Source organism: Lygodium microphyllum, chromosome 24 (genome assembly GCF_053477565.2).
Source record: "Lygodium microphyllum isolate KBCC chromosome 24, Lygodium_microphyllum_v1.1.10, whole genome shotgun sequence".
Lineage (NCBI taxonomy): Eukaryota > Viridiplantae > Streptophyta > Polypodiopsida > Schizaeales > Lygodiaceae > Lygodium > Lygodium microphyllum.
In genome coordinates this window covers 124,877,758-125,021,936 of record NC_141158.1, presented here as the reverse complement: position 1 = coordinate 125,021,936, position 144,179 = coordinate 124,877,758, and the positions used below count along the sequence as shown (strand labels likewise).

At 41.6% G+C, this 144,179-nt stretch overlaps 1 protein-coding gene across 1 annotated transcript; it reads left to right on the top strand.

Annotated features, from left to right (window-relative positions):
* The first annotated feature begins 32,781 nt into the window (after positions 1-32,781).
* Positions 32,782-138,725, top strand: EMB2444 (RNA-binding (RRM/RBD/RNP motifs) family protein). The gene is made up of 9 exons (XM_087665625.1): positions 32,782-32,996; positions 115,314-115,362; positions 115,457-115,545; positions 115,636-115,692; positions 115,923-115,985; positions 116,209-116,274; positions 136,535-136,621; positions 137,091-137,184; positions 137,403-138,725. Exons 1-9 carry the CDS (start codon positions 32,892-32,894, stop codon positions 138,152-138,154), a joined length of 1,362 nt encoding a protein of 453 aa, XP_087521751.1. The 5' UTR covers positions 32,782-32,891; the 3' UTR covers positions 138,155-138,725.
* The last annotated feature ends 5,454 nt before the right edge of the window (positions 138,726-144,179 follow it).

Genomic DNA, 144,179 nt, shown 5'->3' with positions numbered 1-144,179 from the left:
TTCTTCTTGGATGTCATGAATCCAATCCTTATGTATGACTGAAATTGAAGATAAAGAACATGCCCACATACGTGATAATACATCTACCACAACATTATCTTTTCCAGCCATATAGGATATTTCAAAATCATAGCTTTGAAGAGTAGCTAACCACCTCCTTTGTTTAGGGGATAAATTTGGTTGGAAAAGGAAGTATTTTAGCACACGATGATCTCTCTTCACCTTGAAATGACTGCCATATATATAGTCATGCCACTTTTCAATAGCTTGCAAAATTGCCAATATCTCTTGTTCATAGACATGCAGTTGACGTTCCTTGTTATCAAGCTTGCGACTTTCATAGGCTATAACTCCATGGTCTTGATACAAAATAGCCCCAACTCCTTGTCCACTAGCATTTGCACATATAATGAATTCCTTAGATAAATCCATGCATACAAGAATAAGCGCTGAAACTAATAGAGATTTTAGCTCATTGAAACTCTTGTCGGCTACTATGGAGTCCCAAAAGAAAAATTATTTCTTCAGGCTATAGGTCAAAGGAGCCACCACATGAGCATAATTTTTTATTTAAACCTCCTATAAAATGAAGATAATCCAAGGAAACCTCTCAAAGAAGTAGAATTCGTAGGAGTAGGCCAGTTCTCTGACACATTTCACCTTGTTAGGATCCATATGAATGCCTTTCTCTCCTACAATGTGACCCAAGTATTCCACTTCATCTTCCATGAAAGAACACTTTGACATTTTGGCAAAGAGTGTATGTCTTCTTAATATGTCAAAGACCTCTTGAACATGCATCAAATGCTCAACCTTGGATATACTATAAATGAGGATATCATCAAAGAATACAAGGACTGTTTTGAACAAGAAAGGATGCAATATCTTATTTATAAGTACTTGAAAAGTAGCGGGCGCATTCGAAAGCCCAAATGGCATAACCAAGAATTGATATAACCCTCTTTCCGTCCTAAAGGTAGTTTTATATTCATCTCTTTCCTTCATTCGAATTTGATGATAACCCGAACGAAGATCAATCTTATTGAAGACCTTTGCATCTTTGAGCTCATCCAAGAGGTCATCAATGCAAGGAATCGGGTATCTATTCTTCGCCGTGGACTTATTAAGCTCCCTATAATCAATGCATATTCGAAAAGATCCATCTTTCTTCTTTACCAAGAGCACAGAAGAGGCAAACGGAGATTGACTTGGTTGAATTAAACCCATTTGTAGCAACTCTTTAACTTGTCTTTCCACCTCTTCCCTTTCAAACTTTGACAAGCGATAGGGAGGTTTGTTGATGGGTTTTGTGTTGGCTAGCAAGTGAATAGGGTGGTCTACCTCTCTCTTTGGAGGCAAAGATGATGGTTGCTGAAATAAATCTTTGTATTCTTTCAATAGCTCTTCCAGTCTTGAATCCTTTTGCTTTGAAGAAGATGATGGCTTATTTGGTGACTACTCTTCATCCACTTTTGCAAGCAAAAGAGTGAATATGCATGACCGTGCATTGATTTCTTTACGTATCTTCTTCCTAGAGATGAGTTTCATTAGCTTTTGACCAATGCCCTTCAATATCATAGGCTGTCCATTCCATTGGAATTTTATCGCATGCTTTGCAAATCCAAAGAAAAATTTTCAATGATTTTCAACCAATCTTAGCCAATGACAATATCTATTGGACCCATTTCCAAAGTTATCAAGTCCACTTCCATAACACATGAAGGAGATAGGGTAATAGGAGTGTGTAGGCATACTTCATTACTTGATTCATAAGCTCAATTAGCAACTTGAATCTTTAACGACACTTGCATTTGTTGAGGAAGCAATCTCAACCCATGCAAAGATTTGGTATTAATGAAGTTATGGGTGCTGCCCGTATCAATCAAAAGATGAACTTTTCTACCATTGATCAACCCTTCAAGTCTAAGGGTATTTTCTCCTTTACAACTGGTCCAACCATCATGAGAAATTACACATAACGAACCACCCGGATCAAAAGGAAAATTGTCCACAATATCATAAAATTTATCATTATTTCCTTCATCTTCATCATGCATTTCTTCAACCATAGGGTTTGCTTCTACCTGAAGTACATTCCCCTCTTCAATTTCATCCTCATCTGGCTCATCGATGATGACAAAGTCAAGCTTGCTATTTTTGGATTTGCATTTCAGCCTATGCTCTTGTGTCCACTTTTCTCCACACTTAAAGCATGTCTCTAATTTGTTCATTTGAAAGAACTTTGCTTTAATTGCTGTTTTGAAATCCCTTTTGTGCATTTTCAGCCCTTGCAAAGCTCTGTTTTGCTTTAGCCATTGGTCTATAACCATTTCCTCCACTTGGTTTTGATCCATAGATCATTGGATATGTAGGCATCTTACTGTAATTACTACTGTAGTTACTAGTTCCCTTACTTTCTTGCCTATAAACATCCCTTTGCTGGCTGAAATGTGCTCCAATCTTTGAAGGCTGATTAGGTAATGAATACCTGCACTTTTTAGCTAAACTCCCATTGAATCTCTTCTATATTTTTTCCCATATCTTTCAGCATATAAAATGGCTTCATGAATTGTCTTGGACTGCATTGCACCTACTTCTGAAGAGAGGGCTGAATCTAGACCAAAGATATATTTGTTTAATTTGGCCAAATCATCAATCCCTTCAATGTACACAGAAAGATTAAGGAAAAATGACTTATCTTTGTTGGTGATATCATGAAATGACCTTCTTTCATCAAATCTTTCACTTTTATTATGAAAGCCCCATTCTTTTTGCTTGATGGTAGTTTGAGAGGGAAAAGATTTGTAGAAGGGGTCACATCCATGAAACTCCTCATTCTCCTCTTCTCTTATATCCTCCTCTTCTTTATAAGTAGCATCACGTCTTGGATTGAATTGAGGACAAGCATGGTGCTTTGATGATATTGGTGGCTGGTAATGAGTACTCCTCAATGTAGATGGCTCCCCTTTCCCAAAGGTTGACATAATAGGCTGATCAATCCCCTTTCCTTTCATATTGGAGGGCTGGACTGAAATATATGAATAGTGGGTTCATTTTGTGTAGAAGATGTGGGTTGAGTCTTCAAATCCTTGATAGCTGCTACTACATCCTCAAGTCCACTCTTCATGAACTTGACCAGCTTCTGAAGTCCTTCATCCAATTTGTTGGGTATTCTCAATCTTTCCCAAGGATTTGGAAATTTTCTCATATTGATTATGCATCCCAATGTTCAATCTCTCTTGAAAACATGTGCTCTTCAAAAAGTTCATGAGACAAGGGATTTCCATCATTACTTAACCGTGCACTATGGGCATTACCAATGCTTACATCATCATCTTGTTGGTCATGATTGAGGGCTTCATTATTTTTATTTTGATCATTGATATCTTCTTTGATATCTTCTTGAATGGTCTCCATGACTTGATATTTTCTCTTGTGTTTGGCCATTAAGGATGGGTGCTATCCAAATGATTGTGGAGAAGAAAATTGTCAATAACCTACTTGGTATTGCACCAATTCCAATGGTTTATTGATCCAAACAAAGCTTATATGTCAGGGATATTCAAGATTTAGTAATATCTCAGTTTGCAATAGGTATATGGGTAGAATGAACTCAAACAGTGCACCTATATTAGCTTGTCTAGGTGCAGTCCACTAGACCCCTTATCAGTAAATTGGCCATAACTTTTGCTCCCAATGTTCAATTACTAACATTTTTTATGCAAGTGAAAGCTTAATATCTCCTCTTTAAATAAAGCTATTGAGATCCCAAATCGGATCATGAAAGAATTTTTTGTAATAGGAATTGTGTACCTATCTAGAGAATTCCTGCAACTTGTTAACATCCTAAAGGAACCCTGTTTGACCCTGAAATGAATCTTGTATTGCTTGTAGACCTTCAGAATAATTAATAGACCTGTGATGGGTTGTAAAGCACCTATAAGTATCCAATAAACCCCTGCAACTGATACGTAAATGTGTGGAAAGACCTGCAAATCTGCCAAAGGATGTCACAAACTATCCTGTTCGGTACCTTTAGTCTTCAAATCTTCATCCACTCTTTCCCAAGTGGTCTTCCGTGGTCCACTACCTGTGGTGAGGGATGAAACGACATGACAGGCACTTAAATGGGCTCTGAAACTCTGGAAGGTGTGCAAAGTTCCTTCCGGGCCAGGTTGTGCACCCTTACGGAGTCTTAAATAGCAAGGGAGGGTCACCTCTCTTTTGTCTTGCTATCTTGTTCGGCTTTGACCTTTTTCCTCGATCGGAATATACGTGGCAGATCTAGTATTCTATAAATCAAAGTATGATATACATGGTTGAATCAAGATTTTGCCATTTCATGATATGCAAGAACAAAATGGAATAAGGCTGAATTGAAATGGATATGGGTAAGGAATACCTATAGCAATGACTCATTGCTTTACAATTCCATTCCACTTACCTATTGATTCTTATTTTCAACCATATTGCATTCCATCACAACAAGCAATTCAAGGTTAGGATTAGCATAATTTTTCCAACAAATGGAAGGAATTAACAACAATTGGCTATTGATTTTTTATTGGGTAAAATGAAAAGAATTCAACATTACATCATTGAGCCCTAAGTTGGGTCTACGTATAATCAAATGGAAATTCTTAGATGAGATTACTCTTAATTATCCCTTTTCAACAAATGGATGGCTTAAGCAATTGGATTTTAAAGGGATTAAGAGCAAAATTAAGAAATATTTCTTGCATTGTTGAAGTAGATGATTATGGAGACTCCAAAACCCATACAAGACTTGAAATTCTTGATCTCTCGCTTGATGTAGCCAAGAATACATTCAAATTCCAATTCCCATGATGAAATTGTAGCTCATAAACTCCAATTTCTTGTAGCCCAAATGTGGCTCAAATTTTGGAAGGGAATTAATGATGAGCATCCACAAAGGTAGAAGATTTCAATCCCTGATAAAGAACTGTTCCATTGAAGCATTAAAGCTTGCATATGCTGTCCATACACTTGCAATGACAAAAAGAAGCCCTATTCTTGCAATATTGATGCAAGACCATGAGTTCTTGATATAATACCATGCATAGAAGCTTTAAGATGCATCAAGAACCAAAAGCCCCATGATATCATCCTTCAAAGTCCAAGAATTTTGAAAATTCAAGTTGCTGCCATGTTTTGACTCATTTCAAGAGAAGAAGTGCTCTAATCCTACAAGAAGTCTTCAATGTCAGTTGAATGAATGCTAAAGAAGCTCAAGGATGCTTGTTAGAACAAAAGCCCTTTGACATTTTGAAGAAATTTTGAAAAAGACTCACTACTGTCCTGAATCTGCCATAGCCAGGGTTTTGAAAGCTCAAGAATGATCAAGGATGATCAAGGAAGTGCAAAGAAACCATGTATGCTTGCTGGAGACGTGAAGAATCCTTGTCAAAGCTTGCTTAAGCCATAGCCAAGCTCATTGGCTGATATTTTTTGTGTAGGAGGGGAGGATCTGATCAGCACAAATTGTGCCAACAGCTCCTTACATACCGTGTGATGAGAAATGCTCCAACCAAGCCATTTGGCTACTCTCCAGAAAGTTTAGAGCATGGAGAATCAAACTTTGATGTCTCATTGTCAAGTAGAGATCATTGAGAGAAAATAGAATCATTAGAACCTGTGGATCTTGGAAAAAACTTGAGAAAAGCTTGAGAGGAAGAAGAGAGAGAAATTGGTCCCAAAAAGTAATCACAGTTTAACATCTGTAATCCCAGTTAAACTCAAGTTAGGGCTAAGAACCCTTCAAAACAAACCTCCATTTGACCACATCCTGCTATTTCGGCCAAGAACCTCCATCTTTCTCAAGATCTTCTTCAAGAAACCTTCAAAATTAGTCCCAACTTTTTGCAGAGAACTTTGACTAGTCATGGTTTAAATTGTACCAAACCTTGAGACCAAATCTTGGTACTTCCATTAACTGGTTCCTGTCCATGTGACTAAATTCTCCAAGAAAATTACTCTTCCCATGGATCAAAGTCCATGCTTTGATACCAATGTAATAGACCACTTCTCACAACAAATCAAATAATTAGAAATTCATGAAATACACCATTCTTGTAAAAAAATACAAGAAATATACCATGTTTGCAAGGTAGCTAAGCTTGAAATAATATTGCCATGAACGACCGAGAATAAAAAATGTAAGCTGCAACATGAATACTCACCTCATGTCAAGGTGGGACATGGTATGCACCCCATATCTTGGTGGCTAAGAGCATGCACCCTCTTAGTTGGTGGGAGGAAGGAACCTCAAAACATGTATTGTTTGAAGATGGTAAAAAAGATCCCTCACAAGTTACATCTCCCCCTTTTATACTTAACCCTAGCCTACTCTAAACTAAGGTGACTTATGCTTTATTATACAAAGATGATGGTTGCTGAAATAAATCTTTATATTCCTCCAATAACTATTCCATTCTTGGATCCTTTCACTTTGAAGAAGATGATGGCTGATTTGTTGGATGCTCTTGATCCACTTTCATAAGCAAAAGAGTGAATATGCATGACCGTGCATTGATTTCTTTACACATCTTCTTCATAGAGATGAGTTCCATTTGCTTTTGACCAATGCCATTCAATATAATGTGCTATCCATTCCATTTGAACTCCATCAGCATGTTTTCCAAGTCCAAAGAAAAATTTCCAATGGTTTTCAACCAATGGCAGCCAGTGACAATATCTATGGATCACATTTTGGAGGTGATCAAGTTCACTTCCAAATTACATGAATGAGATAGAGTAATAGGAGTATGTAGGCAGACCTCATTACTTGACTCATAAGCTCCATTAGCCACTTGGATCTTCAATAGCACTTGCATTTGTTGAGAAAGCAATCTCAGCCCATGCAAAGATTTTTTTTTAATTGAGCTATGGGTGCTGCCCATATCCATCAAAAGGTGAACCATTCTTCCATTGATCAGCCCCTCAAGTCTATGGGGGTTTTCTACCTTACAACCAGTCTATGCATCATGAGAAATTGCACATAAAGAACCACCCAAATCAAAAAGGAAATCTATCCACAATATCATAAAATTCTTCATTATTTTCTTAATCCTCATCATGCACTTCTTCAACCATAGGGTTTGCTTCCACATGAAATACATTCCCCTCTTCGGTTTCATCTTCATCTGGCTCATCGATGATGACAAAGTTAAGCTTTCTATTTTTGGATTTGAATTTCAACCTATGGTCATGTGTCCACTTTTCTTTGCACTTGAAACATAACCCTTTGGCTCTCATGTCTCTTATTTGATCATTTGAAAGGACCTTGCTATGAGTGCTGTTTTGAGATCTCTTTTGTGCATTTTCAGCCCTTGCAAAGCTCTGTTTTGCTTCAACCATTGGCCTATAACCATTTCCTCCACTTGGTTTTGATCCATAGACCTTTGGATATGTAGGAAACTTGTTGTAATTACTATTGTAGGTACTAGTTCCCTTGCCTTCTTGCCTAAAAACATCCTTTTGCTGGCTGAAATGTGTTCCAACCCTTGAAGGCTAATTAGGTGATGAATACTCTACACTTTTTAGTTGAACCCCCATTGAGTTTCACTTTTTTTTGTCTCCCCACTTTTCTTACACAAAAAGCATACCTTAAGTAAAGTGCTCCTACTTTTGTCTAACTAAAGACATTGTATATTTTGTTTGGTGCATGATAGTTTGAGGCACTAAAAGAGTCTATGTTTTCTTAGCATGATAGATACTTTGCAAAGACTCTTTGACAAGTTATTTAATTGGATTAACACTTCATGCAAATGAGTAGCTAGTGTTATGTGCACATAGGTAAAACACTAGTGTAAATGGACCTTTCCATTACTTTCCTCTATTGGACCTATAGTCACATGACATCCATCCCCTCTAAACTTACACATCCTCTAGCATGTGCCACATCTCTTGATCTTAAGTAGGTTAAATATTATATTTTTCATTGATACTTTTTCCAACTATAGGAATCTTCAACTCTATCCTCTCAAGCTTGCATTGAGAATAGGTAGCATTATCGTATGCATGACCCCCAATGTAAGGATCAAACCATCTCTTCAAAACCTTCTTGATGGTTCTACGATGACTATTCAAGCTACTATCATATATGAACACCCAATCTCCTTCCATGGCTCTCAGACACAAAGTCTATCATTTTTATCAAATCTATCTTTATTTCTTTATCCTAGCTTCTTCAACCTCATCATTGCAAGCTCTATATCCTTAAGTCTTCTCTCCAACTGTCAAATTTGTAAAACAAGAAGTTCTTCTCTACTCGTTCCTTCTTCCCAAGGTAGTGCATTCCATATAGTTGCAATTGACACATCAACTTTGAAGGCATATAGCCTATAGTAGCACTATAAGTAGTATGATTAGCCTCAAAAGTGTAGCGAAGTAGCCTTGGCCACTCACATATCTTCCCTCTACATGTTTTTGCTAAACCCTTCTTCCCATTTGCTAATGTGAATGCAAGCTTAATTCCCATCCTAGAGAAGAAATCTGTAGTATCATTTACATCCAACTCTCCTATATCAACTCCAATCTTTCACACATATCTATATCAACATATCATATCTTCCAACAAGAAATTTCATGCTTCACTATTAGCCTTTATCCTTGAGGGCTTGGCATTCAACTTGGTTTGTGAGATCTTCCTATGCAAGTATAATGTACCTCATATGCCATAAACCTATTGGCATGGTCACTAAGTCGAGTGGCTAAGTTGGATGTAAACCATCATCATGTCTGACAAAAGACAAGTAGTGCAAGTCTCCACAAACTACAAAACATCCCTTTACATGCCTTTTCACAAATATCTCTCTTTTGTCTTCTCAAACGTAGTCCAAACTCCTTGCAACTAGCCCATAAGCTCTAATGAAACTCCTTCATAATTTGTGGCTAGCTGAGTATCTTTGCCACATACTATTTATAGTAGGATACCTCTTTTATGTTTTGGGTGCTTCCATACAAATCCATTCTTTAAGAAGTGTCCACATGTCTTCCTTCGAATCCTCTTGGACTCTAAAGTTGTCCACTCTTCCTTTCTTGTTTTGATTTGGCATATACATTCTTATTTTACAAACTATCCAATCACTTGATATATATTAAGAGAGCATACTTTGACCATTTTATTCCTAATATTTAGTTCCAAATTCAACATAGCTAAAAGCTCATCCATGGTATTAGCATTGGACAGGTCATCATACATCCCTAAAATACATTTCTTAGCTTCAAGCAATCCATGTGTCTTCATATCCTCATGTATCTTGTGAATATACTAACTTTGAAGCTCTATGTTTGCTTTCAAACTTTTGGAAACATACTGTACTATTTGTTGAAAATGCAATAAAGTTTGTAGAAAAAGCGCTTGAACCTACTATATGAGGCAAGAGCCTTTTCCATCTTGCACCATCATAGTCTTGCTCTACAATGGTGCTTGCTAAAAAAACATTGTATCATGAGAATCACTAAATTCTTTGACATTAGGAGGAAAAGGATAGTCTCTTAAAATTTCTCAATTTCTTGAATGATTAACACAAACAGTAAATAAATTGCACATCCCAGTTTAGATCATGGTTCTAATTCTAGCACACATTGAACCATCATCCAAAATTTCAGTTTCCATGCAAATTAATGTAATGTACAAATGCCCAAGGATGACATGATATGAAGAAGGATCCTATACAAAGAAGAGTTGTTCATCCTAGACATCCCCAATAGTAACTTTCACATCAGGACATGTTGTATACAAGTCCCTATGTGCATTATTAGTATCCCACATGCATACATGCTTCATATCCATTGGCCATCTGTCATTTTCATAAAGAATCCTGACTATAACTTTAATTTCAAATCCATGATCTATCAAAACAATACAATGTACCTCAAGATCTCCCACTTTTATTAGTATCTCAATGGTTGCTCTTGCATTTCTAGCATCCTCATCATCTCCCTATATTGCTTATGTACCTTGCAAACTTGGCTCTTCTTATTTGTGAATAATAGCACACATTGGATACCCAACAAATTGGCATTTTCTCTTCATAATATTAATAATCTCCTCATGAAATTCTTGCTTGGCAATGCTAAGAATTTCACCCAACGTGAATTCCACTTTACTATTTAAATTCCACTCTTCCAGAACCTTCTTTAAATTAGTAGGTATCTCTACATAGAGTACAATTTGTAATCTAGTTGCTTGCCTTTCACATTACCATGATCTCGCTTCTTTCCTTTTGATACATCTTCTAGCAAAGCCTTTACAAGAGGTGAAGGCTAAGTAGACTTAGACGTACCACTACCCTTTACAACCTTTTTTTATGTCCCTAGATTCTCATAATCTCGCTTCCTCTTTCCTCGATAATAGCCTCAATATTTTAGGCTTTGGCAAGATCTGTATAGACAAGGAAGAAATCAACTTTTCCCTTTCTCAGAAGCTGCCTCACATCTCCACTTATAGAGTCCTATGATTACATAGGAAATATAAAAATATCTAAAAAGTAGAAATCCTAAGTCCAAATTGAATGATAAGATTCGATTAGTCAAGGAAAAGAGAAATAAGGAACTCTTATTTCTAGATTTGTTATTGGTGTCTCATAAGGTATACTTGAGGCAACCAAAGAGAACATCTAATATTATTGAGAGAATTTTATTTACCTAAATTGAAAATATAGGCCCATGGTTTATCAAATGTCATTTCACTGCAAAGTCTACTTATTATTTGGAATGGTCAACATATTCACTTGCAATATATTATTTTAGAAGTATGAACCAAGGAGCCATGGATTCCTCACATCCATCAATTCGTTTCCTCCCAAAACTCAAGGGCTTGCCTACCAACCACCCATAAAAAAAGTTTTGGAGTGAAAATTTTGAATAGAAAGATGTTGCTTATTTAGATCTAGTTTTCTTTTTCATGTTCCAATAAAGGGGCTATGATTTTGCATTTGAAGGGAGTAGGTGCAACTAAGTATCTAAATCGACACAAAGTTATCAATGATCATTTAGGACAAAGAACATTGATAATGAAGTGTGAGATCAGGGATTGATGGCCATACCTGTCACCATTGGTAATTTACTAAACCAACATTCAAATCAAACTTTTCTTAGGCCTTTGTTATTAGTATCTATGTTTGCAAATTGACCAACCGTCACTAGACAATTTTGAGATATTGAATGTACACCTTTGAAGGTCATTCCTAATATAGCATGAACCCTAATTTAGACATCACCTCATTATCCTTTCTCCCTTCTTATATGCTAACATTATCTAGTATCCCTAATTATTGCACAAAAAATGTATAGATATTTGAGAAGATAAATACTACACATCGAATCTATTTTAGAAAACCTAAGACAAAATTAATATCATGATCAATGAGTGGTAGAAAGGAAGAAATTGAGAATATCAATAAGTAAATACTCATCTATTAGTAGTCCTTTCATTGATTTTTCCTCCTCTATTCTTCCATTGTTTCCATTTTTCCTTCCATATTAGGATTAAAAAATCCTTGAGGGAAAAAAATATATACATTGTCTTTCTTAAATGAAATACTAATATTTTCTTTTAAAATATAATTTATTCAAAAAACTAGGAAATATTTAATTTGTAAGAGCTTTGGCGTGCATATGGGTTGTAAATGCAACCAACATGTTCATACAAACAAATTGGAAACAATTGGTAAGAAAATAGCTTCATATTAGACATCTTGATTGTCATGTAAATGAGGGTACATAACAGTCATTTCATCTACCAATTTTTGCATACCACCCTTTCCAAAGTTTGGATTGAGTGGCAATCCAATTTCACACGAATGAATTTTACCACCTTTGAAGAAAATCAAATATTTATCCAAAGCATCCTTATACACTTCATAGTCTTGCAATGTAGTCTTTGCATTCATCCTTATACATTTCATAGTTTTTGCGTTCATACTCTATAGTATTGCACCAAATATATTTGTGCACAAAGCCTTCACAAGTTTGAAACTTTGATCTTGTAAACTACCCTTTCTCTTCCAATTTTGCAAATTTTATTTGTAAGTCTTGCATGCAAGTCTGATTGTTTGCCTATTTGCAGAGTTACCTTGTTTGTAGGCGAAGGAATACCGCCTATATGCATCTTTGCCATCATCCTTTGTCCCCATCATCATAGACATATCATATTTTACATCTTTCCAATCTCACTTCAATCCACTTCATCCTCCAAAACTAGGTCAAGACTCAATTGCAGTATAGAGTTCATCGACTAAATAAGCAAGTCAATCTTTTTGAATACAAGAGGCTACTACATTGTGTCATTATATCATACATATTTTTACTCAAATTCAGAAAGCAATTATGTTATGAAGAACCCTTTATTGGCTTTGCAACCCACTCCAAGAAGGTTCTCTTAGGCACTCCTATATCTTCTATAAAATATTATTCTTTTAGTGCTTTCTTAAAATCATCCTATGTGGTTCCCTGAACTGCATAAAAAAATTTATGTGTAGTTCAAGTTCATGAGCTAAAACTTACCCAAAATATCGACCCATCTAGTTTGCAAGAATCCTTAAAAAGATTAATTTATTTGCATAGTCCCTTGAATACTTTGATACAATCCTACCATCAAGTAGTTTCACTTCAATTTCCACAGCCTACGATGCTTTTATCACAATCGATTCAAGCTTAAGAGCAACGAACTATTGTTGTTGTAACTATAACTATTGTTGTTGCTATTGTTATTGTTACAACTACATGTTGAATGTTTGAAGTAATTGCCGTATATCATAATATGATTGTACCATATTATATATCATCTTACAAAGCTCTTCCTTTTCCTTATCACATTGGGTTCACTAAAGATGTTTGGGAATTTTTCATGTATAGCCAAAAGTCACAAGGACTCAGGTCAGAAGAGCTTAAGACAAGGAGAAACAAATTCCAAATCTTATAAGAGAGAAAAGAAGAAATGATAGTTATGAGATAAGGGTTGAAGATGTAGGGCTTAAAACTGACCTATATTTCATGGAAGCTTCTAACATTTATAAATCTAAATTATAACTAGTGTACACATCAATTAGGGGTTCTATATTTCATCATGGACATGACCAATATTAGGCCATAATCCATATACATCATTATGGTTATGAGTAGACATCATACAATGCTTTTATGCTTTAAGAATAGCACATAGAATAGTCATGTTCTATACTAGCCCACATACATACAAAAATACTCTTATGACCCATGCATAAGAGTAAGAATAGCCCACCAAGTCTTCCCAAATCCTTGCTTTTATGTTTAAGACATCGTACATACAAGAAGACTTCAAAGTAGTCCACTTATTATTATTCTCTGAACAAGGCTTTCATGAACATGAAATTTCAAGAGAACATGTGTAATAGTAGTGCTTCCATGTGGCAGAACAATCCATATGCACTCAAAATTTCCCTATTTAGAAGCAACCACATCCCATAAAAACTCCTCAAATCCCTGCTTTGATTGTTCTATTAGCATATGTACATGTTGATATCAAAACAATCCAGAGATCTCATGTAATACATCTGAAAGACTCTTTGTCTTACCATCATGCAAGGACAAGGGAACTTTTCCAATGTGTGAAATTGGGCGGCTGCTCCAATATCACCATATGAAGACAGGCTCCTATCACATTGTTTTTTGATCTAAATGCAAATATTGATTGAGTGGTGATGGTTCAACTTCAGCTTATAGTTACACTATTACCCACATTCTATGTGTAGTGGTTGGAAGACATGGTGGATAGTAGGATTGCTATCTATGCACATTGTTTTTTTATCTAAATGCAAATATTGATTGAGTGGTGATGGTTCAACTTCAGCTTATAGTTACACTATTACCCACATTCTATGTGTAGTAGTTGGAAGACATGGTGGATAGTAGGATTGCTATCTATGCACACCCTTTCTACTTAAAGGCCTCATGATAGTTGCATGAATATTCTCAATAAAGGATACCTTTAGCACAAATACTCATACTTCTCGAGTAATGTGCCACCTTTTATGTACTCTCATATTTTAGTTATAAAAAAAGTAAAGAAAAGAAAGAGAAAAGCATTTCACACTCCTAATGCACCTAGGAGCCCTTAAATTAGAAGCATTCGGCATCTTTGGTTATCTAGCTTTATGTCTAACTCCCAAGCCCACATTCTCACATCACAATCTCATGACACATCAAGGGTAGGACATCCTATGATTGCTCAAATAACCTATCACCTTGAGCTAAGCCCAACATGATGAATTTATATCAATTGGGTTCTCAATTATGGAACAACATTCCAAGTTTACTTGAAATTCAACCTAGCTTCTAGTTGCAAAGCTACACGCACCACCCACTACACAAGTAAGGTAGACACACCCCTTAGGAGGAGCATGAGTGACATACCAAGTACCTTGGACTCCTTCTAGACCCATCAACATTGGTGAATCACATCAACCATTATCTAACATCTACCATGCAGCCACCACTTCACCTCTCTTTGATGCAACTTGTTAGAGCATGAGCAACCTTCGACCTTGCTAGTCCAAGTCTCTTTTCCTCACTCTTCAACATCAATCACCATCCCTCCTCTACCAAGATTCCTCATTAACCATCCCAACATTCCTCACGTGTGAAAGTAAGCTACTTGTGGCATGAGTACCATGGGACTGCCAGGAGGGGGACATAATGTTAGCTACAAAAAGAAAGGGGCATAATTTTTTGAGGAAAAAGATGGTTACATAAATCATATATTTTATTGAGAGTGGGGCCCCCTCTCATGCAAATTATATCAAACTAAGCAACATCATGTGATTATGATAAAAATTAATCAATTTTTGGATTAAGGCTAAGGTCTAGGTGTATGCAATATGAGGAAAGACTGGACATGTAATCACAAAAAGGGGCTGGATGCCTAAGGGGAATGGGAAAACCCTAATTCTAGAACTCATGTATAAAAGAGATAAAAATTAATAGAATAAGATTTTTACGTGTGTGCCAACTTTGCTTTTTGGATTTCTTGCTACTTTATTATCTTTAAGTGTAAGAATGTGTGTGTGGAGTGAGGAACATGGTGATGAGAAACTCATTGCATTCTTTTCCCTTCTTCTCCCTTCCATCTTCTTGGTGATTTGTGAATGCAAGAAAGAGTGTGTGAAGTTGAGCATGTGAGAGAGTGAGGGATATGGTACACAAAGATCTCTTCATCTCCTCAAGCTCATCATTGGCAACTCCCCTCATATGTGGGTACCAATGAAAGCAAGGTCAAGAGCAAAGAGTGAGCATGTAGATTGTGTGTCGAAATTCTTGAAATGATAAGGATATGTCCAGTGGTCCTGATGTTGAGCTCATAGAGCACAATGCACTCTTTCTCTCTCACTATGACTCTCTCCCTCTTATCTTCTCTTATCACTCTCTAAGTGTCCTCTCTCTCTCTCTCTCTCTCTCTCTCTCTCTCTCTCTCTCTCTCTCTCTCTCTCTCTCTCTCTCTCTCTCTCTCTCTCTCTCTCTCTCTCTCTCTCTCTCTCTCTCTCTCTCTCTCTCTCCACACACACACACACACACACACACACACACACACAATTGTCTTCTATCTTTTTTCTCTTTATTTATATAATAAAAATAATAAAATTTTAAATCACTTTATTTTTTGAAAACAACAAAATTTTTCATATAAAATTACTTCAAATGCCTTACTCTCTCTCTCTCTCTCTCTCTCTCTCTCTCCATGTTTACCTATTTTCTCTTTTATAATAAAGTAATATTTCTAAAAAATTAAATTATTTGTTTTAATATAAAAAATAATTGTATTCTCTCTCTCTCTCTCTCTCTCTCTCTCTCTCTCTCTCTCTCTCTCTCTCTCTCTCTCTCTCTCCATCTCTCTCATAGACACTTGAATTTTGCCAGCTGTAGGTAGGTGCAACAAACTAAATATAATAAGTGATAAGTTAGTGGTGGCCATGTGAGGATTGTAACAACCATCGACATGCTAAATGTATACATGGGGACCCATTTAGCTAGGTAGTCCATCATCAATGTCTGCACGTGTTGAGATTGCCATCTCAACACTCCCCCTCAAGTTCAACTGTATCTATACAACTACAAGTAAGCTTCAAAACTTTCAAAGCTTCTCTACACCCAATGCCTTTCTGAAAATGTAAGTTATTTGGTCCTATGTGCTCATATATACCAAGTCAATCTCCCCTGCAAGTCCCTTCTCTCTCACAAAGTGGTAGTGCACCTCAATGTATTTTGTCCTAGCATGGAACACTAAGTTCCTAGCTAGATGTATGTTGTTCATGTTATCATAGTGAATGACAACTAGACCATCTCCCTACACATCCACATCACATAGTAAATTTTGCATCCATACCATCTGCCACAGCAGCACCTCTACATATCATACTAAAAAATCATAAAATTCTCTCTCTTTCTCACTTACTCTCCATCTTCATCTCCATCTCCATCTCCATCTCCATCACCCTCACCCCCCCTCTCTCTCTCTCTCTCTCTCTCTCTCTCTCTCTCTCTCTCTCTCTCTCTCTCTCTCTCTCTCTCTCTCTCTCTCTCTCTCTCAATAATTTTATAATATTCTCTCTCTACATCACCATCTCCCTTTCTCTCTTTCTCTTTCCCTATTGTCTTCTCCCTTCACTAAGTTCCTAGCATGGAACACTAAGTTCCTAGCTAGACGTATGTTGCTCATGTTATCATAGTGAATGACAACTAGACCATCTCCCTACACATCCAAATCACATAGTAAATTTTGCAGCCATACCATTTGCCATAGCAGCACCTCTACATATCATACTAAAAAATCATAAAATTCTCTCTCTTTCTCACTTACTCTGCATCTCCATCTCCATCTCCATCTCCATCACCCTCACCTCTCTCTCTCTCTCTCTCTCTCTCTCTCTCTCTCTCTCTCTCTCTCTCTCTCTCTCTCTCTCTCTCTCTCTCAATAATTTTATGATATTCTCTCTCTACATCACCATCTCCATTTCTCTCTTTCTCTTTCCCTATTGTCTTCTCCCTTCCTCCCTCTTTTTCCCTCACATCACACAGAAAATGTAGAAAGGAAGAAGGGGTGAAGGAGAAAGGGACTTGCCTTAAGTCTCGTTGTTGCATGTGCTCGTGCTATGGATTTGTGTGTCTTCCTTCCTTTGTACTCTTCTCCTTTTTCTTCTTTACTCTCTCTCTCTCTATGTGTGTGTGTGTGTGTGTGTGTGTGTGTATAGAAATCATGTTATCAAGTTGTTAGTGAATGACTAACAATTTGATTTGTGCACAAGTAAGCATCTTGATTGATTGACCCATCCACTCTATATAAGTGGCATGTGAAGGATATCAAAAAATAATTATCAATAAACACACACACACACACACTCTCTCTCTCTCTCTCTCTCTCTCTCTCTCTCTCTCTCTCTCTCTCTCTCTCTCTCTCTCTCTCTCTCTCTCTCTCTCTCTCTCTCTCTCTCTATGTGTAGAAATCATGTTATCATAGTTGTTAATGACTAACAATTTGATTTATGCACAAGTTAGCATCTTGATGGATTGACCCATCCACTCTATATAAGTGGCACGTGAAGGATATCAAAAAATAATTATCAATAAACACACACACACACACACACACACACATATATATGTATGTTAGGCTATTAGGTCCCTCCCCTCCCCTCGCCCCTCACCCTCTCTCACTCAGCCGATCTCTCTCTTTATTGCACTTTCCACATGTAAGTGAAATGACATCTTCATACTTTAACATATAGATAGATAGGTGTTAAAGTGTATATCAAAGTAAAAAAGAAAAATGGGTACATTTTTCTTTTTGAAAATTTAGAAGCATAATTGGTGGCACTATATCCCCATGTCCTCATTACAAAACATCTTAGGGAGGCCAAAAAGAGTTCACATTGCTAGTAAAGCTTCTTTTGAGAGGATTACTAGCAATTTCTTATTCCTTCTTCTTTTGCTCTTTGTATGAAATGATAGCTCTCCTTGAGACAATATGTTATAAGATCCGAGATACACGCTCAACTTTCTTATATACTTAAAATATATATGGCGAATATTATGTTGGCACAGAGGGAGAATAGATGAGAGAAAAGAAAGATGTAGAGAGAGAGAGAGAGAGAGAGAGAGAGAGAGAGAGAGAGAGAGAGAGAGAGAGAGAGAGAGAGAGAGAGAGAGAGAGATTGGTAACACACTAGGGACTAGAAGATGAGCCAGCCCCCCCCCCAATTGTGGAGTTATATTATTGACAAGGAGCAAGCTCCTCCGTTACACATAAGCCAGTTCTTATTTGTAGATCTTGGAAACAAGATCACGGTTCCTTGCACAGTATACAACCGACTAACACTTGCACAACTTGGAAGTTGGCACCTTTTGATCCTTCTTGAGTCTCCTTCTCTCCTACACATATGTAGGGCTCTCCTCTTGGTGCTTGATTTCAACAGAGCTTCCGCAGCACTTGCACCTTCTCTTCTCCTCTTGGAACTTGATTTTAGCAGAGCTTCCGCAGCACTCTAACCTTCTCTTCTCCTCTTGGATTCATGCAAAGTGATGCTTCCTTTACCTCCCTCACACCCAAGGAGAGCCTCCTCTTTTATAGGCTTTTAAGAGTTTCTCTTCTTGGTGAGATACTTGAGTCGATCTTCATGCAAGATGTGGTTGTTCTAAGACCTACTCTTCTGAAGCACTAATTTTAAGATATCTCTCTGTCCGTTGTTCGGATGAAAAAAACGTCCAACACGAAAGTTGTAGATCTCACTATTTTCGATAACCCAGCTGGCCCGTTTTTAGAGATTGACTTTTTATCATGAGATATTTTTAAAATGGATTCACCATGTCTTTTTTAAAAAGAACAGCTTCTCAAATTGTACTCTTAACTTGTGGTCCATGCAACCACCTTAAGGAGAGTTCATTAAATTGCATTGGGCCTCAACCTTAAGATTGACTTCCACACAAAAGCTTGTGTCTTTTTAGACCTTAGAAATAGAAAATCACTTCTCTCCTCACTTCTAGAGGATCACGTCTTTTGTCTTTCTTAGTGAGAGAATTACAACCTTGACTTGTAAGGGAGAGGATAACCCCAAATGAATGCAATGCTGATTACACACAAGTAAACGTTCCTAGGCATCCTTGGATGCACACATAAATACATATACACAATGCTAATGCACTTCCTATTCTTAGAACTTAATCCATCTTCATTTATGTGTAACTCCTTGGCTCTTGTGTACACTCTTACACTTGGCAGACACTTCTTTCCCCCTTGATAACTTGTACTGCATGTACCAGATATCCCCGTCACAGTGCTCTGATCACCCCATTAAATGATGCACTAGGAATATTGGTCTCTAAATGGTCTCATGGCCATGCTAGATCATCATCAACACTTAAAGAAAAGTGAGTCATTAATTTATTGACATGAATTTATTAAATAGAGAATGCGTAATAAGCAATCAATTTAGTGACATCCCTCTGGCTTCTAAACAGTTGACCTCAACTGTAGAGGGGATACATAGTCCTTAAGAAGATCTGGAAAGTCTTGTAGTTCTCTCTCAATCATAAACTGAGCGTCTAATGGGGGATAATTCTTAAACTTAACCAGATACTTTCGTAATACCTTAACTGACCTTAGAGTATTGTCCTGATGGTGTAAAATTCTTTCAAGCACAAGGAACTCTTCTTTTTCTTCTATGTCAGGTAAATCTTCCTTGATTGGTTCCATTGGAGGTTCTCCAATATAGGGACATAGCAAACTAATATGGATAGCATTATGAATGTTCCAATGACTTGGTAGATCCAAACAAAAAGTCACGTCATTTATCTTATTTGTGATCTTGAAAGGGCCATAATAGCGATTAGAAAGCTTAACCACTTTACCCTTTTGACCTTTATGCTTCTTTAAGCGAGCCTTCTCAAACTTAAATAGAACATGTTGTCCCAAATTGAGATCTAACTAAAGACGATGCTTATCAGCTTCGCGTTTCTGCTTCTCTTGTGTTCTTTGGATAGCAGCTTTTACTTGAGTGAAAGCTATATCAATGTCTCTAACAAGCTCATCTGCTGCAAAGATCTTATCCTTCGTAAGAAGAATGGGTGGTAAATGAGGCTTACCATATATGATCTCAAAGGGTGCCTTACCAGTACTAGAGTGCACCGTATTATTGTGTGCAACTTCTACTAAAGGCAAATACTTTTTCCATTCTCTTTGATTATCAAAGACATAGGATTTCAAAAGGTCCAGAATAGTAGAATTAGCACTTTCACTCTGCCCATCCATTTGAGGATGATAAGAGGATGAAAACTTTAACTTTGCCCCGAGGTTCTCGAAGAGAGCTTGCCAAAAGAGGCTGGTCATGCAGGGATCTCGATCACTTATAATGGACTTAGGCATGCCATGATGTTTGAAAATATGAGCAATAAATAGCTTAGCCATATGATCATCAGCTTTGATTGTCTTTCGCACAGGTATAAAGTGAGCTTGCTTATTACTAAATCTATCAATGATAGTCTAGATTGCATCGTTGCATGCTTATGTGCGGGGATGCTCCATGATAAAGTCCATGGCTATACTTTCCCAAGGCTCATTGGGAATAGGTAATGGCTTTAGTAGACCAGGTGGTTTATGCCTATCATACTTTACTTTTTGGCATATCTTGCGCTTGCGGACATATCTTTCAATGTCAACTCTAAGAGTGGGCCAAAAGAAATATCTTTCAAATGCTTGAGTAGTGGGTAGAATACCCCTATGCCCAACATATGGAGATGCATGTGCTTCATCCATTACCTTGTGTCGCAATGGTAATGCTATACAAATTTCTTGATGATGATACAAATAACCATCTCGAATTGAGTAAGGTGTAATTGACTAACTTAAGTTGATCCCATATGGTTGAGAAGTCGGAATCAGTTGCATACATTTTGGATAAATCCATGAACTCGTTATGGTAAACAGTTGTGATTGCATTCACTCGAGGTCACCGTGATAGAGCATCTGCTACCACATTCTTAGTTCCAAATGTATGAAGGATTTGAAAATGAAACATAGATAAGAAATTTGCCCAATGCATCTCTTTCTCTGAGAGATTCTTCTGAGTGAGGAAGTATCTTAGACTTTGATGATCTGTTTTAATAACAAAATCTGCACCAAGTAAGTAGTGTTTCCATACTTGAAGAGCATGAACCACTGCCATAAGCTCTTTCTCATATACTAGAGCATGTAGCTCATGATCCTTGAGGCGTCAACTCTCAATGCTACTGCATGATGCTCTTGGTTAAGCACAGCTCCGATGCAATCCCCAGAAGCATCACAATGAACTTCAAAAGGTTTTTGAAGATCCGAAACTATGAGAACTGGTTCTGGAGTCACAAGAAACTTAATTCTTTCAAAGGCTTGTAGTTGCCTTGATCCCCAACGAAAAGGCATTCGCTTCTTAGTAAGGTCATGTAGGGGAGACGCAACATACGCAAAATCTCGTATGAACCTCCTGTAGTATGAACATAGGCCCAAGAAACTTCTAACTTCATGTATAGAAGTAGGTGTAGGCCATTCAATAATGGCTCGAATCTTCTCAGGATCCATTCTCACCAAATCGTAAGAAACAATATGGCCCAAGTAATGAATTTCCGAAAGGAAGAATTCACTCTTCTTAGCATTGACTTGTAGTCTATGCTTGCGAAGCTCTTGAAAAACAGTAGATAGATATTTTCTATGCTCTTCTTCACACCATGAAAATATTAGAATGTCATCAAAGAAGACACATGAACTTTGAGTGAGGTCTAAAAATTCTCTCCATCATTCAATTGAATGTGGCGGGTGCATTAGTCAAACCAAATGGCATGACTAGAAACTCATATAGTCCAAATGTTGTACAAAAATCTGTCTTATGAACATCTTTAGGTGCTATCTGTATCTGGTGATAGACACTCTTGAGATCAATGCGACTAAAGATACTAGCCCCTTGCAACTTATCCAAGATATCATCTATCCTTGGGATAGAAAAACAATTCTTGATTGTGATATTGTTCAAAGATATGTAATCTATGCACATACGGAAAGAACCATATTTCTTTTGAACAAGTAAGATTGGAGAGCAGTATGGAGAAGAGCTAAGTTGAACTAACCCTTTTTCCAACAATTTATTTACTTGTTTTAGGATCTCCTCTTGCCGGCTTGCACTTACTTGGTAAGGCAGTTGGTTAGGTGGTGAACTGCATAGGATAAGATCAATTGTGTGATCTTCCAGGCGCTTAGGAGGTAACTCTCATGGGAGTGAATCACTAAAATAATCTTCATATTATTTAACAAAATCATATGTGGCTTGATCAATTAAAGAGAGGGGTTCTTTTAAAGTTTCAAACTTAGAAGCATTAGTTGGTATTGTGTGTTCACTAGAGGCATCAAGTGCCCTTGAATCATTAGCTTCTTTTGACTCTCTCCCAAAAATCATGTATGCAAAAATAGCTTTCTTCATTTCTTTAGAAATGCTAACATGACTAACCATTGGCACAGGCCAATCTCTAGCATCAACAATGCATACTATGTTCCGACCCTTGAATTGAAATTGAAGGGTCTTCTTAACAAAATCGAGAAGAGGTCTAATCTTGTGATGCCAAGGCATGCTTGAGATAACATCACAGTTACCAATGGGTGCAAGTAGGAAAGATTCTTGGTCACTGTAATCCCCAATTCTAATATTCAACTTCCCTTGGATAGGAGTAGAATTGGTTGTAAGTCCTTCAAATGCCGAACCTGATCCAATTGGTGTTCCCAATTGATCTAGTGGAATTTGTAGCCTTTCAACAGTATCCGTTGACACAAAATTATCTGTGAACCTAGATCAAAGAGTACCAAAACTCGTTGATTGTTGAGGGTAACCCAACCCTTTAAGAGTTGTCTTTTCTTCTCATTTGAATGAGTGTTAGCTTGCACATCCAGAATAGAATTTGAGGATGGAGGAGGATCTCTAACCACATTCGCTTCCTTCCTTTTGCAAGGGCAATCAGGCTTCATATGCTCTAACTCACCACAAAGAAAGCACCTTCCTTCCTCTTTGTACTTTTGTATCTCAGAGGGTGAGAGATACTTGCACTTCTTCTTGTTACCCTCTGGCTTTGAATCTTGGTCATGGGTAAAGGTAGGTCTTCTTTGATTAGTCCTATCTCTTGGTTGATCATAAAGCTATTCTTGTCTAGCTCTATAAGAACTCATCTCCAACTTTCGAGATGTACCAGGTGTGTGCAAACTTTCAGCTATGATGGCAGACTCCATCATGCGAGATAAGGTTTCATGTGGATATGCCTTCATGGTTCTGTGTAAATGAGGGAGTAGGCCAGCTCCAAACTTCCTTTTCTTCTCTTCATCACTGATCTCCATGAAAGGAGTAACCTTGAGAAGAGTAGACCAAAACTTGTCCACATAACTAGTGACCTTCTAATGCTCTTTCTAGCCTAGTCAATCCCACTCATTCTTGACATCATTCTCAAAATACGGAGGCAAGAACTGAGCATAAAACTTCTTCTTAAACTTTTTCCAAGTCGTGGGTTTCCTTCCCTCCAAAATGAGAGTCAACCACCAATTGCTAGCGGTGTCTTTCAAGTGCATGCCTACATGCCTTAGCTTGGACTTTTCTGAGAAATTACCATAAGAAAAAGCAACTTGAAATTGCCTGACAAACGTTAAGGCCTTAGCAGGATATCTCTTATCTGAGTAAGAGTCAAACTTTATGTTCTTATCCCGAGACTTGAAAGTCTTAGTCTTCTTAAGCTTGCTCCTCTTATGGTCCCTCTTTGTCTATTTGTGGATTGTACGAGACTTAGAACCAAGGGAGTAGGAACTAGAAGTTGATGAGGAGGAGGAGGAACTTGAGTAATCAGGGGAGTGGTTGGTTGCTAAGGGAGATGACTCCATCCTTATCTGTCTCACTCGAGGTGAGGTTTTTTTACTCTTCTTGACCCGAGAGTCCTTCTTCCTTCTAGGAAGCTAATCAACAATTGGATGCTTTGCACCTTCACCGTCAATTGGTGCAATGGTGTTTCTTCTAGTATCACCATCTTTTGGAGGGTTTGGTCCTTCATAAGTAGTTTCTTCCCTTGCCCCCCTTAAGCTGTCAATCAATTGACATACTTCGAGAATTTCCCACGTGTTGGGATATAAATATAAAGGCCCAGTAACCTCTGTGTATATAGTATACGCACATTGTACATGTGAACGCACCCTTTACATGCCCTAAGTATAAATACATTTTATTCTTTGTGTGCCAACACATTGTTGGTACACTCTTATCGTCTCGTACTTTCACTCTGCTCATACTCTCTCAAGCCATCATACTCACTCGTTCACTCCTGCTTGAGCTGCATCCCTAGTGCTTCCAACAACTGGTATCAGAGCCAAAATTTCCCTCACACTTCCCAAGATTGGTAAGTCTAGTTTGACCTAATGGGATCAGTTGATAAGAGTTGGGCGTAGCTGTTAGGTCGACGTGAAGGACTAAGCGGGACCAGGATCAGTCATGGTGCTGAGCGTGTAGCTGACGACAGGGAACAACAGCGTGACAGCTAGGCGAACTACAGACGAGCGTCGAACTACAAACAGCGGCGGTGACTGCGCGACAGTCAAGCGAGTTGTCCGGGCAGTGTGCGACTGGGAACCAGGCAACCTCTGTGGGCGGTTCGCGACTGGACATGCAGGTGACGTGACGCGATGGGACATCCCCCCCCCCCCCCCCGGCGGGCCTCATGGTCAATTCCTTTGTTTTTTCTAAAAATCAAAATTTTCTCTAATCCCCTCATTATCACTTGCCACTGACAAGAGTTCATACACTAGAAGCACATATCACAAATCTATGAGGATTCTAGCCAGAAATTTGGGGCTTTTCCAAGATTTGACATAATTTGTGCCTGTTAGTGACTTTTGAGTCGGAAATTGCAGACATTGCGAGCGATGACCTCAATTAATTTGGGGATTTTGCCAAATTAGTCAAAATTTTGCCCCTTTGAGCAAAATTTCCTGACATTGGATCTCAGAAATTTGGGGCTTTTCACGTATTGGCAAAGCTTTACTCAACCGGGTTAGATTGACTGACATTCATGCAATTTTGGAACTGAAATTTTGGGGATTTGCGTAGAATTTTGGTAAATTTCTGCATCTTTTGCTCGTGTAGTGGCTGGTTAATGTACAAACATCTGAGATTTATTTCTGGTTGAGAAAAAACAACAGGGTATTTTGCTGGTTCAGCTTGTGCTTCCGTAAATTATTGCATTTACTCTTGTGTTCATGATAAAATGGCTGCAACTTCTTCCAGTTCAGACATCAAGAGTTTGATGGAGATTAAATGGTTTGATGGTCATGGATTCGACCTTTGGAAAGACCGTATGCATCGCATTTTGTTCCTGAAGGATTGTGAGGATGCTTTGCAGAAAGATAAACCCGCACTAATGCCTGATGCAGATTGGGCCAGAGTGAATAAAAAGGTTGTGGCTTACATAAAGATGGGTGTCACTGATGACATTCTGACAGACATTAAGGGTTTAGACACAAGTTATGCAATATGGGAGAAGCTAAAAACTACTTATGAGATCACCACACCAGTTAATCAGGTGCATTTAATGCGCAAGTTGATGAATATGCGGCTGGATGATTCAAAGCCTACCCTGAGCACTTGAGTGCATTTATAGGGATTCTAAATCAGCTCAAAGATGCAAACTTGGACTTTGATAATAAGTTGAGGGCGATCTTTTTTATCATGACACTGTCGGACTCGTGGGAAACCTTGCTGGTTTCACTTAGCAATAACCCCAATCTCTCATATGATGGGGTGAGGGGTTCTATCTTGAATGAAGAAATTAGACATATGTCTAGTGGAGAAGGCAGCAACTCAGCTTATAATGTAAGAGGTAGGGCTGAAAAGAAAAATACAAATGCAAGGCAGAGAAATAGGAGCAAGAGCAAAGCAAAGGATAAGAGTGACATTACTTGCTATCACTATGGTCGGAAGGGCCACAAGAAACCTGATTGCAGGTATTATAAGAAGGAACAAGAGAGAAAGAAGAATGCAGAAGATAAAAAGAAGAAGGAAGAAAAGATAGATGCATCGGAGACAACCAAAGGCAAAGAGAAGGCCAATGTGGCCTCTAGCGTGGTCATAGAAGAGCTTTCAGATACAGAGGCTGATGTATTATGTGCAATTGATTATGATGCCCTTGTATGTCACATGCATGATATGCAGATTACCAAGGCTGATGTAATTGATGCACTCTTGTCAGTTAATGATGGTGTTACTCAGACTTGGATTATAGACTCTGGTGCCTCTTTCCATGTAACTCCTTGCTTGGAGTGTTTTGCTATGTTCAATGCAGGTAGTTATGGAAAAGTGTATCTTGGAATTAACCATGCTTGTAGCATTGATGGGATTGGCACAATACACTTGTCTTTAGACAATGGTTAAGAGCTTGTGTTGAAAGATGTCAGATATGAGCCTAACATTAAAAAGAGTTTACCATTTGTTGGTCAGCTTGACTTGCATGGCTACACCACACTTTGGTGGTGGTTTGTGGAAAGTGAAAAAGGGTTCCATGCTGATTGCAAAAGGAACCAAGAAGGGCACATTGTATTGTTTACACTGTAAAGCCTTGAACGGCAAGTTTCTTGCAATTGCTGAAATTTGCAGCCACTTGGAGTTATGGCATTAGAGATTAGGCCATATGAGCCAAAAAGGACTTGATGTCCTTACCTCTCTAAAGAGGGCTGATGGAAAAGGCTCTAACTTGATTTTTGTAATGAGGGTTAGTTTGGAAAGTAAATAAAAATTTTATTTTACTCTAGTGTCTCTCGTAAGTCCAATGTCTCGGACTTAGTGCATTTTGATGTACGTAGTATGCCCGTGAAATCCTTGGGTGGTGCTGCATATTTTATCTCATTTATTGATGATTGTTCCAAGAAGATTTGGGTGTATTTGCTAAAAAAGAAAAGTGAAGTGTTTACTGTTTTTAAAACTTTTCATGCATTTGTGACTGCTCAGACAGGTAGAAAGCTGAAATGCTTGAGAACTGATAATGGGGGTGAGTTCACATCGACTAAATTCAAGTCATTTTGTGACTTACATGGTATTAAGAGGGAGCTTACAGCCCCTTCTTCAAATGGGGTGGCTGAAAGATATAATAGGACTTTATGTGAAAGAGTGCGGTGCATGCTGTCCACTGCTAATCTCCCTCATGCATTTTGGGGAGAGGCACTCAAAACCGCGGTTCACATTTGCAACCGCTCTCCAAACAGGTCCTTAAATAATGGCATCCCTAAGGAGGTTTGGTCTGGAAAATCGGCCTCATATGACCATTTATGCATATTTGGCTGTGACGCTTTTGTGCATGTTAGGGATGAGCTGAGGAATAAACTTGACCCAAAATCCACCAAAGGCATTTTCATGGGCTATGATGATGAAGGTGAATTTGGCTACAGAGTGTGGTTACCTCAATCCAAGAAAATTATTCGCAGCCGTAATGTTGTGTTCAATGAGGCAGAATTGCTAAAAGCCACTTTAGCCTCTAATGAAGATCTGAAAAAGGTGAAATTTTAGAGTTTGCAACCACCCATTACTTCAGAAAATGAGCCTCAAGGTGCTGTACCACAGGCTGAAACTGATGATTAGCTGGTTATTTTTAAGCCATATGATGATGGACAACAAATAGAAGCACAAGGAGGTCATGGACAGCAAGATAGGCTTGCTGATTATGAAAATGCAGGTACTGGAAATGAAAATGAAGGTGCTGTACAGCATGAACAACATGTTGAAAATGGTTTACAGTAGCAAATGAATGCTGAAAATAATATACCTCCAGATGTAGACCCAATTCCTGAAAATGTTGATCATTGGGTATGCAGGTCTACACGCCTAAGAAGGCAACCACATAGGTTTGACCCCTCCTTGCATTACGTGATGCTTACACATGAGGGTGAGCCTCTTACATACAAAGAGGCCAAGTCATGTGAGTTCAGCAGTAAGTGGGAGCTAGCTATGCAGGAAGAGATTAAATCTCTATATGCAAATGATACTTGGGATCTTGTGTCATTGCGAAAGGGAAGGAAGCCACTTCCAAATAAATGGGTGTACAAAGTCAAGACAATTGATGGGAAACCCAAGTACAAGGCAAGGCTAGTTGCCAAAGGTTATGCAAAAAAGGAAGGGATTGACTTCCAAGAGGTCTTCTCACTTGTTGTGAAGATGACCACTTTACGTGTGCTTTTTGCTCTCACTGCTGTTTTGGATTTAGAGCTGTATCAAAAGGATGTAAAAATAGCTTTCTTGCATGGTGACATTGATGAGGAAATCTACATGAAACAGCTCAAGGGTTTTGTAGTTCCTGGAAAAGAGCAGATGATGTGTAAGCTAAAACACAGCCTATATGGGCGGAAGCAAGTACCACGACAGTGGTACAAAAAGTTTGATATTTTTATGCTATCTCATGAGTTTACACGCAGCCATGCAGATCATTGCTTGTACATGAAAAATGATATAGATGGCAGCCCCATCATACTTGTTTTGTATGTGGATGATATGTTACTAGCTAGGAAAAGAAAGACTAGCTTGGAAAAGAAAGACTATCTTGGATGCTCTAAAAAATCAGTTGAAATCAACTTTCTCCATGAAAGATTTTGGGAATGCAGAGGATATTTTGGGCGTGAGGATTCGTAGAGATAGAATGCAGAAATTGTTGTTTTTATCTCAAGAAAAGTACATTGGAAAGGTATTGGACATATTTAACATGGCTGAAGCTAAGCCTTTTGGGGTACCCTTACCTCCTTATCTCAAGCTTAGCAAAGCCAACAGCCCGAAAGATGACGTGGAAGAAAATGCTATGAAGGGAGTTCCTTATGCATCAGCTTGTGGCTCTCTTATGTATGCTATGGTTCCTACTCGTCCAGACATTGCTCATGTAGTGGGAGTTGTTAGCAGGTTTATGTCAAATCCTGGCAAAGCACATTGGGAGGCTGTCAAGTGTATTCTTCGATACCTTAAGGGTACACAAAGAAAAAGTATTTGCTATGGGCAGGGTGCACTTAGTTTGCAGGGTTATTGTGATGCTGACATTGCAGGTGACTTGGACACTCGTAGGTCCATGAGTGAGTATGTCTTTACAATTGCTGGTGGGACTATTTCTTGATGTTCCAGGTTGCAAAACATTGTTGCAATGAGTACCACTAAAGCTAAATACATATCAGCTACTAAAGCTAAGCTTCTAAGAAAGCTATATGGTTGAGCAGACTTGCAGATGATCTCAGCATGTCTATGGGTACTGCAGCTTTGGGATGTGATAGCCAAAGTGCTGTGTATTTGGCTAAGGATGCCGTGTATCATTCACGCACAAAGCATATAGATGTGCGATATTACTTCATCAGACAGATTCTGGAAGATGGTCAAATCACATTGATCAAGATTAAAACACAAGATAATCCTGCAGATGTTCTCACTAAAAGTCTAAGCAGAGCTCGGCACAAGCATTGCATTCGACTAGTGGGAGTTGGTTAGCTAGAGGTTCATATCAGACCTTTAAGTGGGAGGTTGTTGGGATATAAATATAAAGGCCTAGTAACCTCCGTGTATATAGTACATGCAAATTGTACATGTGAATGCACCCTTTACGTGCCCTAAGTATAAATACATTTTATTCTTTGTGTACCAACACATTGTTGGTACACTCTTATCATCTCATACTTTCACTCTGCTCATACTCTCTCAAGCCGTCACACTCACTCATTCACTCCTGCTCGAGCTGCGTCCCTATCGCTTCCAATAACAAGCTACGATACTCTGTCAATTGAGCTTGTAATTGCTCACTTGTAGACACTTCATCAGTTGCCATCTTTACCTTCTTCTTGCAAGGATCGCCTTTACTTTGAGAAAAGCAAAGAGACCTGCTTTGATACCACTGTTATAAGATCCAAGATGCACGCTCGACTTTCTTATATACTTAAAATATATATGGTGAATATTATGTTGACACAGAGGGAGAATAGATGAGAGAGAGAGAGAGAGAGAGAGAGAGAGAGAGAGAGAGAGAGAGAGAGAGAGAGAGAGAGAGAGAGAGAGAAATTGGCAACATGCTAGGGACTAGAAGATGGGCCAAAACCCTCCCCCTCCCCCTCCCCCCCCCCCCCCCCCCCCGTGGAGTTATATTATTGACAAGGAGCAAGCTCCTCCATTACACATAAGCTAGTTCTTACTTGTAGATCTTAGAAACAAGATCACGGTTCCTTGTACGGTATACAACCAACGAACACTTGCACAACTTTGAAGTTGGCACCTTTTGATCCTTCTTGAGTCTCCTTCTCTCCTACACAATATATGTAGGGCTCTTCTCTTGGCGCTTAATTTCAATAGAGCTTCCTCAGCACTTGAACCTTCTCTTCTCCTCTTGGATGCATGCAAAGTGATGCTTCATTTACCTCCCTCACACCCAAGGAGAGCCTCCTCTTTTATAAGCTTTCAAGAGCTTCTCTTCTTGGTGAGATACTTGAGTTGATCTTCATGCAAGATGTGGTTGTTCCAGGACCTACTCTGGAGCACTAATTTCAAGATATCTCTCTGTGCGTTGTTCGGATGAAAAAACGTCCAACACGAAAGTTGTAGATCTCGCTGTTTTCGATAACCCGAGTGGCCCATTTTTAGAGATTGACTTTTTATCATGAGATATTTAAAAAATGGATTCACCATGTCTTTTTTAAAAAGAACAACTTCTCAAATTGTACTCTTAGCTTGTGGTCCATATAACCACCTTAAGGAGAGTTCATTAAATTGCCTTGGGCCTCAACCTTAAGATTGACTTCCACACAAAAGCTTGTGTCTTTTTAGACCTTAGAAATAGAAAATCACTTCTCTCCTCACTTCTAGAGGATCACGTCTCTTGTCTTTCTTAGTGAGAGAATTACCTCTCTTGTCTTTCTTAATGAAAGAAAAGACCTAAACCTTGACTTGTAAGGGAGAGGATGACCCCAAATGAATGCAATGCTCATTACACACAAGTAAACGTTCCCAGGCATCCTCAGATGCACACATAAATACATATACACAATGCTAATGCACTTCCTATTCTTAGAACTTAATCCATCTTCGTTTATGTGTAACTCCTTGGCTCTTGTACTTGGCAAACACTTCTTTCCCCCTTGATAACTTGTACTGCCTGTACCAGATATCTCCGTCACAGTGCTCTGATCACCCCATTAAGTGATGCACTAGGAATATTGGTCTCTAAATGGTCTCACGGCCATGCTAGATCATCATCAACACTTAAAGAAAAGTGAGTCATTAATTTATTGACATGCATTTATTAAATAGAGAATGTGTAATAAGCGATCAATTTAGTGACACAATCCTACCTTGTATTCTTTTGATTGTTTGAAACCCCCTTGATGAGTTGTTTTTGTAGAGATCGACATGATTGAAATAGAATAGGGTAAAGGGGTAGATTGGAACATGCCACCAATGGTACAAAAATAAGTCGAGCCTATTTTATGATGTTCAAGCTCCATTTTTGTAATGGGTACACCCATTAGAAAGACGCAAATTGCTTTTATGATTGGTTAATTCTAATGATTTTTTATGGTATCCTTTCATCATAGTTCTCCCCCTTATCCTTGTTATAAAATCGTAGGCAAAATATTCACCAAAGGATATCCTTCATGACCATCATGCAGCATCACATTGTGACAACATCATTACTCTTTTTTTTTTTTGAGGTATCGCCCAATCTCAATGATTGCAACACTATAACTTTGCTGTTGAGTTTTGGTCGAAGACAATAAAGGCCCCTTGCCCTACCTAGCATTACACAAATCTCTTGAAAGTAGAAGATAGATTGAACAACTCAAGCAAAGGGAAAGGTATAAAGTTGAGGCTCAAATCCTATTTCTCATGCAAATAGCCAAAGGGAATACATCTCTCTACAATCAAAAAATTAGGGTCACTCTTGAGAGCATTATTAGAAATTTCACATCCCTTTTTCTTTTGCTCTTTTTGTGGCATTATAAATTTCCTTAGGACAATCCTACCTTGTCTTCTTTTGTTTGTTTTAGACCTCATTGATGAGTTATCGCCACATCAAAGACCAAATTAGTTTGGAGATATTTTTTGTATTACAGCCTTTAAAAAAATTAGTTTTGAGATAGTTTTTGTATTAGAGCCCTTAATCACTATTTCATTCTCGCACAACAAGATGAACTAGAGGACATTAGATTTCCATACTTGAGTGGATATACTGAAGGACTCACCCAACAATATTTCTTTTTAGCTCAATTTGAAGGACTCACCAAAGGATGTAATCACACGGTGAAGCACTTCTAAGACTTCCTTACTATGATGATGATTATAAATAGACGGGAGATCATCTCAATTTCTCTTCTACATCTACTACAAACCCAATCACATTGTTTATTTTGAAAACCTTTTCCTTTGTTCAAACATCCTTGTGCAACATGAGCCAAAGAAGAGTGAAATGTGGGGCTCAAGAGTTTACACTTGAGATGATGTGAAATCTCTAAACTCCATCCTATTTTAGATGCAAAAAGATACAAATTAGTCTTAATAAATATTGCTAGCATATAGTATAGAGGAAACTAGCTAGTTAAGCAAAGTCGCCAACTTAGCTAGATTCTCAATGCACAACTTAACGACCATACAAGGAGCACAAGTCTAGATTGAAAGCCCCAACTCTCGTCTCCAAATAGAGGTTTATAAAGAGAATTAAGTCAACACCAATGAGATCCGCTTAGTTAGTAGTTACCCTAAGGTGGCGGCACTTTCGCTTCCAGAGGATTCTCGAAATTCAATTGTTATGAAATATCACTCCAATTCATTGGCAAGACCTGCGAGAACGAGATGACGACGAGGATCACTCCCGGCGTGGGAGCCAACCTGCTCGGCCAGCACGCTGCAGAGCGCAACCAAGACGCCACTGCTTATGTGGGAAATCTCGATGCTCAGGTACTGTTCTTTTGCCCTTTCTCTGCGTGCCTTGTGTAGAAGGAATGACTTTCAGACATCTAATAACAATGTCAAGCATCAGAAACCTTTGAAGATGAAAATTTCTACCTCAGGTTCTGTTTTTTTGCCCTCCCTGCTTGCCTACTATAGAAGGAACGATTCTGGCATCTACTAGCAATGTCAAGAATTAGAAAACTTTGAAGATGAAAATTATACCGAAATCGCAGAAATTAATCCCATGTTTGTTCACGTTACCGTCAGAAACGGTGTTTCATTCTCCGAAATCACGCATACTCTCTGTTCGAGATGCTTTTGTATATTAACAAGATCGGAGCAGCACTTGGTGATATTGAAGCTCAAAGTCTTCCCAGTCCCTGTGGTTCACTAGCAACTTTGGAAGACATCTGATAACAATTTCAAGAATTAGAAAACTTTGAAGGTGAAAAATCATATTGAAATTGCAGAAACCAAGCTGATGTTCTTTCACTTCTTGGTATGATAGGATGCCCCATCCTGCGAAATCATGCATACTTTCTGTACCAAGTGCTTTTTTGGTAGACAAGACTGGAGGAGCACTTGGTGATCCTGGAGTTCAGCATCTTTCCAAATCCTTGTGGTTCACTAGCAACTTCGGAAGCATTTTATGCTCTTCTTCGAGCATGGAAGGTTCTACATTGCACAAAGAGAAGTCAATCCATTACTCTATTGAAAAATGGATTTGCTATGTGATAAATGTAGAGGGCCTTCAAACAATCAAAAATCTGGTCCTTAGTCTATTTTTGTAGTCACAAGTTGTAGAAGTCCATTATGGCTGTTCCCAAGCTCCTAGAATGACATCCCAAACATTAAGAATACAGCCCCAAAGGAGAAATCATATGAGTCACTAAGAAAAAAAGACAATGTTTGTCCTTTTGATGATTTAAAAAGGAGCCCAAGTATTTGAAGGTTGCATGATGGTTGTCTTGGGTGGTGTCTTGATGTTCTGATTATGGCCTTTAGTGCTTTTCACTTTGTTGGCCTATTTTCTCCACTCTTGGCACCTACCGTTGTTTAAGGTTGGGCTTCCTAGAGAGTGAGGAGAAGTCGAATAAAAAGTTGTTTAAGGTTGAGAAAAGGGATATCATTTCTAAATCCTAAACGAGCTTCATGGCACATAGGGTCCCTCTCTGAATCTGAAGAAGTAGAAGTAGGAGCCCTCTTTGAAGTCGAAGAAGAGCTGGAAGCCCCCTTTGAGGGCGAAGTAAGATAATCCCCCTCTAAATCCCAGTTTGAGAGAGAGAGAATCCAACCACTCATGGTTGACGGACTGCAAAGCATTTGATGACGAAGGACCGAGAAGTGGCCTCTCGAACTTGAGTGGAAGAGGGTGGAGAAGAAGGAGGCGCAGGATGAGCCAGGGGTGGGAAACAATCATGGGCTCTCAGGAGAGTGGACTATGGAGAAGATGTAGGCCGTGGAAGCCACTGTATTCGAAAATGGGTGGGGGAAACCTTCGCGCAGTGGGGTGGTCTCCAGGAGGGCTTATCGCCTTGTAAGGTCTTAGAGCCTCCGTGTGCTCGAAAGGACTTAGTGCGCTTCGGTTGCAGCATATTGCCTTGAGCATAATACTTTGATAGCCGATGCAAAATGATCTCTGTGGTCCAAAAAGGAGAGGTGGTACAAGGAGTGTCTAGTGGAAGACGCATATACTCTGGTGGGGTGGGAGCAAATGTCGATGTTGACAGTCTTCGGTGGAATGACCATTCGTGCCGTAGTAGGAACACCCAGTAGGACAATCTGTCGGCAGAGATGCCATGGTACCGGTGTGGTAAACAGGACGAGGGAGGGTGGGAGGGAGAAAAAGGATATCTCCCAATGCGCAGTGGAAATGATAGAGAAATCAAATGTTGATGCTGAACCCGCCACCAGTCTTTGTCTTCTCTGATGAGGAGGAGAGAGAAAGACTAAAAACATAGGTTGTAGGAGAGAGAAAGACTGAAAACGCAGGAAAAACCAGTAGCAGCAGTCAGCATGATAAAATGAGCTTCGAACAGTGTGTGATAGGGTGGAAATAGGCGCTAGGTTGTTGTAGACAACAATGGCCAACTTGGACCGCAATGTCCTCCTCATCCAGGGTGTGGGCAGCAAGCTGAAATACCTGAGATTTGCAAAAATGAGTTTGTTTTTTGAATGGAGAGTGATCAGTAATAGTCGCTCTGCTGTAAACAGCTGCAAACTACGGGTGGAAAGCTGGAAACAGGCGCCAGACTGTAGATGACAGCAAGGGGCAACTGAGATTGCGATGTCCTCTGCGAAAGGGGTGTGGGCAGAAAGTTGAAAACACTTGAAATGTGCAAAAACGAGATTTTGATGGAGTGGACGAAGAAGAGAAGTGGATGCCGAACCCGCCACTGATCTTTGCTGTCACCGGAGTGGAGGATCTTTGCCCCTGTTTGAGCAAATCCAGCTCTGATACCATGTCAAAAGATGACATACCAGCGAGACATTAGGGTTTGCGGGGAGAAACACGGAGTGAACTCGGCAAACATGGAGAAGAGAAGAGAAGAGAGAAGAAACTCTGATGAATGGAATGATGAAGTTTTGAATCATGGAGTGAATGTGGTACAAGGGAACAAGGGTGCCGTAGCACAAGGAAGATGATGAAGACGGCCACGAACCACGAATCGCAATGTCCTCGTGAAGGGGTGGGAGGGCAGTGGAGAGGGTGGAGAGAAGAGGTGACGGATTGAATGAATCAGCTGTAAGGTATGAATGAGAGAGTGGCCTATAAATAGGCTCAGTCAGTCTAGGGTGGTGCCCCCTTTTTGGGGCTGCAAAACCTAAATGCAAAACGCAGAAATGCAAAAACGCAAACTGGAGGTGAAGGGTGAAGGATTTCTCATCAGCTTCTCTTAAGCCTACACACCTACACACCAAGTGCTCCTTTCCTAGCATAATAAAGCCCTTTGGTTGTTTTGTATACAACTCTTCTTCTAAATCACCATGTAGAAATGCAGTTCTAACATCCATCATATCAAGTTAAAGATCCATAGATGCTATGATAGCAAACAATACTCAAAGAGTGGTAATTTTGACAACAAGTGAAAAGACTTCTTGAAAGAATCCCCTCTTTTTGTGTATAACCCTTAGCCACAAGCCTGCTTTGTATTTGAGTTTGCCATCCACACACTTGATTTTATAGACCCATTTATTAGAAATAGCTTTCCTATCTTTGGGCAATGGAACCAATTCCCAAGTATCATTCTGATACAAAGATTTCATTTCTTTTTGCATAGCTAGCTCTTACTTTTTCTTTAACTCACGTGATAATGCCTCTTTATATGTGATAGGCTCACCCTCATCTGTGAGTAAAATGCAGTCCAAAGAGGGATCAAATATCTGTATAGGTCTCCTGACATGTGTAGACCTCACCAATGATTTGTGTTATCAGGTAATGAATCCACAACCAAAGGAATGTCAATGATCTCATTATTTGGCTGTCGAATTGCACGTTTAGGTTGCTGTAATACATTTTCAGGTTGTTATAATTCACTTTCAGCATGCTGATTTTGTTGTCCAAGTTGATTTTCAGCATCCCTTTGCTGCCCATTGTCATTTGGCTCGATGATGATATGTTGATTATCATAACTAGTATCAAATGGAGCTGAATTTTCAGTGGTTGATGGTTGTTCAAGTGGCTTATCATGCCGAAATTTCACTTTCTTTTTGTCCAAATCACAAGATGTGGCATTTTTCAGTAGATTTAACTCATTAAAATACCACATCTCGGCTGTGTAGCACCTTTTTTATGCTTGGAACCCAAACTCTATAGCCCATTTCACCTTCATCTCCATAACCCATGAAGATGTCTTTGTGGGATTTCATGTCAAGTTTGGTTCTGCTTCAACAGGTACATGTATGTAGCATTTGTACCCAAAGACCCTTAAGTGGTCATATGAAGCAGGTTTGCCAGACCAAACCTCTTCAGGGATACCACTTTCAAGTGCACAATGTGGAGATCGGTTACAAATATGCACCACAGTTTTAAGGGCCTCTCCGCAAAATGATTGCGGGAGATTAGTTGTGGACAATATGCCCTGAATCTTCTCACATAAAGTGTGATTCATTCTCTTAGCCACATCATTAGATGACAGATTATAAGGAGCTGTAAGCTCTTGTTTAGTACCATTGATATCACAAAACTTATTGAATTCTTTAGATACATACTCTTTTCTATTGTCTGTTCTTATGCATTTTAATTTTAAACCCTTTTGAGTACTAACAAATGCATAAAACCTTTTAAAGGCATCCAATGCCTCATTTTTCTGCTTAAGCAAGTAAACCCATAGCTTTCTAGAATGGTCATCAATAAAATACACAAAATAATGGAAATCACTATGAGTTTTTATTGGCATGGTACATACATCAGAATGGCCTAAATTCAAAATACATACCTTTCTAGAGGCCCCATGAGAGTATAAACTCTTTTATATGTTTTCCCAAAACATAGTCATCACAAAAGTCGAGCTTTGAGCTTTTCACATCAACTCTTCCAAGTGAAGAAAGTACTTGTAAAACCTTTTGGCTCATGTGTCCAAGACGCTTGTGTCATAATATATGTGGACTGCACTTGTGCAATTGCAACAAACTTTCCAGGAAGTGCCTTGTAGTGAAGATAATATAGGGTTTTCTTTTTACCGCCTCTAGTGACTAGCATGTGTTAGCAAATTAGTCAGCTCAGGTGTGCGTCTGTGCTACAGAGGCTACAACATTTTATGTAGTATTTATTTGGTATTTTTTGGAGTGTTGTCTAGGGTTGGGGAGCATTTAATGCTGGACGACCAACATTAAATGGTGGCTGATTGCATTTATTACTCCCCCCATTTTATGCCTATATATTGCTAGGGCTCCTCCTCTACATACTTCAGCCGTCATTTGTCTATTCTTCTAGGGAGAGAGGAGCCGGTGCTAGGGTGCCCACACAGCTAGTGACTCATTGTTGTATGTTGCTGTCTCGTGTTCAATATGGATTCTGTTTCTCGAGCATACATCTAAGTTCTCATCTGTATATGTGTTCATTCATTCATTCTTTCTCTTGTCTTGTGTTTCAGCAGTTTATTTCAGCATGTTGTTTATGCTTCCATTGCTGCACCACTTTTGACATGGTATCAGATTTTAGGATTTGTGTTTTTGCTGTGTTTTCTTGTTGATTTCAAGACTGTTTTCCCTCTTGTTGATCAAGCAGTTGCTGCTCCAATCAGGCGACCGGTTTTGCCTGCGTTTTTTACTGACGTCAACCTCCGTACAGCCTGCGTTTTGGTGTTTTTGCATCTCCTCTTGGCTGGGCGCTTACGTCATCAGGCAGTTTTGGCTGTTTTTGACAGTTTTTGATTGATTTATTGATTTTTTACAGCAGCTTTTGTCTTATTTTAATCACATTTTGGGTTATACTGCATGTGAACTCTTGTTTTTCGCAATCTATGCTCGTGGTTTGGTTGTGTTCCCTCTCCCAATCCTTTCTTTTCTCTACTTCTTTTTTAAATCCTCTCCAGATGGCTCCTCCATGCACATCCACTGATGACAAGCTCCATGGACTTGATTATTACACGTGGAGTGCGTTGATGAAGGCTTGGTTTATTCAGAAGCGGTTATGGTACATGGTTGGCAGAGCTATGGTACGCCCTCGACAACCTTCTCCTGTTCCATCTGATTTTGATGAAAACAACCATCAGGAGGCTGTGCTTACATGGGATTCGGATGATGCCCGTGCTTATTCGGCATTACTTCGGTGTATTTTCAAAGAAGTCCTATCGACGGTTACCTCCTGTATGACAGCTTCAGACATATAGTAGAAGTTACAGTTAATGTACAAGGCTCCTTCCACCATGAGGGCCGTTACTCTCTATGGCCAGCTTCAACAACTGAAGTTTGAATCCAAAGATACGATTCAATCCTTCCTACTTCGTGTTAGCCAACTCCAGGACCAGCTTCTACAGTCTGCCCTATCAGAGGCACATCTTGTTGGTACGGTACTCTACAAGCTTCCTCGGAAATTTGATGGGGTGGCGAATGCTTTACGAGCGCAGACATCTATGACTCCTATCAGTTTTTTTCACATGTCCTCCATGCTACTTGAGCATGAGGCTACTTTGCGACTACAGGGGCGGCTTCCGTCACATTATGGAGGTTTAGGTGAGGCTCTTGCAGCTTCAGAGAGGGTTCGAAGATGAAGAAGTCGAAGACCTAGTGTTACCACTGTGGCAAGAAAGGTCATTTGAGGAAGGACTGCAAAGAGTTAGTAGCTTCCAGGAAGAAAAAGGAGCAGGATGCGGACTCCTCCGACGAGTCGTCATCTGCCTCAGCTTTCGATTCCGATCCTCTCGCCATGTGAAGTCCAAGGTGCAGAAGGGATCCTCTTCTTCGGATCGTGGGAAGGGCTTAGTGGCCCCTTCCTCAGCTACTTTCTACCGGTGGTGATATGGACATCCTTCACGACTCTCCAGTGTCAGAGAGGGAGTGTGAGAGGGCGGTGAGATGGGGTAGCTGTGCCTCATCTATATGTCTATATAGATGTACAGGATCCAGAGAGGGATATCCCTGATGCATTGACCGAAGTCTGGCAAGTATAAATCTTGGAGCTAGGATTGACATCCAGGTTCATGATGGGCTGGTTACTTGACAAAGAGTGGGCGGCTTTTGTCTGCAGTCCACATGAGGGGACACTTTGACGGTTTTGGTCGAAGGCGGGGATTCAATGGTCACATGTTCAGAGACATGTTTGGCAAATTGGTCTTGTTTGTCCTGAGTGACATAGGTGATATAACACAGAGAGCTGCTATGATTCTTCTCTATTTTTAGGTGGTGGTGTTATGCTCGGCATCGACGTCAAATACTCTTCGAGGCATCTTGGTGGTGGGCTGGCCACTCTCACTGCTTGGATATGCATGGTTCTTCTGGTGGTTCTATGTTGTATAGTTTATGATTCCCTATCATTGTACTATTGTATTGTATCAGATTACCCCTGATCTGAGAGAGGGTGTTAGCAGATTAGTCAGCTCAGGTGCGAGTCTGTGCTGCAAAGGTTACAACATTTTATGTAGTATTTATTTGGCATTTTTTGGAGTGCTGTCTAGGGTTGGGGAGCATTTAATGCTAGCTGACCAGCATTAAACGCTGGTCGACTGCATTTATTGCTCCCCCCATTTTATGCCTATATATTGCTAGGGCTCCTCCTCCTCTACATACTTCAGCCATCATTTGTGGATTCTTTTGGGGAGAGGGGAGCCGGTGCCAGGGTGCCCACACAACTAGTGACTCACTGTTGCATGTTGCTGTCTCGTATTTGATATGGATTCCGTTTTTGGAGCATACATTTGAGTTCTCATCTGTATTTGTGTTCATTCATTCATTCATTCTCTTGTCTTGTGTTTCAACAGTTTACTTCAGCATGTTGTTTATGCTTCCATTGCTGCATCACTTCTGACAGTATGGATCCTTTCTGTATCTTCCACATTTCACCACCAAAGATAGTGAAGTAACCTCTGTTGTCTAAGTGCCCAATAGAAAGCAAGCTCTTCTTAATGCTAAGTACATACCTAATATCATGAAGAATCAATTCTTGAACATTTTCAAGAGCCAGGTGTATGGTGCCCATTCCTTCAATATCACATGCACGGTTATTCCCTAGGTAAACTTTTCCAAGATTACCTGTTGCATAAGAAGAAAAACACTCCAAAGATGGAGTTACATGAAATGAAGTACCACTATCAACAATCCACGATTGTGACAAACCATTAGGAGTAAATAACAAAGCATCTATCACATCCCTTTTAGTGATATACATATCCTCCACTGTCATAGCATGTGGCTAAAGATGCAACCAGCAAATCAGCATCTTTATCTTCTTCTATCTCCTCAATAACAACATTAGATACCCCATTTGCCTTCTCTGTTTCTTTAGGGATAGAGTTGCCATCCTTTTTATTATTTTTGCCTTTTGCATTAGCGCGTTTCTTGTGTTCTTGCTCCATTTTATAATACCTGCAATCGGGCTTTTTATGCCCTTTGCATCCACACTGATAGCAAGTACTGGTTTGCTATTTTTCCTTGCTTTTGCTGCGATTTTTATTCTTATTTGCAGCATTTGACATCTTTTTAGTTCGTCCTCTTACATTGTAGGCTGATCCATTGTTTTTCCCACTTGCCTTGCGCCTAATCCCCGCATTGAGAATGGAACGACGCACACCATCAAATGTCAAGTTGGGGTTGTTGCTCAATGACATAGCCAATGCTTCCCATGAATTTGGCATCTTGTAACTGACTCAAAATACCAATGAAAGCATTTAAATGCTTTGAGGCGGGCTTAGACTCATCAAGCTTCAAGTTGACTAACTTTTGCATGAGATGGACTTTATTGACAGGAGTTGTATTCTTATATGTAGCCTTGTGTTTCTCCCAAATTGCATAAGCAGTGGTAAGTCCCTTGATATCAACCAAGATACTATCCATGATTGCCATTTTGATGTAAGTAATGGCTTCCTTATTCATTTTAGCCCAATCCTCATCTGATAAAGTAACAGGCTTATGTTCTACCAAGGTATCATCACAATCCTTCAGAAAAAGTATACCTTGCATATGATCTTTCCAAAGATCAAAGCCATTGTGGTCAAATTTATGAATCTCAAAAAGATTCTTTGTGTTAGATGTAAATGCATTGCCAGCCATCTTCAGCAATAAAAACTACAATATAATGCTGAATACTTTCAGCCAATAGCAAGATTGCTGAATATAACAGCAAGTAGACACACTTGTACTTTCAAAGGTGTCCAAGAAGCAGATATTTTACTGCAATTTCAGTCCCAAGAGCTAATTACAGCATGTACATGAACCAAATCTGATACATATGTATAAATGACAGCTCCCACTTCAATGATACATCTCCGTAACACCCAAATGCAATAACCCAAGTGCTGTATGTACCACTGTTTCATTGCATAATGAGCATTCAGCAATACATGTACCAAGAGAAGCTGCCCTTTTAGAATATTTAATACATCCCAAGTCCAAATTTCTCCCATTCAGCAGTGAATCTGCTGTAATTGCACCGTCAAAGCATAAATTGGGTTAAGATGCATCAGTGATGCCAAAAGCCCCAAAATTTTTGCAATAAATCTACCCCAATTGTATTAATACATCATCCTAAGTGTCAAACACAGACATATATCATAGAAATTTCACAAATTTTGCAAAATCCCCAAATCTTGGGTCCAAATGTGCACAAATTATAGTGAAATTGGCTCAGATAAATAAACATTCACTTGTATAGGAAAAGCCCCTAAATTTCCAGATCAAATGCGCACAATGTTTGCAATTTCTAGGTCAGATGTCACTATTCCACATAAATAGTATCAAATTTGGGAAAAGCCCCAAAATTTTTGATATAAATCTGCACAAATTTGAGTTTTGTGCTTGTGCGTGCGAACCCTTGTCAATTAGTAGAGGGTAGACTGCAGAAAATAATAAAATAAAATAAATAGATGAATAAAAAATTGGCGAGCATGCTGGAATTGACCTACAACCGTTGCCTACAGTCGTGTGATGTTCATGGCCTATGCTTGATGTTCGTGCCGTCGATCGACCATGCCTGCCTGTTGCCTACAACAAACATGACAACACTTGCTTGTTGCTTGTAGGAAATTTGACCTGTGCTTCATGCCAGTTGCTGTCTAGTCAAACTGACCACTGACTAGGCTCGATTGCCTGCCACTTGCACATAGGATTGACAATTTGCCTGTTTGCTCACGTGTACGCACAGAGACTGACCCGCACAATTCTTGGGAAGCGCGCACAGTTGCTGAAGTTCTGATACCAGTTTGAAGGGTGTGAACGAAAGTACTCAGGTAGTGTGTGCTTCAAAGGAGGTGTATTTAGCAATAGAGAGTGTGCACAGAGAGTGGAGATTCGAGATGGGTGTATACCAGTGTGGTACACACAAAGAATAAAATAATGTATTTATACTTAGGGTATGATACACTTACACTTGCAAGGGTGTGTTTACATATGTAGGTAAATATATATACAGGAGTAGTAAAAGGGTCTTTACACCCAATAAGATGTGCCATTTAGATGGACAACAATGGAAATTTAAGCATTTGAAAACTTGAAGGAAAAGATGACTTTAGATCTTGTGCTTGTGTTGCTTGATCTAAGGAAGTCATTCATAGTTCAGTGTGATGCATGTGGTAACAACATTGGGGCTGTTCTTATGTAGGATGGCCGAGTTTTGGTTTATGAGAGTCGAATTTTCCATGGTGCAAAAAAGAATTTGCAAGCCTATGAGAAAGAGCTCTTGGTTGTAATTCATGCACTGTCTATGTGGAAACGTTATTTGTTGGGGACTGATTTTTTAGTGCAGACAAACCATAAAACTTTGAGGTAGTGTTTGACGCAAACGAAGTTGTCAGAGAAGCATATGAGATGGAAAAAAATTCTCTCTATGTTTCACTTTCAGATTGTACATATTGATAGTAAAAAGAATGTTGTGGCTGATGCACTGCCATGTAAGCCACAAATTTCAGCCGTCAGCATGGTTTATCACACTGAGATGGATGCAATGAAAGAGCAATATGTTACTGATTCGGACATTGCTAATGTTTATGATCAACTTTGTAATGGGTAAACGCATGAACACTTTGTGCTAAGAGATGGATTTCTCATGATGCATGGATAATTGTGTGTCACAAAGGAGTTAAGGCGCAGAGTTATCACTGAAAGTCATACTCCTTCGGATGCAAGTCACAGAGGTATTGATGCCTTGGTCAAGGTAGTGAAGCTTTTTTTTATTAGCCAGCTTTGAGATATGATGCATAATAGTTTATTAGGACATGTATTGTATACTAGAAGGTAAAGCATGATAGACAAAAGATGCCGGGTTTGTTGTAGCCCTTGTCTATTCCAGATAGGCCTTGGTAGAGCATTGCAATGAACTTTATTTTTGAGTTTCATAGGATATCTATAGGGAATGATGGGATATGGACTATCATTTGCAGGTTTAGCAAACAAGGCCTTGGTAGAGCATTGCAATGGATTTTATTTTTGAGTTTTCTAGGATACCTACAAGGAATGATGGGATATGGACTATCATTTGCAGGTTTAGCAAACAAGGCCATTTTATTTTGGTGAGGAAGAAAATAAAGGCTGATCATATGGCACAATTGTTTTTGTAGCACATCCTTAAGTATCATGGTATGGAAGAGTCGATCATTAGTGATTGAGACCAGACTAGTTTATTTTGGAAGAGGTTGTTTGAGAATACGAGTACCACATTGAAATTCTCATTCTTCTTCCATCCGCAGACAGATGCTCAGTCTAAGGAAACAAATTCCCTAGTGTTAGATCCTTTGAGGCGCTATATTTTAGACCACAAGACATAGTGGGAGTAGTTTTTGCCCTTGGTTGAGTTTGCTTATAACAACATAGTGCATAGTTCCAGTGGCAAAGCTACATTTAAGGTGGTTGAGGGTAGCAAGAAGATACTACCTATCTTGCAAACTAAGGATAAGATCTTTGAGGTTGACCATGATGTAGAAAACTTGGATGCAGCCTATGCAAAGATAAAGTATGCACTTTAGAGATTGCAAGAAAGCAAAAGAGAGTAGCTAATCACCATAAACGTGCTTTGCAGTTTATAGAGGGCGATTATGTATTGCTGCGTTTTGAAAAGGCAAGGTCGAAAAAGATGAAAGGAAAAGAAAGATTGTATCTGAAGTTGAGTATGAGATACTATGGGCCCTTCTAGGTGTTGGAGAAGATTAGCAATGTGGCATATCGGCTGAAGTTACCTCCACATTGGCGGATACACAATGCCTTTCATGTTAGTTTGTTAAGGCCTTTTCATGGTGATGTGCTAGAGGATATGTTTGTTGAAATTCAGCTTGAGATTGAGAAGTTAGGTGAGATTTTGGTATGTGAACAGATTTTGGTACATAAGGAAAGAAAGGGAAAAAGAGTTTCTAGGAGATACTCGGGTAAAATTTTAGAATTATTCACTAATTGATGCCAAATGAATGGAAGAGGATGACTTGGCAGACGATCTGTTGAGCTTAAAATGCATTAGCTTTAACAGCCCCAGAACATGCTTAATTAATGAAGAAATCTTGTTTATTTAAAAGAAACACGATTCTAGAGAGTTTCTGTGTCCCACATGCACAAACCCTTTTGGGAGGGCCCAAACTTTCTATAAATAGGCCCTCCATTCAATCCTAATCTCGTTTTTGTAGATTTCAGGTGTTTCACTTGCTGCCCACACCCTGTTCGTGGAGGATATCCCAGCTGAAGCTGTCCATTGTTGTCTACATCAGTTGGCGCTTGATTTCCAGTCCTTTTCTCGCAGTTTGGAGTTGATCCTAGGCATGTGATTGCTGTTCTTGCATAAGCCTGTTGCCGTATTGCCTGTCACTTCATCTGCAGTCTGTGTTTGGCAGCTTTCTCTCTCCTTCAGTTGCTGTCTAGCTTCGGCAAACTATCGCCAAGCTGTACAGCTTGCGTTTGGCAGTTTTCTCTCTCCTGCAGGCTGTCCTGCTTACGTTTTTAGTCTTTCTCTCTTCTGCAGGCTGTCCTACCTACTTTTTTAGTGTTTTTCTCTTGCAGTCTGTGTTTTTAGTCTTTTTCTCTCCTCATTGCTTTTTGTATCAGATCTAGCTTCTCATTGCTGCGTTTGCTAGTGTTTGATATCCAAAGGCAAGATTTGGGATCCATTCGAAGTACGACACACTCTCCAGCTTTTTAGCCCTGCCTTGATCCTTGAGATACAGGAGTTCAAGGTTTAATATTCATTCACTGCATAGTGTGTTTGTTGCACGAGTATTGTATATTCAACAGTTATATCACTTCAATTATTTTTTGTATTCATTGTCTCTGAGTTATCCTAACCCTAACTGTGTTCTTTTATCTGTCTATGCTTTGTCGTACAGTTTTCGTTTATGTTTTTGTGTTAGGGTATTTCTTTACATGGTATTAGAGCTTGGCACTCTCTGAGAAACCTAGACCTTTGATCTGAAAGCTCTACACAAGAAGCAAGAACAAGAGTAGGTTCAAATGACTTCGAACACAACAACACTGATTCAATCTATAGAACCAACTATGTCGAGAATCGAGCAAGAGTGGGCCGATCAACTTGCTTCATAAAGTTCCGACATGGTGGAAGACACTTCTGATTACATGGAAGAAAAGCTAGGCAACTTGACCTTTGAAGAATACAAATTGATCATAGCTTATAGACGAAAGAAGATTGAGGAGCTCAATCGAAGGATTGCTCTTCAAGAAAAGCTTCTAAATGAAGATATGCATGGAATTCTCTCTTCAGATGTTGCGTATAAATCTAATGATGTTGCACGGTCGTTGAGATCTCCATTAGGGATGGATCTCCCTCTTGGAGAACAAGACCTGGAGTATGTTCCTTTCTTTCCTCCTCTTCCGTCCACTCCGGTGCAAGGTATTTTAGATTCGTTTTTTATTTTTTTTTCTTTTACCTCTTCTGCTTCGCAATATTCTAGTAGAGATCATGTGGAAGAAAGAGTCCAATTTGTTGACTACAGAAAAGGTCCTCTTGAGAATCAATTCTTGTATCTTAACACATATCGTGGAGATTATGAGAAAAAGCTAGGTACCTCTTCTTCTACCCTTCCTTTTTTTTAGTCTACTTCACAAAATCAGAATGAATTTGGTGTTCCATTTTTTTCATTGTATGGTATATCATTATCTTGACATTTTCATTTTCAATCATTAAATGATAAAAATGAACAAAATGCATTTGCATCACAGACACCACATTTTCAAAATCCATCCATCCCATAATATTTTTACGTTGCTTCTCCACTTCATTCACACCATTTACATTTCCATTTCAGACACCTCATGTCGCACCTCACATCACACTAGGGGTTTATGGAAACATAGGTATATCCTTTAGGACCTCATCCTTACCTAACCCGGTGGTGTTTCACCTACTTCACACACACTTTCAGGATCATTGCAGCGTGGGTATCCCCCCCAGTCTCTCTGGAGTGTGGATCAGTTGACTCCACAGTTTGCCTCCATGGGTTTATCTAGTGGACCTTCTGGTCATACTGTTGTGCCCTAGCCTCACTTTTGACAGGGCTTCCGTGTCCTAGTGCCTCCACCTATACTGGCACCTTATGGAAACATTCATGTTTCAGTGTCTTCGCCTCAATCGACACTAATTGGACACTCACAACCTACTTCTGTCTACCCATCTCTACCCCCTCCTACCTATCAAACATATCCGCCTCCACTATCTTATCTCCACCATCTTATCCCCCACATCCATCTTACCCACCTACCCGACATCTCATGGTTTAGCTCATCTTTTGCCAAGCATGCATTGAATGACAAGACTCGTTTTAACGGGTCAAAATTTACCACTTGGTCGAACTTGATGAGACATGTCCTTGACTCCCAGAACCTATGGGATCTTGTGCAGGGGTTGGAATCCCAACCCGATCTTGCACTTGTCCCATACGAGGTTGTCCGTTTATGGAAGGCTAGGAATGCCTCCGCTATTGTCGAGCTGATGCAGAGCTTATTGTCTGAGTTTCATTCTTAGCTTCAGCATTTTGACTGAGCGTCAGAGCGATGGGTACACTCGACTGACCGCTATGTGGCTCGGGATAGGACCCATTGTATCAATCTTGACCATGATCTCCAGCTTTTGAAAATCACTGACCGGGATGACTTAAAAGTCAAGTTGGCTGAGTATGGATGTCTTCTCACTGACCTCTCCACTATGGGGACTCCCAAGTCCTCTGGCGATCAGGTCACATTGTTTCTAAATAAACTCCCCATGTAATACTTCAATTTTGTGGAAGGTATAGTTTCAAAGCCTACCATGCCTACATTTTATGAATTTGAGTGTTAACTGCTGTGTTACGCACAGTTATTCGATCAGTTTCATATGAATTTCTCTTCAGAGGGGGCTCTTGTTGCCCTTTCTGAGAAAGGGCAACCAAGGAAGGGAAAACAAAACCAAACCTCCACTTAAAATCAAAATCAAAAGAAAAATCAATCCCAGGAATCACAAGGAACATCCCAATCTCTCAAACTTGGGTGGTAGAATGTACAAAAAAAGAATAGATATTGTCAACATTGTCAAAAGGTTGGTCATTTTGACGACGAGTGTCAGTCAAAGGCAAGAGACACAATACCAAAACCTAAGTCATAGATCCTCGCCCCTCAGTCGGGAAACCCCCAACAAGAAAGGCAAGGTGATGGCAAGGAGCAGTTTAAAGGTTAGACTCATACTGCCACCGCTTAGCCAACTCAGTCGATAACGTTCTCAACTCCAGAGGGCTTGTCTGATTGGTCTGCAGAGGTTCACATCGTCTCCATAGAGACATCAGATGTGAGTCTCGTTCATATCTGTGAGTTGCCTTCTGACGAGGTTACCACAGAGGTCTACTTGTCACAGCTGAGCACTTCAGCTCCTATTTGGATTGTGGACAGTGGAGCTATACATCATATGACTCCTATAGCGGACATTTTGTGTTTCCAAGTCCCTGCAGCCGGGTGGGTCCATGTAGAAAACAATTCCTCAATCAAGATTGAGGCTCGAGGTTACGTCAGTTTTGCCATCGACAAGGGTCCGGATCTGGCTTTGTTGGACAATGTATATCATGTCCCTCAGCTTGGGGTGAACTTGTTATTTGTTTAGCAGCTTTGCCGGTTGAGGCGAGCAATCTTCTTTACAACTACCATAGTTGAGTCCTTGACTCTTAGACCGGTTTAGTGATTGCTTGCGGTGAGGCACAGCCTAATGGCCTATACCACATGACTGGCTTCGCTGGACAATGTATATCACGTCCCTCAGCTTGGGGTGAACTTATTATTTGTTCAACAGCTTTGCCGGTTGAGGCGAGCAGTCTTCTTTACAATGACCACAGTTGAGTCCTTGACTCTTAGATTGGTTTAGTGATTTCTTGCGGTGAGGCACAACCTAATGGCCTATACCACATGACACATTTTCTGACCAAGCTGACAGCTGAGGGCTTTGTGTTCCATAGCTTCTATGCCTTAGCCACACCTCGGGAGCCTACGAACAATGAGCGTCTTTGGCATTATTGCTTAGGGCATCTTGGTTACGACTCTCTTTATGAGTTGTTATGCCATGAGTTGGTTGAGGGCCTTTTCCACGCCTAAAGCTAGCTCGAGATGTCTATAAAGCATGTGAGCTCGGGAAGCAGCACTGTATCCCATTCCCTTAGCAAACCTCATATCGTGCTAAGGCGCCTCTTAGATTGATTCATGTTGATTTTTGTGGGCCAACATCCATTGTCGCCTTGAACAGTGCGGCGTACTTCTTTTTGATAGTGGATGATCATTCCAGATACATATGGGTGTACTTTCTCAAGCATAAGTTAGATGCTTTTACATATTTTTCTGCTTGGGTGCTGCTGGTTCATAACCAAATTGGTCGTTGTGTTGGTTGCATGAGGAGTGATAGCCGTGGTGAGTTCATCTCCCACGAGTTTTCCGAGTTTCTACAGAAGCATGGCATCTCACGCTAGCTCAACTCTATCAACTCTCCTTCTCAGAATGGAGTCATAGAGCATAGGAATCAAACAACCATGGAAATGGCATACTTTATGCTGTTCGCAGTAGAGCTCCCTGAGTGCCTTTGGATCGAGGCAGTTAACACTTCGATGTACATCCTCAACCGATGCTCGACTGCGGCTCTTACTCAGAAGATCCTATATGAGGCATTTTTTGGCTCTTGGCTTGTTATTTCCCATTTCAGAGTCTTCAGGTGTTGTACACACACACATATACACGTGCGCGTGCGCGCTTGATGACAAGATAGGAAAGCGCACTCCCCGAGCCTATCGTTTATTTGATCCTCAGACAAACAAGGTGATCGTTAGGCGGGATATCGTTTTTGACGAGAGGGATTTCGTGTAGTCCTCTGCACCAGATTCCGATCCGATTACTTCTTCTACATCATCAAAGATCGTGCCTATTGAGCCTGGTTTACTTTCCGCTCTTGATATGTTCGCAGATTCTTCCGCTCCGAGGCCCCCTTTGTCAGATCCATAACCTTGCTGGTACTAGTAGACCTTGCGGGGTTCAGGGATACTACCATCGGATTCCACTCTGGAGGGACCTAGAAGATCTGCTCAGGCTTGCTCCTTAGGGATCATTTGCGTCACTGTTTATAACTGATTATATAGCGCATTGTGAGTCGGATACATGGCAGGAGGCTCTTCAACATCCTCAATGGCAAGGGGCTATGGAGAAGGAGCTAGAGAGTATTGACCGAAATGAAACTGAGCCATAAGAAAGTCATCGGGACAAAGTGGATTTTTAGGACTAAGCTAAAAGCTAATGGGACTTTAGACAAGTACAAGGCTCGCCTTGTCGTGCAAGGGTTTTGACAGAAGCATGGCATTGATTATGGAGAGACCTTTGCTCCTACTGCGCAGTTGACTTCCTTTCGGTTGCTACTCGCACTAGCCGCTCACCACGGTTGGCTAATACATCAGATGGATGTCAAGAGTGCCTTCCTGAATGGTTTCTTGGAGGAGGAAGTTTATGTGGAGCAGCCACCGGGCTTTCCTTCAGGGAATCCTAGGTTCACTTGTCGAAGGATATCCTAGGACAGCCCTTCGATGAACATACCTATCGTTCTGTTGTAGGAAAACTTATTTGGTTGATTTACACTAGGCCTGATTTAGCTTATTCAGTTAGCATACTCAGTCAGTATTTTACAGTACCTAGGATGTCACATTGGATTGCATGTCTTCGTGTGTTGCGTTATTTGCGGTGTACTTATTCTTATGGCTTGGCATATGGTTTTGGTTTATGTTTGCAAGGGTACATTGATTTTGATTGGGCAAGAGATTCTGACACTCGGCGTTCCCATGGTAGCCACCTCTTTACCTTGGGCACGACTCCCATTTCTTAGCGCAGTCGTAAGCAGGAGATGGTGGTGGCTTTCATAGCCGAGGCTGAGTACTGTGCTCTCTTTGATGGCACCACTGAGGCCATCTATTTGAGGAGTTTACCGACGGCGCTTCACTTTCCATGTGACTCTCCCACAGTTGTCTACTGCGACAACCAGAGTGCCATTGGCCTTGCAGGCAATCCGATCATCACACCTCAGACATGACATGTGAGAGTCCACTTCCACTTTTCCAGAGAGCAAGTTGAGGTAGACACTATTTGCCTAGAGTTTGTGCCATCATCCGATAATTTTGCAGATATCTTGACCAAAGCGGTCAATTGGCTGGTTTTTCAATACTTGCTACCCAGGATCGGCTCGAGTACACCCTCCCCTACTTCTTTAGCTTGACGGGGAGAGAGTGCTTTCCTCTTGCTTTCTCTGTTAGTTTGAGAGGAGGCAACTTCTACTCTTGATAGTGATAGTGATGATGCTTACAGTTTTTTTGACAGTACATCTATTTATTATTTTATATTGCATTATGGACATTTGTAACTTCATCCGCACTGTCAGGATGATATGATTGTAAAAGGGCACTTGAACAAGTGAGCAATTCCCCTGTGAGGGCATTGTCCAAGTGGTACCGATGCACAACATATTGCATGAGCATGACATCTTGCATCTCCCGTTGTATTACCCCATGCATTGGCTTTCTGTTCATGTAAACATGCATTTGTGTATATTTATCCCTTTTCGGTCGTTTGGAGTGGTCGACTTTAGGATCCACAGTATTCGTAGCATTGCACATGGCAGTCTTTCCTAGCTTGCTTGCTTGCTTTGCTTGTTTTGCTTGCTTGACATATTTGCTATACACACATCTTAGCCATTTTCTTCATCATCGACACCCAGTAATAGTAGGGATAGTATGCTTGTCTTGTGAAGGTCTTGGGTTCGCCCATTCCTTATCACTCTCCCGTTTGGGGCACGGATACTCAATAGGACGAAAACTGATTTGAAATTCTCACTTAATGCTTAATCTATCAAACCTAAAAAGTCCTCACACAAAAAAAAGTCCATAGCTGATTCCATCCGCCTTTGTAGGGCTTGGTAGGCCACTCGGCAGCCGACTTGCACCCTTTGTTCGATGCCCTGTTCTCTCTAGGGTGATCACTTGGACTCCCTTGGTAAGATAACCATCGCCTCTGTAGTCTTAGTAGGCCATTGGGCAGCCGATGCGTACCCTTTGTCCGATGCTCTGATTGCTTTGGGGTGGGACGCCTTGGGGTAAAAGATAAACCAAGAAAGGGCTTGATTGGCCTCTATTCTAGGGGCATCGTTGTTGGGCTTGAGAGGGGGTGTTGAGTTAAAAATGCATTAGCTTTACTTAAATAGCCCCAAAATATGCTTAATTAATGAAAAAACCTTGTTTATTTAAAAGAAACACGATCCTAGAGAGCTTCTATGTCCCACATGCACAAATCCTTTTGGGAGGGCCCAAACTTTTTGTAAATAGGTATAATGCCTTCCATTCAGTCATCCTAATCTCGTTTTTACAGATTTCAGATGTTTCAGCTTGCTGCTGACACCCCATTCGCGGAGGACATCTCAGCCGAAGCTGTCCATTGTTGTCTACATCAGTTGGTGTCTGATTTTCAGTCCTCTTCTCGCAGTTTGGAGCTGATCCCAATCAGGCGACTGCTGTTCCTGCACAAACCTGTTGCCGTACTGCATGCCACGTCATCTGCAGCTTGTGTTTGCAAGTTTTCTCTCTCCTTCAGCTATCGCCCAGCTTTTGTAGGTTGTCGCCAGGCTATCCAGCCCGCGTTTAGTAGTTTTCTCTCTTGTAGGTTGTTCTACTTATATTGATAGTCTTTCTCTCTCCTAGCGTTTTAGTATTTCTCTCCTGCAGCTTGCATTTTTAGTCTTTCTCTCTCCTCATTGTTGTTCACATTAGGTTCAGCTTCTCACTGCTCCGTTTGCTGGTGTTCGATATCTAGAGGTTGCCCTACTACGATTCAGGATCCATTCGGAGTATGACACTCTCTCCAGCTCTTTACCTCTGCCCTGATCCTTGAGATACAGAAGTTCGAGGTTTAGTATTCATTTACTGCATAGTGTGTTTGGTGCATGAGCATTGTATATTCAATAGTTATATCACGTCAGTTATTTTTTGTGTTCATTGTCTCTAAGTTGCCCTAACCCTAATTGTGTTCTTTTATCAGTCTATACTTTGTCGTATAATTTCTGTTTATGTTTCTGTGTTAGGGTATTTCTTTACACCATCTTGAGTTGTTGCGGCTTTACCTAGATGCCTTTCAGTTAGAGATGATTTTAGTTCGGGCTTTGTCAGGTTCGACAGGGCAAAGATTTAGAGTATTGCTTGATGCTCAAGGGGGAGGTAGTACTTCCACTCTAGTTATGGACAACTCTCATACGTAGTGGATCTCGGATGTAGCTAGCATGTATCCAAGGTATTGTGCTGATAGTATGTTTGCCATGAGGTCACTACCTAGTGTACTAGTCACTATGAGATGTATGCAAACGAGTATGAGTTTCACCCTGGCACTAGAACTATGCTTTTGCATCAGGTTATGATCAATTTGGCACGAATTTTGCCTTAAATTTGAGACAAAAATTTTAACAAGTTTTAGCTGAGTTTTTGATCAACATGAGAGCTGTTTATGGTCACTTTTAGGATTAGTTTTGCTTCAATATTTGCATTGATTGTTGGTTAGTTTTGTCAGAGTGCAGCGGTGCGGAAGCGTAGGACTGAGAGAGAGAGAACGCAGAGAGAGAAGGGAGAGAAAGAGACAGTGTACACTGAAAATCTACTGTATAAAGAATGCTGAATACAAAGATATACACGGGCGCAGTGCGCTGGACTGCGTGTCTCCACCTCGACGATGCGACCTGCTGTCCACCTCGAAGTCTGCTGCAGTCTGCACTGTCTGCTGTCAGAAATCTGCGAACAGAGACAGAGATCTGCACGGCACCGGTCTGTAATCTGCGACAGAGAATGAATGCCAGACTGCTGAAAACGTCAGCAATAAATAGGCGAAAATCTGCCTAGGATGGGGCGCCAAAATAGGGCGCAGCCTGATAAAAATCAGCTGCAGGCAGTCGAACTGCCACGTGGCAGTCCGACTGCACAGTCCGACTGTGCAGCTGGACTGTGCAGCTGCTGCCTGCTGCTGCCTGCCTGAAAACAGGCTATGATCTCTGACACCCCCTCTCAGAGCCTGGACAGGGCAGAAGCCTGAGGGATCTGGAATGTTGCCGAAGCAGAGCCTGAGGAAGCGCCTTCGTAAACAAATCCGCAAGATTATCCTCCATCTTGCAATACTCCACAGTGATGGTCTCATCCAAAAGCTTTTCTCGGATGAAGTGGTACTGGATCTCAATGTGCTTCGTCCGGGCATGAAAAACAGGATTCCTCGCCAAGGCAATGCAACTCTCATTGTCACATCGCAGCAATGTAGGACGAGTCTGGGGGCACCCAAGCTCCTCCAACAGTCTCCGAAGCCACACAACCTCGCATGTGGTGGAAGACGCGGCCCGATACTCCGCCTCAGTAGACGAAAGGGCTACCGTGGGCTGCTTCTTGCTACTCCATGAAATAACTCCTGCACCCAAAGTAAAGCAGTAACCTATTGTAGACCGCCTGTGGTCCACGTCACCGGCCCAATCCGAGTCGCTCCAACCTGCAAGTACAAGATCTGACCCATCTGTCCCTGCGGGGTAATGAATCCCCAAATCAGACGTCCCCCTCAGATACCGAAGTATCCTCTGAGCAGCTTGCCAATGCACCGTCTTAGGTTCACTCATGAACCCTGCCAAGAGCCCAACAGCAAAACATAGATCAACCCTGGTGTTGAGAAGCCAAATCAAAGACCCTATCAACTGTCGATAGAGGGAAGCATCCGCCAAAGGAGAAGCTGAGTGGAAAGTGGCCTTCCAGTTCGGATCCATAGGAGTAGAGAGGGCCCGACAATCTTCCATCTCAAAAGACACCAAGAGTTCCTGTACATATCTCTGTTGAGAGAGAAAGATCCCCCTCTGAGACTGAAAAATCTCATGTCCTAAAAAGAAATGGAGTAGCCCCAAATCCGTCATCTCGAACGTCCGATGTAAAGCTGACTTTGTCTCCTGGACCTGTTGTGCATCATCACCTGTGACAATCAAAGCATCAACATATAATACAAACAGCACACAACCATCCTCGGAAGTGTGAACATACAGCTGCGGATCGGCCTTGGACCGCCGATATCCCAACTGAGATTGGAGGAACGAATCAATCTTCTCGTTCCAAGCTCGCGGGGCCTGCTTGAGACCATACAGGGCCTTCTTCAACCTGTAGACTCTCCCATCTGAAGAACCAAAGCCAGGAGGCTGCTCAACGTAGATCTCCTCCTTTAAATCACCATTCAGGAAGGCCGACTTCACATCCAGCTGATAAACAGGCCATCTCCTATGGCCAGCCAAAGCAAGAACAGCTCTAATGGTTGCCATACGAGCTGTAGGGGCAAAGGTGTCATGACAGTCAATCCCTGGGCGCTGCGCAAAACCCTTAGCAACAAGGCGAGCCTTGTGCTTATCCAAAGTACCATCACTGAGATATTTGGTCTTGAAGACCCACTTGACTCCAATCACCTTCTTCTTCGGGGGACGTGGCACAAGTGACCAAGTGCCATTCCTCTCAATAGCCTCCAACTCAGCTTCCATAGCTTTCTTCCATGGGGCGGACTGTAAAGCCTCCTTCACGGAGGTGGGCTCTCGATCCTGCATAACTCGGGACATCAAACAATAATTGGAGCACACAAGCTCCGAAGAATGCGCCTGGTGCCTCCGTGACCGCCGCGGACCATCCTGCGGTCCCCTCCTTGTCCTTCTTGGACTTGTTATCCCCCTTCTTCTTCTTTTGGTCCTTCCCCTTCTTCTGAGAGGCTTGACCTGTCAATGCCTCCGTCTTGGAAGCATTCTGTCCCTTTAGCTGTTCCTCTTGGTCCAAGACCATAGGAACCAACTCTTCCCACCGAAGAGTAGACTCTCGCCCTGAAGCAATAAGGGCAGAGTAAAATGTACCGAATCGTGGCGGCAACTGGGACAATAGTGTAATCGCCATGTCTTCGGAGGAGATCGGCTTCCCCGCATTCTGAACCTGCATCTGTAGCTGCCTTAGCTTATTAATGTGTTCCCTTAGCGAAGAAGACTTATTGACGGACAAGGTCCGCATCTGTACCTCCAAAGAAACCCTCTTCATCAGGGTCATCCGATTGTACATTTGATCAAGCTCCAGCCATATCTCACGAGCCACCGTCAAGTGCTCGATGTGAGCGATCACGGCTGTAGTGCATGATAGAAAGAGAAAGGATCGAATCCTGGCATTCAGTTTGTCCCAATGAGACTGGGCCCTAGCCAACTCCGCACGAGCATCGGAAGAGAGTTTGGACTCATCTCTTACCGAAGGCCGGTCAATATCTTCCTGTACCAACTCCGCCAAATCATAGGACTCCAGAATGGCCAACATCATAACGCGCCAAATGCGGTAGTTGTCGCCGTCGAGCTTTTGATCTGTAGGAAGAGCCGGTAGGACAGGCACCTTCCGGTCCATAATCGCCTGGAACTCCAAGTCCATCTCTGTAGACATCTTCACCTGCAATGCCTTCTCAAACGCAAAAGCAGCCCCCTCTGACTGAGTAGACTCAGCCTGCTAAGGCTCTTCAGCGTCCCGAAGCTTCTTCACCCGCCGGAGGCGATGAAAAAGCAAAACCTGCACTTTTAGGTTGAAAACTCAAACTTTCTCCGCGACAAACAGCAGTAAACAGCAGCAAATCCACCACCTGTACTCCTTTCCTGTGCGCCCACACTCGTTTCAGCCTTGTTCCAAGGCGCAGCCCTCCTGTCTGCCCTTAAACGCAAAAAACGCAAATTTGTGTCGCGATGGAAACTCCACTTCAGGTTGATTCTGCGCTCAGTCAGCCCTCAAACACTGCTCTGATACCATGTCAGAGTGCAGCGGTGCGGAAGCGTAGGACTGAGAGAGAGAGAACGCAGAGAGAGAAGGGAGAGAAAGAGACAGTGTACACTGAAAATCTGCTGTATAAAGAATGCTGAATACAAAGATATACACGGGCGCAGTGCGCTGGACTGCGTGTCTCCACCTCGACGATGCGACCTGCTGTCCACCTCGAAGTCTGCTGCAGTCTGCACTGTCTGCTGTCAGAAATCTGCGAACAGAGACAGAGATCTGCACGGCACCGGTCTGTAATCTGCGACAGAGAATGAATGCCAGACTGCTGAAAACGTCAGCAATAAATAGGCGAAAATCTGCCTAGGATGGGGCGCCAAAATAGGGCGCAGCCTGATAAAAATCAGCTGCAGGCAGTCGGACTGCCACGTGGCAGTCCAACTGCACAGTCCGACTGTGCAGCTGGACTGTGCAGCTGCTGCCTGCTGCTGCCTGCCTGAAAACAGGCTATGATCTCTGACAAGTTTTTGCAACAAGTTTGTGATCAGTTTGGGGTCACATTTGGAGTAGTTTGTGATGAGTTCTCAGATCAGCAAGTGATCAGTTTATGATGAGATTATGCTTAGTTTTCAATGGTTTACATTTGGTTCCATGGACAACAACATATGTTGTGATACCATTAATGTTTTAGCCGTAGTTTATGCTTGTTTATGCTATGCTATGGCTTGGTTTTGCCAGACGAGTTGAGCTTATAAAAATAGACATTTCACATGATAATTTGTCAATGTTTTTGAGATTCTTTGAGAGTCTTATGTCATGTTATAGTTGGTTGGTAATTTTCAGCATGTGTTGGGCATATGAAATGGTTGAACAATAGTGCGCAATGTGTGTTAAGTATGATGCCTTGTGGAAGTTCGACTCTAGTATTTTGCTTTTGTTGCATCTGGCAGTGCAATGGAGGACGATTGCAAGGATTTTAAGGGGGAGGATTGTTATGAGGATATGTATTTTTGAAATCTTACTTAATACATGGATTAATTTTTAATCACATGGTGAAGTATGTGTTGCACATGTGAGGTGTAATTGGGGTTAGAATAAATTTATGAGCTTGGGACTTGCGGAAATTATAGGATGTCAAAGGCAAAAGTTGCTATAAGTTATGCCGCCCAAGTACTTTGTGGTATTTGGTGCTAGTTGTTAGTCTAGATCATTCATTTGGGCAATAAGTGTTAGTTGGTGACATTAGAGAAGTGGTGTTTAATGGTATCTAACACCAATTTGATGGTCAAAGATGGTATAGAGACACTCGGGGATGGAAGTTGCCTAGGCAATTTAATTATTGGTCAGTCAAATTATTTTTTTGGGCATCGAAATAATTATTAGATTAATTTTTATTATTTGAATATGGAAAAGTAATATATAATTATGGTTATGTAATGTTGGAAAAACCATTTGGGAAGGCTGTTACTTGTCAAAATGCCATGCAAGATTGAAAAACGTCTTTAGAGGTTGGAGAGGTAATTTTTAGTACATTCAGCTTGCAAGAGAGAGGGAGGAGATCCTGTTGGTCCGATGTGTAGCCATTGGAGGATCTTTTGAGACAGCTAGGGGTAGGAGAAGACCAATCAACAGTAGGTGATAGCATCTACAGGCTGTTGAGATAGGGCAGTAGTAGTAAGTGATCGATTTTGTTTAGTTTTTCACAAAGAAAGTCTGAATTTTCTCACTCCTAAGCATTCTCTCTCATCTTCTAGCCTTTCTACAGCCTTGCTTCGAAGATTATAGCATTGAGATCATTAGAGGCTGAGAAATTTCAGATATCTCTGTTGTAAACCGTAATTTGCAGTAGAAATTAGGGTTTAACAAAGAAGCTCCGGGAAGAGTGCCAAGGATTGGGAGCTCCAAGACTTGGATTCAATAGGGTTGAAGTGGTTTTCAATGAAATTCAAGCGTGGAGGGACCAACAAATCAATGAATTTGGGCAATTTTCAATCTCTATCAAAGCAGACGAAGACTAATTGATTGCTTGAATCAAGGGGCAAATCAGATTGAAGACTTGCTGGTCATTTTGGAGAGGAAAGGGAGTTGGAATACTGAAAGGGATTGGAAAAATCCCATTGTACATCATCTTTTTGTCAATAAAATTGAAGAAATACCGAAAGGGGCACCGGTTTTTGGGCCAATAGGGGTGTCCATTGTCGAAGATTGTAAGTTAATTTGCATTTATTACTTTTGTAATAAATGTTGCTACAATAACTAGGTTGTAATCAGAGAATTACTACCCATCCACGGAAGGAAGATTGGTTTTAGTAACCCCCAACGAGGGAGAGGGGGTGGTGGCAACCCTTAGTAACGGTAGAGGTGAGGCCAGACCCATGTATGATGTTGCCACTGGCTAGTCATCACAGTCGACAACATTCTCAACACTAGAGGGCTTGTCTAATTGGTTTGTAGAGGCCCATGTCGTCTTGGTAGAGACATTTGTGGATGCGAGTCTTGTCCACATTAGCGAGTTATCTCTTGATGAGGTAAATGCAGAGGCCCACTTGTTAGAATTGAGCACTTCAACTACTCCTTGGATTGTGAATAGTGGAGCTATTCATCATAAGATCCCATTAAGGGCATTTTCATCTCTCAAGTTTATGCAATTAGATAAGTTTGAGTTGAGAATAGCTCCTTGGTCAAGATTCATGCTCACGGTCGTCTCAGCTTTGCCACTGACCGGGGTTCACATTATGCTATGGCAACTCTCAATAGGGGAGGCAGAGCAGTGGCAACTCTTAGTAGAGGTACTGGCAAGGCCAGATCCATGCTGCCACGGGTTAGCCATCACAACTGACAATATTCTCAACCTTAGAAGACTTGTCTAACTAGTTTGTAAAGGCCCACATCATCTCGAGGATGTGAGTCTTGTCCATATCGGCGAGTTATCTCGTGATAAGGTGACTAAGAGGCCCACTTGTTAGAACCAAGTACTTCAACTACTCCTTGGATTGTGGACAGTGGAGCTATTCATCATATGACCCCATTGAGGACACTTTCATGTCTTGAGCCTATGCAATTGGATAAGTTTGAGTTGGGAATAACTGTTAGAGAGTCATTTCCTGGACAATAGAGTGCCACGTCAACAGTACGGACAGCGCAGAGGAGCCTGTCAGAGTGCAGCGATGCGGAAGCGTAGGACAAAGACTGAGAGAGAGTGAACATAGAGAGAGAGAGAGAGAGAAAAGGAGATAGTGTAAACGCAGAAAGTCTGAAGTGTAGTATGCTATATAAGAGTGCAGAAATATACACGGGGGCAGAGGAAATATCTGCGTGTTTCCCCGATTTGATGACCTCGATCTCCGTCAGCCCGAGCACAGTCAGTCTCGGCCAACAGATCTCAAGATCAGAATCTGAATAATGGAGTGTGTCACAAACTGGCTATAAATAGCCAACAAAATAGGAAATACCAGCACCAGGTCGGTTGCATTAAATGCAGCCGATTGCAGTAAAACTGTCCGACTGCAGCTGCTGATGTGGTGTTCGTACTGTGCTGACGTGGCACTCTGCCGTACTCTGTTGACGTGTCCTTTGCGCTGATGTGGCACTCTGCCGTACTGCTGTCCACAGAGAAACCCTAAACCAGCCTATCCACGGAGCTCTCGAATGAAGTGATATTGGATCTCAATGTGCTTTGTCTGAGCATGGAATTCAGGATTCCGCACCAAGGCAGTGCAACTCTCATTGTCGCACCGTAGAAGAGTAGGACGAGTCTGGGGGCAGCCAAGCTCCTTCAACAATCTCCGAAGCCACACAACCTGACATATGGTGGAAGATGTAGCCCGATACTCCGCCTCAATAGAAGAAAGGGCTACCGTGGACTGCTTCTTGCTACTCCAAGAGATAACACCTGTACCCAAGGTAGAACAATAGTTTGTTGTAGACCGCCGGTGGTCCACATCGCCAGTCCAATCCGAGTCACTCCAACCTGTAAGAACAAGATCTGATGCATCTGAACTTGTTGGATAAGAAATCCCTAAGTTAGAGGTCCCCCTCAAATACCGAAGAATCCTCAGGGCAGCCTGCCAATGCACCTGCTTGGGTTCACTCATGAACCCCGTTGTGACATTAATGTGACATTAAAAGTGATATTTAATGTCACATTAAGGTCATAAGTGTGGAATGTGACATTAAAAGGAATATTTAATGTCACATTAAGGTAAATTTAGGGGAACATGCACAAGAATGACCGTCCGAGCTCTTGGGCGCCTGAACGGGGTTAAGGGGAGCCTAGAGAGTAAGGGAGTCCAGGAATAGTAGGACTCCAGGAAGTTGACGGCTGGCAAAGAGATCAGGTTTGAGGGCCAGCACTTATCTAGGCGTGGCTGGGAGGATAGACACACTCGTGCTTCCATCATTTTCAAGAAATCTGGCTCCGTCATCTAACATTGGTATCAGAGCCTATATTTCTGATCATTAATCGAACAGAAATCCGTCAGGTTGTCAATCGCTAATCAAGCCGTCAGTTTTTGGAACGCCGTGTGAGCATCAGTCGACGGAAGTCAGAAGCGCCCCGTCTCGTCGCGTGAGAAAACGGGCCGTCAAAGAAAATTTAAAAGAATTTCAGCGCCATGTCACATTAATGTGACCTTCAACGTCACGGCAGAAAAGTTACGGGCAGGGAAAAAGAAAAAATAAAAAACGTGGAGCCGCCAGCATCCGCGAGGACCAACCACATCAGACGTGAAGCTGTTAGCATCCGCGAGAATTAGATTAGAAGTGGAGCCGCCAATATCAGATTGCTGTTAACGGGTAAATCCGACTGCTCCTGAGACGGATAGGACTGCTCTTGAGACAGATAGGACTGCGACTGCTGTGAGACAGGCAGAAAAATATCATATACAACTGAAGTCACAGCCTGCCATTAAAAATCAGGGAAGTATTTTATCTTGTATGCAAATTTCTTATTTTTGCTTTCCAATTCCAGTGTATTAATGGCAGAAAAAGGGAAAGAAAGGGTAATAGAAAGTTCTAGTTCTGGGGATCAACCTATGGTAGACCCCCATGAACCAGACATACAAGAAGAACAATGGGAAGAATTTTTTGCCACACGAGAGCAATTTGATGATCTTTCTGCTCGTGTGCAAACTCAGGGGGTTCAAATGGAATTTTTAACTCAAACACTTACTGAAATAAAATCTCTGTTAACTTTATTGTTGGAAAAAGATAAAAATAAGATAGAAATCTCAGATGTCCCATCTTCATTGAAAGATTTAGATGTGACCATTCGAGATTCTAAAGAACCCCAAACCTATCATAAATTGAGGGATAATCTGGTTTTAAAGGATATGAAACCACCTCAATTTTACGGGGAGGAAAAAGATAGGAATAAAGATACGATTTTTAATTAACTCCAAAAATGGCAACATTTACATAAATTAAAAAATACCCCACCACATCTCCAAGTACTGGAGGCCAGTTTAACTTTGGGGCCCAAAGCATATAAGTGGTGGCGAACTTTAAAGGAGGCGAATAAAATACCTGAAACTTGGGCTCAATTTGAATCCGTCTTTTTAAAAGAATTTCTTCCTGAAAATGAAATGGAAAGAAATTGGGAAGATTGGGATTATGTCAGACAAACGGGACGGCCCCTACTGACATATCTGGAGGAATATCGTGAGATAATCCTCAAACTCGAAGGAATTGATGAATTCCAAAAAACAAGAGGATTCATTAGGGGACTGGATAAAGCCTGTAAAAAGGAAGTAAAACGGAGTTTACCTAAGACGCTTGAAGAGGCAATTAAATTTGCATTAATTTATGAAGATAGTACGCGTCCAGGTACACTCACCAGTCTCACTGATATGGAGCCCAAGTCTAAGGAATTAGAAACCTCAAAATTTGTGGGCAAATTTAAAAGGAAAATACCATTTTTCAAGGGTAAAAAACAACCTTTTGAAAAGAAACCATATATGAGGCCAAAGTTAAGTCTTGATGACTTTGATAAGGCCAAAAAAGAAAAATTGTGTTTTAATTGCCTATCCGCTAACCATGTTGCTTGGAATTGCCCTCAAAAGAAAAAGGGGGAAGACAAAGGAAAGGACAAGGGCAAGGGAAAAGAAAAACAAATCCATGTAGTGCAGACCTTAGAATTAAAGGGCCATGAAAAGTATAAATCTTTAGAGGTCTTGCACATGGATGTACAACATAAGTGTTGTATGTCAACTTCTTTGTGGCAGCCTACTTTTGGGCCACATGATTTACTTAGAGTACATGGATTGATAGCTGGAAAACGGGTTAGAGTCATGATTGATGACTCTGCCACACATAATTTTATAAATTATGCACTTGTTAAAAAATTGAAACTTCCCCAACAAAACAGTGAGCATCAATATGTTGTGCGTATGATGCAAGGCCAAGACAATAAAATATGGGATACAATGGTATCCAATTTGGAAATCGAGATTCAAGGATATAAAGATAAGCTTGATTTCCAAATAATGAATATGGAAAGAGCTGATATTGCCCTAGGGAGGGAGTGGCTATGGGGACTGGAACCATCCTTAAAACGTAGTTATCACCATAATACACTGGAATTTGAAAGGGATGGTAAGACTTTTGTCATTCAAGGTGAACATGAAGTATCTGATAATCCTTTGCTGTGTTCTACTGAAGTTCAGAAGCTGATAAAGAAGGAAGTTTGTGAGGTATATATGCTATGGTCTCTTCCTGTACAAAATACTTTTACTTTCTGTAATATAAAGCAACAATTTTCTTATGTTTGCGAATTGAATGTAAATAATGAATTGAACAGTTTGTTAGATGATTTTAAAGATGTGTTTCCTTCTGATTTACCAAGTGGCCTTCCACTTGATAGGGGTGAAATAAATCACCCAATTGATATAAATAAGGATACACACCCAATTTCAAAACCACCGTATAGGTTAAGTGAAACACAGCATCAAGAAGTTGAGAGACAAATTAAGGATTACCTGGATAAAGGATTTATTCAACCTAGTAATTCACCTTGGGCTTCACCAATTTTATTGGTAAAGAAAAAAGATGGTTCTATGCGACTTTGTGTTGACTATAGAGCACTTAATAAAATAACGGTGAAGAATAAATTTCCTATGCCCAGAATGGAAGATTTTTTTGATCAATTGCAAGGGGCAAAATTCTTCACAAAGATAGACTTAAGATCAGGTTATCACTAAATAAGAATTAAGGCACAAGATGTTTCCAAGACGGCATTTCGTACTAGATACGGGCATTATGATTTTTTGGTGATGCCTTTTGGCCTCACTAATGCACCAGCTACCTTTATGAAGCTGATGAATAGTGTTTTATGGCCCTATCTAGGACATTTTGTAGTAGTCTTTTTGGATGATATCTTGATCTTTAGTAAATCAAGAAAAGAACATTTGGAACACTTGCAATTAGTATTCCAACTGTTAAGAACACATTCCCTTTATGCGAAGAAAACTAAATGTGAATTCTTTGCACAAGAGGTCAAATATCTAGGGCATATAATCTCGAAAGAGGGAATCAACATGGATCTAGAAAAAGTAAGGGCAATTATTGAATGGCCACCTCCACGGAACCTGGAAGAGCTGCGGATCTTCCTAGGTTTATCTGGATTTTATCGTAGATTCATTTGAGATTATGCCAAAATAGCTGTTCCAATGACAGACCAACTTAAAGGGAAAGGGAAAAGTTTTAATTGGGGAACAGACCAAAATGAAAGTTTTCAAAAACTTAAGGTAGCTATTGCTACAGCTCCAGTATTATTAATAGTGGATCCCAATAAACCATTTGTGGTTGAAGCTGATGCCAGTGATAAGGCAATAGGCGCGGTCTTATTACAAGAAGGTCGACCAGTTGCTTTTGAAAGCAAGAAATTAGATCGTGCAAAACAGAATTATTCTGTTTATGAGAGGGAGCTGTATGCAATAGTACATGCAATGAAGAAATGGAGGCACTATTTGTATGGTGCTAAACTTTTGATTTTATCGGATCATGAAAGCATTAAGTGGCTTAATGATCAACCAGATTTACACGGGCGTAAAGCCAGATGGGCCGAACTCCTCCAAGAGTTCGACTATGAGATCAGATATAGAAAAGGAAAGTATAATATAGTAGCTGATGCACTCAGCAGAATGCCCATCATTAATGAATTGAGTTTTACTCAGTTCACTTCCAACTTGCTTGAATCTTTAAAAGGGAAATGCCAGGTTGATCCGGCATATTCCAACATATGGGAAGCAATAAAAAATGGGGATCCAACTGAAAGTGCTTCTATTGAGGAAGGAATATCTGAGGATGTTCAACAAGGAAATGGAGCATCAGGGGTTGCTCAAACTGGATTCAAGTGGAAGAATTTTACCATTGATAATGGTTATTTACTCTACAAGGGTAGGGTATGTGTCCCGAAAGATATAGAAGTAAGGCGCTAGATACTCTTTGAGTGTCATGATACCCCTAGTGCGGGACATCCAGGAGTTAATAAGACTTATAGTCTTATTAAAAGGCAGTTCTATTGGCCTGGAATGAATAAGGACGTCCTTGACTATGTGGTCAAATGTAATAAATGCTAGGTTAATAAAGCTGAAAAATTAAAAATGGGAGGACTTCTCCATCCATTAGAAATTCCTTCGGGAAAATGGGAGAGTATCTCCATGGATTTTATTGTTGCTCTACCTAGAACACAGAGGGGGCACGACTCTGTGTGGGTAATTGTGGATAGGTTAACCAAAATGGCTAGGTTTATTCCAACTTCAACTGATGTTAAAACACCAGAATTGGCTAGATTGTTTGTAGAGAACATATACCAATTGTATGGCCTTCCGGCAAATATAGTTTCTGATCGGGATAGAAAATTTGATAGCCATTTTTGGCGTGCGGTATTTAGGAAATTGGATACTAAACTTAGCATGAGTACGGCGGATCATCCGCAAACAGATGGGCAAACTGAAAGGGTTAACCAAATTCTTGAAGATATGCTTAGGGCATATGTAAGTAAAAGGCAAACTAATTGGGAAGAGTATTTACCGATAGCAGAGTTTGCATATAACATTGCCAAACACTCTTCCACTGGATATAGTCCATTTATGTTGATGTATGGGTTTCAGCCCAGAGCTCCTTTTGCAGTAGGACTGCATAAGGAAAAGGTTCAGGCAGCTAAAGACTTTTTGGAGGATATGAATAGTATGTTAAAATTTGCTCAAGAAAATATTAAAAAAGCTCAAAATCGAGCTAGAGCGTATGCAGATCCTCACCGAAGAGACATCTCCTTTGAAGAAGGAGAATTGGTCTATCTTAAGGTGCCTGAACAAACTAAAACTATGAAAAAGGGACATTGTCCAAAACTTTCACCAAGGTATTGTGGTCCTTTCATAATACTTAAAAGGGTGGGAGAATTGGCTTACAAGCTCCAACTACCTATTGGTAGTAAAATACATCCAGTTTTTCATGTAAGCAAATTAAGGAAGAAACTGGGTGATTTGGATAATCTAATCTTAAATGATGATATTGAGGAGTTATTCTATGACCAATCTAATCCACATGAACCAGAAAAAATATTAAATGTTCGTAATAGACGAACGAGGAATACTATTTATCAAGAATGTTTGGTTAAGTGGAAAGATTGTTCAGAAGAAAGCTCAACATGGGAGCGAGTAAGTACTTTAAAGAAAAGGTTTCCCGATTTACAGCTAGACCTTCCAAATATCGTTTTCGAGGACGAAACCGATTCTTAAGGGGAAGGAAATGTGACATTAAAAGTGATATTTAATGTCACATTAAGGTCATAAGTGTGGAATGTGACATTAAAAGGAATATTTAATGTCACATTAAGGTAAATTTAGGGGAACATGCACGAGAATGACCGTCCGGGCTCTTGGGCGCCCGAACGGGGTTAAGGGGAGCCTAGAGAGTAAGGGAGTCCAGGAATAGTAGGACTCCATGAAGTTGACGGTTGGCAAAGAGATCAGGTTTGAGGGCCAGCACTTATCTAGGCGTGGCTGGGAGGATAGACACACTCGTGCTTCCATCATTTTCAAGAAATCTGGCTCCGTCATCTAACACCCGCCAAAAGACCCACAACAAAACAAAAATCAACACGAGTGTTGAGAAGCCAAATCAAGGATCTAATCAACTGACGGTAGTGGGAAGCATCCATCAAGGGAGAATCTAAGTGTGAAGTGGCCTTCTAGTTTGGATCCATAAGAGTAGTAATGGTTTGACAAGTCTCCATCTTAAAAGTCACCAAGAGCTCCTGAATGTACCTTTGCTGAGAGGTGAAAATCGCCCTCCGAGACTGATAAATCTTTTTACCCAAGAAGAAATGAAGAAACCCCAAATCCGTCATCTCGAAAAACTGATGTAAAGCTGTCTTGGTCGGTCGGACCTTTTGTGCATGATCCCCTGTCAGAATCAAGTCATCAACATACAACACAAACAACACATGACTGGCTTTGGAAGTGTGCACATAAAGTTGCGGATCGACCTTGGAGCGCTGATATCCCAACTTTAATTGAAGAAACAGTTAATCTTCTCGTTTCATGCACGTGGAGCGTATACAAGGCGTTCTTTAACGTGTAGACTTTCCCATCCGAGGACCCAAAACCAGGAGGCTGATCAACATAGATCTCCTCCTGCAAATCACCATTGAGAAAGACCGACTTCACATCCAACTGATAGACAGGCCATCTCCTATGGCTAGCCAAGGCAAGAACAACTCGAAGAGTCGCCATACGAGTTGTGGGGGCAAAAGTATCATGGAAGTCAATACCTGGGTGTTGAGCAAAGCCTTTAGCAACAAGACGGCGGGCTTTGTGCTTGTCCAAAGAACCATCGCTAAGGTACTTGGTCTTGAAGCCCCACTTGACACCAATCATCTTCTTGTGAGAGGGATGAGACACAAGAGACCAAGTGCCATTCCTCTCAATAGCCTCCAACTCGACTTCCATAGCCTTCCGCCAAGGATCAGACTGCAAAGCCTCCTTCATTGAAGTGAGCTCACGATCCTGCATAACACGGGTCATCAAACAATAGTTAGAGCAAACAAGCTCCGTAGAATGTGCTTGATTCCTTCGTGATCTCCGCGGTCCATCCTGCGGTTTCCACTCCTCAGGGACCCTCTCGATCCTTGAATCTCGGAGCGTGTCACAGGCTCAAAGAGGAGGAGGTTGGACCTCTTCTCGTCGCTCTCCATCTGCTGAAGATTCGGGTACATCCACCGGCGGAAGCTCAATTGGGTGGCCGGTTGAAGAGAAAACTCTGAATCAGAAGAAGAATCTCCATCAAAGGACTCAGGCTCCAAACGAACTATCTCGGAAGCCCAACTCTCCCCTAGATCTCCAAGAACGGGGTGCTCCTCACCCCCCTCGCTGGCCGGAACTTCCACAAACCGTACATCTTGGCTCGTGTAGACATCCCGCTTGACGGGATCAAACAGATGATAACTTGGGGATTGGGAGCTGTAGCCAACAAAAACCTGCCGTTGGGAAGCTGCCTTGAACTTGTCATGCTGCGTCTTCGGGATGTGCACATAGGCGTTACACCTAAAGATCCTGAAATAAGAGACATCAGGCTTAGTCCCAAAGTAAGCCTCAAAAGGGATCATCCTGTCAATGGCCGAAGTGGGAGATCAATTGAGGATGTGAACTGCGGTAGCCACAGCCTCGGCTCCACACAAACTGAGGTGTCTGTCGGTGCTCCATCATGGTGCGCGCTATCTCGTTCACACTTCGGTTCTTTTGCTCCAAAATGCCATTCTCTTGAGGAGTGTTGGTATTAGCAAACTCTTGGTGAATGCCCCTATTTGCACAAAAATGAGCAAACTCATTAGACATAAATTCACCGCCTTTGTTTGAATGCAAGGTCTTCAGTTGCTGGCGAGATTGCTTCTCCTTAAAAAGAAGCCAATCCTTGAAGTGAAAGAAAGCCTCCGACTTCAAAGTTAAGAAATAGGCCCATGTCATCTTACTGTAGTCATCTACGATCAACATGAAGTACAAGCTCCCCTTTAGGGACTCGGTCCTTATCGGGCCACAAAGATCCGTAGATACAAGCTCCATAGGTGAAGTAGACCTCCTCGAAGCTTTGTTGGGAATTGCATCCTGATGCAGTTTCCCACGAATGCAGGAGACACATGGCTGATGGCTCACCACTATGTCCGGCAAACCTCGGACAAACGATCCTCGCGACGCCTTCCTAAGATACTCATAGTTTAGGTGGCCAAACCAAGCATGCCATAGCTCGGACTGTGTCTGAGAGGTAAGAAGAAGAGAGAAAAGAGATGTAGAGGACTTCAATTTGTAGATGCTATCCTCCTCATACCCTGCAGAGAGAACCTTTCTCGATCCACGATCAAGGACTCGAACAGTATCATTGTCAAACTCCGCCAAGAGGCCAAGAGAACAAATGTCATGGACCGAAAGTAAGTGATATCCCAAGCCTGGCACATGCAACACCTCGGAAGTCTGGGTATCACCACATCCATCTGGAATAAGCTGCATCTCACCTCGCACAGCAATAGACACCGAAGAGCTGTCTCTAATGAGAATCTGGCCACGGAAAGGTCGCAAATGGGGAACACCAATGGAAGGAGTCATGTGCCGTGAGGCACCACTGTCCACAATCCACTCTTGAGCCTGGGGAGATGTCATGGTAGCATCAGAAGTCTTTGGTTTAGAGTTCTCAATGACCGCTAAGTGTAGAAAAGAAGTTGATGAGGGTGCAACCGTTGCTCAAGAATCCTTGATGTCCTTCTTGTCTTTTTTGGGGCAATCCTTCTTCCAATGACCGGTCTTAACACAAATATGGCAAGTCGATTTCTTCTCCTTGTCCTTCTTGGATTTGTTGTCCTGCTTCTTTTTCTTTTGGTCCTTTCCCTTCTTCTAAGAGGCTTGACCAACCAAAGCCTTCGATTTGGAAGCATTCTGTCCCTTCAACTGTTCCTCTTGGTCCAAGACCATAGAAACCAACTCTTCCCACCAAAGAGTCGACTCCCGCCCTGATGCAATAAGAACGAAATAAAAGGTACCGAATCGTGGCAGCAACTGGGACAGTAAAGTGATCACCATGTCTTCGGAGGAAATAGGCTTCCTTACAGTTTGAACCTGCATCTGAAGCTGTCGTAGCTTGTTGATGTGTTCTTGAAGCGAAGAAGACTTATTCACGGATAAAGTCCGCATTTGTACCTCCAAAGAGACCCTCTTCATCAGGGTCATCTGGTTGTACATCTAGTTGAGCTCTAGCCATATCTCTCGAGCCACTGTCAAGTGCTCGATGTGAGCTATCACGATTGTAGTGCAAGATAGAAAAATAAAAGAACGAATCCTGGCATTCAGTTTTTCCCAATGAGGCTGGGCCTTAATCAACTCCGCACGAGCACTGGAAGAGAGTTTGGACTCATCTAGCATGGAGGGTCGATTGATCTCCTCCAACAAAAGCTTCTTCAAATCATAAGACTCAAGGATGGCCAACATCATTACGCGCCAAATGTGGTAATTGTTACCATCAAGCTTCTGATCCGATGGAATAGCCGGTAGGACAGGCATCTTCCTGTCCATGATTGCCTGGAACTCCAAATCAGCCTTTGTAGACATGTTCACTTGCATGCCTGCAAAAATGCAAAATCAACCCCCTCTTACTGTGTAAACACAGCTTGTTAGGGCTGGTTCCTTTGCTGCCCAAACCTTCTTCACCCACTGGGGGCGATGAAAGGGTAAAATCTGCAATGGAAGGCCTCAAACGCAGCCTTCCTCCCCTTTGAACAGCAATAACTTGCAGCAAATTCACTGATTGGACCCCTTTCCCGTACGCCCACGCTCGCTTTAGCCTTGATCCGATGCCCTCCCGCTTGCCCTCGAACCCTAGAAACGCAGCCTTGTGTTGCGCTGAAATCTCCTCTTTAGATAGGTTCAACGCTCAGTTAGTGTGTCTTCACCGCTTTGATACCATGTGAGAGTGCAGCGATGCGGAAGCGTAGGACACAGACTGAGAGAGTGAACACAGAGAGAGAGAGAGAGAGAGAGAAAAGGAGGCGGTGTAAACGCAGAAAGTCTGCAGCGTAGTATGCTGTATAAGAGTGCAGAAATATACACGGGGGCAGAGGAAATATGTGTGTGTGTGTCTGATGACCTCAATCTCCGTTAGTCTCAGCCAATAGACAAGATCAAAATCTGAATAATGGAGTGTGCCACAAACTGGCTATAAATAGCCAACAAAATAGGTAATACCAGCACTAGGTTGGCTATATTGAATGCAGCCGACTGCAGTAAAACTGTCCGACTGCAGCTGCTGATGTGGCATTCGTACTGTGCTGATGTGGCACTCTGCCGTATTCTGCTGACGTGTCCTCTGTGCTGACATGGCACTCTGCTGTACTGCTGTCCACAAAGAAACCCTAAACCAGCCTGTCCAGGGGATGACTCTACCTCTAACAGAGCCACGTCAGTAGGGGCAGGTGCCTTGTGGCATAGCAGTAGTCGGACAGGATTTTTCTGCAGTCGGCCAGGTTTTCTATGCAGTCGTTTGCATTAAGTGCAGCCGACTTGTTTATGCCTATTTTTTCGTGATATCTTCTGCTATTTATAGCAGACTGGTCCAGCACTTGGGACATATTTTGGATCTTGAGATCTAACAGAGACAGCCTACTATGACTGACGGCACGTGGGATGACAGAGATCGAGGTCCTCAAGGCGGAGACAAACACAGTTATTTTCTTTGCACCCGTGTATATTTCTGCACTCCTATACAGCATACTACACTGCAGATTTTTTGCGTTTCACTGTCTCCTCTCTCTCTCTCTCTTCTCTCTGTGTTTACTCTCTCTCAGTCTTGGTCCTACACTTCCGCATTGCTGCACTCTAACATGGTATCAGAGCAATGAAATCAGATTGACTGATTGAAGAACCTACTTGAAGAGGAGATTTCAGTGCGACACAAGGCTGCGTTTTCAGCATTTGAGGGCGAGCGGGAGGGTTGTGCATGGGAACAAGGCTGAAGCAAGTGTGGGTGTGCGGGAAAGGAGTCCAGCTAGTAAATTTGCTATAGGTTATTGCTGTTCGAAGGAGAGAAAGGCCGCGTTTGAGGGCTTCCATTGTAGATTTTACCTTTTCATTGCCTCAGCGGGTGAAGAAGGTTTGGACAGCGGAGGAACCAGCCCTAACAAGTTGTGTTTACACAGTAAGAGGGGGACTGATTTTACGTGAACATGTCGACAGAGGCTGATTTGGTGTTCCAGGCGATCATGGACAGGAAGGTGCCTGTCCTACCGGCTCTTCCATCGGATTAGAAGCTTGATGGTGACAATTACCGCATTTGGCCGGTAATGATGTTGGCCATCCTTGAGTCTTATGATTTGGAGGAGCTTGTCTTGGAGGAGATCAACTAACCCTCCGTGCTAGATGAGTCCAAAATCTCTTCTAGTGCTCGTGCGGAGTTGACTAAGGCCTAGTCTCATTGGGACAAACTGAATGCCAGGATTCGTTCTTTTCTTTTTTTGTCTTGCACTACATCTATGATAGCTCACATCGAGCACTTGACGGTGGCTCGAGAGATATGGCTGGAGCTCGACCAGATGTATAACCGGATGACCTTGATGAAGAGGGTTTCTTTGGAGGTGCAGATGCAGACCTTGTCTGTGAATAAGTCTTCTTCTCTTCGGGAATACATCAACAAGCTTCGGCAGCTTTAAATGCAGGTTCGAAATGCAGGGAAGCCTATGTCCTTCGAAGACATGGCGATCACTTTGTTATCTCATTTGCCGCCGCGATTCGGTATCTTTTATTCCGCTCTTATTGCAGCAGAGCGAGAGTCAACTCTTCAGTGGGAAGCGTTGGTTCCCATAGTCTTGGACCAAGAGGAACAATTGAAGGTGTTCGGAATAAAGGCAAGGCCTCGTACCTTTAAATGTGCTCGGTTGTGAACATATCCTTAGCATTTGTACTTACACATATATATATCTATCTAAAAAACCTAAAGGTACTTTCTTGTCATTGTATCTAAAAACGTGCTCACTCACGACTTTGCTCTATCTCACTCTCTTTGTCTCTCACTGTGCGTAACGACTATCTGTCTAGATCTCCGTGCCTAACCCGTCACTACAAACTTGTATTAGAGCTGCGGTTGAGGCGTTCGTGCCTCTCGGAGTTCGAGCAGGACAGACAAGCAAGTCGTGAGCTGCATGCATCGTGGGTAGTCGTAGGCGAGCAAGAAGTTTCGCAGGCAGGCTCGACAGGAGGAGTTGCAGGTGTCGCAGGGTGTGCGACAAGTCGACAGATGACAGGCAGCAGTTGACTAGAGCAGGCGACTGCAGTTTACGAGGACTAGCGGGCAGCAGACAGCGCGTAATGTGACAGCAGTCGTGCGATGGTGGTCCATGGTAAGTAGGCGTAAGCGACGTCCCGTCGGCGACCTGCACGGGGTCAATGGACCCTATCACATGTTTTTTTTTTCAAAATTGTTTTTTAAAACAAAACAGAAAAAAAAATTCAACTTCTACCCCTTTCTTGATGGGGTTTCGTGCGCCGGGCACAAAAGGCCAAATCTGTGCAAACTTGGCCCGAAAATTTGGGGCTTTTCCCGGATTTGGGGATTGTGATGCAAAGCAAGGTCACTTGTCTCAAAATTGCAGGAATTTTGTGACATTTTGTCCCCGACATTTGGGGCTTTTCATGTATATGCGCAAATTGCGCTGAAATTGACCCAATTTCTCAACATTGATGCACATTGGACCCCATGCAATTTGGGGGTTTTGCAGTTTGGGCAAAATATGTGCAGCATTTGGTCATTTTATGTACATCCAGGTTAAATTCCACGCAATTTGGACATCAACACTTGGTGGGTGTTTTGCTGAAATTTCTCTATTTTGGCAAAATTGGCTTGTTCTATGCATAACAGAGAAAATGCAGATGTGTGCTTGATGTTTGGAGCACAAAATTTTGGGGCTTTTGGCTGTTCGTGTCAAATTTTATGCCCATGGGTATATGTACAACAGAAATTGCAGCTGAAAATTTGGGATTTCTCATTTAATGTGATGCATATGCCCTCGGAACGGCTGTAATCAGTTGTGGAATGCTGTAGCACATGGTTTGGTGCTTCTGAAAATTTATTTACAGATCTGAAATCTGTGCTTGTGTGTGGTCATTTATTGCTGATTGGTACTTGTTTGTACCTTGGTCACTTGGGTGACAGTTTTGGGCCTGCATTTGCTGTTTTTTCGTCACATTTGGGCTGCAAATCATGGTTGGCAGCAATGACGGCAGTAATTTGATGCACATAAAGAAGCTTGAAGGCGCATGTAACCGGCCTGTTCACTGGGAAGGGCGGTAGTGTACAACCAAAATATATAAATGCTTTCACCCAATTCACAGTCGCCCACTTTACCTGAACTTAAAGACACAGAAATAAGAAGAAATACAGGAAGCTAGAATGATGAACCGTATCTTTTTGCAATATCAATATCATGTAATTGTTTTCTTTGATGATATTTTGGTGTTTAGTCAAAATGAGAAAGAACATTATGAGCATTTGTCATTGGTTTTTCAGTTATTGAAAGAAAATCAACTGTATGCAAATCCTGAAAAGAGTGAATTCTTTAAAACAGAAATTGAGTATTTAGGTCATATTGTATCATCTGATGGAATCTCCTGTTGCCACACAGACACCCTACCCTGTTGGCCCCTAAGTTAGGCGCCCCTTGCAGTATTTCTTTATTTTTTTAAAAAGAGAGAAAATACAATGGACTGTCTTTAACCTATTCTGGGTGAAATTTGGCAGCAAAACAGTACAATTACTGACCCAAAACAAGCCGACCAGGAGGGGAAACTCTGCCCAAGTCTGAATCTTCTGGTTGGAGTGCAGAATTGACCATTTCAGCCTGCTGTAATTACTGGTTCAGACCTGTTCTGAAACCTGTTTACAACTCATACTATTCCCTGTACTGTTCTGCCCGTTGTAATTACTGGTTCAGACCTGTTCTGACACCTGTTTTCAGCTCATATTGTTCCTTGCACTGTCCTGCATCATCTGTGCCAAGTACCCCTTGACTCTGACATCAATTGGGCTCTGAATTAACCTCTTAACAGCCCAAAATCTGTACTGATTTAGTGCTGTTTCAGACACCTGCTTGGTGAGATTACCACCCTCACCTATTCCTGCTTGTGGGCAGCAAACAACTGCTCCTGTTCCTGGAGAAAAGAGGCTCTTGCCTCATGCAAAAACAACATATTCCACACAGCTGTACCTGAATCAGAAGAAAGGCCCTTGATTCTGCAGCATAACCATACTGTCAGGGAGAGAGAGAGAGAGAGAGTAGGAAGCAAGCTCAACCCTCTGTGCATCATAGTCAAGGAAGGTAGGCAAGCTCTCAATACTTCTTTATCAGCAACTGTGCTTCTCAAATGACCCCTACAAGCCAAAAAACTGCACGCCAGCCCTCTTTAAAGAGGTAAGTGCACCAATTTGTGCCAAATGGCAGCACTGTAAGATATTTCGTGTTCTAACCTTCTGGTTTAAAATTCTTCATGCTCGGTGCAGAATTTGACCTCGGCACAGACCAGAGGATTAATCCTCGTGCAAAAATGAAGATAATGACGCGAACAGATTCTGAGGTCCAAAAATAGTAACTCCCTGAATTTTAGGAGTTGTTTCCATTGCATCTCCACCAGTCTTCTGACCATCTTTGCAGACTATGGCTACATCCAAATTTACAATGTAGCTCAACTGAAAGTGAATTTCCACTGATGATCCCACATGGACTAATCTCTTGCAGATTTGTCTATCTTCACTTTGAACTAGTCTCTTCTAGGCTAGTTCTTCAACACACTTGTCAATATACACTTTCACAAGTCTCTTCCAGGCTTGTCAATCTACAGTGCCATCAGTCTCTTCCAGACTTGTACTGTCACTTTGAACTAGTCTCTTCCAGGCTAGTTCTTCAACACACTTGTCAATATACACTTTCACAAGTCTCTTCCAGGCTTGTCAATCTACAGTGCCATCAGTCTCTTCCAGACTTGTATTGGACCTTAACTGTCCAGTCTTGACATTTTAAGAGGGATCCTTCCAAAAAGAAAAACCAAATAAAATATGTAATAAAGAAATCAACAAAAAGGTAATAGTTGTCACAGTCTTGTGACATACCTCCCTCTCGAAATCGCAAACGTCCTCGTTTTGCATGAATGCCATACATGTTTCCAGCTAACCCAGCGAACTTACAGTTGGCAGCACATGTACAACACATACATGCTATCAGTCAACATTGTATACTGAACACAGTGTTAACACATGTATGCTCTAACTGTGAAACATAGTAGACTATCATCATGTGACTCCACATCACTGTTTCCAGATATAGTGGCCGGTACTCCACAATGATATCCCCATAGTGGCATATTCTCATTTGATGACTCCACATCATCCTGACTAGAGATCTAGTGGCCGGTACATCAAAATGATATCCCCACTGAGTCAATTCACAAAATACATGTCCGATCGAGTAACCATTGTTACAACATGTATTCAATTCAATAGAAGTAAAAATTGTATTCTTGCAAGCAATACTTACTTCTTTAGCACTGAGAAATCCATATGGACACAATAAGTGTTAACCTGTACAAAATCTATTTCTGTACATAATTTCTTTCTTGAGCAATTGTCACTTTGACAATCTATTTCAGCTTAGAGATACAAGGGGTCAAGGTAGGTTGCAAGCGAAATGCTTCAAGGTAAAGTTACAAGACATTAGGTGACTCTGCAAGTTCACCTTCGTCTATCCACTTAGCATCTATAGCTGGATAGTTCTTGAACTTAACCAAATACCTTCTAGCAACCTTGCCTTTCACTTTTCTTTCCTTGTGTGCCAGTACCTGTTCTGGAACAAGAATTTCATCAAGTTCCTCAACTTTGGGCTGTTCCTCAACTGGCATATCTTCTGGCACATCACCCACATAAGGTCTAAGAAGACTTACATGGAAAATATTATGAATCTTCCAATTGTCAGGCAATTTCAGCCTATAGTTGACATCACTAATCTTCTCTGTTACTTGAAAAGGCCCATAGTATCGCATACCAAGCTTAGTGAAAAGACTTTCCTTGCCTTTCCGCTTCTTTAAGCGTGCCTTTTCAAACTGCAACAGTACCCAATCACCAAGTGAAAACAACAATTCACGACGGTGATGATCAACGGATTTCTTTTGCTTTGCATGAGTCCTTTCAAGGGCATGCTTAACTTTCTGATACATTTCACCCATACTCTGCACATACTGATCTGCCTGAAAGATCTTATCCTTTGTATGCAAAATGGGAGGAATCTTTTTACCACCTTCAACAATTTCAAAAGGGGCTTTGCCTGTTGACGAATGCACAGTATTATTGTATGCATACTCGACCAAAGGAAAATACTGCTCCCACTTTGACTTGTGCTCTGACACATAGCACTTAAGCAGATCCAAGATAGTAGAATTTGCCTCTTCTGACTGTCCATCAGTCTGTGGATGAAATGACGATGAGAACTTAAGCGTTGTGCCCATGTTCTCAAATATGCCTCTCCAGAATAGACTTGTCATCTGTGGATCACGGTCACTGACAATAGACTGTGGCATACCATGATACTTGAAGACATTGCACATAAATAGACGTGCCATCTGATCTGGTTTTATCTTCTTCCTGACAGGAATGAAATGAGCCTGTTTGCTAAACCTGCAAATAATAGTCCATATCCCATGATTTCATGTCTGTGTCCTTGGAAGATCAAAGATAAAATCCATAGCTATGCTTTTCCATGGTTTATCTGGAATAGGCAATGGCTGTAAAAGCCCTGGTGCTTTTTGCCTATCAAACTTGACCTTCTGGCAAATCAAACACTGCCGCACAAAAGCATCTACGTCTCTTCTCGAAGTAAGCCAATAAAAGAATGTCTCTACTGCTTTGACTGTTGCATCAATACCACGATGCCCTGCATACGGTGGAGAATGACTCTCTGTCATAACTTTCCGTCTCAATGGCATAGTCACACATAGTCTACCATGCATCAACATGAAACCATCCTTGAGAAGATAATGCTTATGATGTCCATTGACAAGCTGATCAAAGATCCTTGCAAAATCTGCATCATCAGCATACTGTTCCTTCATATCATCAAGCTCATGATGATAAGGAATTGACACAACTGAAATTTGTGGCTTCCTTGACAAAGCATCAGCCACAACATTCTTTTTGCCTTCCAAATGCATAATCTGAAAATGGAACATTGACAAAAAGTTTGCCCAATGCATATACTTTTCTGACAGCTTAGTTTGAGTTAAGAAATAACGCAATGTCTGATGATCTGTCTGGACAACAAAATCTGCCCCAAGTAGGTAGTGTTTCCAACAAGAAAGCGCATGAATCACAGCCAACAATTCTTTCTCATAGACCTGCATAGTCTTCTCTGGCCCTTGCAAGATTCTGCTTTCATATGCCACTACCCGGCCATCTTGCATTAACACTGCACCAATGCTATTGCCACAGGCATCACATTGGACAACAAATGACTTTCTAAGATCTGGCAGAATGATCACTGGACTAGAAGTCATCTTTTCTTTAAGAAGGTTAAAAGCTGAAATCTCTTTCTGTGTCCACTGGAAAGAGACTCCTTTCTTCTGTAAAGCATGTAAAGGTGAAGCAATCTCTGCAAAATTGCGAATGAGCCTCCTGTAGTAAGAACACAAACCCAAGAAGCTTCTAACATCATGGACAGTCTTCAAATCTGGCCATGTTCTAATTGCTTCAACCTTAGCAGGATCCATTCGGACACCATCCTTTGACACTATGTGCCCCAGGAACTGGATTTCTTCCAAGAAGAACTCACTCTTCTTGCCATTGATAAGCAACCTATTACTGCAAAGCTCATCAAAGACTGCTTTCAAGTGTTCTCTATGCTCCTGTTCATTCTTTGAAAAGACAATCATGTCATCAAAGAATGTACCAACAAACTGCCTGTATGGACGAAAAATCCTGTCCATCATTCGATTAAACGTAGCAGGAGCATTAGTAAGTCCAAATGGCATTACCAAGAATTCATAGAGACCAAACGTGGTCCTAAATGCAGTCTTATGCACATCCTCTTGCTTAATCCTGATCTGATGGTATCCACTCTTCAAATCTATCCTGCTAAAAATTGACGCTCCTTCCAAACGGTCAAGGATGTCGTCAATTCTTGGAATGGGGAACTTGTTCTTGATGGTACTCTTGTTCAATGCTCGATAATCTATGCACATGCGCCAAGAGCCATCCTTCTTCTGCACTAAGAGCACTGGTGAGCAAAAGGGAGATGAACTTGGCTGAATCAACCCTTTTTCTAGCAGCTCATTCGCTTGGCTCAATATCTCTTTCTGTTGGGCTGCACTAACCCTATACGGAGGTTTATTTGGTGGGCTACTGCCTGGCACCAAATCTATTGCATGATCCTCAGACCTCTCTGGTGGCAACTGTGATGGTAATGAGTCAGAAAAACAATCATTGAACTGAGACAAGAAAGCAGACCTGTCTCTATCTAACATAGATAAATTTGACTCATCATTATCCTTGACATCACGTGCAAAAATCAAGTACGCAGAAAGATGATTCTTTATTACAGATGTAATGGCAGAAGCCGATACAACAGGTACAGACTCTCCTTTAAGCTTCACATCAAGCACATGAGTCTTTCCCCTATGTTCCAAAGTCAGTGTTTTGTTAAATGCATCCAACACACCATGCTTTCTGAACATCCATGGCATTCCCAACAAGACATCACAGCCTTCAAGTGGCATGATATAAAATTCTTCTGCATCAACATAAGACTGTATATGAAGACGCAGCTTTCCAAGAATGGGTGTCACAGACTCTGAGTGGCCAGGACATGCCATCCCTGCCTTTGCTGTGTAGCCCATCTCATCTGCTCTGATGCCCAAAGTAGAAGCCAACTCTGGTGAGATAAAGTTTGCCTTAGCTCCAGGATCAAAGAAAATGAGTACATGTTGATCCCTAACTTTACCCCAAGCTCTGCAAAACTCATTAGCATCGGAGTGTGGCTTGTCTCCCAGCATATCTGGCACTAAACCTGCTGAAGGTTTGGGCTTCTTTCCTTTCCTGTCCTCTTTATCATCATCAGTTGATCTCTTATTCTTGTCTGGACAGTTAGACGCAATATGACCAGTCTGCTCACAGATAAAGCACTTCCTCTCAGCCATTAAAGCCTTTCTCTCTTCAAAAGACTTGCGCACAAAAGGTTTCTTTTGGTTCTTTGACTGCTGTCCAAAGAACTTGGCTGGCTTCTTTTTGAACTGCCAAGGTTTACCTGTGCGTTGAGAAATCTGAGAAACTTGTTTACCAAATGGCTTCTTTGCTGAAAATTTTTCAGATTTGTCCTGTTTAATGCTGCCCCCAAAACCACTTGACTATCCCAACAATAATGCATTTCCTGTAGTGGCATTCTCAATTAACTGAGTCAAAGTGGTGACCTTTGTCTTTGTACAATAATTCCGGAGTTCCTTGGGCAGCCCACAGCAATATTTCTCTATCTGCTCGATCAATGGCACAACCCTGTAAGAAGTGACTGGAAGTAAAGCCTCCCAAAACTTCTTGTTATAGTCTTCGAGATCCTTGCATTTAGATGCATCCAAATTGTGCCAAGCTGACATAACATCGATCTCAAATTCATTGGTCAACCAAGCAGAAGCAAATACTTGCTTAAAGTAAGTCCAAGTGGTAGGAGCCTGTCCTTGCATCAACAGTGTACTCCACCACTGACTAGCATTGTCCTTAAGAAAAGTGGCAGCTTTCCGGACCTTAGAAGGCTCTGTAAAGTTCCCTCGTGCAAATGCGGCATCAAACTGCTGTAAGAAAGAGAGAGCCTTAGTCCTATCTTCAAATCCTCGAAAGATGTCAAACTGCACGGCTGCACCACCTTCCTTGTGTGGCTTTGGCTTCTCATGAGCCATCAAAGGGTCCGTAGGATATGCCTGTAACATAGGAACACTAACAGATGGCATGGGAATTGGTTGACCACTGACTACAGGGCTTGTAGACACAATACTTGCTTGCTGATTTTGATAACCAGCCATACCAAAAGTACCCTGTGGCATGCCAAAACTGCCCTGAACACTCTGAAATCCAGGCTGCATGCCTATATTGCCGTACATGGGGTTTGGCATAAAACCCTGTGTACCCCCAAACACTATTCCTGGTACATAAATCTGGTTTCCAGGTGCATAACCAGCCATACTCTGAAATACAGATCCACCTCCAAAGTACCCAGGATGTACAGAGGTCGGTGGGAAAACCTGTGGTAAAGCCTGAAAACTGTTTCCCTGTCCATTTAGGCCAACATTTGGTTGCTGTAAAGTGGCAGGCTGAACTGGCAATGCCTGTGTAACTAGCGTTTCCGCCACCTGTTCCTGGACAGTTGGAACCAATCTTGGAGTCTCCATTGACTCCGCAAGCTGTCTTGGTGTTTCTACTGAATCTGCAGCATGCTTACCCTTATCGTGGACCTCTACTGGATCCGCAATCTTTGCAAATTGCCCAACTTGCTATAAAGGAAGGGAAGGCTGCAAAAATGCCAAAAACCTTGGATTCTGCATCACTTGAGTAAACATACTCACAGCAGCAACTAACTGAGTCTTGAAAGTGTCTTCATCCATAGAAGAAGCCGTAAGAACTTGTGGCTCAACCATAGGAGGAGGAGTAACAAACTGTGGAGGTCTAGAAGACTCTCCCACCTCATGAACAACAGGGATCTCCTGTGATGCAGACGCTTCCTCTCTGGTGTCTTCCTTTCTATCAACCATAATGCACAATTCTGTGTCTACACCCAAACAAACCCTGGCTCACTCTTTAGGGAAAAAGTGATTCAAATCCCGGCAATGGAACCATGTAACTGGCATGTTCACTGGGAAGGGCGGTTGTGTACAACCAAAATATATAAATGCTTTCACCCAATTCACAGTCGCCCACTTTACCTGAACTTAAAGACAAAGAAATAAGAAGAAATACAGGAAGCTAGAATACAGACACCCTGTTGGCCCCTAAGTTAGGCGCCCCTTGCAGTATTTCTTTATTTTTTTAAAAAGAGAGAAAATACAATGGACTGTCTTTCACCTATTCTAGGTGAAATTTGGCAGCATAACAGTACAATTACTGACCCAAAACAAGCCGACCAGGAGGGGAAACTCTGCCCAAGTCTGAATCTTCTGGTTGGAGTGCAGAATTGACCATTTCAGCCTGCTGTAATTACTGGTTCAGACCTGTTCTGAAACCTGTTTACAACTCATACTGTTCCCTGTACTGTTCTGCCCACTGTAATTACTGGTTCAAACCTGTTCTGACACCTGTTTTCAGCTCATATTGTTCCTGCACTGTCTTGCATCATCTGTGCCAAGTGCCCCTTGACTCTGACATCAATCGGGCTTTGAATTAACCTCTGAACAGTCCAAAATCTGTACTGATTTAGTGCCGTTTCAGACACCTGCTTGGTGAGATTACCACCCTCACCTATTCCTGCTTGTGGGCAGCAAACAAGTGCTACTGTTCCTGGAGAAAAGAAGCTCTTGCCTAATGCAAAAACAGCATATTCCACACAGCTGTACCTGAATCAGAAGAAAGGCCCTTGATTCTGCAGCATAACCATACTGTCAGGGAGAGAGAGAGAGAGTAGGAAGCAAGCTCAAACCTCTGTGCATCATAGTCAAGGAAGGTAGGCAAGCTCTCAATCCTTCTTCATCAGCAACTGTCCTTCTCAAATGACCCCTACAAGCCAAAAAACTGCACGCCAGCCCTCTTTAAAGAGGTAAGTGCACCAATTTGTGCCAAATGGCAGCACTGTAAGATATTTCCTGTTCTAACCTTCTGGTTTAAAATTCTCCATGCTCGGTGCTGAATTTGACCTCGGCACAGACCAGAGGATTAATCCTCGTGCAAAAACGAAGATAATGACGCGAACAGATTCTGAGGTCCAAAAATAGTAACTCCCTGAATTTTAGGAGTTGTTTCCATTGCATCTCCACCAGTCTTCTGACCATCTTTGCAGACTATGGCTACATCCAAATTTACAATGTAGCTCAACTGAAAGTGAATTTCCACCGATGATCCCACATGGACTAATCTCTTGCAGATTTGTCCATCTTCACTTTGAACTAGTCTCTTCTAGGCTAGTTCTTCAACACACTTGTCAATATACACTTTCACAAGTCTCTTCCAGGCTTGTCAATCTACAGTGCCATCAGTCTCTTCCAGACTTGTACTGGACCCTAACTGTCCAGTCTTGACTCACTAGACATTCCTGTCTGTTTCACATACTAGCCATGCAACTCAGGCATTTAGATTTCAAGAGGGATCCTTCCAAAAAGAAAAATCAAATAAAATATCTAATAAAGAAATCAACAAAAAGGTAATAGTTGTCATAGTCTTGTGACAACGCACATAACTTTGCAGTTTGGCAAAAGCAGTGCTACAATATCCTGTTGCAAAAGAAGCAGGCAAAGCCGATCAAAACCAAAGGGGTAGAGCCCACGGACATGGAACAGGATGATTGGGATGAATTAAATGAGCTTGCACGCTCAATCATAGAGCTATAGATTTCTGATGCCTTGCTGTTCAACATTGAAGGTTTGGATTTTGCATATGCTATATGGACCAGACTGGAAGAACTGTATGCATAAAAGAGTATTGCAAGCAAAGTGTATTGGCTGAAAAAGCTTATGGATTTGCCTATGAAAGAGGGTACAGTAATGTCTACTCACTTGAGTGAGTTTAACTCCATTTTCAGCCAGTTGGTTGCCTTGAAGTTCATGATTGATGAGGAATTTAAGGCCACTTTTTTGCTTTGCACTCTACCAAAGAGTTGGGATACATTCAGGACTGCTATGAGCAATTCTAATGTAATCCTTTTGTATGCTAATGTAGAGAGTGCTCTACTTATGGAAGAGATGAATCGACAGAACAATGCATCTTGTAAGTCTTCGAGTGCTTTGCAACTAGGGGCAGATCACAACAAAAGGGTAAATATGATAGCGAGGGACACAATAAATCACGTGGCAAAGATGTTGAATGTCATCATTGTGGCAAGAAGGATCACGTTAAACGTGATTGCTACAAATGGAAGAAAGAGAAAGGAAAAGGCAAGAAGACAGATGATAGCAAGGAAGAGAAGAAGGATAGCTAGCCTAAGAAGAGCAGTGTAAAAATTGAAGAGATCAATGTAGTCACTGATGACAGTGATAGTGGGGTTGATGTGCTCTTTGTCTCTTCACATTTTGGTGCACATGCTTTACTTGCAGATACAGATGATGACATGCATATCTGGATTCTCGATTCAGGTGCTTCTTTCATGTCACCCCTCATCATGAGTGGTTCTCCGCCAATATAGGGGGTCGACATGGTGTTGTCCATCTTGGGGACAACTATGCATGTGACATTTCAAGTATTGGCAGTGTGCACTTACAATTTCAACATGGCCTTGTCTTTACACTTCAGTATGTACGGCATGTACCTCAGCTCAAGAAGAGCTTGATTAGCACAGGGCAGCTAGATGATAATGGTTTTCATACCACCTTTGGTGATGGAAAATGGAAGATTTTTAAGGGATCTAGGGTTATTGCCAGAGGTTGCAAGAGTGATACTTTGTATCCACTTCATGTATCTTGTGTGCATGACCATGTTGCCGTGACCGAGCAGCCAAGCGTTTCTTTGTGGCATGGCCGGTTGGGACACATGAGTCAAACTGGAATGAAAGTGCTTTCTCGTTTAGGTTACTTGCCTTGTCTTCCTTACACTGATTTTGAGCACTGTGATCATTGTATTTATGGCAAACATGCACAGACATCTCACAAAAAGTCTCTTTCTTTGAAATCTTTTCCTCTAGAGTTAGTACATTCGGATGTATGTCAAATGCCAGGATTATCTTTAGGGGGAAAGAAATTTTTGTAACCTTTGTCGATGATGCTACATGGACAAGGATGAAGTGCTTGACAAGTTTAAAAAATTCTTGGCATTGGATGAAAATCAGATAGATAAGACACTTAAGTGTCTTCGCTCTGACAATGGTGGGGAATATGTGTGCTAGGCCTTTCAGGCATTATGTGACAGCAAAGGGATAAAGAGGGAGTTTACTGCCCCTCATAGTCCGCCCCAAAATGCAGTTGCAGAGCGTATGAATTGGACCATATAGGATAAGGTCCGTACGATGTTGTCGCATGCTGCATTACCCCATGGTTTTTGGCAGAGGCTGTTATGACAGTTGTTCACTTAATTAGTCGGTCACCAAACAGGTCTTTTGGGGGGGAGGGGGGGAAGTTTCCCAAGAAGCATGGTCAAGCAAGCCACCTTCATATGCTCATTTGAAAGTGTTTGGTTGCGAGGCTTTTATGCACATTCGTAAAGAAAAATGCAGTAAACTTGAGCCAAAGTCCTATAAATGCATTTTCCTAGGATATGGTGATGAGGGTGAAATAGGGTATAGATTATGGGATCCCGAGAAAAGAAAAGTAGTACGCAGCAATGACGTTACCTTCTTGAAAAGGAAAGATCATACGCACAAACAGCCCGACAAGACCGAGGAGGTCCATAGGGTTGTATTCCGGGAAGAAATACCTTTTGGACAGCAAAATGTGTGCGCTGTACAGCAGCAAATATCTGCTGTAAATGAACCTGTAAATGCAGGAAATGATCAGCCAGCTATTGCCCATGAAAATGAGCCACTACATGTGCAGGAATAGCTAGGACAGTAAGCTGTTAATGCTGATTTGCAAGCTGAAATGCCAGGACAACATGCTGAAAATGGAAATTTGCAGGAATAGCCAACAAATAATGACCATTGGATTAGGAGATCGTCTAGGGCTACTAGACAACCTGACAGATTTATTCCTGTTGCAAATAATGTGGCTGATTATGTCATATTGACGGACTGTGGTGAATCATCTTGCTTCAAGGAAGCAATGGACAACAATAAATGGTATAAAGCCATGTTGTCGGAGATGGAATCTCTTGGAAAAAACGACACTTGGGACTTGGTGCAATTGCCTAAAGGGTAGAAATTCCTTCTATGCAATTGGGTTTACAAGATGAAGGTCACTTCTAGTTCCTCACCAAAGTACAAAGCAAAATTGGTTTCAAAGGGGTACAAGTAGGAGTATAGAATTGACTTTGATGAGATTTTCTCTCCTATTGTCAAGATGACTACATTGAGAACCATTTTGGGCTTGGTTGCAGTTGAGGATATGGAGCTCATACAGATGGATGTAAAGACCACGTTTTTACATGGTGATCTGCATGAGGACATATATATGCAACAGCCTGAAGGGTTTGTTGAACAAGGGAAAGAAAAAATGGTATGTAAACTCAAAAGGAGTTTGTATGGGCTCAAACAAGCACCAAGGGAATGGTATCATAAGTTTGATATATTCATGCAGTCCCAAGACTTTCACAGAAGTCAAGTGGGTCACTACTTGTACACCAAGAATGCAGTAGATGGCAGCCTGATTATCTTGATTTTGTATGTTGTTGATATGCTGATTGCCAGGAGGGATACTCATGTCTTGGATTCATTGAAGCAAAGTCTTCATGGCAGCTTTGACATAAAGGATCTTGGTGATGCAAATCACATTCTTGGCATGCGAATACTCAAAGATAGATCAAAAGGCTTACTCTATCTATCTCAGCAGGAGTATATCTCCAAAGTTTTGCAGTGTTTCAATATGGAAGGGGGGGGGAAAACTATTGGGGTTCCATTGCTTCCATATGTGAATTTTAGTGCAGAGCACAACCCTACATCTGATGATGAGAAGGCTAAAATGGCCAAGATACCATATGCTTCAACTATTGGCAGTGTGGTGTATGCTATGGTTGCTACACGTACTGACATTGCCTTTGCAGTGGGAGGGGCTAGTAGATACATGGCAACCCCTGGCAAGAAGCATTGGGATGCAATGAAAGGTATTATGAGATATCTCAAAGGCACAAAGGAGTTGTGCATCTGCTTTGGAAAGTAGAAGGTATCTGTTGTTGGATTTACGGATGCAGACTATGCTGGTCATGCGGATTGCAGCAAGTCCACTTCTGGGTATATGTTTACTTTCACAGGATGAGCAGTCTCTTGGATCTCCAGGCTACAAAAGTGTGTTGCATTGTCTACTATAGAGGTAGAGTATGTGGCTGTCACTGAGGCGTGCAAGGAGGCTTTATGGCTTTCACGTCTGGTGGAAGAGCTTGGCATCTCAGAGTTACCTATTCTCCATTGTGATAGTCAGAGTGCTATCATGCTAGCACGGAATCCTGTCTTTCATGCAAAGACAAAGCACATACATGTGAAGTAGCACTTCATTAGAGATGTACTTGATAGCAAGAGCATTGAGCTTGTCCAAGTGTATACAGATGATAACCTTGCAGACCTTCTCACGAAGGGTCTTTCAACAGAGCGGTTTGCTCATTGCCTACAGATGATGGGAGTTGGATAGATATATGTATCTCAGCTTTGTACATACCTAGACTTAGTTGATTCTTTTCTCCTCTTCAGGCACATTGCCTTTAGGTGGGAGGTTGTTGGGAATAAAGGCATCATGCCTTTAAATGTGCTCGGGTGTGAACACACCCTTAGCACTTGTATTTACATATATATATCTATCTAAAAAATCTGAAGATTCTGTATCGTCATTATACCTAAAAACGTGCTCACTCTCGACTCTGCTCTATCTCACTCTCTTTGTCTCTTACTGTACGTAATGACTATCTATCTAGATCTTCGTGCCTAACCCGTCATGACAGAAGGGACAGAATGCTTCCAAATCGGAGGCTTTGGTTGGTCAAGCCTCTCAGAAGAAGAGGAAGGACCAAAAGAAGAAGAAGAGGGACAACAAATCTAAGAAGGACAAGGAGAAGGAATCGACTTGCCATATTTGTGGTAAGACCGGTCATTGGAAGGATTGCCCCGACAAAGATAAGAAGGACACCAAGAAGAAGGACACGAAGGATTCTGGAGCGGTGGCTGTATCCTCATCAGCTACTTTTCTACACTTAGCGGTTATTGAGGACTCTACACCGAAGACTTCTGATGCTGCCATAACAACTCTTCAGGCTCGAGATTGAATCGTGGACAGTGGTGCCTCACGGCACATGACTCCTTTTTCCGTTGGTGTTACCCATTTGCGACCTTTGTGTGGGCAGATTCTCATTGGAGATAGCTCTTTGGTGTCTATTGCTGCGCGGGGTGAGATGCAGCTTATTCTAGATGGAGGTAGTGGTACCCAGACTTCCGAGGTGTTGCATGTGCTAGGCTTGGGTATCACTTACTTTCGGTCCATAAGATTTGTTCTGTTGGCCTCTTGGTGGAGTTTGACAGTGATACTGTTCAAGTCCTGGATCGTGGATCGAGGAAGGTTCTCTCTGCAGGGTATGAGGAGGATGGGCTCTACAAATTGAAGTTGCTCTTATTTTTTTTCCTCTTACCTCTTAGACATAGTCTGAGCTATGGCATTCTCGGTTTGGCCTCTTGAAGTATGAGTATCTTTGGAAGGCGTCGCGAGGATCGTTAGGTTTGCCAGACATAGTGGTGAGCCATCAGTCATGTGTCTCCTGCATTCATGGAAAACTGCATCGGGATGCGATTCCCAACAAAGCTTCGAGGCGGTCTACTTCACCTATGAAGCTTGTATCTACGGATCTTTGTGGCCCGATGAGGACCGAGTGTCTGAAGGGGAGCTTGTACTTTATGTTGATCATAGATGACTACAACAAGATGACATGGGCCTATTTCTTGACATTGAAGTCGGAGGCTTTCTCCCACTTCAAGGATTGGCTTCTCTTTGAGGAGAACCGATTTGGCCGGTAATTGAAGACATTGTGCTCAAACAAGGGTGGTGAATTTGTGTCTAATGAGTTTACGCGTTTTTGTGCAGATAGAGGCATTCACCAGGAGTTTGCTAACACCAACATTCCTCAAGAGAATGGCATCTTGGAGCGGAAGAACCAAAGTGTGATTGAGATGGCGCACACCATGATGGAGCACCGATAGACACCTCAGTTTTTGTGGGCCGAGGCAGTGGCTACCGTAGTACACATCCTTAATCGATCTCCCACTTTGGCCATTGACATGATGATACCTTTCGAGGCTTACTTTGGGACTAAGCCTGATATCTCTTATTTCAGGATCTTTGGGTGTGACGCCTATGTGCTGATTTTGAAGACGCAGCGTGATAAGTTTGAGGCAGCTTTCCGATGACATGTTTTTATTTGCTATTGCTCCCAATCCCAAGGTTATCGTTTGTTTGATCCCGTTAAGTAGGATGTCTACACGAGCCGAGATGTGCGGTTCATGTAAGTTCTGGCTACAGAGGGGGGTGAGGAGCACCTCGTCCTCAGAGATCAAGGGAGAGTTGGGCTTGCGAGACAATTCCTTTGGAGTCCGAGCCTTTGGATGGAGATTCTTCTTCTGATTCAGAGTCTTTCCTTCCACTGGCCACCCTAGTGGAGCTTTCGCCGGTGGATGTACTCGAGTCTTCAGTAGATGGAGAGTGACAGGGAGAGGTCCGAGGAGAGGTCCGCGGCCTCCTTCGCGTTGGGCCTGTGACATACTTCGAGATCCAGGGATCGAGGGGGTCTCTGAGGAGTGGGAACCGTAGGATGGACCGCGGAGGCCAGGAAGGAATCAGACACATTCTACGAAGCTTGTTTGCTCTAACTATTGTTTGATGACCTGTGTTATGCAGGATCGTGAGCCCACTTCAATGAAGGAGGTTTTGCAGTTTGATCCTTGGCGGGAGGCTATGGAAGCCGAGTTGGAGGCTATTGAGAGGAATGACACTTGGTCTCTTGTGTCTCATCCCTCTCACAAGAAAATGATTGGTGTCAAGTGGGGCTTCAAGACCAAGTACCTTAGCGATGGTTCTTTGGATAAGCACAAAGCTCGCCTTGTTGCTAAAGGCTTTGCTCAGCGCCCGTGTATTGACTTCCATGATACTTTTGCCCCCACTACTCGTATGGCGACTATTCGAGTTGTTCTTGCCTTGGCTGGCCATAGGAGATGGCTTGTCTATCAGTTGGATGTGAAGTCGGCCTTTCTCAATGGTGACTTGCAGGAGGAGATCTATGTAGAGCAGCCTCTTGGCTTTGGGTCCTCGGATGGGAAAGTTTACAGGTTGAAGAAGGCCTTGTATGGCCTCAAGCAGGCTCTGCGTGCTGTTAGACTGATTTAATGATTGCTCGCGGTGCGGTACAGCCTAGTGGCCTATATCACATGACACAATTTCTTTTCGAGTGGTCAGTCGAGAGCTCTGAGTTCCACAGCTTCCAGGCTTGGTCTGGCATCTAGCTCGAGAGGAAGCAAGAAAAGCGAGAAGAATTAAGGCCTCGTCATTGGAACCCAACCCCAATCAGAGAAGAAACCAAGCTCGAATTGATGCAAATAGATACTACCAGATTTTAGTCTTTGACTCCACAAGAAAAGCAAAGACGAAGAGAGAATCATCTATGCCTATATTGTGGAAACCTTGGATGCATCACCCTAAATTGCCTAAATAAGAGGGCAAGAACCCCAAAAGTTGCTGCAACCATCATCAAGTAGGAAAACGAGGATGTCCGGTCGTAAATGAGATCGTACAATCGGACCTTGATATAGGAAAGGGTCTCTTGATCCCAGCCATGTCCATGGGGAAACTTTCCTTGTCATAGTCCAGATGATCTTGCCGAGAAAGACCCTTTTGCTCAAAGCCTTGGTTGATTCGGGGCCTTCGTATGTTTCATTGATGATGGCTTTGTGAATAAATACCAGATTCCAATACTCCAAAAGACCAATCCTGCAACAGTTGAAGTTGTGGATATTACCAAGAAAACCTGACCACTCATGGTAACTCTTGGCGATCACAAATCTCGTGTATGCTTTAATGTTATATCCAGTCCCACAGTCCCACAAATCCAATCATCCTTGGGATGCCTTGGCTAAAGAAACATAACCTAGAAATTGATTGGGTTAAGCAAAAGATTACACGTTGTGAAAATCAAGGAAAGTCGGTATATCTAGGAGCCAAAGCCTTTATGCACATAGCAAGGCAGGAACCGACTTACATGATATATCATATACTAGCTCAAGAATCTAATAAGAATAAGTCAATCAAGCTACCAAGCCAGTATCAAGAAGATGTCTTTGAAAAAAAGAATGTAGATCTCTTGCCCAAACACAAACCATATGATTGTGCTATAGAACTCCATAAGGGGACTCAACCACCTTTGGACCTATCTACAGGCTATCCCTTGATGAACTAGTTGAACTACGTAAGAACATTGATAAGAACTTAGCCAATGGATTCATGGGGCACTCGGAGTCTCTTGTTGTTGGAGCCCCAATTTCGTTTGTGAAGAAGAAAGATGGGTCACTTCGAATGTGTGTGGATTACTGAGGACTCAACAAGATAACAATCAAGAATCAAAATCCTTTTCCATTGATACCAGAGCTCTTGGAACGCCTTGGAAAAGCCAAGATCTTCACAAAGATTGATCTACGAGGGGCTTACAATCTTATATGGATCCGAGAAGGAGACGAATGGAAGACAACATTCCGCACAAGGTATGGTCATTTTGAGTATGTTGTTATGTGATTCAGTCTTACCAATGCTCTTATAGTGTTTCAACATCTGATGAATGATATCTTCCGAGAGCATCTAGATGATTTTGTAGTTATATACTTGGATGATATCTTGATATTCTTAAAAGATCCAAAGGAGTATGGACACCATGTAAAATTAGTTTTGAAAAAGCTCAGAGAAAAAGGACTATATGCAAAACTTGAGAAGCATTTTTTCCATCAGACAGAAGTGGAATTCTTGGGGTACAATGTCTCCCAAAGAGGAATCTTCATGGACACCAAGAAGATCAAGACTATTCTTGACTAACAGACACCCATGTGTTCGTGATGTCCAATGTTTCCTTGGCTTTGCCAACTTCTACTAGATATTTATCAAGGATTACTAAAAGATAGTCACACCACTCACCAGACTCATAGGAAACTCAAAGTTCTCATGGACCTTAGAAGCCGAGAAGGCCTTCCAAACCTTGAAGACCACTTTCACCCACTGTCCCAATCCTAGTCCACCCAGACCCTACCAAGCTCTTTTCCTTGGAGACCGATGCATCAAACTATGTCTTAGGAGCCATCTTGTCCCAACATGGAGATGATGGTCTTATGTATGCAATGGCATTCCACTCAAGGAAGTTCTCCCCTCGAGAGATAAACTATGAGATTCATGACAAAGAACTCCTTGCCATTGTAGATGCCTTTAATACTTGGCATCATCATCTAGAGGGTGCAGCTCATAAAGTTATCGTGTATACAGATCACGAGAATCTAGAATACTTTATGACAATCCACATCCTCAATCGAAGATAAGTCCGCTGAGGTAATTTTTTATCTAGATTTGACTTTGTCATCACCTATCGCCTAGGACGCCAACAGTGCCAATCAGATGCTTTATCAAGAAGATCCTACCTAACACTGAAGAAGGAAGAAGAAGCTTTTGATTAACAACGAGTAACACTACTCAAGCCAGAGCACCTCCAGCTAGCAGCCATCTCTAGTTGTCACCAAGATGACCCTACCTTGATCCAATTAATCCATGGAGCCCTGCCGCATGATGATTTGACTAACAATGTCAATAAAAAAAATCAAGAGAGAAAAGGAAATGAAGTTTGTGAGTTTCAGGAAACTAATGGATTGTTATACTATAAGGATCTACTTTACATCCCTCTAGGAAAGCTGAGACTCCAAGTACTCCAACAATGCCATGACACCCAAGCAACATGACACTTTGGGGCTAATAAGACGTTAGAGCTCATTTCAAGGGATTTTTGGTGACCCTAGATGTGGAAAGAAGTTAAGGAATATATAAAATCACATGATGCGTGCAACAGGGCCAAGGTATCTCGTCACAAACCACATGGCCTCTTGCAATCCTTACCCATACTAGCATGACCTTGGTCTTCTTTGTCCATGGATTTCGTAACAGATCTTTCCAAATCAGACAAATATGACTCTATTCTTGTTGTGGTAGATAGGTTCACAAAAATGGCACATTTCATCTCTACCACTAAGACCATAACAAACGCAGCTATCGGTAGACTCTTCCTTAGATACATTTTGAGATTACATGGGCTCCCAGATGACATCATTAGTGATTGGGATCCCCAATTGATATCTAGTTTTTGAAAGAGCCTTTGCAAGCTCCTTGGACTCCAAGTTAAGTTATTCACAGTCAACCATCCACAGATTGATGGTCAAATAGAATGGGTAAGTCAAGTCTTGGAACAATATCTTTGCTGCACCATCAACTACCATCAGAATGATTGGTTTGAGCTCTTGCCCTTGGTAGATTTTTCTTATAATAATAGTATCCATGCATCTACAAGCAAGCTTTTTTCTTTGCAAACTATGGCCAGCATCCAAGGATGAATGTACATCTCTCCAATTAAGTAAAGAACCTTGCCACTCGAGATAAAGCTCAACACCTAGCAGATATACACCAAGAACTCAAGTCGTCTCCAATATCTAGCATACAAAGTCTGTGATAAAGTATGGTCACTCAGGCATAATCTCCAGACAACAAGGCCCTCCACCAAAGTAGACCACCAGAGACCCTTCACTATCGTAGCTCAGATCAACCCAGTTGCTTACCAATTTCAACTTCCCAACACCATGAAGATCCACCTAGTCTTCCATGTTTTCTTGCTCGAGCCATATCATAACTCACCACCGAGGGGAAGAGATCTAATCCCCCACCACCTCTTTGGATTGAAGATCATGAAGAATTTGAGGTTGAGTATGTCTTAGACTCGAGGATCTTCCGAGGTTGATTTTAGTACCTTGTTCATTGGAAAGGATATGACATCAATGATCACACTTGGGAATTTGCAAAATATCTCCAAAGAGCACCTCTCAAAGTTACAGAACTTCACTAGAGAAATCCAATGAAACTTGGACCAAACCACCAAGTTGCCTCTTGTGGAACTCGTCGCTAGAGAAGGGGGTGATCTCATGGACATGCTGTGATTAAGTGTACGGATTAATTCTTGCTCATGCTATATGAATCCACACCTCATGTGAACGCACTCGTACAGGACATCATCGAGTCAACCATGTAGATCCATGCCTGCCATACCATCATGGAACCTTCTAGAAGATATGCAATGTCATTGTCTGCATCATTGATGATATCATCATGGAACATTCTAAAAGATCTTTAGCCGCCTTCTAACACCTATAAAAGGAGGGGCTTGCCATAGAGCTGTCAGATGGAGATAGGATTGAAGCTTAGTATAGAGTGCAGTAGATATTATGAGAGTGAAGCATAACACCCAATGCAATAGACTGAAAGTGTGTAATTTGAAAGTACAACGTACAATCCTTAAACTGTAGGGTTGTAGGGGTTGTTCACACCCAAACATGATAAGTGCTCGTAAGTGTGTGACATAAGCACATACGAAATAAGACTAAGTATGGGGGAAAAAACCTCTCGTACCGAGAGTAAAAAGTGTCTCAGTGTCCTATTGATCAACACTCCTCCTATGTGAGCTTAGGTGTAAGTGAGGTGTAAGTGAAATACCCAACAAACCCCCCTGGAGTGAAGAGTGATCAAGAATACAAGGATCATCCACCACCAAAGGAGATCAAATTTAAAGCATTGCGAAATGCTTCAAATTTGTCATGAGGAAGAGTTTTGGTGAAGATGTTTGCCACGTTACTGGTGGTAGGACAATAGACAAGGTTGATATCACTTGCATGTAGTCTCTCTCTGACAAAGTGATAATGTATCTCAATGTGTTTCGTGAGTGCATGAAACATTGGGTTCTAGGCCACTGCAATGGCACTCTGACTGTCAGTGAACAAAGAAGTAGGCTCCGTAACAGATACATCCAGATCAGCTAGCAAGCATCTAATCCATACGCATTCAACTGTGGTAGTGAAAGCTACCTTGTATTCAGCTTCACATGACGATGTGGCAACAGGCGATTGTTTCTTGCTAAGTCAAGATATGCAAGATGAGCCAAGAAGGAAACAATTGCCACTAGTAGAGTGACGTGCATCATAATCACCAGCCCAATCAGAATCACTGTAAGCATGTAGTTGTAGTGGTCCCTCCTTGGCATAAAGCAATCCAAGAGATCTAATATCCTACAAGTAACGAAAGACACGCCTCCAGCTTGCCAATGTGACATGCGTGGCTGATGCATATATCTGCTCAGGGCTGAAACTGCAAACTGTATGTGGCCTTTTGTTGCATAGATAAATAAGACATCCAACTGCTGGAGCATATGTGTGTATATCAAACAAATCATTGTCATCATGTAATGACATCTTTAGTCCAGGTTTCATTGGTGTACAGATTAGCTTGCAATCTTGTAAGCCAAACTTCTTAAGAAGTTTACCAATATATCTTGACTGTGATAAATCAATACCTCTAGCATCATGTATGAACTGAACGCCAAGTAATAATGCAAAGACCCCAAGTCTGACATGTCAAAAGTTTGCTGCAAGTTTTTCTTGAATGCTGAAATCGATTATCATGTGTCCCTGTAAGCAAGAGATTATCAACATATAGATAAATGATCAGCATGGATCCCCCCTCTTTACATACGTAAAGGGTAGACTAAGATGAGTTGTTTATGAACCCTTGGCTAAGCAAGAAAGCATCTATCTTTGCATACCAAGCTCTAGGAGCTTGTTTCAAACCATATGAAGCTTTTTTCAGCTTGCAAACCAAGTGTTCCAATCCCTCAACTACAAAACCAATGGGCTGATGTACATATACTTCCTGATGAAGTTCCCCATGTAAAAATGCAGCTTTAATATTCAACTGATGCATAGTCCATCCATGATGGGCAGCCAAAGCAACCAATAGACCTGATGGTCGTCATCCAGGAGGTAGGAGCAAATGTCTCCTCATAGTCAATGCCTTTTTCTGTACATAGCCTTTAGCCACAAGCCTTGCCTTATATTTGTCAATGGATCCATTTGCATTCCGTTTCAGCTTGTAGACCCATTTTTTTCCAATGGCTTTCTTTCCAAATAGCAAACACACTAAATCCCATGTTTGATTCTTAGTTATAGAAACCAATTCAGCTTGCATTGCTGCCATCCAATGCACACTCTGTTGTGCATCCTCAAAACATTCAGGCTTCTCATCATCAAGTGTGCTTGCTGCCATAACAAACTCCATGGTATATGCAATATCATGCATACGAGCTTGCCTTCTAGTACGACCAACCATGGGTACATCCAAATGACTATCTTTCATAGTTCGTAAATACCATCTACGCATTTGTCTTGCCTTCTGACTATGCGTAAGCTCTTACTGAATTTCAGTCTCAGCACTTTGCTAAATATTCAAATTAGCCAATGGCTGATTTTCTACATTTTCAAAAGAAACAACTCGCTGAACATTGAGTTCACTTGCTGAAACTCCAGCTGAATCACCAAATGTAATGGGCAGCATCCCTTCAAATACATCACAGATAGCCTGATATGTGTCTAAACCAGCAAGGGACAATTCTGATTTTTCATCAAATAGTACATCCCTATTGACAAAGACCTTTTTAGAAACAAGATCATATAGTCTGTAGCCTTTGCTTTCACTACTATATCCCATAAAAATGCATTTGACAGCCTTGTTATCCAACTTTTATCTGAGCACTTGTGGAATGTGTGCATATGTAAGACACCCAAAGGTACGAAAGTGTCCAACAGAAGGTTTCTGGCTGTTCCAATTCTCAAAAGGTGTAATTTTTTTCAATGCTTTGGTGGGGCATTTGTTGAAAACATGGCAAGCACACATGACGGCTTCCATCCAAAAACTGTGTGGCAAGCTCTTTACTTTCAGCATACATCTGGTTATCTCCATGAGTGACCGATTCTTCCTCTCTGCAACCCCATTCTGTTGTGGAGTATAAGCAGTAGTGGACTGATGGACAATGCCCTTCTGCTTCAAAAAAGAATTCAGCATAGAGGACATGTATTCCCCACCTCGGTCCAAATGGAGAGTCTTAATTTTACAACCAGATTGGTTCTCAACAAGTGCAACAAAAGCCAAGAATGCATCATACACTTTTGACTTTTTTACCAAAAAATAGACCTAGCAGATTCGTGTAAAGTCATAAATAAAAGTCACAAAATAGTAACATTCTCCCAATGACTTTGTCTGCATAGGTCCATAGACATTTGAATGCACTAGTTGCAACCTGGCTGTTGCTTTAAAAGCAACATTATGGGGAAATAAAAATTGATGCATTTTTTCCAAAATACTTCCCTCGCACAAGTGCTTAGGAGATCTCTCCAGAAGAGGTAATCCATCTAGCATGTGTGTACATTGTAAGAGCATCAAGCTACCAAAGTTCACATGCCCCATCTGAGCATGTTTTAACTTTGCAAGAGTGGATGCCATGTACGCTGACTGATTAACCGAAAGAGCATTCAACTCGTATAACCCATGACATAAAGTGCCAGTCAAGACCAAAGTCGTATTCTTTGTCTTTCACCATGCATTTGTCATCATCGAATGTGACTTGCAATCCACCACGTGACAAAGAAGAAATAGAGAGTAGATTCTTCTTTATGCGTGGCACAAATAAAGCATCTTATAGAGCCATGAATGGCTATGAACACAATCTCCCCAATACCTCTAACAGGGTATGATGCATTATTGACACATTGTACAGACTTGCCAACTGAAGCTGCACCAACAAAAGTAGATAAATCTCTGTGAGATTTAATATGCCTAGAAGCAACATTGTCAAAAAACCAAGTGCTTGCATCCTCAGTAGAGCTAAATGCTCGATCAGTCCAAGAAGTGTCATAACTGCATGTATAAAAGAAATAGTTCCTGTTTGCAACAAAGGATGTGGACTCAGTAGCAGTGGAAGGAGCATTAGAAACAAACTTTCCTGACTTCTTTTTCTTCTCCTTGCCTCTGTAGTAGACAATGCAATACACTTTTGTAGCCTGGAGATCCAAGAGACTGCTCATCCTGTGAAAGTAAACACATACCCAGAAGTGGACTTGTTGCAGACCACATGACCAGCATAGTCTGCATCCATAAATCCAACAACAAATGCTTTCTGCTTTCCAAAGCAGATGCACAACTCCTTTGTGCCTTTGAGATATCTCATAATACCTTTTATTGCATCCCAATGCTTCTTGCCAGGGGTTGCCATGTATCTGCTAACCACTCCCACTGCAAAGGCAATGTCAGTACGTGTAGCAACCATAGCATACACCAAACTGCCAATAGTTGAAGCATATGGTATCTTGGCCATTTTAGCCTTCTCATCATCAGATGTAGGGTTGTGCTCTGCACTGAGTTTCACATATGGAAGCAATGGAACCCCAATAGTTTTCCCCCCCCTTCCATATTGAAACACTGCAAAACTTTGGAGATATACTCCTGCTGAGATAGATAGAGTAAGCCTTTTGATCTATCTTTGAGTATTCGCATGCCAAGAATGTGATTTGCATCACCAAGATCCTTTATGTCAAAGCTGCCATGAAGACTTTGCTTCAATGAATCCAAGGCATGAGTATCCTTGCTAGCAATCAACATGTCATCAACATACAAAATCAAGATAATCAGGCTGCCATCTGCTGCCTTCTTGGTGTATAAGCAGTGATCCACTTGACTTCTGTGAAAGCCTTGGGACTGCATGAATGTATCAAACTTATGATACCATTCCCTTGGTGCTTGTTTCAGCCCATACAAACTCCTTTTGAGTTTACATACAATTTTTTCTTTCCCTGGTTCAACAAACCCTTCAGGCTGTTGTATATGTAAAAACGTGGTCTTTACATTCATCTGTATGAGCTTCATATCCTCAACTGCAACCAAGCCCAAAATGGTTCTCAATGTAGTCATCTTGACTATAGGAGAGAAAATCTCATCAAAGTCAATTCCATGCTTTTGCTTGTACCCCTTTGAAACCAATCTTGCTTTGTACTTTGGTGAGGAACCAGAAGTGACCTTCATCTTGTAAATCCAATTGCATGGAAGGGATTTCTGCCCTTTAGGCAATTGCACCAAGTCCCAAGTGCCATTTTTTCCAAGAGATTTAATCTCTGACAACATGGCTTTATACCATTTCTTGCTGTCTTGTTTGTCCATTACTTCCTTGAAGCAAGACGGTTCACCACAGTCTGTCAACATGACATAATCAGCGACATTATTTGTACCAAGATCAAATTTGTCGGGTTGTGTAGTAGCCCCAGACGATCTCCTAACCCAATGGTCACTGTTTGCTGGCTATTCCTGCAAATTTCCATTTTCAGCATGTTGTCCTGGCATTTCAGCCTGCAAATCAGCATTAACAGCTTACTATCGTGGCTGTTCCTACACATGTAATGGCTCATTTTCATGGGCAATAATTGACTGATCATTTCCAGCCTCAACTGCACCAAGTTCGAAGTGCCATTTTTTCCAAGAGATTCCATCGTTGACAACATGGCTTTATACCATTTATTGCTGTCCTGTCTGTCCATTGCCTCCTTGAAGCAAGACGATTCACCACAGTCCGTCAACATGACATAATCAGCCACATTATTTGCACCAGGAACAAATCTGTCAGGTTGTCTAGTAGCCCTAGAGGATCTCCTCACCCAATGGTCATTGTTTGTTGGCTGTTCCTGCAAATTTCCATTTTCAGCATGCTGTCCTGGCATTTCAGCCTACAAATCAGCATTAACAGCTTACTGTCCTAGCTATTCTTGCACATGTAGTGGCTCATTTTCATGGGCAATAGTTGGCTGATCATTTCCAGCATCATTTCCTGCATTTACAGGTTCATTTACAGCAGGTATTTGCTGCTGTACAACGGGCATATTTTGCTGTCCAAAAGGTATTTCTTCCCGGAATACAACCCTACGGACCTCCTCGGTCTTTTCACGCTGTTTGTGCATGCGATCTTCCTGGAAGATAACGTCATTGCTGCGTACTACTTTCCTTTTCTCGGGATCCCATAATCTATATCCCATTTCACCCTCGTTACCATATCCTAGGAAAATGCATTAACAGGACTTTGGCTCAAGTTTGCTGTGTTGTTCTTTATGAATGTGCACAAAAGCCTCGCAGCCAAACACTTTCAGATGAGCATATGAAGGTGGCTTGCCCGACCATGCTTCTTGGCAGCCAAACTCCATTTTGGGGCGGATTATGAGAAGCAGTGAGCTCCCGCTCCCTCTTTATTCCTTGCTATCACAAAATGCTTGAAAGGATTGGGACACATATTCCCTACCATTGTCAGAGCAAAGACACTTAAGTGTCTTATCTTTCTGATTTTCAGCCAATGCCAAGAATTTTTTAAACTTGTCAAGCACTTTATCCTTGCTACGAATAGGGTAAACCCATACTTTTCGTGTAGCATCATTGACAAAAGTGACAAAATATTTCTTTCCCCCTAAAGATAATCCTGGCATTTGACATACATCCGAATGTACTAACTCTAGAGGAGAAGATTTCAAAGAAAGAGACTTTTTGTGAGACGTCTGTGCATGTTTGCTATAAATACAATGATCACAGTGCTCAAATTTAGCATAACGAAGGCAAGACAAGTAACCTGAATGAGAAAGCACTTTCATACCAGTTTGACTCATGTGTCCTAGCCGGCCATGCCATAAAGAAATGCTTGGCTGGTCGGTCACAGCAACAACATGGTCATACACACGAGATACATGAAGTGGATACAAAGTATCACTCTTGCAACCTCTGGCAATAACCCTAGATCCCTTAAAAATCTTCCATTTTCCATCACCAAAGGTGGTATGAAAACCAAAACCATCATCATCTAGCTGCCCTGTGCTAATCAAGCTCTTCTTGAGCTGAGGTACATGCCGTACATGCTGAAGTGTAAAGACAGAGCCATGTTGAAACTTTAACTACACATTGCCAATACTTGAAATGTCACATGCATAGTTATCCCCAAGATGGACAACACCATGTCGACCCCCTGTATAGGTGGAGAACCACTCACGATGAGGGGTGACATGAAAGGAAGCACCTACATCGAGAATCTAGGTATGCATATCATTATCTGTATTTGCAAGTAAAGCATGTGCACCAAAATGTGAAGAGACAAAGAGTACATCACCCCCACTATCACTATCATGAGTGACTACATTGACCTCTTCAATTTTTACATTGCTCTTCTTAGGCTGGCTGTCCTTCTTCTCTTCCTTGCTATCATCTGTCTTGTTGCCTTTTCCTTTCTCTTTCTTCCATTTGTAGCAATCACGTCTAAAGTGACCCTTCTTGCCACAATGATGACATTTAACATCTTTGCCATGTGATTTACTGTGTCCGTGGCTATCATATTTACCCTTTTGTTGTGATCTGCCCCTAGTTGCAAAGCACTCGAAGACTTACAGGATGCATTGTTCTATCGATTCATCTCTTCCATAAGTAGAGCACTCTCTACATTAGCATACAAAAGGATTACATTAGAATTGCTCATAGCAGTCCTGAATGTATCCCAACTCTTTGGTAGAGTGCAAAGCAAGAAAGTGGCCTTAAATTCCTCATCAATCATGAACTTCAAGGCAACCAGCTGGCTGAAAATGGAGTTAAACTCACTCAAGTGAGTAGACATTACTGTACCCTCTTTCATAGGCAAATCCATAAGCTTTTTCAGCCAATACACTTTGCTTGCAGTACTCTTTTGTGCATACAGTTCTTCCAGTCTAGTCCATATAGCATATGCAAAATCCAAACCTTCAATGTTGAACAGCAAGGCATCAGAAAATCTATAGCTCTATGGTTGAGCGTGCAAGCTCATTTAATTCATCCCAATTGTCCTGTTCCATGTCCGTGGGCTCTGCCCCTTTGGTTTTGATCGGCTTTGCTTGCTTCTTTTGCAACAAGATATTGTAACACTGCTTTTGCCAGACTGCAAAGTTATGTGCGCCTTCAAGCTTCTTTATGTGTATCAGATTACTAGTGTCATTGCTGCCAGCCATGATTTGCAGCCCAAATGTGACCGAAAACAGCAAATGCAGGCCCAAAACTGTCACCCAAGTGACCAAGGTACAAACAAGTACCGATCAGCAATAAATGACCACACAGAAGCACAGATTTCAGATTTGTAAATAAATTTTCAGAAGCATCAAACCATGTGCTACAGCATTCCACAACTGATTACAGCTGTTCCAAGGGCATATGCATCACATTACATGAGAAATCCCGAAATTTCAGCTGCAATTTTTGTTGTACATGTGCCCACGGGCATAAAATTTGACACGAAATGTCAAAAGCCCCAAAATTTTGTGCTCAAAACATCAAGCACACATCTTCATTTTCTCTGTCATGCATAGAACATGCCAATTTTGTCAAAATAGAGAAATTTCAGCAAAACCCCCAAATTTTACCAAGTGTTGATGTCCAAATTGCGTGGAATTCAACCTGCATGTACATAAAATGACCAAATGCTGCATAGATTTTGCCCAAACTGCAAAAGCCCCAAATTGCACGGGGTCCAATGTGCATCAATGTTGAGAAATTGGGTAAATTTCAGCCCAATTTGCGCATGTACATGAAAAGCCCCAAATGTCGGGGACAAAATGTCACAAAATTCATGCAATTTTGAGACAAATGACCTTGCTCTGCATCATAATCCCCAAATCCGGGAAAAGCCCCAAATTTTCAGGCCAAGTTTGCACAGATTTGGCCTTTTGTGCCTGGCACGCAAAACCCCATCAAGAAGAAGGTAGTAGTTGAATTTTTTTTTTTGTTTTTCTGGAAAAAAAACGTGTGACCGTGTAGGTTGCCGACGGGACGTCGCCTGCGTCTACCGGCTACGGACCACCGTCGCGTGACTGCTGCCCCGTTGCTCCCTGTGCGCTGCTTGTTGGTCCTTGTCATTTGCAATCGCCTGCTCCAGTCAACTGTTGCGTGTCACCTGTCGACCTGTCGCACGCCGTGCGACACCTGCAACTCTTGCAACTCTTCCTATCGAGCTTGCCTGCGACTACCTACGATGCCTGCAGCTCACGACTTGCTCGTTTGTCTTGCTCGAACTCCAAGAGGCACAAATGCCTCAACCGTAGCTCTGATACTAGTTTGTAGTGACGGGTTAGGCACGGAGATCTAGACAGATAGTCATTATGTAGAGTGAGACACAGAGAGAGTGAGATAGAGCAGAGTCGAGAGTGAGCACGTTTGTAGGTACAATGACGATAGTATACCTTTAGGTTTTTTAGATAGATATATATGTGTAAGTACAAGTGCTTAGGGTGTATTCACACTCGAGCACATTTAAAGGCACGAGGCCTTGATTCCCAATAGTTTTTAACTTTTGTGTGAGGTGACAGAAGTTCGAGAGCTGTATGGGGCATTCTTTACTTGGCTGCCTTTGCCCTTCTGTCTAACCATAAAAGCCTGCTCAAAGGCTATGGCATGCACACCACTATTTCTTCTTGTTTGCTCCTCCTCTAGAAGCAAATTGACTAATTGAAGAAAAGTGATCGGTTGTGCGGCAATCCTCATGGTGAGGTTTAAGGCCGTATGAAAAGCCAAGTACGAAGGAGGTAATGAGTTCAATGTAGTAGATATCATATGTGCATCTGAATAGTACTCATCAACATTCATAAGTTGCTCACGCAAGTCCTGAATTTTGTTCAAGTGATCTTGAATAGAATCACCCTCATCCATCTTCAATGTCTCTAGCTCTTTCTTTAAGAAAGAGATGTGAGTCTCATTTTTACCTGCAAACATCTGCTCCATAGTTAGCCAAGCTTCTTATGAAGAAGCTACTGAACGAATGTGGGAGATGATGGACCGCTGAACTGCCAATGCAATCAACGATAAAGCCTATGCATCTCGTGTATCCCATGCTTTTTGTGTTGCGGATCTTTGGGGAAGTGGCTGGAGTGGAGCCTGCTGAGGTGCTCGTTGTCCACGTCCTCCTGGAGGAGGAGTAGCTGGAGCCTCAACTCCGTGCCTAATTTCTTCTCCACTGACATAATCCCAAAGATTTTTCGCAATAACCACATTCTTCATCATGAAGGACCAAAGCGAGTAGTTGTTACCATCCAATTTGTCCTCCTTGGATACATAGGTAAAGACATCTCCTTTGTGATTTGCCATGATTATCAATTACCAAAAGAAGCAAAAGAGCAATGTCCAAGTTGGACCGAATTGGAAATCTCAAAATTTTCAAAAATTACAGCAAATAACTTGCTGCAATTAGTATACTTTGTCAAAATTGTCTGTAATGCACGTAGTCCAAGGTGCATTCAGTGTTCAGCAACACTGTATTAGCAAAATCCCCAAAATTTCTTGCCTGAAACTTGTTCAAATCAGTCTATTAGTGACTGAGACTGCAATACATGTGTCAATGTCCTCAAGAAATACAAAAGCCCCAAAATTTTCGATAAATTTGCTCAGAAATTTGCATTAAACGTGTCTGGGACACATATTCACAATTCTGTATTTGCCTAGGCTGAAGCCCCTTTGTCCAGAAATGAAATTTGAAATAAAAAAGGCAAAATTTTAAAAAACACCTTTGAAAGTGCCAGACAAGCTCGTGGCCCAAACGTAGATTCAGTTGCAGGTGCGAGGTTAGAACAATGGCGGGCTTCATGCCAGAGACTTGACAGAAGCTTCCTTAGACGTAGGCGTCTGGCGTGGCACTGGCGAGCTGGCGAGTACAGGCAGACTGGGCAGCGTAGCCGTCGTCAGAGGCGGGCATGGTGCTTGCAAGTGCTGCATGAGAGGTTGGAGCAGCGGACGCAGGCAGTGCAGGAGGTTGAAGATTGGTGTGGCGAGCACTGTCACAGGTGGGCAGATGGGGTACTGACGGGCTGCAGGGCAGTGGCGGGCGACCTAGGGCGCAGAGTATTGGACGTCATAGGATATAGGTATCATGAGGACATGCATTTTTAAACCTCACTTAACATATGGATTAATTTCTAATCACATGATCAAGTAAATGTTGCACATGTGAGATGCAAGTGGGGTTAAAGTAAATTTACGAGCTCGGGACCAAAAGAAACCACAGGATGTCAAAGGCAAAAGTTGCTATAAGTTATACCGCACATGTACTTGGTGGTATCTGGTGCCAGTTGTTGGCCTAGGTCATCTATTTGATCATAAGTGTTAGTTGGTGACACTAGAGAAGTGATGTTTAATGGTACCTAATGCCAATCTGATGGTCAAAGATGGCGCAGAGACACTCGGGAATGAAAGTTGCCTAGCCAATTTAATTATTGGCCACTCGGGAATGGAAGTTGCCTAGCCAATTTAATTATTGGTCAGTCAAATTATTTTTCAGGGAACCCAAATAATTATTAGATTAATTTTCAGTATTTTAAGACTGAAAATTAATATTTAATTATGAAAAATACTGAAAAAATCATTTGGGAAGGTTGCCACTTGTCAAAAATGCCCATGCAAGATTGAAAAACGTCTTTAGAGACTGAAGAGGGGCATTTCTATAAATTCAACCTACAAGAGAGAGGGAGGGGAGGCTATTGGTCTGATTTGCAGCCATTGGAGGACATTTTGAGGCAGCCAGGGGCAAAACAAGACCAATCAACAGTAGGAGACAGCCATTGGAGGACCTTTTGAGGTAGCCAGGGGCAAAACAAGACCAATCAACAATAGGAGACAATAGCATCTACTGGCGAGATGTAGAGTAGTGGTGCTGTTGTGCTTTTTGTTGCCACAAGTGATAGATCTGCTGAGCAGTGGCGGTTGCTTTCTGGCTGGCGGTTGCTGAGTAAAGGTTCACGGTTGCTTTCTGGCTGGCGGTTGCTGAGTAAAGTTGAACCTGAGCAGAGATTCTCGAAGACTGAGTGGAGTTGAGCTGAACAGAGCCTCAGCTCTGATACCAAATGTGAAATGGAGACAGGATCGAAGCTCAGCAGAGAGTGTAGTAGACAGTGTGAGAGTGAAGGACGATACCCAATGCAATAGACTGAAAGAGTGTAATCTAAAAGTACAAGGTATAACCCTAAAACCTTAGAGTTGTAGGGGGATATCCACACCCGAACACGATAAGTGCCCGTAAGTGTGTGACATAAGCACATACGAAATAATACCATAAGTTTGGGGAAAAAAACCCCTCTCATATCGAGACCAAGAAGTGCCCCGGTGTCCTACTGATCACTGATACTCCTATGTGAGTGTAGGCGTAAGTGAGGCGTAAGTGAAATGGCCAACAAGAGTCTCCCAGTCTTGCAAATACCAGTTTTGGGAGCTCAAGCAATTGAGACCTCTAAGTAAGTAACTTTGAGTTCCAGTTCTAGTTCTTGTCTAGTCATGGTATCTAGTCTTGTCTTGTCTTCCATTATACTCCTGTTATCTTGTCACCTTGTAATCTCATAGTACAAGATCTTGTCTAGTACTGTCTTGTATCTTGTTCATTATTGTTGAGGGAGATCTTGTAATTCTAATATCTTGTATCCATACTTACGGTTCCGAGTTGTGGGATTCCTTATATCCTATGGAGTCTTGTTGTCTATATCTATGGTCTCGAGTTGTGGGATTTATCTTGTATCCATACTTACGGTTCCGAGTTGTGGGATTCCTTATATCCTATGGAGTCTTGTTGTCTATATCTATGGTCTCGAGTTGTGGGATTTTTTGTATCTTGTCAAGTTATCACTGTACCTTATGTCCCTATGTGGGATTATCTTGTAATCAGAAATCTTGTAACAAATCTTGCATCTAGTTTAGTCTCTCGAGCACAGTCTAGTGCTCCCATAACAACTGTACCCCCCCATTTCCTCAACATTCTACACATAGAGCTAAGGTGTCTCTTAAATTGATTCATATTGATCTTTGTGGACTGATATCCTTGGCCACCTTGAACGGTTCGCTTTTTTTTAATTGTGGATGATTATTCTGGACACATGTGGATATACTTTTTCGAGCTAATGCCTTTACATATTTTTTTGCTTGGGTGCTACTGGTGCATAGCTAAAGTGGCTGTTGCCTGGGTGCTACTGGTGCATAGCTAATACACTCTTCTTTAATGCTAAGTGGTGTAAAAGGTGTGCACACCTAAATACACTCTTTTATACGCAAGAATGTATGTTCACACACGGGGATAAATAAATCTAACAAATCTTCCTTTGGGTCATGGGTGATTGAACTCGTGACATGAAACATTTGAAGAAGAAAAAGGGAAGGTCTTACCTTGAAGAGGCAGTGTCTAATCCCGTACAATGATTCTAGAAAAGAAGATACATAAGTGAGAGAGAGACAACATGAGGTAGGTCATGACGTGGTCTACCGAGAAGCTTAGGGATTCAAAATAAGACATGGTTTAGAGGTGCGTGTGCATGGCTGAGAGGCTGATTAAAGGCCAGTGTGGCTCAGAGGCATTGGGCACATGACTAGAGGTCAAATATATGGGTATAGCTTTTGGGATCAACTTAGCGTTCACGCAGGAAGTGGTTACAATCTCCCTTGAAATATAGCTCCTAATAGAATAAAAAAGGAAAAGTATAAATTGTTTTGGATAATAATCCGGATAGAGTACTCCACACAGTAACTATTTGGAAAGATCTTAACGCATGCATGAACATGGTTAATGTCTAATTCCTAAACACATTATTTATTTACTTAGAATTTGATTTAAAAAGCATACTGATAGGGTTCATCATTGTCCAAAGACAATGACTGAACAGATACATTAAAGGCCTTATCAGAGGTGGTAGATGGCTTGTTAGAGTCACTATAGATAAGGTATTAGTAGCAACATATTGGGCGTGTTGCTTGTCTTGCTACTGATCTTTCTTCTTGTAACATTGATGAACAATGTGACTAATTGAAACCCGGCTTCGCCATGTGATTAAAAATTAATCCACATGTTAAGTGAGGTTTCAAAAATACATGTCTTGATGACACCAATACACTTGCAATATCGACACTTTGAAGTTTATTTCTTGGTATAGACATTTTTCATCTCTTTCATCTCTTGAGCCACCTTGAGAGTTGCCATGATTTTATGGAATTGCCCTTCTTTTATCGGGCTATTAAGAAGTAGTCTTTTGATAATCATCATTTGGATAGGTTTGAGAGTGGTCAATTGTTGATAAAGAAGACTTACATGATCGAGATGATGCTTAAGAGTCTTTGAACGATTGTAGGGGATATGAAGCAATTGCATCTTTACAAATAATTTGGAATTATTAATATCTCCCCTAAATGTGGTTTGAAGGCCATCCCATATCTCTTTTGCCGTTTTTGTAAGATCAAGGTGATGAAGAATGTTGTCAGAGAGGTCAAGCTTGATGATGACGAGTGCACTTTCATTCTTCTTGAGCCATTCTTAATGAAGTTATGCATTGCCCCAAACATGCTTTGGCTTGTTAGTCGAGATGACTTTCCATGCTGCTTCTCGTATGAGTATAAGCTGGATCTTTGTCTTCTAGATGAAAAAGCTAACGCTTGAGAATTTTTCAATTGTGGTGTCATATTGTAACATCCTGATGGTAGATGCCATGGGGAGAGCTTAAATTGAAAAAAAAAGAAATTTTGATGAAGAAATTTGAAGAATGCATGCTTAGATTTAAAAAGCTTTAATTTTTAATGGGTAAATGATGAGAAATTTTGATAAAATAAATAATCTCCAATTTTATGTGAATTGTCTTTTAGTTCGGAGAAGAAATTTTGAGAATTCAGGCTTAGATTGAAAGCCTGACAGGTCGTGCGACTTGTTTGTTTGATGTGGATAGTTAGTCATTTTGCACAATTGCCAGAAGAAACACATGGCATTTGATGGATAGATATGAGACAAATGAGACATGTGACATATAGTGTAAGTGTTGGAAAGAACATGAGAATGACAATACTTTGAACTTAACCAACTCGATCAAATATCACCATGAAAATATGTGTCAGAGAGAGAGAGAGAGAGAGAGAGAGAGAGAGAGAGAGAGAGTTGATACCATGTTGAGAGGGAAACCGACCGAGAGAGAGAGAGAGTTGATACCATGTTGAGAGGGAAACCGACCGCTCTCTCTTTATAGAAATTCATTGAAACAAAACTATGGGTACAAGTGTGCAAATTATATACAAAAGGTTGATTTGTTGCAACTCTAAAAATTAGGGTTTTGAAATCCTTATTTCTCTAAACTTTGAGTAGCAAGCTGATTTTCTTCTTTAGTGCTTGGATTAGATCAAGCTAAGTAGAAAGTGATTCTTGGATGAGAGATAGATAGGAGAGTATAAAGCATGTGGCTTAAATTTCAACATGAGAGCTTATTCCAAATGACGAGAGATACCTCCAATACATAGGTGTTGGGCTTGGGTGCTCAAAAGTGGACAGCAGAGGCTACAAATGACAAGTGTTTGTTGAAGATGACAAGTGTAGGGACACTTGTCTCTTCTAAATGATGCATTTTATATTCTAGATGCCATATGTCACTTTTCTAGAGAAATAAGTTTTCAAACCTTCTACTCTAAAAATCTCTCAATGGTTAGAATTCGAGATAGTTGCTGAATACAAAATTGTTTCTTGTGAAAATTTGAAGCCTTTGACGTGAATATAATTTCCATTGGAGCAACTTTCAAAAATAGTAGCCTCCTAAATTTAGTTTTTGGAGAGCTTCATTATATAGGTTCAGTGGCTCATGATTTGTTTCTTTGACCATGAGTATTTGGTTTCACCTTTTGAAACCACTCATTATATGGACTTTTAGTCAATATGACTATTTGAGTGTAAAAGTCTTAGCCATGTGAGCTTTTTGGTCAATTTAAATGCTCGACTAAACTTTTAATTTCTCTTGGATATCTCATCAATGACGACTGAAACCAGTCTTTCTCCTTGGATAGGGTGGTAAATAACCTGATTAAGCACTATTTACAACAATTAACAAATTCACTAAATTGAAATGCACACTTTATCATATTATCTTGGACATTGGATACCTTATTGGCTCCAAAACTGGTGCCCCTTTCAGTATTTATTTAGCTTAATTGAAGAAGAAGTTGATGTACAATGAGATTCTTCCAATCCCTTTCAGTATTTCAACTCCCCTTGCTGCCCAAAATGACCAGCAAGTCTTTGATCTGATTTGCTTCTTGATTCGGGCAATCAATTGGCCTTCACCTGTTTTAATGGAGATGGAAAATGCCCCAAATTTAATGATTTGCTTGTCTCTCCACTTGAATAGGCTAAAAACAGCTTCAGCCCTATTGAATCCAAGTCTTGGAGCTTCCAATTTTTGGCATGTTTTCGGAGGCTTTGCTAAACCCTAATTTTTGCTACAGATTAGGATTTACAAGAGAGAAATCTGAAATTTCTCAACCTTTGGTGAGCTCAATGCTGTAATCTTCGGAACAAGGCTACAAAAAGGTTGGGAGATGAGAGAGAATGCTAAGGAGAGAGAAAATTCAGACTTTCTTCGCGAAGAACTGAAGATAATCTATCATTTACTATTGTTGCTCTGTCTCAACAGCCTGTAGATGTAAAGAACTAAAGAAAATCAGTCATTTATTGCTGCTGCCTTGTCTCAATAGTCTATAGATGTTGTCACCTAGTGTTGATTGGTCTTCTCCTATCCCTGGCTACCTTATAAGGTCCTCCAATGGATGCAAATCAAACCAGTAGCATCTTCTCCCCCTCTCTTGCAGGTTGAATACACTAAAATGCCTCTCTTCAACCTCTAAAGACGTTTTTCAGTCTTACATAGGCATTTTTGATAGGTGGCAGCCTTTCCAAATGGTTTTTTCAGCATTATTCATAATTAAATATTAAATTTCAGTCTTTAAATACTGAAAATTAATCTAATAATTATTTCGGTTCCTTGAAAAATAATTTGATTGACCAATAATTAAATTGACTAGGTAACTTCCATTCTCGAGTGTCTCTACGCCATCTTTGACCATCAAATGGGTGTTAGGTACCATTAAATACCACTTTTCTAGTGTCGCCAATTGACACTTATGACCAAATGAATGACCTAGGCCAACAACTGGCACCGAATACCATCAAGTACTTGTGCGGCATAACTTAAAGCAACTTTTGCCGTTGACATCCTGTGATTTTATCGGATCTCGAGCTCGTAAATTTACTCTAATCCCAGTTATACCTCACATGTGCAACATTTACTTAACCATGTGATTAAAAATTAATCCACATATTATGTGAGATTTCAAAAATACATGTTCTCATGACAACGATCCAAGTATAATTATAGGGTGTTTTGGCCATTGATCACCCTTAAATAGAAAGATGAATATTTAATCATATTTTGAAATACTTAAATAATACAAATGGCCTTTCAAAGTACATGAGCATCAAATTAATTTAGAATCATTGAGCCAATATGTCTTTGTAACAATTGATATATAAAATGTTTATTATATACAGATTGTGGCGGGATAGTTGGTGCAACAGATTGTTAAACGGCAATTGTGGGGCAGGTGACATAGGGTACACTTAACTAGGGCGCATGATCGGTGGGATGACGTGAAGAATAGGTGCAGAAGACAGCCACGGACAAGAAGCACAATATTTCTTCTTCCTTCTCCTCTTCCTTCTCCTCCTCTTCAGACATTGTACAATGAACAAGTACTGGCAAACTTGCAGAATGGGCACACGAAGAAAACTTGTCGAATATTGAGCAGCCATGGGTAAAGTTGGAGGTGAAGCCGCTAGTGCCTTCTGAGTTGGATCCACCACCCACTCTTGATCCACTTGCAAAATTTTCAGCTCCTAGGTCTCTTTCTTGTGACTTGTTATCTCATTGGTACTAGCAGACCATGTGGGATTTGAGGTTCCTTTCACTGGATTTCACTTTGAAGGGCTCTAGAAGATCTATCCGGCTTGTACCTCAAGCATTATTTGCATCGTCGTTTACAAGTGATTACATAGCACATTCTGAGTTGGATAGTTAGTAGGAGGCTCTTCAGTACTCCCAATGGCGACATGTCATGGAGAAGGAGCTAGAGAGTATTAACCAAAATGAGACTTGGACCTTGGTGGATTGTCCAAGCCACAAAAAAGTCATTGAAACAAAGTGGATTTTTAGGACTAAGCTAAAGGTTGATGGGGCTTTAGATAAATACAAGGCTCATCTTGTAATGCAAGGGTTTTGACAAAAACAAGGCATTGATTATAAAGAGACCTTTGCTCCTATTGTGCAATTGATATCATTTTGTTTGTTGGTTACACTCGTTGCACACTACGGTTGGTTGATCTATTAGATGGACGTCAGAAGTGCCTTTCTAGGTGGTTATATAGGGGAGGAACTCGATGCGGAGCAACCATTGAGCTTTTCTTCTATTGACTGGAAAGATAAGGTCTTTCGCCTGCGGAAAGCTCTTTATGGGCTGAAGCACTATGGTCTTGGTTTTGGAGGATGGATGAGTTTCTTAGAACTCATGGATACCATCCTGCCCCTTATGACTTGAACTTATGTGTTCACATCACTTTAGAGGGAGTCAACGATATTCTACTCTATGTAGATGATTTACTTATCATTGGCTCAGATTCTTTTGCCATAGCACAAATAAGGCTTAGTTTTGTTCTGCTTTTTAAGATGATGGACCTAGGTTTGTCGTCTTATTTTTTGGGGATGGAGGTAGTTCGATCTGGGAAAGCATTTTTGTGTCTACTATGCTCTTTAATTAGTGGACCGGTATTGCACGGTGTAACCAGTCTTCCTCCTCGGATAGGGTGGTAAACCTTGGATTACAACTTAATTACACTAGCAAAGAATTAATGCAAATCTGAAAATACAAATTTACCTATTGATCTTGGACAATGCACACCTGATTGGCCCCAAAATTGGCGCCCCTTTCGGTATTTCTTTAGCTTTATTGAAGAAAAAGTTGACTTACAATGGGTTTCTCCCAATCCCTTTCGGTATTTCAACTCCCCTTGCTGTCCAAAGTGACCAGCAAGTCTTCAATCTATTCTGCCCCTTGATTCGGCATTAATTGGCCTTCACCCACTTCATGGATGATGGAAATGTCCCAAATTCAATGGTGGCTAGTCCTCCACCTAAATTTAGCTGAAATTCACCTTTAGCCCTATTGAATCCAAGCCTTGGAGCTTCCAATTTTTGGCATGCTTTTTGAGGCTGCTTCAAAACCCTAATTTCTGCTGTAAATTAGGGTTTACAGCAGAGAAATTTGCAATTTCTTAGTCTCCAAGGTTCTTAATGCTGAGATCTTTGGAGCAATGCTGTGAAATGGCCAGGAGATGAGAGAGAAAGCTGTAGAGAGAGAAAATTCAGAGTTTTGTCATGAAGAATGATTGAAAATCAGTCAAATGCAGCTGCTACCCTGCCACAATAGCTTGTAGATGCAAAGAACTGAAGAAAATCAGTCATTTACGGCTAGTGCCCTGTCTCAACAGCTCGTAGATGCTGTCACCTGCTATTGATTGGTCTTCTCTTGCCCTTGGCTACCTCAGAAGGTCCTCCAATGGCTACAAATCAGACCAACAGCCTCTCCTCCCTCCCTTTTGCAGGCTGAATTTATAAAAATGCCTCTCTCTAGTCTCTAAAGATGTTGTTCAGTCTTGCATGGGCATTTTTGACAAGTGGTAGCCTTCCCAAATGGTTTTTCCAGCATTTTTCATAATCAAATATAAATTTTCAGCCTTTAAATACTGAAAATTAATCTAATAATTTTTTTGGTGTCCTGAAAAATAATTTGACTGGCCAATAATTAAATTGGCTAGGCAACTTCCATTCCCGATTGTCTCTACGCCATCTTTGACCATCAGATTGGCGTCAGGTGTACCACTAAACGCCACTTCTCTAGTATCACCAATTGACACTTATGGCCAAATGGATGACCTAAGCCAACAACTGGCACCAGATACCACCAAGTACCTGTGCGGCATACCTTTAGCAATGTTTGCCTATGACATCTCCTGATTTTCTCGAGTCTCGGGCTTGTAAATTTACTCTAACCCCAATTACATCTCACGTGTGCAACGTTTACTTAACCATGTGATTAAAAATTAATCCACATGTTAAGCAAGGTTTCAAAAATACATGTCCTCATGATAGCCATCCCCCTTGAAATCCTTGCAATTGTTCTCGATTGCACTGCCAAATGCATCCCCCTTGAAATCCTTGCCGGAGGATGTGCAGCTGAGTGCCACATGGCAGGTGGTGACAAGAGATAGATGGACAACAACATCAGTTGGGCTGGGACAGAAGCTGTTTGTGGTGTGGACTGTGTTATGAAGGTTAGAAACGGGCCTCGGATGGATGTAGACAAGGTCTAGCAGCCTTGGCCGAGATGTCCTTTGCGAATAGGTATGAGTAGCAAAGCTAGAAGGTTTAAAACCTGCCAAACCAAGATTGGGATGTACCTTGCACCATTTTATACTCTCTCAAACCATGCACCATTTTAGGGTTTTCATTAATTAAGCATTTTTGGGGCTGTTTTAAGAGGCTAATTCAGCATATAATGCTTATTTTAGCTCTCCACCTCCTAGATCAGATTGGCTAGTTTTTTTGGCATTTTTGGCTATTTATAGCCTGCCCCTTAGTTGGCTGATTATTATCCTTTGGAAGTTTCAGCACACTTTGACATTTAGGGATTCTACTCAGTCTTCTGGTGTTGCCTTTTGTCATTAGCTTGATCCAGTGCCCTCTCTGATGCCTTAGGCTGTGTGTAGGAATTGATCAATCCTCTTTGTACTCGGAATTCTTTTGGAGTTTAGTGCGGATTTTCTTCTTCCATTCTCTTCTTTCATTGTAGTATTTCTCTTCCCTTCTCTCTCCGTTTCGTGTTTCCTCTTCCATTGCACACTCTCACATCATGTGTGAACATGACTTATTGATTGACTTTCGAGCCATATTGAAGGATTTTTCTTGATCCACCTCCTTTTGTCTTTATTTGATATTGGAGGAATTCATAGGCCTCGTGCAATTATGCCAATGTGTGACAAGCAAACTGGAAAACTGGCTTAAGAGTGTGTCGATTAGAGTTACTTTTAGCATTTTAATATTATACCCTTAACTGGCTTAGTGTGTGTTGATTAGAGTTACTTTTAGCATTTTGATATTATACCTTCAACTTGGACTCATGAAATTTAGGGTTTAGTTTGCTTATTCCTTCTTTAATAGAAACACTCAGGTTAGGTGGTCATCTCAGTCTGAAAGGGATCTAAGACTGGTTCATGTTGGAAGAAGGTTCACGCATGGCTTGGATCCTGGTAGTCAAACCTATCCTCTACAATGTCCTTGTGCACACTACATGGATGTGATTCCCAAGTTTGCCTCCAGTATGCTATTAGGTCTGCACACATCACAGTATGAATGAAAGCTATTTTGGTCTTTGGATTCAAGTAATTAGGTACTCATGATCATAAGTGTCCCAAAGAGATTTTTGGGAGGCTTTTTATTCGGAACTGCAGTTGACAAGAGTGAATGCAGCTTCTTTAACTGCTTTAAACAGGACTTGACCAGTTGTGTTGATTGCAGGTGTCAGAGGAGTTATTATGGGAATTGTTTGTTCAAGCAGGGCCTGTTGGTAAGAAACCAGAGAAGTTTTATGTCCACTCATTCTGAAAGATCTGTTTTAAGCTTTTATTCATGCACTTAGCTGACATATTTTATCATCACAGTCAATGTTTATGTTCCAAAGGACAGAGTAACCAATCTACATCAAGGCTATGGGTTTGTCGAATTTCGTAGTGAAGAGGATGCTGACTATGTGAGTTGTTTATATTCATTAACTCATGACTATTTGAACATTGCAAAATTGTCCTGTCTAAACTGCATTCTCTTTTACGAGTTTGTGTAGGCCATCAAGATTCTCAACATGATCAAGCTATATGGGAAGCCAATTCGAGTGAATAAGGTCTGTTTATTTTTTATTTGATCATCAGAAAGTTTCGGTTTTAGGTGCTATGATGTAATAAAGTCTACATATGTACAGTATAAGTTCAGTGCAATGTTAGGCAAGAAATGTCACCTATAGGCTTGAATAATTGATCATAGTGTCAGCTTCCAAAAAAAAGGGACGTCAGTGCACATTCCTTTTGTTCTTTCAAGCAGGCATATTCTGAGAAATAGGGACATGTTTTTCAGGCTTCTCAAGACAAGAAAAGCTTGGATGTTGGAGCAAATTTATTTGTTGGAAACCTTGATGCAGTAAGTCTGTGATTACATTTTTCATTATGAGCTTGAATTTGTTGCACAGAGAGAGAGAGAGAGAGAGAGAGAGAGAGAGAGAGAGAGAGAGAGAGAGCTCTCAGTCTGTGACTTCATATAATATAACTACTCATTAATGAAAGAAAAAGAGAGCTCTTTGGAAGTCAGTGTGTTTTTCATCATCAATCAATTTGTGATGCTATGACTTCATACTTTTGAACAGGATGTTGATGAAAAGCTTCTTTACGACACATTCAGTGCATTCGGAGTCATTGTGACCAATCCTAAGGTATACACTAGAAGTATTTCATGTTCCATTAAATGTTTGAAGCTCTTATTATGTTGGGAACTAATCGATGAGGGCTCATTATGAAGTGTTCATTTAAAGATGAGGTGCGATAGCCACGTATGGTGGACTAAGGCGTAGAGTTGAAATTAAAGATGAGGTGTGATAGAAACTTATGGTGGATAAAAGCGTAGTGTCGACATATTCAAGTTAGAAGATGAAGGTCATACTATAATGCATAGACCATGTTTGTATATTCTAAACTAGCTTCCTCATCTCCCTAGGTTGCTGCAAGGAGAGGTCTAAGCTGGTGATTGCTACTTAAGTGCTTAACCAGATCTGGTCATTTCCTGCATGTAATCATGCATGTGCCTGTGGGAAGGTCCTCTTTAGGTTCCAGTTGTCTACGGAAAGAATTGTATGTCTTTCACGAAACCCTATAAGCTTGATTGTAGAGTAATTCTGCAAGGTACTGGAATTGACACTTGCCCCCTTTTAAAATGTTGCAGACTGAGTTAGTGTATAAACATAGCAGCAAAGAAACATGATTCTTTGAGTTTGAAACTTCTGACACGTTTCTTGAAGTAAGATCCGTTGCTGACAGTAAAATTTGTGGGTTTTTTTTTTTTTTGGGAGTGGAACCCAAAAACATGTTTTTTTGGCAAAAGCTGTTGGGCAGTGTTAAATGTGATGATGATGATGATGAGTAAGGCTGGGTTCAGATGAGCGGCGACAGAGATATATCAAAGGGGTATGCTTTTGATGTGGCATCTCCCAAATAGTTGAGACTTCCCTTTTCTTTCCGCCAGACCTACCCTCTTTCTACCGACCCCTCTGCCTCAGAAGAGCTTTGACACTGAGGAAAAACCTCTCTTTACCTTCTTGTAGCACATTGTACCTCTTGCTTTATTGTTCACACAAAGGAGGCAAAAGGTTGGTCATGGTTTGCAGTGCTGTCGACTCCGTCTGAACCCAGCCTAAGCGAGGGCTCAAGATTTTGGATGAGAGATTGACTTTTTTGGGATTTTGTTTAGTTATTGGACTCTATCAATCTAGTATGTGTTTTTGTTTTGAGAGTTGATTATTATATGACTTTAGTTTCATTTATGAGTTATTTATGATATATTATGATTCATTCTGGATTTTGACTTTTTGTCAATTTGTTTTGGAATGAGAAGCGTGATGTTGCAACTTGACTCAGTTCATATTGTACATAAGCTATTTACATATTTAATTTAAATTTTTTGTGTGTCATATATATGAATCATAAATATTTGAGTTCTAAACCATAGTATAGCTTGTCTAAAGACTAACTTTGACATAAGTGACAAGTCAATAACAGATCATGGATATGTAACCTATTATTCTCAATCGACTCTCATAATGTATTACCACTCAAGCTCAATTGGCCTTTCTTTGTTTAAGAAAGGGTTACATAGAGGTTTAGAATGTATTTCTCTAGTTAAAACTATAAGAAATCTCAATATAAAAAGACCCGAGTTTCTTATTTTACCCCCTCTTAAAAGAAACTTACGAAACATTTTTCCGTTTCAAAATGTTTCTAATGTTTTTAGCTGCTATGTGTATAACCATACATGTATCCTGTCATTTGTATATCTCCTTGATTGCTAGGATTTCAGTATTGGAGCCCTGCTACTGGCTACTAGTTGTCTTTGGGTTTTGAGTTTAGATTCTTTTCTATGTTCCTATCTGTTACAAATTGCATGGCTGTGAGGCCACTGATAGGTCATGATATGAAGATATGCTAGGGTTTGCACTGAGGAAACATAGCATATACGACTTGAAACACAAAGACTCTGACGGTGACAAGAAAAATTCAAACCCTAAGCACAAAACGCAAAATGCAAACACTAAACTTAAAATCAAACACAGAGACAAACACAGAGAGAAGATACTCTGAAGTGAGTATACAGAATGCCCAAGGGCAGAGGAATGGAGTATTGGAGAGTGACGTCCACTCGAGGTGGATCCCAAGTGTTGTGACCGCCACTTGCATCCAAAAGACGAGAAAGAACACAAAGCGCTGATCAATAAGCAGCCAGAAGATAGAGGCGACAAAAGGGATGATGCCAGGAGTAGAGGGTAGTAGTAGGAAGATGTAAATGCAGTAGTAGAGCTACTGTCTGGAGGAGGAAGACCACAACCAGTTGTTGCCGCATGCAAAGGGGAGGACCAAATTCAAGCTCTAGAAGGTCGCTTGGAGAAGTGGAGAGTTTCCATTTGACGTGTGGGATTGTCGAGTCCAAATGCAAAGAGCAGGTTGGGCTGGTAATGACGGGGATGCCAAACGCATGCAAGTGTGGGACACCAGATAGTGGGTGGATGAAGATGCCAGACACTAGAGGAGTTGTGGAAGGAGTGAACAACAATTGCAAAGGGTAGACCACTACATGGGTGAAGGTCGATGATTGAAATTTGCATAAAAAGAATGAGGCCGAATGTTATACATGTTGAAGGGTGCCCCAAAAATTAGGGTTTTGGGGGACCACTGAAACTCTCTCAAACTGCGCACTAGTTTTATGTTTTTCATTAATGAAGCGTGTTTTGGGGCTGTTCAAAGATGCTAATCATTTGTAACTCTCTTAAATTGCGCAGTAGTTTTATGTTTTTCATTAATGAAGCGTGTTTTGGGGCTGTTCAAAGATGCTAATCATTTGTAAAGTGTATTTTAGCTCAATACTTGATCTCTGACCCAAAATTGAGCCGAAAAGGAAAGGCCTGTAATGTTTACCCTAAGATATTTCATCTCAAAGCAGCCATGGCATCGGACAAAGGGTGCATGTCGGCTCCCCAATAGCATACTAAGACTATAGAGCTGATGGTTATCTTACCAAGGGAGTCCAAGTAGTCACCCCAAAGAGAAAAGCCTAGGATCCGTCTAGTGGTGCTCTACACAATGGGATGCATGTACGCTATATGTTGAAGAATGCTCATGCAGCAGGTGCTACTTGGACAATGTTTCTCGTGGTTGGAAAAATTATTTCCTTGCCCAAGTGTCCTAGTACAAAGGTGATGAAATCATGCAAACACATAGGAGAAAGTACAATGGAGGGAGGGGGGGGGGGGTGGGAAGGGGAAGCCAATGTGGAAGACAAGTGTGGAAATTTGTAGAATACCAAGAAGAAAAGGAGCTCCCTCTCAATTTGAATGGCTGTCGAAGAAAGAAGAGGAGCTTGATGATGTTGGTCTTCGTGGGGTGTTGAGAACCATGTGGATGAAGATGATGAAGCATCCTTGCTAGAAGGGCAAGGATAGAAGACATTGCCATGATAGCATCAAGAGAGATGCCGTATGATTCACCGTGGGAGGGGAAGTCTTTATGATGATAGAATAGCAAAACTCTAGGTAGATGGAACCATGAAAGGTTTAAGGGACAACGTGCAACTCATGTCTCCAGTTTAGGAAAGACTTGTGTAAACCTGCACGTTAGCCCTACATTGAAATACAAAACTTCGTAAAAGAGATGAACATTTGCAAGCATAGAGATGAGTAGTGAGATGCTTTAAAAAACAAAATTGAAAATAAAGAAAAGTAGCAATGCAATGAGTATATAAGTATGTTTTTTCAGAAGGGATGCGCAATGGAAACCTCTAGTCAGACGCCGATGCATTCAGCGAGTGTCCCCCAGTCAAACACCTTGCCTGTCGTCCTCTCTGAGGAGCAGCTCTTAGTCATCCGAGCTAAAGAGCTGGAGCTAAAGGAAACAACGATTTATGGTTAGGTAGTAGGACATTCCCGAGCCAGGGCCCAGCTTCGGGATTGGCTTCACTCCACATTGCGCATTAGCACAACGCAGATCGTAGAGGTAGTCCTAATGGACCAAGGGATCTTTATGGTTCGGCTTAGTTCGGCAGACACAACACGTGAGTTACTTGCCTGTTCACCATATGCGTCCACGAAGGGGGTTATATACATGGTCCCTTGGTACAGTGGCTTCACTGTGGAGGCATTTGCACTCCACAACAGGTTTCTTTGGCACCCGCTCACCCTTCTTTTCCTCGGCTTGGTGATAGAGTATTGCTAGTTGGTGGAAGACTTGGGACGGCTCTTCGGCACTGTCCTTCCCGCGTCTTTTGCGGACGCAGTGACAACTGCAGGAGTCCCAAAGGTACAGGTGGCAGTGAAAGAGGTCAAGAATATCCCACAATTCCTAGAGATTGAGGCAGACAGACAGTCCTTTAGGCAGTAGGTCATTATGACTGGGCAGCCAGGGCAGTGCTTGCACTGCCATGACTTTGGGCACCAGGTAGCAGAGTGCACGTGCTTCGGTGCGAGGGTGGCTCCGTCGATAGGCCCACATGTGGATGCGGACGAGTATAGAGACAATAGAGAGGGTGACGGTAGGGGAGACTACAGGGAGCTCCTCAGACATAGCCACGGGAGGGTGATGGAGAGCGAATGCCCCCAATCCCCTCCCCCCCCACCCCCCCCACCCCCTAGCACAACGCAGATCGTGGAGGTAGTCCTAATGGACCAAGGGATCTTTATGGTTCGGCTTAGTTCGGCAGACACAACACGTGAGTTACTTGCTTGTTCACCATATGCGTCCACGAAGGTGGTTATATACATGGTCCCTTGGTACAATGGCTTCACTGTGGAGGCATTTGCACTCCACAACAGGTTTCTTTGGCACCCGCTCACCCTTCTTTTCCTCGGCTTGGTGATAGAGTATCGCTAGTTGGTGGAAGACTTGGGACGACTCTTCGGCACTGTCTTTCCCGCGTCTTTTGCGGACGCAGTGACAACTGCAGGAGTCCCAAAGGTACGGGTGGCAGTGAAAGAGGTCAAGAATATCCCACAATTCCTAGAGATTGAGGCAGACAGGCAGTCCTTTAGGCAGTAGGTCATTATGACTGGGCAGCCAGGGCAGTGCTTGCGCTGCCATGACTTTGGGCACCAGGTAGCAGAGTGCACGTGCTTCGGTGCGAGGGTGGCTCTGTCGATAGGCCCACATGCGGATGCAGACGAGTATAGAGACAATAGAGAGGGTGATGGTAGGGGAGACGACAGGGAGCTCCTCAGACATAGCCACGGGAGGGTGATGGAGAGCGAATGCCCCCAATCCCCTCCCCCCCATGCGGGGCAGAGCACCACACGACCCCTCCTCCTTGCCCCGCCCGATAGGTCCACGGATCTTCACATCCACCCCCCACAGAGGTGTTTTAGGCAGCCTCACACCCGAGGGCCCATAGCACCCTGCCTCCCCCCACAAAGGAGATGAGGAGTCTCAGATGCCGATATCCTCCACCCATCGGCTCTCCAGCCTCTCCTCCCTCCATCACACCTCACACAGCCACTAGTTCATCTGTCCATGCTGCACGCTACACTTACCCAAGACAGGGCGCAGCTGCTACCATAGGAGCTTTTTCGCAGTGGGCCGTGGTTTTATTTTATCTCTAGAGGTGGGAATCTTTGTGGTACGCAAGGCTAGGAGTGGCAAGGTCCATCTACTAGCACCACCGGATGGATCAAATTACGCCTTCTTTTGTCAGACCTCTCACATAGGAGGATGGACGACGACTCAGGTAGAGGAGGAGGTGAAGAGATAGGTGGCACACCACATCTCCCAATGGATGGGAGAAGGGGGTTTGACACTTTTCTCCCAAACGAGTTGCATGATGGACATCAACTGGTGGGCAGGGGCCGAGGTTCCTCATTTGAGCATTATCTTTCGAGCCCCCCTGCAGTGGAGGGCGCCAATAGATGTGATTGAGTGGGCTTGGCACAGGTGGCATGTTTCTACCAGTGTACGGAGTCTCGCCTCTCAGCTTGGTTGATTGATATCTTGGTGGTACCACCAAGCGCATCCATGACCCCCATGGTACGTTCAAGGGCTACCATGGGGGAATGGAGTTCACCATCCAGGTCGGCAGTGAAGCGCATCCGCATGCTTCATAGCTCCTCTTCCTTTTTTGAAGCTTCCACACTGAATAGATGCTTGTTCGGTTAGTCACAAATTTCCCCATGAGTTTACACCTTGCATCTTGGAACGTGAATAGCCTCCACTATAGTGGGGCACGTGGTTTCAGAAAGTTGATGGTTCGGCAGGAGCTGCAGCCTGCCCTGGCCGGTCGGATCAACATCTTACTTCTACAGGAGCACAAGCTCACTCCCACCCAGGCTTAGAGGGTAGGGAAGGTACTCTTGAGCAGCTCGCACACTTATTGGGAGCACGCCATCGGTGCCTACGGCAGGAGGGGAGGCGTATGCACATCTATTGGCCCGAGTCTCATCGCCTATGTACGAGACCATGGGACGATAGTGGTAGGGAGGGTTCTATGGAATAGATTGGATATTGGGGACTCTTGCCTTGGAGTCCTCAATGTCTATGCCCCTACTGAGGTTAGGGCATGCAACAGGTTCTAGGTGGAGATCACGGATGGACTCCTAGAGTTGGACTCTTGGATCGTTGGAGGAGACTTCAACAACCTGGAGGCTTTAGAGGAACAGCAGGGCAGAGGCAGAAACTACCAAGGCATGATTGGGGAGGAGCAGGAGGCATAGGATGTCTTCCTACTGGTAGTAGGAGCATGCGATGCATGGAGAGATCTTGCCTTCCACAGGAGGGAGAGGTCACTAGATTTCTCTTGGGGATACAGGCAGCTAGGTAGTGTCTTGTTGGAGCGATTGGATAGGTTTTATGTGGGAGAGTGGGGATGCTCTCACGGAGGCCAGATTTTGGGCAGTTGGCGGGCACCACGCTGTTCGATCACTGCCCGGTTCTCCTGACACTTGATCCTCCAGCATTTGTCCTTGACGCACAATCCTATTGGATCCCAGACTCGATCTATGGGAGGGAGGAGGTGACGAGACAAATTGAGCAGATCTGGATCAGGGAGTGGGGCAAGAGGGATTGGATCACAGAGGAGATTGCAAAGGTCCTAGCCAAGTCGAGTAGTATGTGCCAAGAGGTAGCCATACAGGCCAGGCAACAAAACTAGGAGGAGGAGAGAGCACTTCAGCGGGACTTTGCAGCCACGTAGAGATTATTACAGGAGGAACCAGGGGATCCCACCCTCCAGGCATAGGAGGTGCGCACACAAACTGCCATTGCTGGCCTTGAAAACAGGCGCTCAGAGTTTTCCTTCCGCACCTCAGTAGCCTTCTAGGCACGGAAAGGGGACATGATGTGTAGGGAGTTTTTCTAGGTGCACTAGCCTTGCACCTCAAGAGAGCAGATACGCAGCCTTCGAGATCAGTTTGGGAGGACTCGTTCTAGCCCAAACGAGATGATGGAGATTGCCACCGACTACTACAGGCGCCTGTTCTAGCAGGAGAGGGCCTCAGCCAGAGGACAATGATGTAGACAGCAGGTTTGGGATTACATCTCGTCCCTCGTCAGAGAGGAGATGGGACGCTCCCTCGTAGCTCCCTTCACAGAGAAGGAACTCGAGGAGGCCTTCCACACACAAGACGGGGCAGAAATGCCTAGGAGAGGATGGCCTCTCTAAGGCCTTCTTCACTACATTCTGGGAGATGGTGAAGGATTCCCTATTGATGGCATTCAAGGAGATTTTGACTTCAGGACAGACCCTAGGGAGTCTCTCGGCAGGCCTTATCAATCTTCTCCCCAAAGGGCGTGATAGGTTGGAGCTTTCCCAGTGGACACCGATCACCTTATTGTCAGTAGCCTATAAGGCATTGGCAAAGATGATTGGTAGGCGACTACACCCTGTGCTTCCAGACATTATCCATGACACACAGACAGGCTTTGTCCAAGATAGGAGCATCCTCGATAATGTATTCACCTTCTTGGAGGCGACAGAGTGGGCCCATCACAGTGGGCAGAGACTGGCTATACTACTCTTGGATTTCGAGAAAGCTTATGACAGGGTGGACTGGGCTTTTCTAGAGGGCACCATGGTGAGGTTGGGTTTCCCCTAGGCTTGGATTCGTGGGGTCTCCCCACTCTACAGATCGGCCACCAACAGGGTTCTCATAGGTGGTAGGTGGGGGGAGGAGTTTTGACTGGAGAGATTGGTCCGGCAGGGCTGTCCCCTGGCTCCGTACCTGTTCCTACTCTTTGTAGAGGCGATGCTCCACTTCCTCAGGTCTCGGATGAGCGGATTACACGTCCTCCGCCTTCCCGTATGGGAGGAAACTGAGTTGCTAGACTCTGAGTATGTAGAGGATACAATACTCTACATCGAGGACGATGTGTTGATGTTGGAGAGAGTGAGGCTAGCTCTGGAGGTGTTCTGTTCTACAGCAGGAGCAAAAATCAACTGGCAAAAGTGTCACCAGGTGGTGATACTTTTTACAGTTGCTTTCCTTATTTACTTGTATAAATATTTTATTGATATCACCTTAGAATAGCAACTGACACCTCTTCTCTTGAGCATAAGACAAAAAATTCTTTATTGCAGCTCAACGAGACTCTCACTAGCAAGGAGAGTAGTGGTTGTGAGATTGAGAGAGGATCGAAGCTCAGGACAGAGTGCAGTAGACTGAGAGTGAAGCACGACACCCAATGCAATAGATTGAAAGAGAGTAGACCGAAAGTACAAGGTACAACCCTTAAATCTTAGGGTTGTAGGGGGTGTTCACACCCGAACACGATAAGTATCCGTAAGTGTGTGATATAAGCATATATGAAATAAGACAACAAGTCTGGGGAAAATAGCCTCTCATACCGAGAGTAAAAAGTGCCTCAGTGTCCTACTGATCATTGAAACTCCTATGTGAGCGTAGGTATAAGTGAGGCATAAGTGAAATACCCAATAACCCCCCTTGGAGTGAAGAGTGATTAAGAGTACAAGGATCATTCGCCACCAAAGGAGATCAAATTTGAAGCATTGCGAAATGCTTCAAATTTGTCACAAGGAAGAGCTTTGGTGAAGATGTCTGCCACATTACTGGTGGTAGGACAATAGACAAGGCTGATATCATTGTATGTAGCCTCTCTCGGACAAAGTGATAATGTATCTCAATGTGTTTCGTGCGTGCATGAAACACTGGATTCCATGCCATTGCAATGGCACTCTGACCGTGAGTGAACAAAGAGTAGACTCCACAACGGATACATCCAGATCAGCTAGCAAGTGTCTAATCCATATGCATTCAACTGTGATAGTGAAAGCTGCTTTGTATTTAGCTTCACATGACGATGTGGCAACAGTCGATTGTTTCTTGCTAAGCCAAGATATGCAAGATGAGCCAATAAAGAAACAATTGCCACTAGTAGAGTGACGTGAATCATAATCACTAGCCCAATCAGAATCACTGTAAGCATGTAGTTGTAGTGGTCCCTCCTTGGCATAAAGCAATCCAAGAGATCTAATATCCTACAAGTAACGAAAGACACACCTCCAGCTTGCCAATGTGACATGCATGGCTGATGCATATATCTACTCAGGGCTAAAACTGCAAATTGTATGTCCAGCCTTTTGTTGCATAGGTAAATAAGACATCCAACTGCTGGAGCATATGTGTGTATATCAAACAAATCATTGTCATCATGTAATGACATTTTTAGTCCAGGTTCCATTGGTGTACAGATTAGCTTGCAATCTTGTAAGCCAAACTTCTTAAGAAGTTTACCAATGTATCTTGACTGTGATAAACCAATACCTCTAGCATCATGTATGAACTGAATGCCTAAGTAATAATGCAAAGGTGCAGGATGCATCCCCCCCTCTTTACATACGTAAAGGGTAGACTCAGATGAGCTGTTTATAAAGCCTTGTCTAAGCAAGAAAGCATCTATCCTTGCATACCAAGCTCTAGGAGCTTGTTTCAAACCATATAATGCAAAACCAATGGGCTGCTATACATGTACTTACCTCATGAAGTTCCCCATGTAAAAATGCTGGTTTAATATCCAACTGATACACAATCCATCCATAATGCGCAACCAAAGCAACCATAGACCTAATGGTCGTCATTTGGGAGGTAGGAGCAAATGTGTCCTCATAGTTAATGCCTTTCTTCTGTGTATAGCCTTTAGCTACAAGCGTTGCATTATATTTGTTAATGGATCCATCTGCATTTCGTTTCAGCTTGTAGACCCATTTTGTTCCAATGGCTTTCTTTCGAAAGGCCAAAGACACTAAATCCCATGTTGGATTCTTAGTGATAGAATCCAATTCAGCTTGCATTGCTGCCATCCAGTGCACACTCTGTTGTGCATCCTCAAAACATTCAGGCTCCTTATCATCAAGTGTGCTTGCTGCCATAACAAACTCCATGGTATGTGCAGTATCATGCATACAAGCTTGCCTTCTAGTACGGCCAGCCATGGGTGCATCCAGATGACTATCTTTCATAATCTGTAAATACCATCTAGACATTTGTCTTGCCTCCTGATTGTGCATAAGCTCTTGTTGAATTTCAGTTTCAGCACTTTGCTGAATATTTAGATCAGCCAATGGCTGATTTTTTGCATTTTCCAATGGAGCAGCTGGCTGAACATTGAGTTCACTTGTTGAAACTCCAGCTCAATCACCAAATGTAATAGGCAGCAGCCCTTCAAATACATCATGGGCAGCTTGATATGTGTCTAAACCAGCAAGGGACAATTCTGATTTTTCATCAAATAGTACATCCCTACTGATAAACACCTTTTTAGAGACATGATCATATGGTCTGTAGCTTTTGCTTTCACTACTGTATCCCATCTGGCCATCTCCATGAGTGACCGATTCTTCCTCTCTGCAACCCCATTCTGTTGTGGAGTATAAGCAGTAGTGAACTGATGGACAATGCCCTTCTGCTTCAAAAAAGAATTCAGCATAGAGGACATGTATTCCCCACCTCAGTCCGAATGGAGAGACTTAATTTTACAACCAAATTGGTTCTCAACAAGTGCAACAAATGCCAATAATGCATCATACACTTTTGACTTTTTTACTAAAGAATAGACCTAGCAGAATCTTGTAAAGTCATTAATAAAAGTCACAAAATAGTAACATCCTTCCAATGACTTTGTCTGCAGAGGCCCATAGACATCTGAATGCACTAACTGCAACCTGGCTATTGCTCTAAAAGAAACATCATGGGGAAACGTTAACCAATGCATTTTTCCAAAAATACATCCTTTGCACAAGTGCTCAGGAGGTCTCTTCAGAAGACGTAATCGATCTAGCATCTGTGTACGATGTAAGAGCTTCAAGCTACCAAAGTTCACATGCCTCATCCGAGCATGCCATAACTCTACCTGTGTCATAGCAGGAGTAAGAGTGGATACGAATGCACTAACTGCAACCTGGCTGTTGCTCTAAAAGAAACATCATGGGGAAACGTTAACCAATGCATTTTTCCAAAAATACATCCTTCGCACAAGTGCTCAGGAGGTCTCTTCAGAAGACGTAATCGATCTAGCATCTGTGTACGATGTAAGAGCTTCAAGCTACCAAAGTTCACATGCCTCATCCGAGCATGCCATAACTCTACCTGTATCATAGCAGGAGTAAGAGTGGATACGAAGTACACTCATTGATCAATTGAAAGAGTATACAACTTGTATAACCCATGACATGAAGTGCTAGTCAAGACCAAAGTCATGTGTTTTGTCTCTCACCATGCATACGTCATCATCAAATGTGACCTGCAATCCACAACGTGCCAAAGAAGAAACAGAGAGCAGATTGTTCTTTATGCGTGGCACAAACAAAGCATCTTGTAGGCGGAGAATAGAGCCATGAATGGTTGTGAGCATGATCTCCCTAATACCTCTAACAGGGTATGATGCATTGTTGGCACACGGTACAGGCTTGCCAACTGGAGCTACACCAATAGAAGCAAATAAATCTCTGCGAGATGTAGTATGCCTAGAAGCACCATTGTCAAAAAACCAAGTACTTGCATGTTCAGTAGAGCTAAATGCTTGATCAGCCCAAGAAGTGTCATAATTGCATGTGTAAAAGCAATAGTCCTTGTCTGCAACAAAGGACGCGGACTTAGTAGCAGTGGAAGGAGAATCAGAAACATACATTCTTGACTCCTTCTCCTTGGCGATGCGCTTTCTGCACTTAGTGATGTAGTGGCGTGGCTTCTTGCAATAATGGAATTTGCCTTTTTTGGCTTGCGTGCCGTGCCCTCTTGTTTTTTACTGCCCTGTGAAGTGCGAGAAGTCCCAGATCTCTACAGAGCATTCTTTACTTGGCTGGCTTTGCCCTTTTGTCTAGCCATAAAAGCTTGCTCAGAGGCTATGACATCCATACCACTATTTCTTCTTGTTTGCTCCTCTTCTAGAAGCAAACTAACTAACTGAAGAAATGTGATTGGATGTGCGGCAATCCTCATGGTTAGGTTTAAGGCCGTATGGAAAGTCAAGTATGAAGGAGCTAATGAGTTCAATGTTGAACAGTACTCATCAACGTTCATAAGTTGCTCATGCAAGTCTTGAATTTTGTTCAAGTGATCTTGAATAGAATCACCCTCATCCATCTTCAATGTCTCTAGCTCTCTCTTTAAGAAAGAGATGCGAGTCTCATTTTTACCTGCAAATATTTGCTCCAAAGTTAGCCAAGCTTCTTGTGAAGAAGCTGGTGAATGAATGTGGAGGATGATGGACCGTTGAACTGCCAATGCAATCAACAACAAAGCCTATGCATCCCGTGTATCCCATGCTTTTTGAGCTGCTGATCTTTGGGGAAGTGGCTGAAGTGGAGCAGGTTGAGATGCCCGTTGTCCACATCCTCCTGGAGGAGTAGCTGGAGCCACAACTCCAGGCCCAACTTCTTCTCCATTGACATAATCCCAAAGATTTTTGGCGGCAACCACATTCTTCATCATGAAGGACCAAAGTGAGTAGTTGTTACCATCCAATCTGTTCTCCTTGGATACATAGGTAAAGACATCTCCTCCTTGATTTGCCATGATAATCAATTACCAAAAGAAGCAAAATAGCAATGTCCTAGCTGGACCAAACTGGAAATCTCAAAATTTCCAGAAATTACAGCAAATAACTTGCTGCAATTAGTACATTCAAGTGCACTCTGTCAAAACTGTTTGTAATGCGCGCAGTCCAAGATGCATTCAATGTTCAACAACACTGTATGAGCAAAATCCCCAAAATTTCTTTCCCCAAATTTGTCCAAAATAGTCTATCACTGACTGAGACTGCAATACATGTGCCAATGTCCTCAAAAAAGTCAAAAGCCCCAAAATTTCTGATAAATTTGCCCAGAAATTTATGTCAACCATGTCCCAGACACATACTCAAAATTCTGTGCTTGCTTGGTAGAGGGTAGAAGCCCCCTTGTCCAGAAATGAATACTGGAATAAGAAAGTAATTTAAAGAAAAAATTACCTTGGAAACCAGAGGCGGCGCTGGTCTGAGTGGTTGGCCACAGGATATAGGCACAGTTGTAGTCGTGTGCAGCTGGCGTGGTGGCACACTGGCGCTGCTGAGGCGTGGCAGGGATAGGTAACAGGCCAGGGACGTTGCTGGATCTAGGTGAAGGCTGCACACACCAGGCGAGCTGTAGGCAGCACTGGCAGACAGGCAGTGCTCAGCAGGCGCAAGCTGCGCTGCTGACAGGCGTGGGACAGGGCAGAACGTTGGCGGACAGCTGGCGTGGTGAACACAGCCACAGGTGGGTGGGAACCGTGGCGGGAGGGCGCAGATGGGCAGTGCTTGCAGGCGAGTTGGTAGTCGAGCTGGCAGGCTGGTTGGTGGTGGTGCAGGACGACCTTCTCCCCGGGTAGTGGTGGCTGCTGTGGCGAACCTGGAGGTCTTTGGTGGCGACAGAGGCAGAGCTGGACTGAGCAAGAACTCTGCTCTGATGCTGAGCAAAGCTGAGCTGAACTGAGCAGAACCTGAGCTGAATTGAACAGAGCCAATACTCTGATACCAAATGTGAGATTGAGAGAGGATTGAAGCTCAACACAGAGTGCAGTAGACAGTGTGAGAGTGAAGCACGACAGCCAATGCAATAGACTGAAAGAGTGTAGACTGAAAGTACAAGGTACAGCCCTTAAACCTTAGGGTTGTGGGGGGTGTTCACACCCGAACACGATAAATGCCCGTAAGTATGTGACATAAGCACATATGAAATAAGACTAAGTTTGGGGGAAATAACCTCTCATACCGAGAGTAAAAAGTTCCCTAGTGCCCTATTGATCACCGACACTCCTATGTGAGGGTAGGCATAAGTGAGGCGTAAGTGAAATACCCAACAATGGTTGCCAACTAGGTCCTCCTTGCGATTATGTGGTATATCATTTTCTATTGGGCATTCTCTAGGTGATGTATCCATTAGGTGAGGTGCCATATCAGGAACTTTATTTGGTTCGGGGGAGACGGGAGTTCAGCCCAGGTTGAAGGTTACTTGGGATGCCATCATACAACCTAGATTCAAGGGAGGGGGATCATAGGCCCTGATAGCGAGGGCAAAGCCTTGATGGCTAAGCTCATTGTTAGGGGTTTACTTCTCGGTGAGGAGCCTTGGAAGAAACTTTTGATAGGGAAGCTCTAGTCTATGACAGATGCACACGGAGGATCATGGCAACTTGACATCCATTGAATTTTTCAGGAGATCATTACGAGAGACTTAGGGAAGAGCTTTGAGGTCTGATCGCTTGGAGATATGACTACTAGGGCTTCACCAGTCCTATTTGTCCACGTCCGATGGACGGGTCAACTCGTCTGATCCGTCCTGTCTAGTACAATATATCCGATCACATCCGATGGCATCCAATGGAAACTGTCTGACTGTTTCAAGTGCTTGTTTGTGACCATTTGGGGTCACTTTTGGGATAAATTGTAGCTATTGTTTAGGCTTCCTCTCCATAACACACTTGTACGTATCCCAAATCTCTCTCTCTCTCTCTCTCTCTCTCTCTCCTAGCAATATACTCTCTCCCTCTCTTTTCCTCTCTAATTTCAAATTCAAATTTCAAGCTCAACTTTTAAGCTCTTTATTCTCAAACTCTCTCTCCTCAAGCTCTCTAAACCCACTCCCTCAAGCTCTCCTTCGCCATATGTCCACCCTGCCTCCACTTTCAAGCTCTCCATTGACCATCCTCTCTATCCTCAAGCTCTTAATATGTAAATTTCTAGTATAAAGTCTTTAAATGTTCAAATTGTATTACTTAAGAGTCCCACCATTCAGTTTAGATATTAAATTTATATGTACAAATTTTTTCATCGGACGTAGCATTAGATGTAGTTCCAAGTTTTTTTAGTCCAATTAGTATGGTATCAGTATTGGACGGTACTTATCAGATGCCATTGGACATGACAACCCTGCCACTAGCTAACCGCCCACTACTGCCAAAGAAAAGAGAAGGCAACCTCTTCTCTTCAATCCCCTTTTGAGGCTAGACTCCGACCACACTCTTGGATAGAGACCATACTTATCATGGGGGAGATTCTCTTTAAAGGTTGCTGCATGAGTGAGAGATTAGTTTCCATCCCAAGAGCTACCACAAGATGCTCAGAGATAGAGAAGATGTAAGGGCTCATGGGAGCTAGAGTTATGATTAAGGCCGTGATGGAGGGAGTTCCACTTGATTGGTGGATAGATGCATGCACCTCCTCTCAAACTTGGATTGCTCTCTTCTCTAGAGGAGACATTCTTCTAGCAGTCTTTGGGACTAGTAGAGACACGACATCTACTTTTATGGTTGAAAAGGATGGTGGTCTCGAGTGAGAGGACCTCGACTAGGTAACATTCATTTTGATGCCTCAAACAAAGGATTAAGTAGTTGCTCACTTGGAGAGAAAGTTGCACATTGACGGAGACCCAGCCACATGTTTGGTTGATGAATGCATATATTAGGCTTACTAGAGGTGACCTCTACAAAGATTATAGTGGGATCCAAGAGAGTGGGTGTGGAGGGATCCTTGCGATGTGTCCTTCTTTCGCTGTACTATCGGGTTGGGGAGGAGAATACAAACCTTGCGATGTGTCCATTGGCATAGAGAGGGAATCAGAGAGTTCCTAGGTGACTTTTGGAGGAGGCTATATGATAGCTTTAGGCCTAGGATGATCTCTCTCTTCCTATGGCTTGTAGTTCACAAAAGGCTAGTAGTTGACACATGGCCTGGATACGCCATGGACTCAGTAGCATGCGCAAGATGTGGTGATTGAGTGGAGACACAGAGACATTGCCTATGGGATTGCCCTAGAGCCCATGAGGTTTGGAGGAGAGCCCTTAGGATGGTATTTCACATCACAACAAAGACCATGGTGATTACCTAAAGGGCCGTAGCATGGGTCACACATAGAGGCCTAGCATGTGGCTATGAGGATGTTCAGGGGAGGTACTCTTTTCTTATCATTGGACAACATTTAAGCAAGATTCGCACTCAAGATTACTTAGAGTCACAATGGACCCAAGGACACTGCCATGGATGGTAATTGGTTGCCAGTATCATAGCATGGTATATTTGGACAGTTAGATGCAACCACACTATTGATGTTTTGAATGTATCCACAACGGAGACTCTATCAAGGATTTGGATAAAGATCATTCACACTCTCTGCAGGAGATGGGAGAGAATGCATGGTAGCTTTGAGAGGATGAGGTTGAGAAGAGAAGCTTTTTTGCAGACATGGGATTCATGCATTTTCTTCCACACAGTCCCTTGTATGGTTTGATATTTACAACCCAAAGGATTGGTTGTTCACACAACCATTGTATTTGTGATGTACTTAGTTACTCTTCATAGAATTCCTTGTACTTTGTATTTTACCTCAAGATATTTGCCGAGGTGTTATTAATAGAAATCTCCTTTCCTTGGATCAATTTTGCATAATTTGGTGATTAGTCTTTGCACTCAACTGCTGATGAATTTGGGGTCACATTTGCAGCAGTTTGTGACCAGTTTCCAGATCAGTTTAGGATCAGATTATGCTCAGTTTTCAATGGCTTACAGCTGATTCCATGAATAGCAAGATGTTAGTGGATGCCATTGACAGTTTCAGCCGTTTATGCTGAGATCATGCTTTACTACAGTTGTGAAGTTAGAATAGTTGAGAAACATGAGTTATGCATGCATACAATGGGTAAGTGCAGTATGCTTTAGTTGTGGCAGAATGCAAAGCAATCTAGGACAATTGCAGGGGCTTAAGGGAAAAACTATCACGGGGACGTGAAATTTGTGAAATGCTTTTATTTTGCTAGTAAGATTTGATTAATTAAATAATCAAATGTGCAAGGTTGCTAGGCATATGTGATGCACATGGTAGTTATTTCATGGTTGATGGCCAAGGACCTCGAGGAGTTAGTGAATGTCAAAGGCAAAAGTTATGACAAGTTATGCTAGTTGGGCTTTGGTTGTCAATTGGTGTTAGTTTTGACCCTAGGACAGTTATTTGATCATTAAGTGTCAATGGTGACACTAGGGACTGGCATTTATTAATTAATTAATGCCAGTCTAATGACCCATTTAGGTTGGGGGCCACTCCAAGTTGCAAATGGCCTAGCTAATATGGATGGGCACCTCTAATTTTGGGCAAGATTAGAAGGGCTAAAATTAATTTTAATGTTTGGAAAATGGGATTAGAAGGCTGTCACTTGGTAAAAATACCCATGCAGGTTTGAAAAACGTGTTTGGGTATGGTGGAGAGCCATTCAATGCATTCAGTGTGTGGGAGAGAGGAAGGAGCGGCTGCTGGTCAGGTTTTTAGCCACTGGAGGACCTTCTAGGGCAAGAAACAACATGAGAAGATTGAGCCTGTGGGAAATTTTACTTAAAATGTATCCAAGTGTTTAGTGCTTTGCCTTGCATGGATGAGTGCTGCACCATTGTATTGCATTACTCTTCCAAAAGGTAGCTACCATGGGCACTTTTGAAGACTATGTAAAGTTGCCTCCTAAAGTAGGATGCATCAAATTGCTGCAAGAAAGTAAATGCTCTTTGGGGCTGGTGGAGAGCCATGAAAAACATTTTTGGGGCTGATGGAGAGCCATTCAGTGCATGTAGCTTGTGGGAGAGAGGACTTTTTCAGCCATTGGACTTTTTTGGGTTTTCAGCCATTGGAGGACTTTTTGGGGCAAAAAACAGCATGAGAAGACCTATCAAGGGCAGGCAACTGCAGATTTGAAGCTCCCAGGTGGAGGTGACAACAACAAGGGGCTGGCAACAGCATTAAATGCTTCTTGTGGCAGCAGCGGTGACAGCATTTGGGGCTGATCAGAGCTGGAAGCAACCAATTTTAGGATTTTCCCGGGAAGAAAATCAGGGATTTCTCTCACCAACATTCTCACCTTCTCCAGCGCATTCTCAGGTTATCTCAGCATTTCTAAGCTATTTGGAGAGGATCACAACCAGATTTGGTGGACAGCAAGAGAATTTTTGATGAAAACCCTAAATTTGTGCAAAAATTAGGGTTTAGCAGCCACCTTGGGACTTGCGTCATCAGTTTAGGGCATCGTACACTAAAATCAGCACCTATAATTCAAGGAATTGTGAGGAATTAATTGCTGTAATTAAGTGGTTGGAAGGCTTCACCAGACTACGATGCTTGATCTTCCCAATGGTTTCCATATCTCTGCCATAAACTTTCCTGCTGTGCAATAGCCCAATAGAGGCACCAGGTTACAGTGCTTGATCTTCCCAAGTGTTTCCATATCTGTGCCATAAACTCCGTGTCACCCTGACCTCCTATAGGTGGTTGTAGGAAAGGGATAGCACAGTCATGTAGGTCATGATGCCCAACTCCTTTGGGATGGCGCTGTGCTGAGCTTGTTGTTGGCTGCCAGAAGCCAGATAAGGTTGAAGCAGGAGCAACAACAAGGAGCAAACATAACTTGAGATGATTGTGTTAGGACCAAACCCATGTTATCATGATTGAAATCTAAATGAGGTGGTAGTGAAAGAATAAGAACACAAGCATATTGAAAGGAAAATCAAGAGAGCAAAGGAAATGTCAGAGCAACTCACTTTAGGTAAAGTTGAACAGAGTATGAGAAGTTGCCATTCCATAGGCAGAGAGACCCCAAAAACCACTAGTGGATTGGCCTCATTGGGTTGGCACCCAAACACAAAGGGCACTTGAAGAAGAGGTCCCCATGCTTGACAGAAGAACAAACTGTTTGCTGTCAATGGAAGCTGCTATGTTAAGCCATGCGATGTATTGTAGTTCTAGCATCGTGGCTGAAGGGGAGATCCTTTGAGGACCAAGGTCAGCTAGGCCTTTGGTTTGACCAGCAGCTCATAGTTATCTGTATTCTAGTAGTGTTGCGATGCATGATACTCATGTCTTGTGTGGCTGCTTGCAGTTGGCCATCATGCATCGAGCTTGTATCATATTTAGAGAGTTGAACATTCTTGCACATTTGCTTGAGTCTTTCAATTCAAGCTATTGGGAGATTTCACTGAGGTCAGAGGTGTTACCTCAGCTTTTAGCACTACAAAAACTCCATACTGATCAAACATGTACCAAACTTGATACATTGTGAAATCTCCATTAGATAAGAGTCCCTAGTACTTAAGAGCTGGTTGTTCAGTCCTGGGACAATATTTTACAATGATTAAGAACAAGGGTTTTCCATTGTCTTACGATCCTAGGCCATGTTCTCTTTTTATTTCAAGTAGAAGTGCTTTTATGTTCAGTAACATTGAAGAAGGCCTGTGAAATTTGATGCACTGTGACAGATCCGTTAGAGAGTCCCCAGTACCTAAAAGCTGGATGTTGCGTTCTGGAACAGTACTTTCATAAACATGTAAAACAATGTTTGCTTGTAGCTCTGGGCATGCTTGCAGCTTGAATTCCAGTTTTATGTAATGTTCATAGCGTCCCAAGTGATTTAGCCGTTTCTGTTTCTTTCTTAATCACATGGAGTTTGGAAGGGTTCAGTGCATCAACTTGAACAGTAGTGTCGTCCTCTTCAATCCTGAGATTTACACTCTACGTGCATATCAGACCATGTCTATACCTAAGTACATACTAGTGCACGTACTGATCAAGGTCAGCATACCATGCCACCCTTTTTTGGTGGCTTCAAAGAAGTTATTGTAAATGTTATACATAATTTTTTGTATTTTCATTTATTGTTGGATTGAAGATTGAATATTAGATATCTCAAGACCATGCTAGACATTGTTCCCAGCAACATTAGAATCCACCAGAAGTTTGGAAATACAGGTGGCATATTATAGGATTAAGTGTAGGTTGCAGTACCATACCATGTCAAGATGTGGTGGTTTGTGCAGAACTGAAGCTAGCATGTAAAAAAACGTCTTGGTGTAGAAATGGTGGATGCTGAAATAGTCCATACAAGAGTGAATTGGATAGAGTTTCATTCACTTTGTCTGACCAGCTGGTGTACTTTTTACTGAACCTTTCAGATAATGAGAGATCCAGACACGGGGAATTCTCGGGGCTTTGGTTTTATCAGTTACGACTCATTTGAGGCATCAGATGCAGCTATTGAGGTATGCTTTTGCTTTCCTGTGGGATGCTGTGTCATTTGTATGCCAAACTAGGACTACCTGTGGACTGAAGTACAGTTCAGCCTGAGTTCAGAAGTATGAGAAATTAGTGAAATCTGTGTGCCTTTTACAGACAGGGTAATGGTAAAGCTGTGAAGTGACAAGCTTTTATCTTGCAGATCCGTTATTCACCTATTTATTTCATGTAGAATGGTGTAGATGCATGGATATCACCGATTGACCTATTAGTCCCTCTTCAGAGGTGGCCCAGTCTAGGCTGGCACCTAGATTATCCTAGCGGGCCCCTGTACATCGGCATCAAGTCATTTTAAATACCTTCTGTGCCTTAATGCAGAGTGTCTTCCCTTCTGAGCATGTGATATACTTTTTGTTTAAAAATTGACACACCTTTTTCTGCCCACTTCAAAAATGTACTTTGACCTTGAATTGTACTATTATTCCTTTTGAACAGGCTATGAATGGACAGTATCTTTGTTGTAAATCCATCTCTGTTTCATATGCCTACAAGAAGGATACGAAGGGAGAGCGCCATGGCACTCCTGCAGGTAGTCTTTCACTTGTGCTTAGTGAGTTTGTAAAAGTTCTCTTTACAAGATTAAATAACCTGCATTACAATAGAAGATTGCATGTTGTTGACTTTCAGTTCCAATAGATCGTGTTTGACAAGCTTTACTATCTTACTGGTACTGTCAATGGTAGTCATGAACTACCTGCAGGTCTCTTTTTTTAAGCATGCTTTAACACTTTTCTTCTTATAATGCAGAAAGAATGCTGGCATCGAATAACCCAAATATTCAGAAGAACAGGCCTCATACTCTCTTTGCAAGTGGACCACCTTCACTTGTAGGGGCTCCTACAGGTATGCCACCAAGTATGCCACCACAAGCAAATGGGAACTTGGGACCCCCATCAATGCTAAGTAAACTGCCTTCACCATTCAGCAATGGTCCTCCTTTGCCAACACTTGCACAGGGGCACAGACCACCACCACCACAACCATTAGGTCCATTTGGGGGTCAACAACCAGGTAGCGCTCCAATACCTACAAGTGCGGGTTGGCTAAATCAAACTCCACAGCAGGGACAGGGGATAGTCCAAGCTGGAATGCCTCTTCCACAACAATTTAGACCGCCCCCACCAGTGTCCAGGCCACCACCACCAAATATGCCTCCTCCTCCCCAGGGCTTTGTGTCCAGACCACCACCACCTGCTGGTGGTATTGCTCCTGCTTGGCTTAGAGGACCAGCTCAGCCACCCCCGACTGGAATGCGATTGCCTCCCCCGCAGATGCAAGGAGTACCTTCTGCTCAAAGCATGCCACCACCACCTCTGAGCCAACAATCTGGAATGCCCCCTCGTATGATGCCACCGCCCCCTCAAGGAATGATGATGCCTCCTCGACCACCTTCCACCACACCACAGTCTGGTGGGATTGCTGCTCCTCCTTTGCCCCCAGGTGGTCCTTCCGCTCCTCCACCTCCACCAGGTGGGCCACCGCCACAGTCACAGGGTTGAAAATGTGTTGTCACGGTGCTCCATCAGAATTATACAATTGGAAGTCTTGGAAGCTTTTGTTTGAGCCCTACAATCAAGAACCTTCCTCTGCTATTTTTCTCCCCACAGTTTGTGGAACTGCAGGAAATGCCTTGTTCCCATTAATCTAATCCTGTAATGGCAGAATGGTTGGGTGCAGCATGTGGTTTCGTGATGAAACTGGCAAGTGATTACAGTGCTGTCAAGAATGGTGCTAGTTTCATATTCAGCCATCTGATTGATCGTTAGATGTATTGCAATGCAACTTTCCAGTGGGTGTCAAATACGTTGCGCTTAAAATATGGATAGGAAAATCGAGTGCTATTATTCAGGCAAATTTGCAATGTCACTTGCATTATTTAGTATAGCGTATTGCCGGCAGCCCTGTTATAGATGGTTAGTATTGGCTTTGTGATTGCAAGCCTATTTAATTGTAACTTGCAACAGGAAAGTAAATGTGCACTGATAATCTCGGATGAAAATTGGGCTGAACAGAATGTTGTATGAAACAAATGTTCGGGCATCGAAACTAGTAATGAAATGAAATGAAAGTCTGGTTTTGTCTTTTGGTCCGGTTGCGAATGGTTTTTACAAGTCGCTCAGGTGACTTTGGCATGTTTTAAAAGCCTTTTTTTAAAATCGTGGTATTACTGTTAAGTCGATATAACAAAGTGCTATTTACAGCCATTCATAGGCCATGGGCCACAAAACTATTAGCCACATCTGGCTAACACCTTATAGACCGTCCCTCCTAATGGCTTGGTACAAGTGTATCTTTCTTTTCGCATCAGCACTCCATTCCGATTTCCCCACATGTGCTTGACTACCCGATACTGAGGTCCTTGTGGACATATGGCCCGAAGGAGAAGTGGCATTCACTCGCATGGCCTTGTGAACAAGAAAAAGAGAGATTTTCCTTTATTCTAGATAATAGCAACTTTGAAAATTCCTATTGCCCTACCATCATGTCTTAATTAAATTCTCTCTCTCTCTCTCTCTCTCTCTCTCTCTCATATTCTCACGATTCATGCGTTACAAACTGTATACATCCTCCTCACTTCCATAAAGTGCATTGATATGCAGTGCCTCTTCCATGTTTATTTACGCTGTGCAACAAGATTTTAGCCATTAGGAGAAAAGGACTACCCTTTTGCTTATGTTAAACACTTAGCAAATTTAAAAGTGCCACAATCATGCTTCAATGATCTCATGGTGTAGTAGAAATCCTAGATGCTATGGATGGTGCATAGGTGGTGTTTACTTTAGTAGAATATGAACATAGTTTTGCGAGTGGTAGCATGCTACACTCAAGAAAACAAGGTACGTGAGATTAACTACCAAAAAGTAAGTTTTGTGTTTGTGTATTTGTCGAGAAAAACTTTCTCAAATTTGATTCAACCTTTCAAATAGATACATTGAATGGCATTACAAAGGTGCCCAAATATGCAAACCGTTTATTGTGAAACTTGATAGGTGTTGAAGCTAGGTCCATTGAATGTTGGTTTACTCGAGTTTGAAAAGGAATCCTTTTATCATGATGCCACCTACTTGAGATAATGTGTTGGTGAGTGGGTGTGAACTACAAGTTTGTGCTTGAGACCTTTACCACATCAAGAGAGGCAAATTGCAAATTTCCACTTCAAGACCTTCACCCTTTGGCAAGCAAATGGTTTAATTCTATTTGTACAGTGGAAGAGCTCCTCTCTTGCCAATTAGGATGTGGCTTGTGAGTTTGTTTTCTTAGGTCATTGATCCTTGATGAGCTGAACCTCTTATTGATATTGTACATAAATGAGAAAGGTATGCATTGCTTGATTCTTGTTAGGTGGATTGGTTCAAGTTTTACATGTTAATCAAATTAGAGAGGTATTTCGGTTGAGTTTTATTTGCTATAGAATAAATGTTATATTGTATTCAATTAGTATGGCTTGAAAATCTCTCTCTCTCTCTCTCTCTCTCTCTCTCTCTCTCTCTACTTGTAGGCCTTCGGTTCCTCCATGTGTTATATTTGCTATAGAATAAATGTTATATTGTATTCAATTAGTATGGCTTGAAAATCTCTCTCTCTCTCTCTCTCTCTCTCTCTCTCTCTCTACTTGTAGGCCTTCGGTTCCTCCATGTCATTGGAATGACTCAAAAGTTGGTTCTACTTTGGAGAATAAATTATAGTTTTGGCAATGCGACATTGTCATGGTACTTTATGGTTTGATGTAAAGGATGTACATATGCTTGTCAATATATTTGTCAATATATTTATATGATTGTTTTACCCCTTGTCCTTGCCTCTATGATCAATGCATCATTTTTCATATTTGTTATGCCCTCATCATTGTTGGGTAATGCCCCATGTTAGTGTGATCCTATACTTGATGGACATACTAGCTTCTATTTTAAAACAATTAAGGTTGGAGATTATCACCTTATGTAATTTCACTTGTGCAACCCAAAATGTGTAACTTTACTACACATTTATCCTTGGTCATGTTTGCTTGTCCCCTTTTGTTAATGTGCCATCCCAAAGTCCTATTCAACAATGCTTCGCTTCCTCTCTAGTGACTATCATGAGGATGTGACCCTTTCCTTTAGCCATATGCAACGACTACTTCAAAATGATTTAGGTGTGTTTTGGACTTCTTCCAATTCGAATTGTTGCTTGCATGGATTTGTCCTTCCTCTAGGTTTCCATTGATGTATTTTAACTTTTCTGGTCTTATATAACTTTTCAAGAGACATGCCCCATTGACTTTGTTATTTGTCCCACATTAGCTTCACAGTCTTCATTAACTCTAGAAGTTTCAATCAAGTCATTGTTTGTGTTGCTTAAAGTGTCACGAGACTAATCGTGGTACCTTTGAACACCCCTCTCATATGCATTTCTTATGCAACAAATTAATATTTGTGCACATTTGTGAAGTGCGATTTACTTTGACAACTCTCTATTACATTTCCTAACAATGTAAGGTTTGTTATATTGATTAAAACAAACTCTATTGTTGAGTGCATGTCTTGAAAATATATGTCATAATTTACTTGTTTTAATTGAGCATTAGTGTATATATTCTCAATCATGCATTTAGGGATTTTCCTTCATTGAATTTTATGTGATGCTTAAGTTTAGAACTTACATGTTTTGACTCTGTGTGTATGTGTGTAAAGAGAGAGAGAGAGAGAGAGAGAGAGAGAGAGAGAGAGAGAGAGAGAGAGAGAGAGAGAGAGAGAGAGAGAGAGAGGTATTAATGTGTTTTAAGATGCCTCAAAAGCATATAGGACAAAGACACACACATCAAGTTGTAGTTATAATCCACTTTGGGGCATTAGTGGCACAAAAGGAAAAACCAATAGCTAAAGCTATAAAGTTACTAAATACACCATGATCCTAAAGTGACATAGTCCTTGGGCTTGCTCAACTCGTTTATGATGGCTTTGCCATGTCAATAAACAACCCATTTATTCTTTCCTCATTTGGATATTTCACCTAGTCGTCGTTTGAGTTATATTACTTAAGTCATATGTTATCCAATTTTATTACTTCAATTTCATATTGCATGTTTCCAATTTCCAATGTTGCTTGATTACTTTCTTCCTTGGTTAATTTCCATAGCACCTTCCAATCAATGCCTTTTTCCTCCAATATTGGCCTTGCACATGATTGTGAGCAACCTTGATGATGATCATCATCTAGTTTATGTTGTGTTTCTTCATGCCATTTGTGAAGAAGGCCCCCAAACACGTATAATCTTATTTTGCAATGTAACTTCATTAGCTATTGAAAGTATAGTATCTACCATACCTTTCTTATCTACCTTCTTCTTGTCTCAATTTCCTTGTGTACATCCATGTTTCCTTTGTTGTCATTTCTTGACTTCATTTTCAATGTTCTTATAGAGAGACGTGTGTGCACACACACATATGATTGGAGGTGTATGGTGGGTCTAAAATAAAAGAAATATTTGTATACGTAATTGTATGTACATCAATGCTCATAAATCACACTATCACAACACTTGCAATGTGCCAAATTACTCGTAACAAGTGAAGGTAAGAAAGAAAAAATGAACAATTAGTAATTATTTGATTAATGGCTCATTGGCATTATTTGCATGGCAATAAAATATCTTGGTTTGATGGCAAAGAAAATGGTTGTATTGCTTGGAAGGACATGAAATGAAAGCAAAGGATCTTCAAGTAATCAAAGAAAGAGCTTTCAAGTGTGTTGTCAGAACTTATGAAGATAAGCATAAGGAAAATTTGAGTGAAAGTCTTGTCGAAAAAAGGAATCCCATGCCAAAAGTAAGTGAAGGTTAATTTAATGCACACATTGGTAACCTATATAACACTATATGACATAGAAGAGTTTTTGTATCGAGAGTTCTCGGAGAATAGAGCTGTATGACACTAGGAAATGCTCATGAGCTAATTATCAATAATAATCTATAATATCTACCAAGATTGGGTGCCTTATTTTTCATGATTAATAGCGCCAGATATGATAAATACTACTAGAATTGGCACCTCTAGCCAAAATGAGGTTGCCATGAGTATTTCTTATACAAAATCACCAAAGGAAATATGATACCTAGCAGCATCTAATTGCATCCAATTGTCTTATACAGAGATAAGGCTTTTAATACTCAAATGAAGTACTCATTAGAACTATACTCCAATGCATTTATCTCCTTAAAATTGACAATAGACTTTGTGACTCTATGATCATCTGAAGTCTTAACATTATCTTGCACTTTTCCCTTGCCTTTATCTTGCCTATCATCCTAGCGCATTTTATGGACTGTGGCTGAATACGACCCTACTTCCTACAATAACCGCAATAATGACATCTAGCAAATGACTTGGGGCCACGAGATTTACTATAACCCTGCCCATGAACTACAAACTTTGACATGCCCTACAATGAATCTCTACCACAACAATCATTACTATATCTACTACCATTACAGCCTCTAATACTGGGTGCATGAGAGGCACAATCTGCATCAATATTCTTTCTATTTACTTCCTCAATAGCTAGGCAACCTCTACATCCTTGAGCTTAAAATCATTTGTATGAACATTTCTACTTATGGTAATGCGGAAAGTATCTCAAGACTTAAGGAGGGTGACAAGCAAGAACATATGTTGAGAAATGACAAATGATGTATGCTCTAGGAAGAGATGTCATGAATCCCATATGCATAGTGAGGAGAGCGGAACAACCCAACTTCTATAAAGCATTGTACTTGACTATCACTTTCATAATGATGAATGAAATACCCTTTTGTGTTTTCCGATCAGTTTGAGAGCACTAATACGAGCCCATAATCATTCCCGTATGATATAGAATCCATTTTCAGTTAGTGTCATTGTCATTGTTAGTCCAATACACAAGATTGTCTTTATGAGTCTAAGATTCCATCTTGGAACCTAATTCACTTGTGTAATAGTTACCTACTCATTGTCCATGTCAACATGAATTTAGTCTTCACCTTCCAACCTCCATAGATCCTGCCATGCTCTAGATCTTATATGTCGTTCCTGTGGCAGGGCTGGCCATATAGCCAATGAATGTTTCCACAAGAAAAGAGCATAATAGATGCAGAATGATCACCACCAGCACCAGTTCATGAAAGAAGAAGAAGATGCTTCCGCTACCATCAACAACTCTAATAGATTGTTCTAAATAATTTTCATTGTATCTTTCATATGTTTTTCCCAAAGTGGATCTCTATTTTTTTCCTCAGTGGATTTGCTTTGCATAAACCCTTGCCAAAGATGTAAAGTTTCAAGCTTTAACTTGACTAGGCTGCCTATGAGCTAGTCTCTCAGGCCATGATCATGTGGGGGGCAAAAGCCATCAAGTGTAGGGACTCATCATTTGGGGGGGGGGGGTTGTTGAGAAATGGCAAATGATGTATGCTCCAGGAAGAGATGTCCTGAATCCCATATGCACAGTGAGGAGAGTGGAACAACCCAACTTCTATAAAGCATTGTACTTGATTATCACTTTCATAAT

Coding starts and splice junctions, on each gene's coding strand:
- EMB2444 (XM_087665625.1), top strand. CDS start 32,892: ATGACGACGAGGATCACTCCCGGCGTGGGAGCCAACCTGCTCGGCCAG. Junction 115,363..115,456: donor TGTTCAAGCAGGGCCTGTTG/GTAAGAAACCAG, acceptor TTATCATCACAG/TCAATGTTTATGTTCCAAAG. Junction 115,546..115,635: donor GTGAAGAGGATGCTGACTAT/GTGAGTTGTTTA, acceptor GAGTTTGTGTAG/GCCATCAAGATTCTCAACAT.